The following is a 134,484-nucleotide window of genomic DNA, read 5'->3' as shown; positions in this document are numbered from 1 at the left end:
AGTGATAGCTGGGGTAGAAGTGGTATAAAGTAAAATGAAGAGTAGCATGGTAGGTGAGATGATTGGGACTAAGAGGCAGATGGTGAATCTCCTAGGTTTTGAGCAAGATATAATTTCCTTTCTTTTCCATTTTTTTTTCATTCTCTAGTGTTAGGAATGATAATTAGAATAATACACATTGTTGTTCTCGCTGCAGCTTTTATGAATACCTACTTAAAGCTTGGATACAAGGAAACAAAACAGAAGCCGTAAAGCATTACAGGTGAGAAGCTTCAAACAGCATTAAATGCATTGTGCAAGTGTGCATTCTGTGTAACTAGTAAGAATTTATGCTTCTTGCTTGTGCATGGCATGCATATGGATGCCAATCATTATGTTCAAGGTAATCATATTGCTAGTAGATAAAGTGCAACAGTGCAAAAACCTTAGCTCATGCTTTCTTTCGTAGCATGTCTAGAATTACCAGTCCATCCACTACATAGAACATGATCAATGTTTTGATGCTGTTACATATTGGTATCGAAATAGACTGATAGGGTGTTCCTATTTCTGTCTGTGTTTGGCTTCAATGTGAATATGTCATCACGTGAGTATGCAAGTGGAATCCTCACGTGACCAGTAAGTGAAGAAGAAAAAGTGTGCTGGGAATACGGCCACTTTGTATATTTAATGTGTATCTATGATTGTTTTATGCATCTAGCAAGGCACAGCTTGAGTAGCAGTTCTGAGTTCTTACATTCTGGTAATCATGTTACTATTTATGAAAATGCAAGATAGCAATCCACTAATTCTTAGTCTCTAGTTGTACACAGTTTGTTATCCTAGTGTACATGTACATACTGCAAATAATTGGATCAAATTGCTGAAAACTGACTAAATTATGTGTTTTTCAGTATAATGGTATGTATATTAATGATGATTGTGACATGGGTGCCCTCGTGTATCTAGTTATCAATTTCCATTAACACTCTTAAAAATGCTTATGATCTGTTTTGTTTGGACTTGTGCTTCATTATTTTCACCTGTGTTAGTAAACATTCAAGTGGAAGTAGAAAATTTATGAAAAAATGTATTAATTCTTTTAGGTGGTGTTTGGGAACATGGACTCTAGAATTTGGATTCAAAGATAGTGTAAATTGAGGAATAAAATACTTAGAAATATAACATTGATGATCATTTCTCAAATCCATGGATTTGTTAATGCCTGAATAGTAGTGATTTTGAGATTCCTAATTTATTTTTGGATTTGATAAATCCATATTTTTATTTACTTTTCATCTATATGTTATATTGAATATTAACTATTTATCATAATATATTTATTTCATTCTTATATTTACATAGAAAATGAAATCTAAATCCAAAATTTCAATTTCTTGTTTCCAAATGGGCCAAAAATTCTAAATCATTGAAAATGTTCTTGGTGGAGCTCCATGCTAAGTAGACCAACATAATTGATACTGGAAACAGGGATATGTGGGAGAGTCAATGAGAGGCTTACAAGGCTTGATTAGAAAATCAACTCCTTCCTCGTTTGCTTACATATGTGAGAAGAGAGGAAATTATCTGTCTGACAAGGTAGTGTCTAATAATTTGATCAAAAAATTTTACTGTGTTAATTTAGTCTCACTAAGTGGATCTTATCTTCATGTGTAAGATGGATGAATTAGCATGCTTTGCCCTGGAATGTTGGCTTTAGGATCTAATGGTTATGGTCCGGGAGAAGCTGAACAATTCTTAGCACTTGCTGAAGAGGTACGATTATGCACTTAGACACTCATATCCAACCATATATATTGCAACACATTTTATTGTTGAAGCTAAGTCTCACATGAAGTTTGTGGCAACATCAGTGACACAGGAGCTTTATATTTATTATTATGTTATTTATTTATAAATTATTATACTTATATGATAGACGTCTAAGGCTAGGATTATCAAGTATTTTAGGGTTTAAATCTAGGGCTAGAATAAAACTTCACTTGCAAGAAAGTCTAGTAGTTTTACTTGCAAGAAAGAAAGCCTATATAAATAAGTTGTAAGCTTTACCGCCACATTATTCTTCTAATTATTTTCTTTGAATTAATATTTTTTTATAAGACTTTGAATTAATATATAGAAAGGGGAGATTTTTCTATACCGCGTTTTCTAGAGTTCCATCTTCCTTACTCCTTTACTACTCTGATTCTATTGATTACTGCCTTTTTCCCCTCTAAACCACATTTTGAGGAAGCTACTTTTTGCCAAGTGTATCCTGATGCCATTTGGAGGATAATCTCTTTCAAGGAGAGAAGTATTGTTTTGGATGCTTAGTAATTGGTAGTTGTTAGGTAGGACTCTTGGAATAAAAGAAGTTGTTCTGGGGCTCTTGAAATAAAAGTTGTCTTTGGTATAATTTTATTTAGTTGATATACTTTCTTTAATTGCAATAACCTCTTTTTAAAAGGACAGTGAATAAAAGAAATGCATGTTGAATTTTAATCAAAACCCTAAAAAGAGATATGGGTCTCCCTCTAACAAGTCCTAAAGGTTTCATGCCCCCTTGGATGAGCTTGGGTATTTTCCGTTCATCACCCGTGACTCAGTCCCGGGCGTAACATCACACATGCATAACCTTTTATATGATTTATATTTTGACACCTCAACTGTCATGTTCGGTGTTCTGTTCATGTAAGTTAAATTCATCTGTTGTGTTTCACAATGCTGGTGCATCCTGATTAAAAGATATCGAGAAAGTAATTAGTGTTTCCTTGCATTTTTTGTCATTAATTAAGTAGAGTCCAGTCCTACTCTTTATGTTTGGAAAATTTAATGGCTGTTTGGACCTCTACTCATTGCTTAGTCCTGTCCTGACTGGATCCTTTTGATATTTTGGTATAGCTTGCCTGGACTTGCTATAATTTCTATCAGTCAACCCACCAAGTTGGCTGGAGAGAACTATCATTTTCCCACTGGAAAGGTTTGATGCATTATTCTTCTGCTATTGTTTGGTAATTCATGTCTCCTTGTCTCTGTTTGATATCTAAGTAACTGTAGGACATGGCTGTTAGTACTAAATGGAATATTTTGCGGCCTGAGACTATTGAGTCACTCTTTTACCTCTGGCGTCTCACCGGAAACAAAACATACCAAGAATGGGGTTGGAATATCTTTCAAGCATTCGAGAGAAACTCCCGTATAGATACTGGGTATGTCGGGCTCAAAGATGTAAGCAAGCATTAGCAAACTCTTCTCGACTTTTCTTGTGCCTTCTGTTCCTTCATCCATATATATGACATTTTCTGGGCATTTTATTTGGAGAAGACAATATGCTTATTTGGGTTGCCATATCCCTGAGCTGCCTTTTCTATTGTTGGTAATCATGCGCCCGTTCATCAGAATAAAGTTGTATTAATCAACCAGGAGTTACTATATATTTCATATTTTAAGTTCATTAGCTGGTCCTGTGATGATTCGAAGCTCCATGCAAAAGTTTCATTCTTTGTCCCTTGTTTAATGTTTGTGTCCAAATATGCCAAATTTGTGGTTAAAAGTATTCCTACCATTCCTACCACTCTTACTCAGGTGAACACTGGTCTCAAAGACAACATGATGCAAAGCTTCTTTCTAGCGGAGACGCTCAAGTATCTATATCTACTGTTCTCACCTCCATCCGTCATCCTCTTGATGAGTGGGTGTTTAACACGGAAGCGCATCCTTTCAAAATCGTGACCCGAAGTCCTGATGAAAGAGAAGATATCTTTTTGAGGTCATACCGGGAAAGAGTGTGAATGCAGTCTGATTAACCCATAGGCTAATACTTTGAAAGCTTGGTTAATACTCCCTGCTGCCACTGAACCTCAGGTAACATGATTGCAGCCTTCATTTTATTATTTGCAAACCGTATGGAGCGAGTTTTGAACTGCTACAACAGATTATAGCGGTAGCGACGAATGGTGTGTTAGTTATGAAAATTAACGAACAGCCTATCCTTGTATTTGATAATGAATTCTAGATTAATGTGTAGTAATTAATGTTTTGTTGCATAATATGGACAAATATGCAGGAACATGTTCAGAATATAGGATACATATGACTTAAGGTAAGAAAGAACCAATACATTGTGATGCTTTAGAAAAGCCAAAATACATGGCATTTAGCTAATTAGCACATCTATTATTAGATTTAGGAGTGCAAATTAGCCCACATACATTGTGCTAATCTCTTTCTTGTTGTAAAGGTGGCAAAACCACGTCGGAAAGCATGTAAGCAGACGAGGTTAAAAGTGGTATAATTAAAGCATAAAATAGGATTTACTAGATGAAGCAAAAAAATCCCCTATCCTATCAAAAATTAAAGGGTAAAATACATAGATGGTCATTAAACTATGTTGTAATTACATTTTTTTTGCCATTAAAGTTTTAGATGTTAAAAAATAGTTATTAAATTTACCGAGTGATTAGTAAAATATTATTAAACTTTATTAAATTAGTACACAATGTCATTAAAAATTATCGAATTGTTACAAAACGAGCTTTAAATGTATCATTATTTTATAAAGTATAATGGTTGTTTTATAATACTTCTATAAATTTAATGATTATTAATGATTTTTGAAACTTTAATGATCAGAAAGATCATTTCAGCATAGTTTAAGATTCATTTAAACCATAATTAAATACGGAAAGAAACAAAGTGAAAAGCAGCCCTATTTCTCCGCAGCAGCTGCAATGATGTCTCCAAGAGTGGTGGTGGGTCTCAATGCTTTGCTCCTACTACCAATTCATGAATGAATTAATCAACAGCCAAGTTTAATCACATTATGTTAAAGTAAAATAGTTTTATATTTAAAATATTATACCATTAATACTTTAACAATTTAATTGTTATCGATTATGTTTATGATATAACGATAAATAGTATTTCTTTAATACCGACTAATATTAGATTTTAAACAATTTCTCTTTTCTACGTGATTGGTTTTAACTAGTTTAGACGAATATTTAATAATAAATACGATTATTTTATGGATAAAGATAAGCATTTAATAATATTAAATATAATCTAAGATTAGTGAGTTAAAAAGAGTATGTAACGCAATACAACTTCAAGGCAATAGCTATAAAAGCCTAAGTCGTTTAGTTCAGTAATCTTGGATTACCTTTGGATTTCAATCATTCTCAACCTCTGTAATAAGTTATTTCTAATATTGGTATTTTGAGTGCTTATTACCGGGAATGTGATTTCCCTTTCCCTTAGGTATTGTTACATCCCCAATGTTTTAGACTAAAATACCCTTAATTTTTTTTCCAAAATATCATTTTTCTGTCATTGAATAAAAAAATTCTACGAATGTTAAACTGTAAATTTATCCTTAAACTATTTTAGATTTACAAAAAAAAATTCATAATTATAATTTTATATGAAGTTTAGGGATAACAATAAAATTTTACCCTTTCATTAAACCTATTTATCTTTTCAGTTTTGAAAAAAAATTAAATAAATTTTATGAATTCAAAATTTTTAAAGAAAATATATAAATTAATTATAGTAGAATTCAACTTGTTAAAAAATATATATATAATAAGGATAATTTGGTAAAAATATACATTCTAATAATTTTTTATTCCTTTAATCAAACACTGTAATCTTATTCCTGCTAAACGAACCAAATACAATAATATAAAATTCTCAATAATCTTATTCCCACCGATAATCTTATATTTCGTGAATCAAATGTATTCTAAAAGTAAATTTAGAGTTGTAAAGAAGAGAAGCAAGACCAGTCAAAAGGTGTTGTTTGCCTTGAAAATTGCATCTTTTTATGGTATAATATTTTACTCATTTTTATTTAAATCGTTGGATTTAGGATCGTATCAAGTAAAGGTCTTTACGTATCTCACCTTATGTCTTTTAACTTCATAGACCCTATGAGCAAAACATGAATTTCCCCACCTAAGAAGAATATAAAAGACTCTTTATATATATATATATATTCATTACAGTGTTTTTATACCCCGAGATGGACAGCAAAAAAGGTTCTAAAATATGATTAATTAACGTCTATAAATATTAACTATTACTATATTAAATTTTAAATTACATTATTAATAATATTAATATTTATTTGTTATCTTTAAAATATAAAATTTCTATGTAATTAATGTTTATTTTTAATTCGATTTTGAGTTTGAACTAAATTTGAGTTTGAGCTTCAATGAATTAAATCTGAGAATATTTTAAATTTAAATTTTTTAACTTGAGTCGAACTTTAATTTCTAATCTTGAATTTGAGTAAAACTTAAAAATTTTAAGCTAGTAGAATTTTACGTTGAGTCGATCTCAATTTAAATTTGTTATCGAATTAAATTTAGTACATTAAAATTCGATTGGACTCGTTTATAGGAATAAAAAGGAAAGTGAGAAAATGGCAAATGGAAACCTCCGAAAAGCTTAGAAATCCTAAATGTTTGGTGTCGGGAACAACGCACGGTGCTGATTGACGCCTTTGCTTTACTTTGGGTATCGCCGGCTCTCCTTTCCAAGCTCCCGACACAGATTCTCTTCGCCCATCACTCTCTTTCTCAACACCTATTCCTACTACTCCTTCCATTTCGAGTTTAAATTTTGATGTTATAATTATTAAATTAAGAAAATATATGTATTATAAGTATTTATAGGATTAATTATGACTCAGATGTGGATAAATGGAGAGTATTTTACATGGGAATGAGTAGTAGCAAAGCATCGAGACCCACCAACAGTGGTAGTGCCATCATCGCTGCCGATGTGGGAGAAGCCCCACTTTTCACTTTCTTTTATTCTTTTATTTGTATTTCTGGGTGGGAACCACGGAATGTTTCTTTGCTTCATCTTGTCGTCTACCATGTGTCCATGACCTCCATTGAGCTGATGTTGTGCTTAGCTTACCTGGCTCACCAGGTACCCGGTTAAATCACACAACCATTCCTGACCTCCATAATAATTTACCTTTCAATTAACTGTCAAATAAAAACAGAACAGAGAAAAGGATAAGGTTCTCGATGAGAAAGTAAAGACAAAACAAAAATGCTTCAAATTTGGCTTTATAGGACACAAAGCAGAGCTTTGTAGGGTTTTCCTTCCCTGCTTTCTGTAATAATTAGATAAAGTATTTTTCTATTCATTCTTTTATTTTTTTTATTAAGTCTGAAATAATTTCTATTTAAAAGTTTTCTACTTAATTGATAATAAATGCATTTATATTAATACCTGAACTTAGAATTTAAAATTCCTAAAAAATTAATATTCTTCTACTCGTTTCATAATTTCTAATCTCTTATTTCCTTTTTTTTAATTAAACGACAATCGTTAATATTTAAACTCATATATTTAAAAATAATAATAATTTATTTAATCGCTTAAATACATTGATATGTAATTTAATCTCTTGATTTTAAAGCTAACGGACAAGACTAATCTTAACTCTCTTTTTTATTCTACAAACAACACATTAAAGCATAACAGAACACATGTAGTCTTCAGAAAGCTAGAAAAGTAATAAAGAGAGAAAGATGCGTTTGGATTGGGATTAGCGAAGAAATAAAGTGGCCAAGTAGCAGTCATGATGATGTATTTCAGGCGCTACATGCTTTTTGCGTTTTTGTTCCTTTCTTTTTACCAAGAAATTGCTTCCTAAATTACTTAAATTCATATATATATATATATATATATATATATATAAAGACAGAGAAGGGGAAGAGAATATAGTAGAGATATAAAAAGATTATATAAAGTTACAAAATATAAAATTTAAATATGAACTTTTTATCAAATTAAATTTGATGTTCGGACCTTGATATCGAAATATCTGATATGAGAATTTGGATATTCATAAAGTATATATTTGATTTTATTTAGTGATCTAAAATTTTAGATCAAATAATATTCGATATCCGCAAAATGTACATCTGAAACAATAGAAATGCTTTTGCATGGGAACACAATAATTGCAGCAATGAAAATGAATTGCGAAGGATACTCTTCTTTTTGTTTTGCTGTAAAAGCGAGCAATTTAGATCGGCTTTACGTTGCCAATATTTGATTACACGTTGCATGTTTGTGATTCCCCACTTCTACCATCGTTTTCTAAAAAATTCTCCAATGGGGAATTTCAGAAATTATTAGGATGGGGGAGTTCATTTTAGAGGCCCACATAAAAGGCTAAGTTTAGGGGGACTTGTAAAAATAAAAAAAAATTAGAAAAAATGGGGTTCTAAAAAAAATTAAACAGTTTTCTGAATTAATAGTTGCTCCCCCCCTTTTTTATACCATTTTCACTACTTTTATCAAAATTTTAATTATAGGGCATGCATAAAGAATTACAAGTATGGAAAATAGGTGAAGGGTGATTATCAAAGTGGATATAAAGTCTCATGGCATAAAGAATTACAAGTAAAGAGTTACAGCAGTTGCAACTCCTGTTTTATCTACAGGGTCTTCTAAAACAAAAGATTTTTGGGATGAAGTACGGGTAAAAGGACATAAAGTCTCATAGCATAAATTGATATGGTTGCCCCTACACATTCCCAAACATAGCATGATTACATGGATGACGCTTCTCGATAGACTCTCAACTAAAGAGAGACTCCTTAGAATGAGAATTGTTACTAATGACTCCTGTATAATCTGTAAAGAGGCTACGGAGACTAGTGATCACCTGTTCAATGACTGTACTCTGGTAATTTCCATATGGAATAAAATCCTTACTCTCTCTGGTTTAGGTACTCCTCATTTACCATGGGTGACCATGTTAGACTGGGCCTATAGTGCTTGGAAATGTAAGTCACTTCTCACTACCATCTTGAAACTTGATTGGTGCGCTTTTATTTATTCCATGTGGGAGGAAAGAAATAGAAGACTATACTGAGGAAGCACAAGAAGTGTGGAAGAAATTGTGAACTCTATTAAGCAAATTGTAGGTATCCAATTAAGAGGAATATATAATAGATTATATAGTATGAATATTTACATTTGTAATCGTTGGGGAGCTTAATCATCGATTTTGTTGTAAGTAGGCTGTAATTTATCCCATTTATGGGATATTTTTTATAGCAGAATTCTGCATATTGGGTAATAAAATTAAAATTATCTCAAAAAAAAAGTGGACAATCCAGAAGTGACGAAACATATATTTTTGGGTAAACTACACATTTAGTACCCCAACTATTACTTTGTTTTGATTTGGTCACCAAATTATTTTTCAAAATCATCGGGTGACCAAAACGAAAAAAAGTGATGGTTAGGGTACTAAATGTGTAGTTGCACTATATTCGTTTTATAAAAAAAATTATAAAGTTAGAATTCAGAGGTTCAAAAGCAAAATAGTAAAGTAGGCAATGATTCTATTTAGAATGATTACAGGGTCCCAGCATTTTACAAATAATGCAAGTGAAGGGGTGTTGATGTCCCCAACATAATGTCCAATCTCAACATAATTATTACATGCAGGATCCAAAAATTTAAGAATGAGATCTAAAATTTTAAATTTTTTTAAAAAATTAATGTGTATGCAAAAATTATAATTTTTTTCTTTTTCCTTAACACATTAAATTAAATTTAACAATTTTTCCAAAATAATGGGATACACTTGACCGAGCTTAGTGCATCCGCCACTGATTCCATGTCCAATCTTCGTCATGTGTTCAAAGTAAATAATTTTGGTCAGTGTGATGAAATCTCCTGCACTTGTATCACTTGAATGTAAAAAGCTGTGGATCACAAAAGAGAGATTTAAAGTTGTTTCTTTCTTTTTCGTCTTTAATATTTTGGGCACTCTAGTTAAAAAAAAAAGAGACGGTAAATTATTGCTCCTTAAACTTTCAAAACCATTCAACTGTTTTAAAAGATGCAAGTAATTGTTAATGTCGACGGTAAATGGTAAATATTATTAATAATTTACAGTCTCCTCACAATTTACAAATTTCTTCTAATATCCATTCGTATGGAGAATATGTTATTGATTTTGGATCGCTTGACTCCATGCTTAGTGTCCTTTCCATTGAGCCTAGAGATGATGATGCATGATTTTATTTTAAGAGAGATATATTTCTAGATTTTAAAAGATATGAATTTATAAAATTTTAGGGGATAAAATAGATTATCGATAAAAAAATATAAAAAATATATAAATATATGATAATTTTAAACTTTTAAGAAGGTAGTTGCCCTTAATCGCTCTGTTCATCCCTATTCGTGACCGAAGATCATTCGTTTGATACTTTTTAATATAATATTGAACAAAAATTTAAAGAAAGAACAAATAACGACAAAAAAATCGAAGGGTAGAAAAATAAAAAGAAATCCATAACAAATTCTATAGTTTTTCCTCCAATTCTAAAACGACTTCGCATCATATAATAATACTAAATGATGACGTATTAATAAGATCAAAACAATACAATTTAAAGATATCAAAATGATAGCATTTAACTGAATGATTTTTTTTTGGATAATTCATTTTATTACCCAAAGAACCGGAATTACTATAAAAAATTAGAGTTCTGATTACAAAGATTGCCCTACATACAAAAAATATCAGCAATCAAACAATACCCCAATTGTTACAAAGAGTAATATTAACACTATCTAATCTATTAAGATTCATATCCCTTAATTGTAAACCAACAATTTCCTTAATGGCATGGATCAGTTCTTCAACGTTCCTGGATCGTTCTTGGAAAATCCTTTTGTTTTTTTTCTTCCCATATGGTGTAAATTAGGGCATTGGAAGCAATCTTCAAAATATAAGTGAGCATGGATTTACCTTTCCAAAGAGCAGAAGCCCAAGCAAGAAGATCAATCAATGACAACTGATGAACTCGCAAACCATTTAGTGAGAAAAATGTTGTCCATAAAGAAGTAGCAGTAGGACATTAAAGGAATAAATGGTTCCTTGTTTCCATATCAGCGTCATAGAAAACACATTGTCACTCAGTGATAAGTCTCATGCGTTGCAGCCTTCTTTAGTAGGAAACCTATCACGGAAAGTCATCCAAGCAATTAGCTATGTTTGGGGATGTGGAGAGGAAACCATAGTACTTATGCCATGAAACTTTGGTATTCTTCACCCTAATTTCATTCCAGATTTCTCTAAGGTGGCGTTTGGTTCACTGGAATCCCTTGGAATTAGGGGGAATTGGAATTCAATTCCACCACTTTCCCATATTTAGTTCAAGTTTTCAAAGGGGGAATTGGAATCCAATTCCATCAAGGGAGGGAAAGTAAATTACATCCATAATATGATGGAATTAAAATCCTTTGGAGGAGGGAATGTGAAATTTGATCATACTACCCTCATCAATCTTTTGGTATTCGGGTAGGATTTTTTTAAAAAAATTTCGGGGTCGGGTCGGGGTTTTTTAAAGTTTGATATTCGGATAGGGTCGAGTTTTTGTAAGTGTGATATTCGGGTCGGGTTTTTTTTTTAAAAAAAAATTCGGGATTGGGTCGGATTTTTTTTAAATTTTGGGTACGGGTCGGGTTGGGTTTTTTAAGTGTGATATTCGGGTCGGGTTCAGGTTTAGGGTGAAAAATACCCGACCTGACCTGGAAAAATATATAATTTTACCTTATATATTTAGGAATAATTACAATAATATCCCTCTATATATAATTTTTTTTCAATTAAGTCACTGCTTTTATTGAATAAAAATATTTTTTTATTATTTCGGGTCAGGTCGGGTCGGGTCGTGTCGGGTTTCTAATTCATATATTTGGGTCGGGTCGGGTTTGGTCGGGTGGACCAAAAACCCGACCCATGGTCATCCCTAATTGGGATATTTTAACTTATGATGTTTATTAGTATGATTTTATAATTTATTGAAATGAATAATCAATCAATAAAATAAAATTTTAATATTTTTAAAATTTATAATATAGTGCTACATGTAAGTTATAAAATAAACTAAAATTAAGTAAAAAAAACAAGAATGGCAATTCTGTCATTTTACATTACTGAAATCAAATTCATTTGGCATGTCTGCGAACCAAACAGAATATGAAATTGGATTCCAATTCAATTTTCTGCCAACCAAATAGATTTCAGATTCAGATTCCAATTCCTACAGATTTCAATTCGTTCACAGATTCCAATTCCCTCATAAATATTCTAGCGAACCAAACGCCACCTAACTTTCACATAAGAGCGAGATTTGTCTTATGCTCCTGCTCATGGAAGGTTTAATCTCAACATTCCAGAAGTCATAAACATTGAAGAACACCGTTTATAACTGAATGAACTTTATAATATAAAAAGTAGACATAAAACGATAGCATTTAACTAAAGAATTAAAGTCTAAACGATACCGTTTTATTAGACTCGAAATGACTCGTATCAATAATCATAATTTTTCAATTAAATCTAAAACCGAATCGAATACATTTTCATTATTAAGAAGAAAACAAAAGAAGGGCTGAAAAGGAACCAATAATGGAGTGTATAGGATAGCAGACAGAGGGTTGCCTTTTTAGGTACTTGTGGGTTTGGGAGGGAATATTAGAGTGTCTCTCTTCCTCTCTACGAGGATTTTAATTGGCGTGAACTTCCAATTCTCCTTTCAAATTTATTTCATCTCATTCTTCCTTTTAAAGCCATGGCTGAATCACATATAATGCGACAAACAAAGGAAAAAAGGAAAAGAATATTTCGACTTTCCTTCTCTTTTTGCTTTTCTTTATAACTTTTTTTTACTGCCTCTTTTCTTGAATTTCTGCTGCTTTTGTCTGTCCATTCTTTTGAATCATGTGGAAAAAAGGAAGCAATGGTAATTTTCTTTTACCTCAACAATAATAAGAGAAATGAAAGATCAGGAAGTATAAAGAAGGCAATGTATGTTGTGTGTTTCGTAAAACTCTTCTTCTTTCAACATTCCCAACAGTTTTCTTCTTCGGGTGGTGGTAACTGGTAAGGTTAAGAGAGGTGAGCCATAAGCATAAAGATCAAGAGAAGTTTGTGGAGAGTTTAGGTTACGAAAGAGACGAAGTTTTGACAAGGTGGGTGGTGTTGGGGGGCGGGTTTTGGCCAAGTGATGCGCTCAGGTGCCTATACGGTTCAACAGACACTCACGGCGGAGGCTGCTTCAGTGTTGAAGCACTCTCTGGGGTTAGCAAGGAGGAGAGGCCATGGTCAGGTCACTCCACTCCATGTGGCCGCTACTTTGCTCGGTTCAAGGTCTAGTCTCTTGAGAAGAGCTTGTATCAAGTCTCAGCAGCCTCACCAGGCTTCACATCCTCTTCAGTGTAGAGCTCTTGAACTTTGCTTCAATGTGGCTCTCAATCGGTTACCGACGGCTCCGGGTCCGTTTCTCATCGGGCAACCAGCTTCTCTTTCCAACGCTCTGATCGCAGCGCTTAAAAGAGCACAAGCTCATCAAAGAAGGGGTTGCATTGAGCAACAGCAGCAGCAACAACAGCCTCTTCTTACTATCAATGTAGAGCTCGAACAGCTTATCGTGTCAATACTCGATGACCCGAGTGTTAGTAGGGTTATGCGAGAAGCCGGCTTCTCCAGCACTACCGTTAAGAACAACATCGAGGAGTGCTCATCGGGTGCGGTCCGTGAGAATCAAAGCACTTTCTGGCTGAACCCATTTTTCTTTTCCTCTCAAAAGAAAGCCTCAAGCGACCACATCACGGATTCGACGTCGGTGAAGGAAGATGTCAAGTTGGTTTTCGAGGTTTTTTCGAGGGAAAAAGGAAGAACACTGTAATCGTCGGTGACTGTCTCTCCATGACAGAAGGCCTTGTTTTGGAGCTGAAGGCCAAGATAGAAAGAGGAGAAGTTCCCGAGGAAATGAAGAACGTACACTTCGTCAGGTTTTACTTCCCGCCGCTGTCTTTGAGATTCATGGTAAAAGAGGACGTCGAAAAGCATGTAACCGACCTGAAAAGGCGGGTGGATTCTATTGCAGCCGAGGGAGAGGGTGCCATTATCTACACAGGAGATTTGGGGTGGACTGCGGATGTGAATGTCAATGGAGAACTCCTTGCGTACAGTGCAGTCGATCATCTAGTAACTGAGATTGGAAGGTTGATCTCTGATTATAATTTCTCGAAAACAAAGGTCTGGTTAATGGCTACTGCAAGTTACCAAACATACCTGAAGTGTCAAATGAGGCAACCTCCTCTTGAAGCTCAATGGGCACTTCAAGCAGTTTCTGTTCCATCCGGAGGACTTGGCTTGAGCCTCCATGCTTCCAGGTTTGCAACATTTCCTCCATTAATGTGGTTATTATCTTCTTCCTTGAAATTTTTGAATAATTTAGTATTGTGATCATGCAGTGTCCATGATTCTCAAGGGTTGGAAATGAAGCCATTTGCTGAGCATGACAGGCTCACCTGCTGTGAAGAATGTGCTTTAAATTACGAGAAAGATGTACGGGCGATTAAGTCTAGCCAGCAAAAGCTCTTGCCACTTTGGCTTCAACCTCATGCAAGCCAAAAGGTACACAAAATTTAAGTTAAACTGATCTTTAGAAACAATTTTGAATCAATTCTTACATTTGCAGGATGAAATGCTTGAACTGAGAAGAAGTGGAACAGATTATGCCACAGTTTGCACCAAGTTAGGCATAACCAGAACCATTTGAGTGGAGAAGGCTACCCTTGTGCTTCATCATACCCTTTGAGGTCTTTCACTGATTCTGGTTCAAAGCTGAACCATTCGGTGCCTAAATTCAGACGGGGAAGCTCATGTACCATCGAGTTCGATTTTGGTAATGGTGCTTGCGAGAATCAATCAGGCCAAGCAAACTTGGTCTCTCTTAAGAATGATGAGGATAAAGAGGTAAAGATCACACTTGCTCTTGGTAATTCTCTGTTCTCGAGCTCACAGAGAACAGAAAAAGAGACAAGTGAATTGTGCAAGACGTTGCAAGATAACGTGCCTTGGCAATCTAGGATTATTCCTTCAATAGCCGAGGCCCTGAAGCACACCGTGTCCTTCAAGAAACGTACTTGGTTACTGATTCAGGGGAATGATGTGATCGGAAAACGGAGATTGGCCGGTGCCGTTGCGGAATATGTTTTGGGGTCTGCTGATTTGCTCTTACACATGAACATGAGATGCAATGAGGTAACTTCCTGTTACAATAGACTCGTAAGAGCATTTCGGAACAACGAAAGGCTTGTAGTCTTGGTGGAAAATGTTGATTTGGCTGATACCCGCTTCCTAAAGCTCCTAGCCGATGAATTCAAAACCGGAGTATTCAACGAATCAAGAGACACCGAGGGAGGTATCAGCCGAGCAGTAGTCATTTTAACCGAGTCCATTTGCTCGAGCCACGAAGACGACGAAATTAATCAAGATTCCGTAATCGAGATGAAGCTAATTTTCAGTGAAAAAAGTAGCAGTTTTTGCACACCGGCCTCCGATAACAAAAGGAAAGCCGCCGAGTGGGATGTTAGTAACAAGACCAAAACGTCGAGAATCAAAGACGAAGACGCATCATCCCTCAACAAAGATTTATCAAGCACCCGAGTTTCAAGACTCTTGATCTGAACATGAAAGCCGATGAGGATGATCAAAGTGGGGAAACAGGGGGAGACACTAGTCCAATTTCAAGCGACATAACTAGGGAGACCGTGGCCGGTCCACGTCTACAACTCGGGTTCCTCGAATCAATCCAGAACCGCTACATCTTCGACCGAAATGAATCTCCAGACAACGAGATGAAAGGGTTCTTCATGTCCAAGATGAAGGGAACCCTGGAGGCAACTCTTGGGGGTGACAAGGTGATTAGTTTTAGTGTGGAAGATAAGGTGTTGGATGGTATTTTACTTGGTTCAAGTTATTTTCTACGCAGCCTGTTTGAGAAGTGGCTAAAAGACATTTTTCAAAGGGGATTGGAAACTGTTAAAATTGGCGGGAAAGATGGTATACATGAAATTAGGTTAAGTTATGGGGGTATACGTGGAAATGCAATGGAAAATGGGTACATGGGGACTTGCCTCCCTAGCAAGATCCAAGTTTCTTTCATGGGTTAAATTGGGGTTTTATTTCATTATGTAGAAATTTCCTGACAATACAGAAAATGACCATAGTGTCCTTTGTGTAGTTGGGCTAAATTGGGGTTTTCTCTCTCGTGGTTTTATCATGTGTCTTGTTTAATTAATTTTCAGTGCTGTTAAAATCTTAATCATATTTCTTTTGTTTCTTTTTATAGTTAATAATGCCTATTCTTATCTCATTATTACACCCATATTAAGATAATTACGTAGGATGACCTCAAATTCTGATTTCATTCTTTTTTTTTGGATAAGTAACTTATATTTCATCTAAAAGAAAGCAGCATAGCTGCTACAAAGAATACAAAGAACGTACTAGATCAGACCCCAATTAGTGAAAAAAAAACTAGTTGCATCATCGATCCTATGTATGTAATTCCTATACAACTTGATTTTTACAGCCTCTTTAATCCTATACACAATTGTATCAGCAGAACGAGTATATCCTCTAAAGCACCTGTAATTACGCTCCTCCCAAATGTAATAAAGGAAACCAGACCAAGCAAGCTTGAGAATTTGCACCCGGAGGGATTTACCTTTCAAATTCACGACCAACCAGTTAAGACATTCATCCCAGGTTTGCATGTCATAGCAGATCCCACATGAAGCTGAAATAGATCTCCAAACTTCCTTAGCAAAGAAACAGTCTATGAAGAGATGGTCCCGTGATTCCAGATCAAAGCCACACACAGCACAATCAGTTTCCAAAATCAAACCAAAACGAGCCAACCTATCTTTAGTAGGCAATCTGTTGAGGAAGACCATCCACGAGATAAGGGAAAACTTGGGAATATGACCAGGGAACCAAACGATTCTGTGCCAGTTAACCTTCTCCCTGCTGACTCTAGTGTTATCTCAAATCCATCTGCCTTTAATTTGGCCCCAGACAGTACCAGGAGGAAACAGTCTCCTTGCCTCAGTAGCTTCTTCATAATCCAGCTGAAGTGGCTTTTACAATCAATATCCCAGAAGCTCACATTTTTAAAGTAATACTCATGAAGCCATGCAATCCAAAGAGAACCATTATTAGCCATAATGTTTTTAATAAGCAACAAGCAACAGGTTTTATTCCAGAGAATAAGGTCCCTGAGCCCTAGGCCCCTGAGCCCTAGGCCCCCCTCTGATTTCAATGAACAGATCTGACTCCAGCCCACACGAGCTCCTCTAACAGGGGAGTCACAGCCTTTCTAGAAAAAAACGCATACAAATCCTCTCTATGTCCATAATAATCCCTTCAGGGAGGATGAGTTGTCTGCTCCAGTAGTTAAAGATACTGAAAAGAACAGTCTTAACAAGTTGTAATCTTCCGCCAAAGCTAAGTTTCTTAGTGGACCATTGACTAAGCTTGCCTTTGATTCTTTTCAAAAGAGCAGCACAGTCATTACTTGTGAGTTTACGAGTAACCAGGGGTACCCGAGATACCTAATTGGGAGATGAGCCACCCTAAACCCAGTAGCCAACTGAATCCGATTAAGAAAATTATCAATCCTTATAATTTCATTTTAAATTGATTTTTGAATTTTTAAATATTTTATATTAATTATCAAACTTTAAGATATATGCGAAATGAATAATTCTGATATTATATATATATAAATAGTATTGAAGAAATATTAAATATTCAAGAGGGCAGAATATAAGCTTAATAATAATTTATATTTTACTATTCTACTTATAATTTAAAAAAGTATAAATATTTTATTTCACCTCTAACACAAATATAATAATAATTTAAGCAATTAAATAATATTAATCAACGTAGAAAGCGAGTAACGTCGAGGATGAGGATGCCCAATTTGTTCATTAAATTTGACTTTTGACCTTTCCCCCTTTCTTGTTCTTTAGGTAGCTCAAGAAAATTCCTCCAAAACCCCCCCAAATTCATCTCCTCAAAAATCCAATTCCATAGCAACACTGAAGTGAAAAACAGTAACAACAATGTACGTAGAACACGCCTTCTCGATATCCGACGAGGATATCATGATGGACAATCCCCATGCCATTAACGATCGCCCCCCGTACAAGGAGATCGGCCTCGCCGTCGCTCTTCTCATCTTCGGCACCCTCGGCATCATCTTGGGCATCTTCATGGCCGTTAACAGAGTCGGCGGCGACCGAGCCCATGGTTCTTTTTTCTCTCTTCCTTTAAAAGATCTGAATAAAAAGCTTTAATTTCGTGTAAAGGACGATTGGCTGATTTCCTGGTTTTGATTGATTCTTTCAGGGCTTTTCTTCGCGATACTCGGATCCATATTGTTCATTCCGGGCTTCTATTACACGAGGATTGCGTATTATGCGTATAAGGGATACAAAGGCTTCTCCTTCTCCAACATTCCCCCAGTCTAGACCTGCCCCGCCCTTATGTACAGACCCCTTTTCATTTATTTACTTTGTTTTGAATGTTTCGTTTCTACGGATTCCGTAGTTCTGTTATTGACTTTGTATTTTATTTGTTTCACAGTGCAATTGTGGTCAGTAGTCTTGTTTTTTTGTGGTTGTTTTATGACATAATATCTAATATTACTATATACAGTTTCTTAATGTTACTAATTGTTCCCCAATGTTGTATTGATCCCTTGCATTTGGATAAGTACTTTCCTGCATTAATAGCTTCTGCATACCTTATTAGCTGATGTTATTGTTGTTTGAAGGAATAGATGGAGAGGTTTTGAAGGGTTGTATTTTCTATTCTTGTGGAATTCGTGCATATAATTAGGCTGCAAATTTTTCTATTTTACTCTGTGTTATCTCTGTTTTATGATTTGTGATATGTGAATGTCCAAAAACCTTTCTAATTATCTATTGATACCAGTGTGAATTACCAAGATGTTTACCTAATCGGGTCAGCCATTGTCATATCGGTCTTACAAGTATGTAATTCTTAATCATCGTTTATCATTTTTCATGTCGTGTTTCCACTAGAATCACGTCTGCCATCTTTGTAGAATAGGGTTTATATTAGAGGCAGTATTCTTGGTGCAAGAGGTAGCTCCTGACTGTAATATTCTTAATAGGTTTTTGGGGCATACGTAGATTGTGACTAGTACCAAGATTGATTGTGATGCAGAAAATATGGCTGGTTGCACTAATTGACAATGGTATAGAAAGATGTAGATTGTGAAGGGATGTGTGTGTGTGTGTGTGAGGAGGGACCACTGTCTTAACATTACCCACTTTGTAACCCATCGAACTGAAGCACTAGGTTTCTTTCTCCATTCTTTGCCCGGGTTTTAAACTCAAGTTCCACAAAATCATATCCCTCCTCCTGTGTTCATGACTTCATGTGTATCACTTGACCTTCTCTGGACCATCTCTAATTTGTTTTTCATATTTCTGGATGTGTCCTGGCATGTCCCCTACTTATTTCACTTTGTTGGTGGCCTTTTCACATTCGACAACAATATGAGGAGATTTGACTTGTGTCATTGTATCATTGCTTCACAAATGAAAAGTGAGCCATGAATGTTTAGTTATATGAGCAAGGTAAGATAAATGCAAATCTGGAATCGGTGAATGCTGAAGCAAAGTTGTAGTTGTAGATGCGGGGGATGGTGGTAAGTAGATAGCTGATGAGAAGATTATGGAATAATTCAAGGGGTTCACCTTTAGAAGTATGGAAACTGTGTATATTAAAAAAAAGCTTAGTATTTCTACTGTTTGAAAGAGTTGATTAGGGATTGTTATATGTGAAAGAAACGTGTTCAAAATTTGGAAATGTGGTGAGATTAACATGATGTAAATAAGGAGGGAAGTTGATATGTTGTTTGCTATGAACAAGGGTTAACTCATAGGACCAGAAGGGCTTGAGAACATCTGTGCAACTAATTCTTTTTGAGAAAATCGTCTCAGTGACCAAAAATGCCTTATAATATACGATTTTAACCAACTTTTTTTGGATTTGCCAAAATGACCAACAAAATCGCAACGCGAAATAAAATCGCAACGCGATCCCCAGAATCGCAAATCAGTTTCCAAAATCGCAACGCGATTCTTGACAATCGCAATGCGATTTTCATATTCGCATTGCGATTTTCCATAATCGCAACGCGAATATGAAAATCGCAACGCGAACACATAAATCGCAATGCGTATCCGTAAATCGCAACGTGTATCCGTAAATCGCAACGCGTATCCGTAAATCGCAATGCGTATCCGTATATCGCAACGCGTATCCGTAAATCGCAACGATAATCCGTAAATCGCAACGAGAATCTGTAAATCGCAACGATAATCCGTAAATCGCAACGAGAATCTGTAAATCACAACACTGAAATTTGGGTATATAACTACGCAACAGCAGCAAATCATAAACTAAATCCCTAAATCGCAACTCATTCCATCTCCATCTATCACTCTCTCCGGCGACATCCGTTCCTATATCCAACGACATCCTTCCCAATCCGACAACAGGTTTTAGTTTCGCAGCTCGTCTGTTTAGTAAATTAATTTACAACCATGAAATCATCTAATGTTGATCATGTTTGGATAGATTTGTGTTTTGGAGGGTCATGGGATAATGTTCATGGTGTTTTACAATATATGCCTTACCCATGAATCTTCAACTAAAATTGTCTTTACAAAAGTTAACTTATGAAACTCTAATGCTACGTGTTTCAAATAAATTGAATTTAGAGCCCCTAAGTGGATTTAGGCTATCTTTCAGAGAAATGGTAAAGTTTATTTGTTAACCGACAATGAAGATGTTGAACGATTCATTGGTTACATTAGTGTTTCACAAGATGATGTTACATTGTATGTTGTTGAACCTAGAAGTAGTATTGTTGGGTCAGTAGCGGGTAGTAATCAACTAAGTTTTTCTCAAACCCACAACCTTTCTCTAATCCAAATCCCAATCAACTTTCAGCACCAAATTTCGGTTTTCGTATTGACCAGTTAGACGATGATGAGCCAATAGAAAAAATTGTGAGTACTAGTCAGTATTCGAAATTTGGTCTTGGTCATATCCGGACTTGATATTGGTCAATACACGAATTTTGATGATGTTTCAGAAGAAGAAACAGACCCTGCGTGTAATGATTTTGATATTGGTCAATACCCGAATTTTGATGATGAAACAGCCGTTGCCGAAGAATGTATTGTTGATGATAATGAGGAGGAAGTTACGACTGTGAATGAACATGTTGAACATCCATTCTGTAATTCATATAATCCTGAAGAAGAAAGAAGAAGAAAAAGTCCCCGAAGAAAAGAAAATGCCACGGGCGTATAACTGGAATATGCCAGAATTACTTCAGATACCGGAAGAAGAGTTGGTAAAGAAAGCAGTTGATTGTTACACAAAAGTTATTCGTATCAAGAAAGATGATTGTTTTGATACAAAGGAAGACTTGAAGATAGCTTTGTATACGAAATGTGTGGAAGATGGCTATCAACTAAAAGTTAACAAATCAAGCAAAGATCGTTTCGAAACAAGGTGTATGATTGACAAAAACTGTACGTGGCGTATGATTGCAAAGAGAATAAAAGATTGCGAAATGTTTCAAGTTAGGACTTTTATTGATAACATACATGTTCAAGAACCCAAGTTTTTCCTCACCATAGACAGGCAAACAAAAGGTGTTGGGTGGTTTTCTGGCTGAGTTAATGTTTTTGAATGGCAGGGTATATCGGGGACATGAAATTATGACTGACATGAATGCTCGGTTCAAGATTAGTATATCATATTCTCAAGCTTGGAGAGCCAAATGTTATGCCTTGGAATTGTTGAGGGGGTCGCCAGAAGCATCGTTTGCCCAACTGCCGGCTTATTGTCACAATTTAAAGCTGAAAAACCCTTGGTCGGTAACTCATATCAAAACAGATAGAGATAGACGCTTTGAGTTGCTGTTTATCGCCATTGGTGCTACGGTTAGTAAATCAATATAATTTTGTTGACTCATTTTTGTTAGTTACATGCATTTCACATTTAATGATTATATTTCTTGTGTATATTTTGTAGATTCGTTCGTTTATTACTTGCATGCGCCCAGTTATTATAGTTGACGGAGCACATTTGAAAGGTCGATACCTTGGAGTAAACTTATTAGCAGTAGCCATGGATGCTAACAATGGGATATTGCCAATAGCTTACGGGGTTGGCAAATCTGAAACCTCTGATTCATGGACATGGTTTATGGGGCATCTTAGGGATTGCATAGGTCCTATTAGCAATCTGACAATCATATCCGATAGGGTAAACTCAATTGACAACGCTGTTAGAAGGTGTTTCCCAGATGCTTTTCATGGACTTTGTGGTGTTCATTTGTATAGAAATCTAAAATCAAGGTCTGCTGGTATAAAAAAGCACAAATGGACATACTGGAAGGCTGTAAAAGCTTATCGGGAAGTGGATTTCAATAAGCATATAAATTGTTTAAGACGTGTTTTGCCTCAGTGTGCTCAAACACTAGAAGATGTCGGGTTTGAAAGATGGTCAAGAGTACATCAACTTGGAGCAAGATATGGTTTCATGACGTCTAATAGTGCAGAATCAATCAACGCTCTAAGTCGTCATTCCCGGAAATTACCCATTACTATGTTAATGGAGTTTTTTCGAGCCTCTATTCAACAGTGGTACTACAAGAAAAGAAACCATGCAGGTATTATTTCTTTGAATTCGTAACTTATCATATTTGTAACACCCCCAACCCGTATCCGACCCGGATACGAGTCCGAAGTGACACATTGACTTTTTAAACATTTATTCGTATAAAATAGTGGGTAATTTAAAAACTTTGATAACATTTAAATTATTTCCAAACGTTTACAACAGATATCAGAGTCCATACCATTTATATCTTTAGACTACATGCCAACTACATTCTGTAAACAGTACATACATTTTCTGATCTGACATTTGGTAAGGAAAACTGACATGTCTTGCTCCGCATTACTCTTTACTCTTCTCGAAACCTACGTGGGAAACAATCACACGCTAAGTCGAAGACTTAGTGAGGCATAACAACTTATAATGCACTTTATAACATATATCGCTACATGCATGTTATGTTCTATCATGTTATAGCAATTCCATGCATTTTTCATATCGTACAAAATCATATCATATTAATTTCAGTAAATACATACATACACATAATTCATCATTAACAGTTTATCATATAATCACATACTTTTTCAAACCACTTATAAACCCATCGTATACATATCACATTCAGTATGCTTGGTTAATCACTTTATTAGCCCATGTACACTAGTGAGAACTTAAGGTATGTGAGTACATTGAGGTTGTGCACACATATGCTGTCACCACAGCTCGATCAATGTCCCGAAGGACCAGTCCATAGATTCCGAAGAACCTAGGTAATCAGTCCATATGTCCCGAAGGACATAGGTAAACAGTCCATATGTTCCGAAGAACATAGGTAAACAGTCCATATGTTCCGAAGAACATAGGTAAACAGTCCATATGTTCCGAAGAACATAGGTAAACCCTCGACCCTTGGCATGCCAACTATACCCCTAGCTCTCATATCACATAACATGGCATTATCATTTATAACAGTTCACATTACTTATTCATATTCTTTCTCTTATAACCACATATCTTTTCTTTTCAGTCACGTATCACATGTACGTGTAATCATTGATCTCATAACATATACTTGTTTTCACATATATATTTCATATCATTTCACATATACACTTTCATATCACATGCCATATAAGCTCATAGCTTCTTTTCATATTCTCATAGGAGTACATAATTCATATCTTATACTTTGTTTTCTCATGTTCACATATATCATGTCATATGGCTCATATCTTTCTCATGCAGTCACATAGTTCAGTTCACATATGTTCATATATACATTACATAGCACATACTTCTCATAACATTACATTCAAAAGCATGTTAACACATATAATCATGCATCATACCATTCATGTCATTCATATACGTATAATCATATTCATGCATTCTAACAGAGGAAAAGACTTGTCGCAAGTCTTGTTTCCATTTAGCACCATAAACTAATTAATATGCACTCACCTGGCCTCACTAGTCAATTTCAATCTCTTATCTTTCCCTTTGATCGATCTTACTTGCCAAACGTTCCGGAATTCTTTATGCGTAGAATCTACATAAATGTACATTTCGGGACAATCATTAGATACCTACACCTTGTAATTGGATACTAGCAACTTAACCGAACTTATTAAACCCATATTCCCAATTTTCCTTTAGGGGGAATCGGTTCCCCCCTATGGGGGTATCGATTCCCTCCAGACATTCTGGAATTCTGTCGTTTGAAGGGGTATCGGTTCCCCTTGAATGGGTACCGATTCCCCTTGCCCAGAAATCATATTTTCAACCCGAAAATTCCTTCATTTTCACTCAAACACTTCATATATCATCTCCTTTTCATTCTTAACTCTAGTACACATACTTAAACCAATCTATCTTCATTTATTTCATCTTAAACCTCAAAATCCTATCTTCCATATGAGATTCAAAAATCATACCAAATTTTCAATGTGTTCTAATTCCAATTCTAACACTCCAAATCTCTTAATTTAACCATTGACAAGTCAAATTTAACTTCAAATTCTACTTATCAATTCTTTTCCAAAGTTTCATATAAAAACTCCAAATCTTTAATCTCTCATAACCCCTCCATCATTTGTTTTAAGATGATTTAAGCTTTCCTTAAGCTTATTAATACCCAAGAATCAAACTAAGCTTAAAACTTAAGAATTAACCAACTGAATTAACTTACCTTTTGTAGCTAGCCCCACGTGAAGAAGAGAAAGCAAGAGAGAAAAGCTTCCAGATAGCTCTCTTCCACGTTTTTCACTCTTATAAAAGGGAAGAATATCTTTTAAAGGAAAAGACCATACTACCCTTAATTTCCTTTAATAATTACCAAATAACCTTTAATATAAATTCAAATAATCATTGAATTCTTTCATTCTTATACTTTAGTCACCAAATTCTGAAACTCTACAATTTGGTCACTAACCCGGTATTGCGGATGTTACAATATTTATATATTTTACTAAGTATTGTTTATTTAAATTTACAGGAACATTGGAACATCGTGTTACACCATGGACTGAAAAAAAGATAACGAAACGTGTTGTGAAGTCAACGTCATGGAGTTGAACCATGTTCAAACACTTGTTTCAAGTACGGATAACTTAAATGGGCTAGTCGATCTAATGCAAAGACGTGTAGTTGTATGAAATGGCAAACATCTGGTTATCCGTGTGGCCATGTTATAAAAGTTGCTCTTCATTTAAACCAAGATGATTTAAGCGCATACGCTATGGATTGCTACACTACAGAAGTTTATCGACAGACTTATGCCGAGATTGTCTACCCTATTCCACATCCTTCTGAGTGGGACATACCAGATGACTTACAAACAGTTTTGCCACCAACCATGGACAGAAGGCTACCTGGCCGACCAAAAAGTCAGATCGTATACCGTCTAAGGGTGAAGAGAAGAGAGATCGACATGTAGTCGGTGCAAGGAAAGTGGTCATACAAGGTTGACATGTGGATCATCAGTGCCATCAAAATCTTTTCCTCTACCAAAATATGGATCCTCATCAAAATCCAAAGCTCATATGGTGTCAAGCAAAAGGCAATCATCTTTAAAATCCCAATCACAATTGGCTTCACCTTTTGGGACTGTTAACTTAGGTGATTTTTAAATGCAAACGTTTTATTATGTGGATTTTATGTGTGAACTTTTAACATTTTCAGTTGAATTAATGACTCAGGCCAACCATTTTGACTTAACCAACTCTTGTTATTCAGTTATTATCACTTATAGCAGCATTTGACTATCGCAACACGGAAATTACAATCGCAACGAGAGAATCGCAATGCGAAATGAAAATCCCAACAAGAAAATCGCAATGCGGAAATGAAAATCGCAATGCGAAATGAAAATCGCAACGAGAGAATCGCAAAGCGGAAATGAAAATCGCAATGCGAAATGAAAATCGCAACGAGAGAATCGCAATGCGAAATGAAAATCGCAATGCGAAATGAAAATCGCAACGAGAGAATCGCAATGCGGAAATGAAAATCGCAATGCGAAATGAAAATCGCATTGCGATTCTCTCGTTGCGATTTTTCATTTCCGCATTGCGATTTCATTTCGCATTGCGATTCTCTCGTTTCGATTTTCATTTCGCATTGCGATTTTCATTTCAACATAATGCAGATTGAAATCAACAAAATCAATTACATTTCAATCAATTAAACAAGCACAAATAAGAATTATGTTCGCATCAATTACACAAATCAACTTTTAAAAATCATCTTTTACAAATCAATTAAACAATCAAAAAATAAGCAATAATTCTTATTTCCAATCATCTACTATTGAATCAACTTTTACAAATCAATTAAACAATCAAAAACAATCAATTAAACTATTGAATCAACTTTTGCAGCCATACATCATTTTCACGCAGTTCACTTCTGAGATTAACCTGCAGAAACCAAACATTTGCTCAAACAACACTTTCTACACATTTAAAACCTACAAACAGCAAATTATTCTATTCTAGGTATTAACCAAACATTTCAAACCAAAAGTCTATAAACTTACCAATTGTTTATGGACATTTTATAACGCGGATGCAGGTAGGCAGCGTCTCGTATATATCGATTTAGCCATATAATGCCGAAACCACAAGCCTACTGCTCTATCTCTATCGGTGGGAGGTAGATACTTGGTGCTTCCCGTCGTCAAACGCTCCAACGCCAAGCATACGAGAGGACCACAATCTCCTCTGGCTCCTCCCGTTTGTTGTGCGCGGTCTCGTCTCTAATAACTGTAATATTGAGCTTCTTTGGCTTCTTGTTTCCAGAACGAGTCCAATATTGATCGCATCCAAGAATTTAGCCAAATGAGAGCTCCATCCCTTAATCTCTCTTAAATCAGCCAATGATATAATTATCATGCTGTCATACACTATTGTCTTAAGGGATGGGACCTGAAGCTCGACAAGAATCCAATGTTTACGTTCCAAAACAGGGATAAACACCTGCAATCATAAGTAATAATTCATTCATTTGCGCACTTATTTCATAAACCTTTAAACTCAATCTAAAATAAATACTAACCTTATCGCCTCCCCCATGCAGGATAAAGTTTAGCTTGTCCATTGCCAAATCAAATGATTCATCTCGTGATTCTTCAAGTGAACGGCGTTAAAGACGTCGGCATAATTTATCGTATATTTTATTTTTCTTAAGTTTCTTATTATAGAAGACGTGTCACCCACGCATCGATATGCTGTTTTACAAAAAAAGACATATATTAGTGACTTACATAAATTTAAAAAAAATAATCAAATTGAAATATAAGAAAAATATAAGACTTACCCCCCATCGAAATAGCCATTGTCTTCGACCCCTAATAATACGCCCCACCAGACGATCAAGCAACAAATATATATCATCGTGAGCTTGCATATGTCAGTGAAACACCCTGGCTCCGCTCATGTAGATAAAATCACTGCGGTCTTAGCCCAAAGGGTGTTATCCAAATTGTGTCCGTAGTTGTTTCCTCCTCCTCTTCAATACCGGTATGGTACTGGCCGGTAACTCATACGAGAGCCAACTTGAATCCATCATGTCCGGCACGTCAGAGGGTTTCTCAAGAAGCCTACATATGACGCCATGTGAATCGGGCTCTTGAATGGTGGGAGGGACCTCTTCAATGATGACAGTGGCCTCTTGAACGGTGGGAGGGGACTCTCGAGGAATGATAGGGGGGTACGGAGACTTAATAGCACGTGCACGCTGTCTGATGCGTGAACTCCGAAAATCAGTAAATAAACAGACATGATATTTAAACAGTGAAAACAAAGACAAATATGTTTCAAACTTGCATTGTATTCACCCAAGTCATTATTCTATCATAGTTCACAAAATGCATCAGATAACAAGAAAAATATGTTTCAAAAACTAATACCCTGAAGTTAGTATTGTCTTTGTTTTGTCCTATGGTTTGAAGTAATGCAATCCATTCAAGTTTCAATTTGCAGAAGAAGAAATAGTTTACTTTCGCAACACGAAACTTAAAATCGCAACGCGAAATGAGAATCGCAACGAGAAACCAAAATCGCAACGCGAAACCAAAATCGCAACGCGAAATGAAATCGCAACGACAGAATCGCAACGCGAAACCAAAATCGCAACGAGAGAATCGCAACGCGAACTGAAAATCGCAATGCGATTTTGGTTTCGCGTTGCGATTTTGTCGTTGCGATTTTGGTTTCGCGTTGCGATTCTGTCGTTGCGATTTTCATTCGCGTTGCGATTCTCTCGTTGCGATTTTAAGTTTCGTGTTGCGAAAGTAAACTATCTTCTTCTGCAAATTGAACTTGAATGGATTGCATTACTTCAACCAATAGACAAAACAAAGACAATACTGACTTCAGGGTATTAGTTTCAGAATGGCAGCAACGACAAATTTACTTTCAAACCAAAAGACAAAACAAAGACAAATACTATTTCACAGTGTTAAAGAATACACAGTTTAGCAGAATTGGCAGCAACCGAACAAATTTACTTTCAACCAAAAGACAAACAAAGACAAATACTATTTCACAGTGTTAAAGAATACACAGTTTAGCAGAATTGGCAGCAACCGAACAAATTTACTTTCAACCAAAAGACAAAACAAAGACAAATACTATTTCACAGTGTTAAGAATACACAGTTTAGCAGATTGGCAGCAACCGAATAAATTTACTAAGCAATCTAAGTGAAATGGCTAATCTAAGTGAAATTACGAGTAAATTTATCATTAAGTTAAATATGGAAAATCTTAAACTTACCTCGTTGCGTAAGTATGAACCTCATTCTGCAACGATACTATCATCTCACGTAGAGCGGCAACCTCACCACGTAAAGTTGACACCTCCACACGCATGCACCATCGTTATCGCGTAGAGTACCGATCTCCTCACGCAAGGCATTGACCTCATCACGTAACTCCCTTGACTCAATCTAAGTGAAATGGCTAATCTAAGTGAAAATTACGAGTAAATTTATCATTAAGTTAAATATGGAAAATCTTAAACTTACCTCGTGCGTAGTATGAACCTCATTCTGCAACGATACTATCATCTCACGTAGAGCGGCAACCTCACCACGTAAAGTTGACACCTCCACACGCATGCACCATCGTTATCGCGTAGAGTACGATCTCCTCACGCAAGGCATTGACCTCATCACGTAACTCCCTTGACTCATCCCGTGGAGGTAGAGGTGGAGAACCATGGAGATAGGAGTCGTGGCATCTTTGGTCGCCTATCATGAGGTGATGGTGGAGAAGAGGCTCGATGATGTGACGGATAGGTGATGGCTCTCGTTCTAGAGGTGTATAGTCGGGTCGATCGGGTGATGGCTCTAGGTGAGGTGATGGCTCTCGAATTGGAGGAAGTGGATGTGCTCATCATCCGTGCCATCAAAAAAACTCTGACTAGCTTGCCACCAATCAGTGGCAAGCTCTTCCTCCGGGGTGTCAGTCTTTGTAATGGAATGTTGGCCTCCTAACAATATAAAAACTCAAACAAAGTTAAACGTCTACTATTAATAACTGTTTATATTATATGAAAGTATTTGTGTTAACTTACATTATTTATTGTCGCATATGGTATTAAGTCTTCCCAATCCAACAGATTTTCCTCTTCCAGGAAATAGCCCTGGGAATATCATTTGACGTTTTTTATTGCATATGTACGCATGCTGGGAAAGCCTCGAATATCCAAATCTACAACAATAATAACAAAATTAGTAATTGTTAAATAATTAATTATAATTTTAGAAACATTATATAGAAATTCTTACCTTAAAGGCCTAAACAAAGCCTGACAAAGTGTATTTCGACCCATCGCCACGCAAACTTTTGCGGTCATCAAAGGCAGTAGACAACTTAGTCCAGGTAGCTTTCCATATACGAACCCCATGGAAACAGATTCCATGCATTCAGGTCCTCTACCAATATTATTAGCTCCCGAGGAATAGGTTGTCTGGCCTCTCTGCCTAAAAAGCCGGCATACACAAGTAGTAGAAGGCATACTCGGACAACATCGACGTCATCCATCCGAGTGAAACCAGCTTTCTTATTAACAATTTCTTCAGGTCGTCGACGTGTAGGTTCGGCTTCTCCATTGACTCATCCGGAAAAACCCGGGATAACCATGATGGGCGGGCGATATGACGATGTACCGCCTACATCATCGTGTCCGAATCGTAGACCAGTGATTAAGCAGAACTCCTTCCGCCCAAACAAGTATACGCTGGTGGAAAATGAAACCATATCTCTTCCTCACCACGTGTATACTGTCGGGTAGATTTGATGTCATGGTCTGAAGCCACAAATGGGTCAAATTAGCATCTCCACCCGGATGCTGTACTCTCAGCCATGGCCCGAAGCGGTTTCCTCAAACAATTGTCTTTGTGCAGGTGAAAGCTTCGAAGCAATTGTAGTGGCTAGGCTGACTTTATTCTTTAATGTCAATGAAGCCGAAAAAATTTCTACAAAAACAATAAACATACCAAGTTAGATATACCAAAAACTACACTGTGAAGATATACCAAAACAATAAACATAAAAAGTAGTAGTTTATTCTTGAAACTAAAATTTGCAACACTGTTTTGTCTTTTGGTTGAAATGAAAATCGCAACGAGAGAATGACTGTCGCAACGAGAGAAATGAAAATCGCAACGAGAGAATCGCAACGCGAAATGAAAATCGCAACGAGTGAATCGCAACGCGAAATGAAAATCGCAATGCGATTTTGGTTTCGCGTTGCGATTCTCTCGTTGCGATTTTCATTTCGCGTTGCGATTCTCTCGTTGCGATTTTCATTTTTCTCGTTGCAGATAGTCATTTTCACGTTGCGATTTTCATTTATCTCGTTGCGACTCTTCTGCAAATTGAAACTTGAATGGATTGCATTACTTCAACCAAAGACAGAACAAAGACAAAGACAAATACTAACTTGAAAATTGCAATGAGAGAATAGCAACGCGAAATGAAAATCGCAACGAGAGAATCGTAACGCGAAATGAAATCTAAGTGAAATGGTTAATCTATTATTGAAATGACCAGTAAACTTATCATCAGTTTCAATATGAAAAACCTACAATAATGCAAAAATTTCAAAATAAAAATAATTAAAAAAATAACCCTCGGAGGTTGATTTTCCATTTCTGAATATTGTGAGGGATTTCTGACCGTGAATGGTTGTGAGGGATTTCGCCGGAGATGGGGACGGAAATCTTCGGAGATGGGGACGGATTTCGCCGTAGAGAGTGAGAGATGGAGATGGGACTGAGTTGTGATTTTAGGTTTTAGGTTATGAGTTGCGATTACGGGATTTTGTCTTAATATTCGTTTTTGTAATTTGAAAATAAAATACGCGTAGCGATTATAATTGCGCTTTAAAAATCGCGTTGCGATTTATGGATACGCGTTGCGATATACGGATACGCATTGCGATTTACGGATACGCGTTGCGATTTATGTGTTCGCGTTGCGATTTTCATATTCGCGTTGCGATTATGGAAAATCGCAATGCGAATATGAAAATCGCATTGCGATTGTCAAGAATCACGTTGCGATTTTGGAAACTGATTTGCGATTCTGCGGATCGCGTTGCGATTTTTATTTCGCGTTGCGATTTTGTTGGTCATTTTGGCAAATCCAAAAAAAGTTGGTTAAAATCGTATATTATAAGGCATTTTTGGTCACTGAGGCGATTTTCTCATTCTTTTTTGTTTAATACTAGTGAAAATCATTTCCATGCTGGTTGCAAGAGGTATACATTTATTAGAAACTGGTAGGACCATACCAACCAGGCTAAAGCAAGTTAGCTGCTAAGCGTCTAAACAAGGGAATTTCCACTCAAAGAGGAAATTTTGAATGGGGGAATACTGCACTCTTGATTGAAAAACGAGTGATTAGCTTGGCAATTATATTAGCATATGAAGCTGCTTCGTTTGTTTCCTTGATGTTTCTTTATATCTATTTTTGTCCTCTGGGTTGACATGTTGAATTTGCGATTACATTTGCTTACAGTTTATGAATGCTGATGAGCAGTTATATTTATTAAGGCTTTGGTCGATAAGAAGAAAGAGGAATGAAAATGCTTTAATCTAACGGTTGAGGTGGAAATAGAGCATCTTGCTCTGTGTAGTTCAACATTAGTTAAATACGGTCTTTGCATCTTTCTGTCCTTCCTACCTACCAGAGTTCTAGGGATTGGTATTGTTAATCAACGTATAACATTCTTTTTTCTTTCTTTCTTTCTTTCTTTGACTTTTTAGGATTTTTTTGTTGTTGAAGAAAACAAAAATACAATTTTTGAAATTGATTAACTCAAAACACTTAGATTTAAAAAATTAATGTATTCTTAATACATTAATTATGATCTATGAGGTTTCTTTGTGAAATCAAAGACCTTAAATCCTAAAAATTGGAAATGATTATAAAAGGTTAGATACGAATTTTGATTAAAAAATTAAACATTTAAAAGTATGAATTGAACATTTACAATAAAACCAGAAATGTAGGTAATTAGAGCCTAAACCCATTGGCCGTCTAAATAAGTTGGAAAATGGTTGATTTCAAGGGTCGAAAAACAGAATTTGTTTAGTTATAAATTTCCAGAAACACAGCTCGGACACTAGCCATGAGCAAAGTTCACTTCTGGGTAAGTTTTAAAGAAATAAAACCAAGACCAAACTCATAAAGGATAATTAAAATGGCGAGCAGAAGAATGCAAGAACCACAAATACACATAAAACAAGGCAAGCAGCAAAAACCAAGCATGCAGATGCAGTTTTGCATCTCAAATCTAAACTAAAATATGCTTACGATTCAATACATACAAATGGTAATGCTAAGGACAGATATACAGCCACGATTAAAAAAAAAAAGGCACTTCAGCTTTAGCTTCAATTAGCATACATCCCATTCCCACCAACCAACTTCCACTTGTTACAGCAAAGATTTCATGCAAAATTACAACCATTTATGCCCCTCGAAACATTGGGTAATTCTCAGAAATGAATGATAATTTCCGCAGGCATGCAAAACAGGGGAATACCCAAGCCCCCATCACCCATCTCATTCTTAGCCCCAACATTAACAAAACCAAATCATTTACAAAACGAAACAGAGAAGCACCACCACAAGTATATCAATCAGACCATGTGATTGGAGTGAAAGGGTTTTGAGGAGGCTGTGGGATCATGCAATGTTGCTGTGGTTGCGGCTGCATCCAGTGATGTAAAGCTTCTCTTGGCTTCAGCCCTTCGAATTGATATCCATGCCCTTCTTGCATGCTTTCTCTGTCACTACAATTCTCTTCTACATCCATTTCATCAGTTTCCATAGACTCCGGAACAGAGACTTCCTGCTCCACATCTCTGCTTTCCTGTGAAGGAATCTGAGAAGGGACCCATGGAACCACAGCTAAACATCCTTCGTTTTCCTTCTTGATCTCTTCGGTTTCGGCCGATTTCGTGTCGGTTGCCCGTAGGAATTGGTCTGCAACAATTCTATGCCCAAATCAGAACCATGAAAAATTATCGTAAACAGCCAAAAATAAGGAAACGAAATGATGAGGAAACGTACTCTTGAAGACGGAGATGAGATCGGAATGGAGGGAGAAGAAGGGGGAAGAACACAAGGAAGGTTCATTAGGATCAAGAAGAAGTGGGTTCGGGTTAAAGAGAACGATGGCTCTTTCGTGATTCTCAGGGAAGTAGTCTTCCTCGATAATCGGCGGCAAATCAGCGGCGAGACGGCGAATCTTGGTGGCCGGCGACGAGAGCGAGAAATCTGAGAAGTCGTCGTTAACTTGGTCGATGTCCTTTCGTTTCAACTTCCCAATCAAACCCATTTCCTTTTAGCTTCAACCAATCAATCAAGGAACGTTGCTGTTGTGGCGGGAGAAATTGGTGGGTATAATATCTGAGAAATTTTAGACGAGGGATGAAGAAATTTCTGACAGGCTCTAGAGAATTCCAGGAAAGAGGTGCTAGTACCTTCTCTCCTTTTTGTTGATCTTTTTTCTTTTCTTTTTTTTGGAAAAAAATAGAACCTGAGTTTCCGTGTTTAGCCTTAGAAAATGAAATATTTCGAGGGTAAACTAAGTCCGACCAACAAAAATCAATTAACTTAGAACCACAATGTGTCAACAGTTTATAATTCACATGAAAACTTAAAATTAAAATATGAAAAAAAAATTAAATTAATTGAATTAAAATATAAGAGGCGATTCGAAGGAAATTTAAAAATTAAAACAACCAAAGTATTGTCACTAAAAATATAATTTAGAAACTAATTTCCACCACTTTTCCAACAAAATTTCCATAAAAAACAGAGTTAAAATGTCAAGCAAATGGTTGGTTCTAACGTTTCTATCTCAAAATTTTATGTAAATGCCAGCTTTACCATTTACCGTGACGAATCCATGTCCACAAAACTTAACCTACATAAAATAAAGCACCTTCAATCAACAAGAGCTATTGTTTTACTGCAAACTTCAGGATTATACATATACTGTAGAATAATTTTATTTCATAGCCATGGCTTGATGCGTAGATTTTATACAACATAAGCATGTTGTTTTCATACATATGCTACCCCTTAATTTATTTAGTCTCAGGCATTGGCTAGAAAAACATTGATCTGGAAATTTTAAGCATGTTCTTCTGATGTAAGTAGCAGAATAATTGAAGAATAACCGAGCATAGGGTATAGATTGGCATCAAGGAATTGAGCATATTGTTTGATGGCAATATCACTCTCTGGGACTTCGTCGGATAGGAAATCGAATGGTGCAGGCTTACTCGTGTCCACCTACGGCTCCCATCTATATCCCGGGGAGAATCAATCTGGGAAAGAAACAATTGTTAATAACTCAATCCAGTCAAAGTGCTGAAATAGAAAATTGATAAACGAGCAGAAAGACTGAAGGGATTGTGCATGTAGATTGATAGATTTCTCAATTACATATAAAAAATATATATATACAGCACACAGAACCATGCTATTGCTAGTTGATTCCATCAAAAGATATTGAGGCCGGATATTTATTGCACTAATATACGGAAGAAGCTCATTCCAATAAGCAACAAGGTAAGCAGACAAAACGGCTTGAAACTTGAGGTTTTGGTAGAAGGTGTACTAACTGCAGTTCGATAATGTTACCGTAAATATTTGAATTATCAAGCAAGTCACTATTTTTGCTAAGCATTCTAACCTATCTTTAATCCAAATGTAAGAAATTAGAAGGTAATGTTCATGTAGAATATGGCCTACAAAAATGAAGTAATCAAATTGCAGTCCTAACTGGTTCTATTTCTACATATTTTCTACCACATTTCATTAGAACTGTCTCATGCAGGTTAACAGGCTCGATACCAAGTGTGGGAGTAACCTAATTCCAGTCAAAATTGTCAGCTAGAGATGAGATCACCTTACTTGTAGAGCTTGTTGTGTCTTACACTAGATCATTTATTCCTTATCCTCACAAATAAGCTCAAACACCAGTGAGTAAAAGTGCAGAGTTGCAAATATGATATGAAGGTCTGATAAAGTACCAGTGAGTAAAACGGCTTGTGTCAGACCAGTCTGGCTTTCCAGGAGTATGACCATGCCACTGCAACCTCTCTGACGTTGAGAAGCCATATAAGCAAAGTGACTCGCATTCACCGCGTGATTTCAGCAAAATCAAATTTTCAAAATGCAGACAAGGAATGATGAGGGCTCACTCGCTCAAACAAGGGTTCTCACCGGCGGAACTTGGTCATGAGACAGAAGAATCTGAAAATATCTGATGAAGACTCTTCCATTTTATCCCACCGAAAGTAGTTGACCTGTGTCGCAACACTAATTAACGAAACCAACGGTAAGGTCCAATGTAAATTTAGATGCAATGAGGGTATAGAGGATCACATAATTATCATGGAAGTATGTGTTGTTGTTTCCCCCTTTTGTGTGACCATATTCATCACCCATGCAAATCATTGGAACACCCTGGTTAAATGAAGAGCATAGTTAGTAAAAATTATGAAACCTCACTCACAAGCAACACAAGTAAAAAAAGTAACACAAACAAATTGCTCCAAAGTAGTTTATTATCATTTCCTCCGACTTATAAGAGGGACCCGCCTATCAACTTTCTAGTCATTTCCTCAATATTAATAAATCATTATTTGCATTTATTTCTTAACAAAATCCTAAAAACTAAAACAGCAAATAGCCAACAGTAGAAGTGATAGCCAAGCATAGAGTAACAAGCTTGAAAATCAGGTTCAAACCTGATCCTAATAAATAAACTTAAATTAAGTCAAGTTTCAAGCCTTGAAACCAACTTTGTGTTGCTTTAAAGAAACAAGGCATGCACTTTTTGTTCAGATGATCATACACGATCAGCACGAGACCTTCAAGTTTATTCAGAAGCCATATCAGATCAAATATATGCCATGTCTTGTTGCTACTGAGATTTCCATTTCTATTTAAGCTAGGCTCCATATATTATCTTGGCTTAGTAATTGAGTTAAAATCATCTGTTTAACAGAAAACTTGCACAGCTACGTTGCCATGGCTCGCTTTTAACCATGTTTGTAAGCCATACAATTTCCTGAATACGGTTTTAGATATCAATAACGTAACTGATAAATTTCTTTTCGTTCCTAGGCAAACTAGTAATGAGAAGGTAGTAAGTAGAAATAATTAATTCAAAACAAAGTATACATAAGTTGGTAGATGGAGACTTTGTAACTAAAAACTGAAAGAGCATGCAAAAAGATGACTTAAAAAGTCTAGTAGAGCATACAAAAAGATGACTTAAAAAGTCTAGTATCATCGGTCAATTTATTTAGGACACTTTTATTTAACCTAAAACATAGCAAGAATGAATTTAAGAGTGAAGTGTTCAAAGTATATCATGTTAAGGACTAGATGTACTCAACTGGGAAAAACTTACAGTTTGGTTTTCTTGAATTATAGTGTCTACCTCTGACATAAATACAAGTAATCGTATTCAACACAACAAAGGAATCCAATGTGCATAACAATCATTTAACCTTACCTGGGAAACCATAAGGCAGAAAAAGAAATTCCGCATTTGGCGTTTCCTCAGTTTCTTCACAGAAATACTTGCAAACTTCCCCTCCTGAATAACCATTGTGTCTACAAGTTAATCGAGTCGATCAAAACTAAAAGTGTAAATAGAACATTTCCGTTGCAGATATAGATGATGGCATTTACAGAAAAGTTTGACATTAGATTCAAACCATATAAAATCTACAGAATGAATGACCCTTAATGAGCCTAGTTCTCTTGCGAAGTTTCCAGAGCATTTCCATATGGTTGTATTTGCAAAGGTGCAATCACATTTTCAATAAACTCTAAATTAACCAACTACAATGAAGGCACAATACAGTTAATTTCACTAGCCACATATTTTTCTTCTGCTTTTCTTCATGCGAATAAAATCATCAAAACCAAGTGTTCCTCTTTGGACCTTTTTGGTCAAACAAATGGTCAATTGCTTTTCGCTCCAAATTTGGTCAAATCTGCATGCAAACGTGTTTATAAGATACAATATATGCAGTAAAGATGGAAGGGAAACACTAGAGAAAACTATTTGTCATATTTCCTTTCTTACCATACTAGTTTATAAGATGCAAATCAAGATATGTGCATCAAGTATATGGGCCGGTATATGGTCAGTTAAATCACAATGTATCGAATGGATATGATACACGGTAAATGACAGAGCAAAGCTAGAAAAAAAAATCATGTCTTATATATCAACGAAGAACACAAGCAACTCCAGTGTTTTCAATTCAAGCCATCAAGCTGGACACATTCTATCCTCCATGCCAATTTCATATACTCATTGGTGATGTTGATTCATCTCACCCTTCAACATCAAGCATCTAATTAAAACCAAATACAAGCACGAGTTTAAAGTTTAGTCAATATCTACCTCTCCACAATTCCAGCTATTGTTATGACTTTCTCCATCATTGTTGTCTTCCCTGTTTGCTAAATTGTGTTTGTTATTATAGGTAACTAGATCAGCCAAAGTAAAACCATCATGTGCACATACAAAGTCGACACTGTTCTATGGTTTCCTTCCACCTTCCTGATTCACAAACAGAGTGAGAATGCAAAGAAAATGATACAAATTAAATACTATATGATTTAGTTGGAGTTCAAAAATACTAAATATGAGAAACAGTATGACAATATATTCTCCAGAAGTGGCTAATAACTAATAAGGATTCTAAGGAAAATTTTAAATTGAGAATTTCGTAAAGTTTCTTTTCATATATTATATATGAAGCATAGGAAAACTTCTATGAGAAAGATAATGAGACCATAACTATCCACTTGTTTGGTGACCTAGTGTGTTCTGGAGGCAGATCATAGATGACAAACCTGATATAAGTTTGGGCTTCCACAAAGGCATTCAGCAAAAGGTCCAGAAAACCCCTCTGTACCCTTTATAAACTGCCGTACAATGTCAGGATACTGAACTGGAAAGGAATATGCATATAATACAGAACCATTTCCATAGAATAAAATATAGATGCATCTAAAAATGTCAGCAGGATTTTCCTAGCTCAACTAGGAAGTACAGTGCATCCGAGAGACAGGAAAACAGAAGCTTGGACGCGGAAAAAGAAAACTAGATTTGATCCAGATTTTAAGTTAGCTTAAATTTTCATTTCAGTAAATTTGGAGAGAACCCAGTAGTCTGGAGAAGGATAAAGAGATGCTTTGTAGCCGTGAGATTTTCAAGTTCTTAGTGAGGAAAGATGTGAGGAAGATACTGAAGCGGAAGGACAGCGATGTAAAAAAATTAAACATTTGGGATTTTTCTCTAGAAATAACCTTTATTTCTTAATTTTTTTTTTACATTGTACCTACGTCAAGTGTCCATTTTTGTAAACATTATCTCGCTTGCATGTCCCTTTTTTCGTATTTCTCTAGAAATAAATCAAGCCACATTTACCAGCATGTGCTTAATAGGTCTACAAGAAACCTTCTTATCTAGACTGGACTAGTCTAACAGAGAGTTCTTCCAAAACATTTTTCTCAATTAAATTAGATTGCGATTGCGGACTTTACGGCATTATTTATTTCCTAAAATTAACTATGTATTCGTATTGCTGACCTAGTTTCAGTGACCTTGAAAAACGTTATTATGTGACAGTAATTTAATACTATGCAATGAAGAATGTGTAATCTTGAAAGACACCATTTTGCTTCTGTTTAATCTTTGGTAATTTCTAGTGAACTTTAGCCTTTACTATAAATTGCAATCTATCGACATCTATTACTTTGTCTGAAACTATTTGAACCATTTAGCATCCATCTATGCCAGGCATTATCCCCTAACATCCATGTAATACCCCAAAAATTTGATCAGTGACTAAAATGTAAGTTTTAAAAGTTTAGTGGCTAAAGTATAAACTTAGAAAAGTGTAGGGACTGAAATTTGTAATTTTTAAAAGTTATATATTTTAGCCGTAAATGAAAAGTTTGGTCGAAAACAATGATTTTAGTAGGAATCATATTTTCGGTACGAGATTTGTGTTAAAGGCTATAAAGTGGTAAAGTTTGGTATTAAATCGGATAATAAGATCGAATCAAAATTTCACAAAAATGTGAAGGATGCTAGATAAAGGTTGGAAATATTATTTATATATTTTAGAAAAGTGAAATTTAACATGGATCAATGGAATTAAGGTCGATTTTCCATGTTAAGCCAAAATTTTAGAATTAGGTGACTAAATTGTAAATTTCAAAAAATTACAAGGACAAACATGGAAAATTAGAATTAAGATATTTTCTGAATTTGATGAGATAAGGGATGGTGTCATGGACTGGCATGGGTGTAATTTTGAGAATTCATTAATGGTAAGTTAATCTTTTAGCCTAAAATAAAAAAAAATTAGTTATAATTGATTTTTTTATGGGTTAAAGTAAGAGATTTTTTTTAGAATGCTCGTGAACTTCTCTTCTCTCATCCAGCAGGTTGCTGAAACCCATAGCCAAGGTAAGCAAATTTATTTTCTTCCATTTTTGACCAAATTTAGTGAGTTTTGGGACTAAAACGTGAAATAAGAAATTTACCTACACTATTTTCTCTACAATATGGTATAATTATTTATTTGTTTCATGTTGATTTATGAAAGTTGTGATTTTGGAGGTTGAACGGGAAATGAGAATTCAAAGATATAAGATTGGGATTTTGGTTCTAGGAGTGTAATGGAAGCATGACTAAGCTTGAAAGTGGAAAAAAATATATTAGAGAGACTAGTTTAGTGATTCAACTATGAATTTGGTGGGTGAGAACGATAAAATTGATTTGTTTTATTTTGATAAATTTTGAAGAAGCTGAGGTTTGGCTTAGTTTCAGTAGATACTTTTGGGGTTATGAAGAGTTAAGTGATTTTAAAGAATTGGTTGTAAGGATTGATGAAGAATTTCAGGATGAAGTTAATGAAAACAGTTTAGATTTTGAATTTGGCAATGAGTTTGAAAATTCACCAGAAATTCTATAAAAATGATTAGAATGTGATTTTTATATATTGTGTTCGTATATCAATCTAGTTTCGTTTAAAACAAACGGGTATCAGTTTCAAGGTGTATAAAAAAAAGATATGAATTTTTAACCGAGGAAAGGTCCTAAAAACGGGCAGCAGATTCTGCATAAAACAGATTCTGTCAGTCAACTTTAAAAATTCACCATAAATTGTACAGATTGAATTAGAAGGAATTCTTTATATGGATAGATTCGTATTCGAGTCTAGTTTTCAATGGAAGAAACGGAATCAAATTCCAGTGTGTAAATTAATACATAATATTGATTCTTTAAAGATAGCACAAGTTGTCTGAATATGGAAATTTGTAGAATTTGAGTTGAAATGGATTAGAAGATGAAGAATAATGTTTAAATGTTGAATATATTTTTGGATGCTTGGAATTTAAGTTAAATGGCAAGAGACCATTTTGAATAAATTGGAAATGTTGAGAAGAATTCTAAAAGAATTCATTCTAATGGTTAGATGGTGGAAATCGAAAGGTTCCAAAACTTTGGGGACTTGTTTACAAGTTCTTAAATGAAGAAGTAATATTTGGGTATTTTATTCAAGTTCTGGAATTTTAGTAATTAATGTAAAATTATCATAATGGCGAAGGACCATTATGAATTAAAGGAAAAGTTGAGTTGAATTTTAGAAAGAATTCAAAATATGTGGTTTGACGTTATAATGGAGTTATGATTTAGGTTGATATCGATTTAGTTATCGATTTTATTTTATAGATTCTCAAATGTCAAAAATGAGCTTATGTTAGAACGATACTAATATGTAGTTTAAACATTTTGTGTTATAATTTCGTATTGTCAGATTTCAATAAAACTAGCAATCCGAACAATCTGAAAGGAAAGGACAAAGCTTGTGACTAGTATTATCGTATACAAGTTCTTAAGTGAGGCAAAGGTGAGTGCAATTTATTTATTTAATTATTTTGATCGAGGACGACTTGCGATAAGTCAACCTCATCTTATTTATTTCAAAGATATGAATTATGTTTTGATTATTAAATTATATCCATAATTTCTTTAATAAGTTTTATGAAAGTTTTTGGACATGAATTGTCCATGTCACATTTTAAGAATGTGAATTAAATATTTTCGAATCTGATATGATGTTTATCAAATGGTTAAGAAATGAACTAAAAGCCCACTGTATGTTATATTGAGAGTCAAAGGTACAATTGGCATGCCATGAGGTGGAGTGATTATCTGTTCTGATTTTGATATATTGTGGTGTACCAGAGTGTACACTAGTATATATATATTCTTATCTGAATGCACTTGGTGTGCATATTGTTATTTCCGATGTGATAGCACTATGTGTGCTTATCTGTTCCGACTGATGATCTGATATTTGTATTGCGCACACTCGTCTGACTCACGTATCTTACATTCTCTTAAAATATACTTTGGGCTATAAAAATGAAATAAGAAAGTTCTGAAAAGTGTCTGACTACAAAGAATTATAAACTGATTATTCTGTCTGATCCGATTATTTATGATCTTGTGAAAATTATCAGATGATTATTTTCAGGTTTATTATAAAGTTCAACATGAGATATCTGGTTTGAATATTCTGAAGAATTTCAGTCTGTATTATTTTAATGATTTTATATATTTTGATATTTTATTTAATTATTATCACCTTTAGTATTACTGCCTCACTAAGTTATACTTAGCGCGTGATGATTTTCATGCGTAGGTTCTAGTAAGGATAAGTACGATCGGTAAGGAGCTATCGGAGCATATTTTGGAAAGACATACATATCATCAGTATCAGTAAGACATCTATGATGTTCCTTTTGACTTATAGTGGCATGTATAATTAGGTCAATAGTTTCTAATTATCGTATTTATTTTAAATAAATTGTAATAGTAAACTAGAATTATTTTAGTTTATTTTACTTAGTTTATTTTATTGATAACTATGCATGACAAGAATTTATTACATTATTATGTTTTTAAAAGGTTTTACGAAAAGACATGGTTTAGTAAAATTACTGAATAAATAATGAATTTATTTTATTGTAATAAAGAAAGAAATTATAATATGAAAAATACTTTAAAACAGATTTTTTTTTAAAGTTAGAACAATAGTATTTTCAAAGAAATTTTTTTTTACGGAAATTTTAGTTCAGTAAATGTTTTCAGTTTGATGTGACATCGTTAACTCGTATATCGAGATATATACGGGTTAATGGTGTTACATTTATTGGTATCAGAACTACAGATTTAGCAGATTCTCGGCCTAAATCGAGCCTATAATATGTCAAAAATATGCACATGCCATTAAGATGTTGAAATTACTGATATGGTATGGTCTGATGATTTTATTTATGATGCTGCTCCTTACTAACGTAAATTTGTGCTTTTGTTTAGATGTCGGGTTCGGAAGGCATAAGACAGGCCACCGAGCAAGGGGTTCCTGAGGGAACTGGTAGTGGGAGTAGTAACGAAGTAGAGCACGTACCTCAACGTCAGGGAGAACATGTACATCAAGGAGTACCCACTCCAGATCAGGGAACTTTCTTACAAGCTCTAGAGGCTATACTGGCTCGATATCAGCCGGTGGAAGCACCTCCTCTTCCTCCGCCTCCACCTCTTCCTCCAGCTCCGAGAATATCGGTTCCGAAAGAATTAAAAAGCTTAGGAGCTGTAGAATTTAAAGGCGAAGCAAACGAAGGTCCAGTAGAAGCAGATATGTGGTTGAATGATGTGAAAATAATGTTGGTCAGTCTTCACTGTTCCGATGATGAAAGATTAGAGGGAGTAGTTTCATTATTACGAGGTCAGGCTCGTATATGGTGGACGAACGTGACGACACGTGTTCCTCCATATCAGATCATGTGGCGGTTTTTCTTAGAAGCATTTCAGAAGAAGCATATTGGAGAGCAATTTATTACTCAGATGAAGCATGATTTCTTTAATCTGATTCAGGGTGGTAAATCGGTGTACGATTATGAATGTGAGTTTAATAAACTTGCTCGATATGCCTCAGAGATGATTCCTACTGAAAGAGATATATGTCAGAAATTTATTTGAGGTCTTCGTCCCAGACTCAAGGAACTTCTGTTGGCTGCGAACTTGACCACTTTTCAGAAAGTAGTGAACAAAGCAAAAGATTTGGAAATGGCACAAAATGAGAATTTTCTGATAGAGCAGAGACGACAGTCTAAAAGATCCGGAGCATCATCATCTTTTCAGTCTAAAAGAGGTCGAGGTTCCGGTTATCGATATCAAAATAAAACTGAAAGTGGTGCTTCTAGTCGTAAAGGATTTGAGGCAAAAGAAAAAGGCCGACAGACTCATATGACAGTTTCAGGAGCCAGTAGATCAGCTCGATCACAGGATCAAATATTGCCATGTCAGTATTGCGGTAAAAATCACCCTGGAGTTTGTAGAATGAAGACTGGAGCTTGTTTCCGTTGTGGAGATACCAATCACTTTGTCAGAGATTGCCCTTTAATTTGGGAGAGACCAGTGCAGACAGAAAGGTCTGTAGCAGTATCTCAGAGAGGCAGTAGAGGCAGAGGTAGAGGGAGGGGATATTCTGAGACAGCCTCTCAGTCTGACGTTCGTGCTCCAGCGAGAATTTATAACATCAAGACTAATGATGATCGTGACGACCCAGAGATCATAGCAGGTACTTTCTATCTTTATGATGAGCCTTTATTTGTTTTGATTGATCCGAGTTCTACGCGTTCCTATGTTAGCTCGGAATTAGTTAAAAATAAGAATATTCCGTTAGAACCCATCAATAGTGATATGATAGCTATAAATCCACTGGGTCATAGTGCTAGAGTCACAAGGATTAGCAGAAATTGTCCGCTAAAGATTCAAGGGGTTATATTCCCAGCGAATCTTTTGGAGTTACCGTTTAATGAGTTTGAGATTATATTGGGCATGGATTGGTTATCTCGGCATTATGGTTGGGTAGATTGTCGCATGAAGCGATTATTTATAAAGGATGCAGAGGGTACCGAGATAATAGTAATTGGAGAAAAAGCGGGGTCTTCGCCTAATGTAATATCAGCCTTTACGACAATGAAAATGATGGAAAAAGGTTGCACAGCTTTCTTAGCAAATGTGCTCGATACCCGGACATCTGAAATTCGATTAGAGAATATTCCGACAGTTCGAGAATTTTCAGATGTATTTCCTGATAATTTACCTGGATTACCTCCTGATCGAGAAGTGGAGTTTAAAATTGAAGTTTTCCCGGGTACATCTCCTATTTCAATGGCTCCATATAGGATGGCTCCAACGGAACTCAGAGAACTAAAAGCGTAATTACAGGAGCTATTAGATCGAGGTTTTATTAGACCGAGTGTATCTCCTTGGGGTGCACCAGTACTTTTTGTTAAAAAGAAAGATGACTCGATGCGATTATGTATAGATTATCATAAATTGAATAAGGTGACAGTGAAGAATAAATACCCTCTTCCGAGGATCGATGATCTGTTTGATCAGCTCAAGGGTGCTTCAGTATTTTTGAAAATTGATCTTTGATCAGGGTATCATCAGCTAAAGATAAAAGAGGAAGATATTCCAAAGACGGCTTTCAGAACTCGATATGGTCATTATGAGTTTGTTGTGATGCCGTTTGGACTAACCAATGCTCCAGCAGCATTTATGGATTTGATGAATCGAGTCTTTCAGCCATATTTGGATCAATTTGTGGTTGTGTTCATTGATGATATTTTGGTGTATTCTAAGACTATGGAAGAGCACGACACACATCTCCATATCGTACTTCAGATATTACGAGATAAAAAGTTATATGCTAAATTATCAAAATGTGAATTTTGGCTGTCAGAGGTCGCCTTTCTGGGTCACGTGATTTCAGCAGAAGGAATTAGAGTGGATCCTAAGAAAATACAAGCGGTAGTGGAGTGGAAACCTCCGAAAAATGTTTCTGAAGTCGGGTTAGCTGGATATTATCGGAGATTTGTGAAGAATTTTTCAATAATTGCATCTCCACTTACCAAACTACTTCGAAAGGATGTACCATTCGTTTGGAATGAAAAGTGTCAAGAAAGTTTTGAGAAGCTTAAAAAGATTCTGACTGAGGCACCGGTATTAGTGCAGCCAGAGTCAGTAAAAGATTATGTAATCTACAGTGATGCATCCCATAATGGTTTGGGATGTGTTTTAATGCAAGAAGGTAAAGTGGTAGCCTATGTTTCAAGGCAGTTAAAGACGCATGAACGGAATTATCCGACACATGATTTGGAGCTAGCAGTTGTAGTGTTTGCTCTAAAAATATGGCGCCACTATTTATATGGTGAGCGATGTTATATTTATACAGATCATAAGAGTTTAAAATATTTGCTCACTCAGAAAGAGTTAAATCTAAGACAAAGAAGATGGATTGAGCTTCTCAAAGACTATGATGTGATTATTGATTATCATCCTGGGAAGGCTAATGTGGTAGCTGACGCACTTAGCCGAAAAACCTTTACTGCTATGAGAGCGTTAGATGCACGACTATCAATGGAAGATGATGGTGCATTGATTGCAGAATTGAGATTGAGACCCGCCCTATTGGATCGTATCAAGGATCTTCAGAATAAAGATAAGAAGTGTTTAGATAGAATGAAGCAAGCAAAGAAAGGAGAAATTACAGATTTTGAAATTAAGTCTGATGGATGTTTGTATTATCGGAATCAAATTTGCATACCCGATGATGAAGAACTGAAGAAAGATATTCTTTCTGAAGCTCATTATAGTCCTTTGACTATGCATCCAGGAGGAAACAAAATGTATCAAGATTTAAAGAGTCGGTATTGGTGGGCAGGTATGAAAAGAGCTATCACTGAGTTTGTTTCTAAATGTCTAACCTGTCAGCAGGTAAAAGCAGAACACCAAGTACCTTCGGGGTTGTTGCAACCTATCTCAATTCCTCAATGGAAATGGGAACGAGTTACCATGGATTTTGTGACAGGTTTACCTTTGACACCTAGTAAGAAAGATTCGATATCGGTGATAGTGGATAGATTGACAAAGACATCACACTTTATCCCAGTTCGAGAAGATTATTCTATGAACAAGTATGCTGAGTTATATATCAGATAAATAATACGACTTCATGGAGTACCCATTTCGATAGTTTCCGATAGAGATCCGAGATTCACCTCGAGATTTTGGAAGTCCTTGCATGAGGCATTGGGAACCAGACTAAATTTCAGCACATCTTATCATCCTCAGATAGATGGTCAATCTGAAAGAATTATTCAGATACTTGAAGATATGCTAAGGGCGTGTGTTATTGATTTTAAAGGATCGTGGGAAAAGTATTTACCTTTAGCAGAGTTTGCTTATAATAACAGTTATCAATCAAATGGCTCCTTTTGAAGCGTTGTATGGAAGAAAATGTCGAACACCACTGAATTGGTACGAATTAAAAAATCGAGATGTAATTGGTCCAGATCTAATTAAGGAGATGAAAGACAAAGTGAAAGTAATCCAAGACAATCTCAAGATAGCAGCTGATAGACAGAAATCTTATGTTGATTTAAAAAGAAAAGAGATTGAATATCAAGTGGGTGATAAGGTATTTCTTAAGGTGTCACCTTGGAAAAAGATTCTAAGATTTGGACGAAAAGGGAAATTGAGTCCAAGATTTATCGGACCATACGAGATTGTAAAGAGAGTTGGACCAGTAGCTTATCAGTTGGCGTTACCTCCAGAGATGGACAAGATTCATAATGTATTTCATGTATCAATGCTTCGAAGATATCGATCAGATCCTTCACATGTAGTTACACGGGAGGAAATTGAGATTCAACCAGATTTATCATACGAAGAGGAGCCAGTAAAGATTTTAGCACATGAAGTCAAAGAACTAAGAAATAAGACGATTCCATTAGTAAAAGTACTTTGGCGAAACCATAAAGTTGAGGAATCAACTTGGGAAAGAGAAGAAGATATTAAGAAAAAGTTTCCTCATCTATTTAATTCAGGTATGTAAATACATATGGAAAATTCGAGGACGAATTTTATTTAAGGGGGAGGAATTGTAATACCCCAAAAATTTGACCAGTGACTAAAATGTAAGTTTTAAAAGTTTAGTGGCTAAAGTATAAACTTAGAAAAGTGTAGGGACTGAAATTTGTAATTTTTAAAAGTTATATATTTTAGCCGTAAATGAAAAGTTTGGTCAAAAACAATGATTTTAGTGGGAATCATATTTTCGGTACGAGATTTGTGTTAAAGGCTATAAAGTGGTAAAGTTCGGTATTAAATCGGATAATCAGATCGAATCAAAATTTCACAAAAATGTGAAGGATGCTAGATAAAGGTTGGAAATATTATTTATATATTTTAGAAAAGTGAAATTTAACATGGATCAATGGAATTAAGGTCGATTTTCCATGTTAAGCCAAAATTTTGGAATTAGGTGACTAAATTGTAAATTTCAAAAAATTACAAGGACAAACATGGAAAATTAGAATTAAGATATTTTCTGAATTTGATGAGGTAAGGGATGATGTCATGGACTGGCATGGGTGTAATTTTGAGAATTCATTAATGGTAAGTTAGCCTTTTAGCCTAAAATAAAAAAAATTAGTTATAATTGATTTTTTATGGGTTAAAGTAAGAGATTTTTTTTAGAATGCTCGTGAACTTCTCTTCTCTCCTCCAGCAGGTTGCTGAAACCCATAGCCAAGGTAAGCAAATTTATTTTCTTCCATTTTTGACCAAATTTAGTGAGTTTTGGGACTAAAACGTGAAATAAGAAATTTACCTACACTATTTTCTCTACAATATGGTATAATTATTTCTTTGTTTCATGTTGATTTATGAAAGTTGTGATTTTGGAGGTTGAACGGGAAATGAGAATTCAAAGATATAAGATTGAGATTTTGGTTCTAGGAGTGTAATGGAAGCATGACTAAGCTTGAAAGTGGAAAAAATATATTAGAGAGACTAGTTTAGTGATTCAGCTATGAATTTGGTGGGTGAGAACGATAAAATTGATTTGTTTTATTTTGATAAATTTTGAAGAAGCTGAGGTTTGGCTTAGTTTCAGCAGACACTTTTGGGGTTATGAAGAGTTAAGTGATTTTAAAGAATTGTTTGTAAGGATTGATGAAGAATTTAAGGATGAAGTTAATGAAAACAGTTTAGATTTTGAATTTGGCAGTGAGTTTGAAAATTCACCAGAAATTCTATAAAAATGATTAGAATGTGATTTTTATATATTGTGTTCGTATATCAATCTAGTTTCGTTTAAAACAAACGGGTATCAGTTTCAAGGTGTATAAAAAAAAGATATGAATTTTTAACCGAGGAAATGTCCTAAAAACGGGCAGCAGATTCTGCATAAAACAGATTCTGTCAGTCAACTTTAAAAATTCACCATAAATTGTACAGATTGAATTAGAAGGAGTTCTTTATATGGATAGATTCGTATTCGAGTCTAGTTTTCAATGGAAGAAATGGAATCAAATTCCAGTGTGTAAATTAATACAGAATATTGATTCTTTAAAGATAGAACAAGTTGTCTGAATATGGAAATTTGTAGAATTTGAGTTGAAATGGATTAGAAGATGAAGAATAATGTTTAAATGTTGAATATATTTTTGGATGCTTGGAATTGAAGTTAAATGGCAAGAGACCATTTTGAATAAATTGGAAATGTTGAGAAGAATTCTAAAAGAATTCATTCTAATGGTTAGATGGTGGAAATCGAAAGGTTCCAAAACTTTGGGGACTTGTTTACAAGTTCTTAAATGAAGAAGTAATATTTGGGTATTTTATTCAAGTTCTGGAATTTTAGTAATTAATGTAAAATTATCATAATGGCGAAAGACCATTATGAATTAAAGGAAAAGTTGAGTTGAATTTTAGAAAGAATTCAAAAATATGTGGTTTGACGTTATAATGGAGTTATGATTTAGGTTGATATCGATTTAGTTATCGATTTTATTTTATAGATTCTCAAATATCAAAAATGAGCTTATGTTAGAACGATACTAATATGTAGTTTAAACATTTTGTGTTATAATTTCGTATTGTCAGATTTCAATAAAACTAGCAATCCGAACAATCTAAAAGGAAAGGACAAAGCTTGTGACTAGTATTATCGTATACAAGTTCTTAAGTGAGGCAAAGGTGAGTGCAATTTATTTATTTAATTATTTGATCGAGGACGACTTGCGATAAGTCAACCTCATCTTATTTATTTCAAAGATATGAATTATGTTTTGATTATTAAATTATATCCATAATTTCTTTAATAAGTTTTATGAAAGTTTTTGGACATGAACTGTCCATGTCACATTTTAAGAATGTGAATTAAATATATTTTCGAATCTGATATGATGTTTATCAAATGGTTAAGAAATGAACTAAAAGCCCACTGTATGTTATATTGAGAGTCAAAGGTACAATTGGCATGCCATGAGGTGGAGTGATTATCTGTTCTGATTTTGATATACTGTGGTGTACCGGAGTGTACACTAGTATATATATATTCTTATCTGAATGCACTTGGTGTGCATATTGTTATTTCCGATGTGATAGCACTATGTGTGCTTATATGTTCCGACTGATGATCTGATATCTGTATTGCGCACACTCGTCTGACTCACGTATCTTACATTCTCTTAAAATATACTTTGGGCTATAAAAATGAAATAAGAAAGTTCTGAAAAGTGTCTGACTACAAAGAATTATAAACTGATTATTCTGTCTGATCCGATTATTTATGATCTTGTGAAAATTATCAGATGATTATTTTCAGGTTTATTATAAAGTTCAACATGAGATATCTGGTTTGAATATTCTGAAGAATTTCAGTCTGTATTATTTTAATGATTTTATATATTTTGATATTTTATTTAATTATTCTCACCTTTAGTATTACTGCCTCACTAATTTATACTTAGCGCGTGATGATTTTCATGCGTAGGTTCTAGTAAGGATAAGTACGATCGGTAAGGAGCTATCGGAGCATCTTTTGGAAAGACATACATATCATCAGTATCTGTAAGACATCTATGATGTTCCTTTTGACTTATAGTGGCATGTATAATTAGGTCAATAGTTTCTAATTATCGTATTTATTTTAAATAAATTGTAATAGTAAACTAGAATTATTTTAGTTTATTTTACTTAGTTTAGTTTTATTGATAACTATGCATGACAAGAATTTATTACATTATTATATTTTTAAAAAGTTTTACGAAAAGACATGGTTTAGTAAAATTACTGAATAAATAATGAATTTATTTTATTGTAATAAAGAAAGAAATTATAATATGAAATATACTTTAAAACAGATTTTTTTTAAAGTTAGAACAAGAGTATTTTTAAAGAAATTTTTTTTTACGGAAATTTTAGTTCAGTAAATGTTTTCAGTTTGATGTGACATCGTTAACTCGTATATCGAAATATATACGGGTTAAGGGTGTTACAATATACCAAATGTTTTGAACTATCCTTTTGTGTGTAATGGGGCTGTTGTCGATGTTCTGTTCAGAGCATAAACTTTCTTACTGATTTTGTTATTTCATTTGTGTATTCGAATGTCTTAACTATTGGAACATGTATATGAATTAACCGAAAAGTATTATTTTTCTCTATGCCGTGTTTCTAATATTTTTTTTGTGCTTCCTTTTGTTTCCTTGCATTACAAATTCAGGGAAAGCCCTAGAGGACCTGCGATCTTCACTCTTTAACAAATTCTACTCGGCCGATAGTTCAAAGTTGTGGCCCTGTTGCTGCTCTTACATTCAACTTTATCGTTGCTGTTGCCATTATTTTCGTAAACAAATGGGTTTGTATGCCAAATTTTCTCATATATAAAGCAACTCTCTGTCAAGATCTTGGTTTTAGATTTAATAAAATTGTCCTATATGATCGCTATACTCGTTTCGTGTTTTCAGGTACTTAAATTGGGCATTGATGGCCATTCTGAATACATTGATGGCATGTAGGATTCCAGTTTCCGGTATTTCTGACTTTTATTCACTATGCTGTTAGTTGGGCATTGATGGCCATTCTGAATACATTTGGCCTCCTCCCGGCATCCCCGCCCTCGAAATCAATCCCTTTGTCTTTGTTTACTCACGGTATTGGTATGTCTTCATCAACCGGCCTTGCAAATGTCAGCTTGAAATACAATAGGTTAGATATTTTATCTCTCTTTAAAAGCAACTAACTGAACTCCCTTGGACGACCTTTTGGCTTAATTGTTAATTAATTTGTTTTTCCAGTGTAGGATTGTATCAGATGGCTAAGATTGCTGTGTCACACCATCTATTGTCCTTGCAGAATTTATATGGTATAAGAAGAGAGACTTTCTGCAAGGTAACTCGTTCTCTTCTTTTTTCTCTGAACTTGGATAACATATCATATCTAGTTTTCCGGCCTTAGTTTTCAGTATGGACTTTATATAAATTTTAGATCTTTCTCGAGATTACGAAATAGGCTGCTATTATTTTCCATCCAGACATATTAACCGTGTAGACACCCGTTTTTGTCCGGGTCTTTTTTTTTTATATATTATTATTATCGTTATTTTTATTATTATTATTATTATTATTATTATTTAATTTACATTTACAAACTTTTGCAGGCCTAATCCCTAAGCCCAACAGCATACCCACCAAGCTGGAGCAGACCCGGTTCAGGCCCAATACCCGAACCAGGCCTGGATCTGGCCCAAGTAATTAGGGTTTTAAACCCTAAACGTATCATCATCCAGCCGCCGCCGCCGCCAGCAACAAATGAACAGCCGCGCCACCGTCACTGTTCCGGCCCACTCCGATGGTCCAGCCGCCGTTCCCGCGCCACCATCGTCATCTACAGTGAAAAATCAATCAAACAGCATCCCCAAATCAGTCCCAAGTTATCATTTACAGTAACCTATTTAAAACCCCATTTTAAAATAAGTTAAATCCCGATTTTTTCGGGATTTAACATAGCAAAAAATCTGGAAAATCATTTCACCTATGTAGAGGCTTCATCATTATCACGAAATATCCCACATAAATCAAAAGAAGACAGAAAAATGGGGGAAAAAAAACCATTCGAACTGAAGCAAAAAAAAAAAAAACAGTGATACCGAAACACAAAAACTAAAAAAGGAGAGAGAAGGAAGAGATTTACCCTTAACCGATCAAGCCACAGCTGCTTCATCGGAGCGGTTGGACTCTATTTTAGGAGGTAAGGTTCGTATCTTTGGGGCTTAGGGTTTTTAAGATTTGGTTGTGGGGAAGAGGGTCTAGTTTTTTAGGTTGGTTTTTCTTGGATGAGGATGTGTGGTGTGTGAAACACCATGGCCACCGATCTAAAGTGGCCGGGGTTGTGTGTTCTTCATCAGTGAGAAGAGAAGAAAAGGAGAAGAGGAAACAGGGAGAACGGCTTGGGAGGCAGAGAGTTCTCTCCTCTTTGGTTTTGGGACACGGCTGAGAATGAAAAAAAAAGCAAGGGTTTCGAAACCCTTATTTTTGGGTTATGATGGACCCAAAACGACGCCGTTTAAAGGGGTCATGGTTTCCGTGTTTTCATATTAAGGGGTAAACCACGCTTTTGGTCCCTGATCCTTTGTAACCGCACGATTTAGCCATGGAATGAAGTTTACATTATTTCAATTTGAGCCTTTATCTTTTCACTTTTACATTTTAGTCACTATTCTAGGTATTATAACATTTTTGTTTATATTTGGTTCTGGTTTAAGTATTTATAAATGTTACATCTTAGCCACTGATTTAATATTTCATGTATGTTTCTTTGATATTCGAATCTGGCCATCACATTTATAAATATTTTATTTAAGTCCTATTAATGTATGTTATGTCATTTTTGTGGATATTTGACTTTGGTCCCAATGTTTGTAATAGTTTCATTTTAGTCACTAATTTCGTGTGTTGTGTATTTTTGTGAATGTTCGAATTTGGACAGGATATTTATGTTTCTTACATTTTAGTCACTGATCTTGTGTTATGTTTTTATGTTCGAATTTGGAAGCAATATTTGTAAATCAATCATTTTAGTCACTGGTAGCTTGTGTTGTGTATTTTTGTTGACATTTGAATCTGGTCATTTCATTTGTAAATATTTTATTTTTAGTCACTGATTTAATGTGTTATCATGTACTGTTAATATTAGAATCTAGTCATGGTATTTGTAAAGATATTATTATGGTCACTGTTTTACATTTGGTTTATTTATGATTCGGCCTTCATGTTTGTGTTTATTTCATTTAAGTCCTTTTTTTGTTATTTTATCTTTGGGTAAGTTTCTGCTAGTATCATAGTATTTTATTTTCTTATATTTCAGTCCTTAATTGAAATGTTGGGTATTTTACTTCGAACTTTAACTTTCATCATTCTTATATTTTAGTCATTTTACACTGTTAATTGTTTTTAGTTAAATGTTTGATTTCACTTATTAATTTGTGATGTGTTTATTTTATTCCTTGCAGTTAGTTTTACTTTTTCATACTTTGATTTGCCATGTTTGATGTTTGTTCATTTAGGCCTTAATATTAAATTATAATGTGTATGCTTGCTTGGTAAATATATTTATATTAGCGCATAGATCATGTTTACATCGATTAAATTATTTATTTATTTATTTATGTTTTCCATATATATATAAATTGTATGTGCAATGTGATTTATTTACTTTATTTTTCCTATTAAATTTCTAATTTGCAAATTGAATGATATTCGGGATTTATATATTTTTTTTATGTATATAAGTGTTATGTTAAGTGTATTTATGTGTATTTCGTGTGGAGCCCACCTTTGTGCCTTATATACATATATTGGCTTTTCTTCCATGATTTATATTCATATTAATTTATTTTGTGTCAGCACTTTATGTATCTCTCGTATTTGGTTAAACATTTCATAATTAATTCGAATAATTTTGAGAACACAAATTTGTAGAACGTGCATGGAAAGTATCGCTTGATCGAAGTGGTACAATCCGATATGACATTCGAACAAATGTGAACTTGAAATTAATTTGATTTTATTTTGTTAATCCATTTCATTTTAAATCGAACATTGCAATGAATGTCTCTAAATAATAATTTATTTCATTTCATGTAAGTTATTAATTTTCATTCTACGATGTATATTCGATCTTTTTTTATCAATTTATTTCATTGAATGCGAGTGCAAATAGTCGATTTTCATTTTTAGTCGATTCATATATTTATTAACGAGGGAATATTCTTTTATTGATAAGAAATAGTCGAGTTAGCTTTCTCGATGGAGGATTGCTAATTTCGAGATTTCTTTTCGAATTAAGGAATTTTCTCTAATTAATTGATTCGAAGCAAATTAATTAATGTTCAATAAACGGATCATATTTTAACTTTATATTCGATTTGTAATTTCCACCATTTTACGACAACATGTAAGCGACACAGTACCAGTTTTTGGGCGTTGTGGGGTGCTAATCCTTCCCCACGCGTAACCGACTCCCGAACCCATCAAATCGAACATTTGGTAAACGCAGACCATTTTTGTCTTTAAAAATGATTTTTTTAAATTGTTTTAAAATACGTTTTAGGTATTCGACCTACCTAACCCAAAGGTCGATGGCGACTCTTTTCAATTTAATTCAAATCAACTCAAAATCACCCAATCTTTCCAAAATAAAGTCGTAATCGTTTTTTTATATATTTAATTGTTTTTTAAAAAAAATGGTTATGACAGCTTGGCGACTCTGCTGGGGACTTTTTTTTTGAGAGTCAGGTTGTATGTCGTTTACATATTGTCATCTTGGTGGAAATTATGATTTCTAGTTTTTAGTTAATTTATGATCCATTTATTGAAGTTTTAATTGCTTCATTTTTAATTATTATACTAACATTTTATCTTTTTTGCTTTCAGGCTCTGTCCAAGTTTTTGTCGAGTTTTTTTCTTTCTTTTCATTTTGAGTCAAAGGTAGGTATGTTCCTCCTCACACACATCACTCGCATTGGCATAACATAAGCTCTAGACACGAGCTTCGATCCAAATTAGTCGGGGTGAATGCTTTACTCTCGTAAGAATTTATTCTTCGTATGAGTTTTAGCAAATAACCCATGGGATACATACCTTATACCTTCGTAGGGATTTATTCCTCGTACGGGTATAAGACAGTGAATCCCCTCGAATTGAACTCGTTCCGTTTGAAACCTGTAATGGGTGAGGATCGAGGGTCTGGCAGCCCAAGGGGGCACCGACATCAAGGACAATTCGAGTCCCTTTTTTCCGTTAGAGCCGAAACCAAGCATATAGTGAACCGTCGAACGATCACACTAGGTATAGTCATACCGAACCTTTGACCGTCAGTAGGTACCCAAAATAGGTGTACACGAAGGAGGAACGATTCTAAACCTTAACCATTTAAATTTGTAGAATATATTTTTTTTTCCGAATAAAGCATGCGAACTAGATACCATGCAGTTAGGACCAATTTCTTGAAAATATATCATTTTGGGTAGATAGCTTGTCCGGGTAGGATTGTTATTTAATTGAAAGCATGTTTGGGTAGATATCATGACGGGGTAGGTGTTATATCCATCTCTGAATTACATTTTTATTTGTATCAATTATTTTACATGTACTAACTTATTTTTCTCTTTTGTTTGTGTATACTAACTTATTTCTTCTCTTTTGTTTGTGTCATTTTGTCATTTGCATTGCATTGCATTGCATCATCATAATGCAAAAGTGTTGATCCGTAAGGGGATATTCGAGAGAAAATTTTCACAAGAAGAGATAAAAGTTTTCAATCAAGCGATCGCATACACAGACATGCATCGAAGGCTAAAAAGAAATGCACAGAGTACGAGAAGGAGACTTGCTCAAGAAGATCGTGCAACATTTAAGACTGAAGTCTAAGGAGTAATCCAGCAGTAGATTCTCATCCACAATTATTTCATCGTTAACCATCAGGGAGTGAAGCACAAACTTCAGCATAGCCGAGGCATTAACGGAGTCAGAATACAGAGCGCTTGAGGGGCATCATTATTGAGGACGAAGATCCGAGATGAAGCAGTGATCCATTCCAGGCTCACCATCTAAGCGAAGACATGTTTGTAAATTGGATTGTCTTGTAATGTGAAAACTTTTATTTCTGGTGAAGACTATTCTAGGATATTCATCGTTGGGGTCAACATTTTTCCATCTGCATTTGTATCTTTTTATTTTGCATATATATTTTATTTTTAAGCATTTTCATATGCATCATTCATAAAAACATGAGATCAATTTGTGGAGAAGTCAGTGGAAGTAATCCTGATCACGTGACCATATTGAGAATATAAACAAGAAGCTGAAATCAACACGATAGAAGCTTGTTCGATTGAGTCTTCCAGGATGGTTCGAGAAAAGAGTCATCGTTCCCTGAGGTCTACGATGTTGATCCAGTGCACAATTTCCACCTAAGAAGCTCCAGACATTCCACCGAGAACTGCAAGACACTAAAGCACAAAATCCATAATATGATTTATTCAGGGGTATCCTAATACTAAGCCAGAGAAGTCATTGCATCAACCACTTGCATCCATAGAGATTATTTTGTTTGAACTCGTTTTGTTCTTTCTTCAATATTTGCTTAAATATTTTTAATCTTTGATGACTGAAATGATGCTACCTTCTAAGGTTAAATAATTGAACAAATTTTAATCTTTAGTTCTTTGAATATCGAATGAATTACATATTCTTTTAATTCTTCAAGAATTATAGATTTTTGACATATGGCAAGATTAGACCCTTTCTTATTCTGTCTAAACCCAAAATAAAATCTCTCGATTTTTTTTACCCGAAATAATTCCTGGTCACTGCCAAATAACCAATTTTTGACATTTTATCTCTTTGAGACCTTGAAATATTCTTTTCGACCTTGAAACATTCCCTCTCTTTGAGACCTTGAAATATTCTTTCCACCTTGAAACACTGTATTTATTTTTTGAGACACAAAAGTCATACCCATACCTTTCTTTGAGCCAATAAAGTCATCATCGTCTTCTTAGACGTAGAACCAACATTTTCTACCAATAAAACCTACAGACATTGAGTACAAGATGTTCACTTGAACATAAACCTTCCTACAAAGAAGACACAGTGTGGGGCATCTCGCATCAATTTTCTGAAGACGAGCATGAGCAATTGAGACATGTTGAGAGCAAGAAGCGAAGAAAAAAATAGAATTCATTCAAAATAATTCTATCATGCATTAATTACTGTTTTCATTTAAATAAAAATTAATCCTGAAAATCTATCCCCCTGGGGATACCTCTTCTGCAAGGACTTCTGTGTATGAGATGATGAACGGCTTTCTTTCTTTATCCCTTCACAAAAGGAGAAAATATATCCCTTGTGTCCCCTTTGAGCCTGAATGATATTTTCTTTTGATTCAACCCTAACCAAGGATCACCCTCCACACTGGGGGGCAAGTTGGAGGAAATCTGCGCATGAGTAAATACATTGATCCAGATGAGATACTGAAAGGTGAACCAAACATCAAGTGCGAAGATCCAATCAAAAACAAGGAAAAATCAAAGAGAAAAGAGCAAAGAAAAAACAAAGAGCAGAGAGAAAAAAATCAAAGCAAAAACAAAGAAAAATCAAAGCAAAAATCAAAGGGAAAAAGCAAAGAACAAAAAGAGGACAAAGAACACAGACAAAGAGTCTCCTGACTCAAATGACGCATTGAGCTTCAAACCGTGAGATTAATCAAACACAACCACTCTAGAATCACTTGACTCGAAGATCATAAAACATCAAGAGAAAGACATGCGAGTAGATCCAAATTGAGCAAGACAAGATTGAAGGCATCAGAGTTAATTGATCCTTGGTTCAATTACCTTTAAACACTTGTTTGGGCCTTTTATCCCTTTCTTTCATAACCCTGAACCCTGACTTACATTACGTGCCTTAAAAGTCCATTCTAATCATACCTAGATTTCTAAACAGAAGAGACTATCCTCATATTTCATCCCGCCTATCAGGATTAATATTTTACTTATAAAGATTTTCTAAAATCTTTAATGCATGATAGAGAAAAATAACAAAGGGGGTTAAAGACGTAAAATTCTGAGTAACGTCTTGAAACCAAAGGAGGATTCGAGTTGAAAACCTGAAAGGGCGGCTCGAATATGAAGATTATTACATAGGAGACGATTGCTCAAATCCCTTGATGAGGCATCACACAACATGAATGAGAACATGAGAGTTGGGAGTCAGAGAACACTTCCAATAACTGAGTACAGAAGCTACTCCATCAGATCAGAGAACATCAAATAAATGAGAACACTATACTTTTGACCAAAAATAACCACTTGAGACTTTTTTATCCTCCCTTACTTAACCATCTCTCAAAGATATCGTTGATCTTGACACTTGTCCAATAGCTATAATTTATTGAAGGATTAAAAGTGTAATTAATTCTTTGATATCCAATGAACTCTTGTTCTATAATTTGTCAATTGTGAAACCTTAAAAGGGGCAATGTTTTCAAATCTTTTGATCAAACATTTTTCAAAACTATTGATATTGTCAGACTTTTGGAAATAAAAGAAGAAGAAAAACATTTTCAAACAAGATAATCTCTCTGGAGGCGTATCTTGGAATTCAAAAAAATATATCTATTTGAAGCTCAAGATCGAAGAGGGGCAAGAGAAGCTATTTTGGGGCAAAATTTGATGGAATAAACAAATGGTCTCAGGTCAAGGTTTGTAAGAGTACACATTGGTGGAAATACGGACAAGTTGAATCCATGATAGAGTGAAGATCTTTCGCAACTATTCTCCTTCCAGATCGAGAAAACATACATATATACATGCATATATATACATACATACATATATACACATACATACATAATCCATAAAATTTGCATCAAACATTTATCATCATATATATTAAAGACATTTTTCTCCTCACTTGAGGGCAAATTGGACAAAAAAAAAATCAAATAAATTTCATCTTGACATCTATCATAACTTCCAAGATAGTTAGTCAAAATTGCATCATTCTGATCTTTTCAGGAAATTAGAGCTCGGAAATAACCAGGTGTTTTCAACCTGAAAGAACAATGCAATCCACATATTTGGCTTCCTGAAGTCAACAATCAGATCTTCTGAAGATGTTTCCTCAACATGCAGGAATCAATAGATAAACTTTGAGCTATTGAGATTATTTTCTTTTAAAGAAAATAAAGTGTCGTCTCACTTGAGATAGTTTTCTTAAAAACAAATTTTATTTTGTCTCGCTTGAGACAACATTCTCTTTAAAACAAATTACGTCTCGCTTGAGATATTTTTCCACAAATCTTGAGAATTTTAAAACAAATTGCGTCTCGCTTGAGACATTTTTCCTTTGAGATACAAATTTTGAATTTGATTCACTTAAAACAAAATTAATCTCACCTTAGATTGTTGTTTCTTTCAAAATAAGTTTTGTCTCGCTTGAGACCTTTTCCCTTGAGATCCAAATTTCGGATTTGTTTCACATTAAACAAAGTTGATCTCACTTGAGATCGTTTCTCAAAAACAAACTTTGTCTCGCTTGAGACAACATTCTCTTTAAAACAAATTTTGTCTCATTTGAGACTATATCTTAAAGCAAATTTTGTCTCGCTTGAGACATCATTTTCTCTCATAATACAAATTTCAAGGTTGTGGTACTTAAAGCAAAAGTAATATCACTTGAGATTTTCAAAGCTGATTTGTCTCGCACGAGACAGTTTCCCCTTAAAACAAATCCTGAAATTGTTTCATTTGAAACAAAATAAACACTTTTGAAAACACCTTTGAGATTGTTTCTCTAGAAACAAAATCGACAATATTTGAATCTTTTAAAACGATTTTTTGTCTCTCTTGAGACAGTTTCTCTTGAAAAAATCTTTGAGTTTGTTCCTCTTGAAAAAAATATTTGAGTTTATTTCTTTTGAAAAAAATCTTTGAGTCTATTTATTTTGAAACAAGGTTTTGTCTCTCTTGAGACAATTTCGTGAAAAATCTTTGAGTCTGAAACAAAGTTTTGTCTCTCTTGAGACAATTTTGTGAAAAAATCTTTGAGTTTGTTCCTCTTGAAAAAAATATTTGAGTTTGTTCATTTTGAATAAAAATCTTTGAGTTGTTTCTTTTGAAAAAAATCTTTGAGATTGTTTCTTTTGAAACAAAAATCTTTGAGTTTGTTTCTTCGGAAACAAATTTTTTTTTTCTCTCTTAAGATAATTTCTTTTGAAACAAAAATCTTTGAGTCTGTTTCTTTGGAAACAAAATTTTATCTCTCTTAAGATAATTTCTTTTGGAAAAATCTTTGAATCTGTTTCTCTTAAAATGAATTTTGTATCTCTTGAGACAGTTTCTCTTGAAGTAAATCTTTGAATATGTTTGAGTTTGTTTCTCTTAACAAAATCATCTTTGAGTCTATTTCTTTAAAAACAAATGTTGTCTCTCTTGAGACAGTTTCTAATGAAAAACTAACTTTTGAGATTGTTTCATTTGAAACAAATTTGGTCTCACTTAAGATGGGATCCATCTTTGAGTCTGTTTCTTTTGAAACAAAATTTTATCTCTTAAAGACAATTTCTTTTGGAAAAAATCTTTGAGTTTGTTTCCTTTGAAACAAAATTTTGTCTCTCGAGACAACTTCTTTTGAAAATACCCACATTTGAGATCGTTTAGACAATTTCTTTTAAAACTACCCACCTTTGAGATTGTTTTTATTAAAATAAATTTTGACTCCCTTGAGGCAGATTCTCTAGAAGTACAAAATCTTTGAGTTTGTTTCACTTGAAATAAAACCATTTTTGAGTCGTTTCACTTGAAACATTTTCTCTTGAAACATTTTCTCTTAAAACAAGATCATCTTTGAGTTGGTTTCTCTGAAAACAATGTTTTATCCCTTAAAACAATTTCTTTTGAAGAAAAATCTTTGAGGCTATTTCTTTGGAAACAAAATTTTGTCTCACTAAGATACCATTTTCTGAAAAACAAAGTTTTGTCTCTTATGACAATGTCTTTTCAAAAAAAAAAAATCATTATTGAATCTCTTTCTTTGGAAACAAAATTTTGTTTCTCTCGAGACAGTTTCTTTGAGAAAAATCTTTGAGTTTGTTTCTTTGGAAACAAATTTTACCATCATTTGAATCTGTTTTTCTTGAAAAAAAACAAACAAACATCTTTGAGATCGTTTCCCTTGAAATGAATTTTGTCTCATTTGAGATAGTTTCCCATGAAACACAGATGTTTGAGAACTTTTCCCTTAAAAACAAATTTTGTCTCGCTTGAGACAATTCCCTTTAAATGTTATCTTTTGAGTTGTTTCATTTGAAATGAATTTTGTCTCTTTCGAGACAGTTGCTTTTGAAACACATTATCTTTGAGCTTGTTTTTCTTGAAACAAATCTTTGAGTCTGTTTCTTTTGAAACAAATCTTTAATTTGGTTTCTCTTGAAACCATAACTCCTAAAGATGGCCAGCCCTCTTCATCACGTATGAGCCGTATCATTCTCAGACCAGATCTCCTCATCACGTAGGAGCCGTGTCAACTATAGATAACCAGCCGTCCTCATCACGTAGGAACCGTGTTATCACCTTCAGATGGCCAGAACTCTTCATCACGTATGAGCCGTGTCATTCCCAGACCAGATCTCCTCATCACGTAGGAGCCATGTCAACCATAGATAACCAGCCGTCCTCATCACGTAGGAACCGTGTTATCACCTTTAGACGACCAGACTTCTTCATCACGTAGGAACCGCGTTAACCTTAAAATGACCCGAACTCTTCATCACGTATGAGCAGTGTCGTCCCCAACAACCAAAATCATCCAATTTCTAAGGGAGAGAGCCAGACAAAAACGTGATGTCTTTTCATCTTTGCCCTATTCTTGTTAACACAAGAATGCGCAAAGAGGGGCAGCTGTAGACACCCGTTTTTGTCCAGGTCTTTTTTTTTTATATATTATTATTATCGTTATTTTTATTATTATTATTATTATTATTATTTAATTTACATTTACAAACTTTTGCAGGCCTAATCCCTAAGCCCAACAGCATACCCACCAAGCTGGAGCAGACCCGGTTCAGGCCCAATACCCGAACCAGGCCTGGATCTGGCCCAAGTAATTAGGGTTTTAAACCCTAAACGTATCATCATCCAACCGCCGCCGCCGCCAGCAACAAATGAACAGCCGCGCCACCGTCACTGTTCCGGCCCACTCCGATGGTCCAGCCGCCGTTCCCGCGCCACCATCGTCATCTACAGTGAAAAATCAATCAAACAGCATCCCCAAATCAGCCCCAAGTTATCATTTACAGTAACCTATTTAAAACCCCATTTTAAAATAAGTTAAATCCCGATTTTTTCGGGATTTAACATAGCAAAAATCTGGAAAATCATTTCACCTATGTAGAGGCTTCATCATTATCACGAAATATCCCACATAAATCAAAAGAAGACAGAAAAATGGGGGAAAAAAAAAACCATTCGAACTGAAGCAAAAAAAAAAAAAACAGTGATACCGAAACACAAAAACTAAAAAAGGAGAGAGAAGGAAGAGATTTACCCTTAACCGATCAAGCCACAGCTGCTTCATCGGAGCGGTTGGACTCTATTTTAGGAGGTAAGGTTCGTATCTTTGGGGCTTAGGGTTTTTAAGATTTGGTTGTGGGGAAGAGGGTCTAGTTTTTTAGGTTGGTTTTTCTTGGATGAGGATGTGTGGTGTGTGAAACACCATGGCCACCGATCTAAAGTGGCCGGGGTTGTGTGTTCTTCATCAGTGAGAAGAGAAGAAAAGGAGAAGAGGAAACAGGGAGAACGGCTTGGGAGGCAGAGAGTTCTCTCCTCTTTGGTTTTGGGACACGGCTGAGAATGAAAAAAAAAGCAAGGGTTTCGAAACCCTTATTTTTGGGTTATGATGGACCCAAAACGACGCCGTTTAAAGGGGTCATGGTTTCCGTGTTTTCATATTAAGGGGTAAACCACGCTTTTGGTCCCTGATCCTTTGTAACCGCACGATTTAGCCATGGAATGAAGTTTACATTATTTCAATTTGAGCCTTTATCTTTTCACTTTTACATTTTAGTCACTATTCTAGGTATTATAACATTTTTGTTTATATTTGGTTCTGGTTTAAGTATTTATAAATGTTACATCTTAGCCACTGATTTAATATTTCATGTATGTTTCTTTGATATTCGAATCTGGCCATCACATTTATAAATATTTTATTTAAGTCCTATTAATGTATGTTATGTCATTTTTGTGGATATTTGACTTTGGTCCCAATGTTTGTAATAGTTTCATTTTAGTCACTAATTTCGTGTGTTGTGTATTTTTGTGAATGTTCGAATTTGGACAGGATATTTATGTTTCTTACATTTTAGTCACTGATCTTGTGTTATGTTTTATGTTCGAATTTGGAAGCAATATTTGTAAATCAATCATTTTAGTCACTGGTAGCTTGTGTTGTGTATTTTTGTTGACATTTGAATCTGGTCATTTCATTTGTAAATATTTTATTTTTAGTCACTGATTTAATGTGTTATCATGTACTGTTAATATTAGAATCTAGTCATGGTATTTGTAAAGATATTATTATGGTCACTGTTTTACATTTGGTTTATTTATGATTCGGCCTTCATGTTTGTGTTTATTTCATTTAAGTCCTTTTTTTGTTATTTTATCTTTGGGTAAGTTTCTGCTAGTATCATAGTATTTTATTTTCTTATATTTCAGTCCTTAATTGAAATGTTGGGTATTTTACTTCGAACTTTAACTTTCATCATTCTTATATTTTAGTCATTTTACACTGTTAATTGTTTTTAGTTAAATGTTTGATTTCACTTATTAATTTGTGATGTGTTTATTTTATTCCTTGCAGTTAGTTTTACTTTTTCATACTTTGATTTGCCATGTTTGATGTTTGTTCATTTAGGCCTTAATATTAAATTATAATGTGTATGCTTGCTTGGTAAATATATTTATATTAGCGCATAGATCATGTTTACATCGATTAAATTATTTATTTATTTATTTATGTTTTCCATATATATAAATTGTATGTGCAATGTGATTTATTTACTTTATTTTTCCTATTAAATTTCTAATTTGCAAATTGAATGATATTCGGGATTTATATATTTTTTTTATGTATATAAGTGTTATGTTAAGTGTATTTATGTGTATTTCGTGTGGAGCCCACCTTTGTGCCTTATATACATATATTGGCTTTTCTTCCATGATTTATATTCATATTAATTTATTTTGTGTCAGCACTTTATGTATCTCTCGTATTTGGTTAAACATTTCATAATTAATTCGAATAATTTTGAGAACACAAATTTGTAGAACGTGCATGGAAAGTATCGCTTGATCGAAGTGGTACAATCCGATATGACATTCGAACAAATGTGAACTTGAAATTAATTTGATTTTATTTTGTTAATCCATTTCATTTTAAATCGAACATTGCAATGAATGTCTCTAAATAATAATTTATTTCATTTCATGTAAGTTATTAATTTTCATTCTACGATGTATATTCGATCTTTTTTTATCAATTTATTTCATTGAATGCGAGTGCAAATAGTCGATTTTCATTTTTAGTCGATTCATATATTTATTAACGAGGGAATATTCTTTTATTGATAAGAAATAGTCGAGTTAGCTTTCTCGATGGAGGATTGCTAATTTCGAGATTTCTTTTCGAATTAAGGAATTTTCTCTAATTAATTGATTCGAAGCAAATTAATTAATGTTCAATAAACGGATCATATTTTAACTTTATATTCGATTTGTAATTTCCACCATTTTACGACAACATGTAAGCGACACAGTACCAGTTTTTGGGCGTTGTGGGGTGCTAATCCTTCCCCACGCGTAACCGACTCCCGAACCCATCAAATCGAACATTTGGTAAACGCAGACCATTTTTGTCTTTAAAAATGATTTTTTTAAATTGTTTTAAAATACGTTTTAGGTATTCGACCTACCTAACCCAAAGGTCGATGGCGACTCTTTTCAATTTAATTCAAATCAACTCAAAATCACCCAATCTTTCCAAATTAAAGTCGTAATCGTTTTTTTATATATTTAATTGTTTTTTAAAAAAAATGGTTATGACACCCATTATCTAGTGGATCTTTTGATTATTTCGAACCATTGCCAATACTTTGAAATCAAGTTCGTAATTTCTCTCTTGACCTTTGAATGCATGCACGTTGTGTGCAATCAGTAGATTTTAATTCTTGGAGTGATGTGAACATTAGCAATGCAATGAGTTTAGGCTCGAAAGAGAATCCGGTCATGTTTAGGGATGGTTTTTATACTATTCTAGTCGTACATGTTTCTACTCATTGTCAAATGCAGTAATGTAAAAAAGAAAAGAAACTTTTTTATATTTTCTTCCTGCATCATTGGACCAATTTGTCGATAAAAAATATTTTAGGGGTTCTTAGCTGCCGAAACTTTTTTAATTTATATGTGCAACACTGCTCAGGATTTTGTGCATATTATGATTTTTCCTTATTATTTTACAAAATCTATAGTTTGTAATATTTGTCCCCTTTTTTCTTGAAATTCTTCCTATGGAATCTGTCAGGTGGTTGCGCTGACAGTTGTATCTATCGGTGTTGCGATTGCCACGGTGACTGATCTACAGTTCAGCCTCTTTGGAGCATGTGTAGCAATGGCATGGATTATTCCTAGTGCTACCAATAAAATCCTCTGGTCCAACTTGCGGTAACAAGAGAATTGGACGGCATTGTCGTATGTTTCAAGCTCCTTCAAGCACACTTTCGATTTGTTCGACACTTCTTGATGCAAAGGATAAGTTAGCCCAAGGAAGTCAGGAGTATAGATTCCAAAAATCGGTTCTCTATCGAAAATGGCCTCATTGTGTTTCCCTTGGGCTTTTCTTTTCCTTTATATTCTTTTGATGTCCGAAAAAGTTTTTCTTTTTATGTTTATTCTTGTTGCTTAAAACTTTTCAATTCTGTGCATGTTGAAGTTATGAATTTGTTGTTGAACAGGTTAATGTGGAAAACAACACCAATCACTCTGCTTTTTCTGGTTTCTATGATTCCTTTCCTCAATCCCCCGGGTGTGCTCGCCTTCCATTGGAGCTTCCACAATACATCGGCTATCCTCTTATCAGCTTTTCTTAGCTTCTTGCTTCAGTGGTCGGGAGCTTTGGCACTCGGGTAAATCAATCTTCGCATTTATTATAATTGTCGAAACATCCTAGTTTATGCTTGTCCTGCATGACCAATATGGTACATCTCTTGATACATATTCCATCAACAATCAGCGCGACGTCCGCTATTTCCCACGTTGTTCTCGGACAATTCAAAACCTGCGTACTGCTTCTCGGCAGCTATTACCTCTTCGAATCGAATCCGGGCACGACCAGTATTTGTGGAGCATTTGTAGCTATCGGAGGTATGTCCTTTTTCACGTACCTCAGTCTAAATGCTAAGAAGCAACCGGCGCCTCTGAAAGTTTCCCCTCTTTGCCCAAGTCCAAGTTAAGGTAACAGTGAGAATCACCATGGATTCGGCGATGATAGTGTTTAATCGAAACGATTCTACGCAGATACTACTGGTTGACACGAGATGCTACGCAGATAAACTCTGATAATACCAAACTCAAACAACTTACTATATATCTCATCTCATTTATGTCACTGTGTACTGTTGTGAAAGTGACTATAGCACGTGTTTGTTGACAGCAGCTGAGCAGCACATGATCTCTATCCTATCACAAAATACAGATAAATAAAATTCAATTTCTTGTCGACACGTGGGTTGTTCCGTCGAATATTTTTAGATAATGTATTAAAAGGAATTAATGGATTCGCATAATCTGTGTCCTATCATAAAGCACGTTCATTTGCAGCGTGATAATCCAAGTCCTAAGCTAAAATCGAATATACCTTGAGAAGATAATATTGATGATTGAGCCTTCAACAAATAACACTGCTAAAATTTATTTCAATGAGTCGGAAGATCTCTAAACAAAAATATAATAATGAAAATTAAAATATACAAATAATAAAAAAAATTGTTAATATATATGAATATTCAACACTTAATAATCATCAAATATAACATGAATTAAGCGGCTTTGATGGTAAAAAAAATATTTTTATTCTTTAATTTCTCAGATTCGACCGCTCTGAATGTCAAGAGTGTGAGAATAACATCAATTTTTTTACTACCAAAATAATTTAATTCATTTATGTTTTTGATTCACCTCTAACTCAAAAAACCTAATATGTATAAATTTTACAATCGACGCATGCACAGTGAGTCGAGTGAGTCGAGTCGGAACTCGGAAGGCATAATTTATAAATTATTAATGAAAAAACAATCAACCAACCAAATAATAATATATTTATAATCACAATCTATTAAATAATAATATATTAAACAAACCAAGATTTGAAAACCCTACACGTGGATTTAATATTATCATTTTAATAAATTATTAATGAAAAAACAACCAAGATTGCTTCATATTTTATTTTTCGTAAAAAAAACATTATTAATAAACAAAGCTACTGTATATATTGTTATTTGTTAATGTATAATTTTATATTATATTAATCAATAAGATATCAATTCAATTAATATACTATCGTTTTAATATTAAAAAAATATGATTTCGAGTATGTTCATACGAATAATATTATTACAAAATCAATAATTTAAACATAGCTGTCGGATACGAAATAAAATATTTTAAATAAAATTATAACACAATAAAATACACAAATTAAAACAGAATATGCCATGACCACTGCTACCATTCTCCCAGCTCTATAAATACTCCTCTCCTCAACTTTCTTCTTCTTCTCATACATAGTTTATTTCAGTCTTTGTTTATGTTTTCTGCAGTCTCCGTTGACATAAGATTCCACCCACGTTTTCCAGCTTTAATTCAAAGTAAAAAAGAATATTCTGAATCTAAATCCCAGTTTTAGTAGATCAAAAGAGAAGAAAACCCCCCCATCAAAGTGCAAAGGAAAGAAAAGAAATTTAACCCAGAAAAAAAATGTGTTTCGAGTTGTTGTGTGGTAAACAAGAGAGAGAGTTGGGGCGGATGCAAGCGCCCGGGTTTTGCCCGCACTGCGGCGGCAAAGTGGAGGCTGTCGACGTCGAGAGCAAATGGAGGTTATGTTTCTTGCTCGTTTGCTTCAAGATCAAGAGAAAATATTATTGCATTCAGTGTGCCAAGCGTTTGGTGTTGTATTTCTAGCTAATTCGATCTAGAGTTTGCTCTTCTTCTTCTTCTTTTTGTTTTTGGATGTAGATAATTTGATTCTTGCATGTTTTTGGAAACCTTTTCTGTTTGATCCTCGTAATAATTGTAAATGCTTTTCTCCCCTGCATAAATGAACATTTTTCTTTCGTTCTTTTGGTCTTCAAAGCTTTTCCATATGGCGAAAGAGAGAACATCCAGATCTTAGATCGCATTATTTCCAGAATATAATATATACAGATTTATAGTTTGAAACACAAACGATTCTAGTTCTCTGGGTTTAGCTTGATATGTAATGTAGTGCCAGCATTTCTTCAAATATTATTGCAATGTTCATTAAAATGCTTTATTTATCTCTTGAAGAAAGGGAGCATGAGGTTATTTTCGTTCTAAGATGTCTTTGGCATCAATTATGACAGTAAGTGGACGAATTAAATTACTTTAGTAGTTAAAGGGATTAATGGTTTTAGGATTCGAGTATATTGTATATTAGGGGTGATTGAACATTCATTATCAAATCGGTTGAGAGTCTTTCGAACATATATTATCATATAATCATCATTTTTTTTGGATAATTAATCATTATTAGATTTATATATAAAAAAACATGATAATAAGTAGAAACAAAAATTTAATGAAATTAATTGATGGTTACAACATAAACTACTTTTCTTTTAATTGTCGAGTAGGATTCGTTTGAATAGACGTTGAAATCATAAATAAATTATTTTTTTTATAATTACTTGTATATTTATTAGTCTTTCGTGATTATAATATAATATTTGTCTGAAAGATTCTTAATCTTTTGATAATAAACGTTTAAATATCCCTACATATAAATTGCTCGAACCCAAAATCTCTAAAGATAACAACTATCCTTTAATTTTAATCTTCGATCAGGGATCCCATTTCGGATTATGTATTCAAATTGTTTGACTGAATTGCTCGTGTGAGGTTGTGAAAAAAGTTATTGGCTGAATTAGAGCCTCACCGGAATTTTTTTCGGTCTACTGTGAATGTTACAATACTTGTCGGAAGTCGTCGGGAACACATGACGTTTCTCAGAAGATGCGACGACTACCGTGCAACTTCAGCTTTGTTCTTTTGAGAGTGTTGGCAGTTTTGAGGTTTCAACAGCGTGAAAAATAGAAAATACTGCATTGTATTTTCGGCGTCCCAAATATTATAGCGACCACACTATCTCGATAAATAATTTCCACTATACCCTAATTCAGTCAATAACTTTTTTCACAATCTCACACAAACAAATCAGTCAATTTTTTTTGGCATTCGAAACAAAATGGATATTCATCTTCAAATATCCATATTTAAATTCACATTACTTATGAGGATTATGGATATGTAAATTCGAATTCGACCTCAACTTCGACTCCGACTTCATATTAAAAAAATATAAATAATATTTACTTTCAAGGAGATTTAAATTTGGTCATCCAACTTTTAACCGATTCAGAACTGTGCGGATATAAATATTGACGCATATGATTCTAAAATTAGAATTCTTATTTTTTTTCTTCGAAATTATGACGAATAGTAATATTTAATTCAAATTTTTGAATTAATATTTTTTCTATTGATCTATTCAAATTTAAATAGTAATGATCAGTTAATTTAACAATGCACCTGGTTTTAATAAGAAAGGGTAAATAACATTTCAAGTTGTTCAGATTTTAATCTTTTCAGCTTAGTCACTAGAAAAGTTTATTTGATCTTAAATTAATTTTTTTAATTTTTTAATTTTTTTAATTTTTATTATATATATTATTACCAATAATAATATTTTATTTAAATATAATATAAATTAAAAATAAAATAACGACACAATAATTTTATCACATTTAATTATAACTTATTTGCCATATTTAAAATTTAATTTTTTTATTATGAATTAAACGCAAGGACAAACCCATGATTTTAAGTTAGCGAGAGAACTTCTAAAATTTTAGGAGAAAGCGAACTTATAAAATTCTGGATAACGAAAATAGATTATCAATTGAAAATACAAATAAAATAACTAAAATATATGTTAAATTAAAATTTCCAGAAGGCGAATGTCCTCACCTACCCTCCTTCGATCCATCTCTGTTTAAATGGTAATCATAATAGTTTTTAGTATTATATTTTTTAATTTGACATTTTAGCCATTTAATTTATTCATATGGTAAAGTATACAAATGGTCCCTCAACTATATGGTTTTGCTTTATTGAGTCATTCGATTATTAAAAGTTATGAAATGGTCCCTTGATTATAGGGTATTACTTTGTTGAGTCCCCCGACTATTAAAAGTTGCAAAATGGTCACCCGACTATTCATATATTCCAAACTCATCATTTTGTTAAAAAATGAAGGTAATTTGAGCTAAATGTTAACCTATTGATTGTGATATGATAAAATATGATCTCAAAATCTTAAATGACTATCATATATCAATCAACAAGTTAACGTTCAACTCAAAATGTCATTAAATTTTTAACGAAAAAGGACGAATTTGGAGCATATGAATAGTCGGGTTACCATTTTATAACTTTTGATAGTCGATGGACTCAACAAAGTAACGTCCTATAGTTGGGGGACTATTTTGTAACTTTTAATAGTCATGAGACTCAATAAAACAACACCCTATAGTTGGGGGACCATTTGTATTCTTTACCCTTTTTCATGATACATTATACACTTATATAATTTAAAACAAAAAATTTAAAAATATATAATAATTAAATTAAAAATATAAAAATTAAATTCGTAACTTACCTATGAAATTTAACCTTTTCCTTTCGTCCAACGGCTTGAGTGATGACGGACGGTGGTCCAAGTGCATGAGTCACGCTATTATGGATTTCGTGCAGAGAAAAAGTGTAAAATGCCCTATTAATGAAAGTAGCTGCAACAGCAACAGCTTTTGGCAGAAAAGAATGTGCAATTACTTGCCATTCAAGGCAAAATCGTCGTTGGACCCCGTCTTTATTTCATTCAAGATGCGCTGGCATGCCCATCCCGCATTCGGTAGAGGCCTTTGTTTGTCGCTTAACTATGTCTTGGCCTCTTGGGTCCAATACATCAATGATCTCTCCATATAAAACAATATTTTATTAAAATATATAAACCGATCTTTTGATTATAAGATGTTATTTTGTTAAACATTATATTTTATAATTTTTAATAATAGAAAAATTCAAAAAAATAACATCTTGTTATCGAGAAACCATTTGTATATTTTATCATTTTTATATAAATTTTAAATTTAATTATAATATTACCTAATTCAGAGTAGAAGAGAGATTCTAGGAGAAAGAAATAGAATATTCATATTAGGTGTAGAATTCATGATCCAATAGAATATGAGAGAACGAACAACTAAATCAACCAACAAAAATATATTTTCCTTTTAGTTTTTATTTTATAGCTAGAAAAACATTCCCCAACCCTACTATATAGTATGTAATTAATAATGCATGCTTTTTTCTTTTTCTTTTTTTTAAAAATAAATTTTAAATTTCAAAACTCTGAAACATGAAAATTTTTGAATATGTGTTGAAACGAAGTTTCTCTCAATTTCAAAATTAAGAAATTGATTATTCTTAAAAGAGTAATTTAATTCATACTTATTTAAATAATAAATAATTAGAGACAATTAATTACATTGTTGTTTTTTTTGTCAAATTTATATAATTTGAATTGATATGATAATTTTAGCCTTTAATATTTATCATTATGTAAATTTATCATAATTTTTTAAAAAATCAATAAATATTATATGTTCGTGATTTGGAGTCTACGTTCTAAATATCTACGAGTTTGAAAATAAAGGAGAAGATCGTCAGATTAGAAGTGCAATACTTGAAAAAAAAAATCAAGTATTTGTATATTTTTACGTCCAATGTTACGATGAATATTGAGGTTTACGCAAGTCATAATTTTGGAGATATTTAGATATTTTTTAGTTTAACCATAAGTATTTGATATATAGATCAACTATTTCGAATAAAATTATACAGAAACCTATTACAGAGACAAATTCTTAATTTAATTTACTCAATTCACAAATGATAGGATTCTAACTCCCTAATCTTGCTTGAATGATTTAGTGTATCATTCCTTTAGATTCCTGAAACAAGGTAAAGAGTTAAAATCCTGATGTTTACGAATAGAGTAAATTAGGTTAGAAAAGTCATTCTCGCAATGAGTTTTTGTAAAACTGATCCGAAATAATCTATTAATAGATTAAATACCGATAATTAACTTAAAAAAATTCCAAATACCTCCTAAATTAAGACTTGCATTAACCTCAGTAATCCTCACAGCAACGAACATGAAAAATATACAAATACTTGATTAAAACAAATTTATTGTACTGAATATCACAACTGATATAATTAAATGACGCGAAGCTGTTAGAATAAGCCTTGTAGTTAGGGATGGGCATGGACCCGAACCCTACTGACTCGACCCAACCTGATTAGTTTGGGTTTTTTAATAAAAAAATTCGGGTTCAAGTTCGGGTCGGATTCTAGTTTAAGGTGAAAAATATTCGATCCGATCCGATCTTAAAAAATATATAATTATACCTTATATATTTAGGAATAATTATAATAATATTCATCTATATATTATTATTTTTAATTAAATCACTATTTTTATTGAATAAAAATAATATTTTTATTATTATTTTGGGTCGGGTCAGATCGGATTTGGATTTTATTACAAAAAATTGGATCAGATTCGAGTATATATTTTTTGAGTCGGATCAAATCTGATAAAAAACATAAAATTTTTAGATCAAATCGGTTGACCCAAACCCGACCGATGCCCATCCTTACTGTAAATTCTCATGCTAAGCTCATAAAGCTCATAACATAACAATTTCGAAGGAGGTGAAAAAAAATGCAAGTAATGCGTATCGAAGGAAACGGGTTTTTTCTAAACAGTATTTGGGCTACATAGTCCATACCAAGCGGTCCAAGAAAATAATATAACGCAAACAATATTTATTTCTGAATAAAATGAAAAATGTCATTAAAAAAAACCCAAATAAACTAAATTCTTGAAGCAAAACCCTAGCTACTTGCCATAGTTGAGACAAAGGAGAAGAGGAGGAGAGGTTTATATACTACTTTAAGATACATGCAGGCAGTAAAGCCTTCCCCTTCGCTCATTGCTTTGAAGCCTCGCCAAGTTGTTCTTTCTTCGAACCCAACCATGAAAACCCAGGCTTCTGCTCCCTCATTGACCCCCCACCAAAACTCTCTTCTCCTCCTCTCCGTTGCCCACTTTCTGCAACGCAAGTCCTTCTCCAAAACCCTCAAGAAGTTTCACTCCGAAGCCCAAATCCAGGTTTTTTTTATTGTTTAAATTTTGGTTTTCTCTGTGCATTCGAATTTGACTGTTGTTTGGTTTGTTGGGTAGAGCCAATGTCTTCAGTGATTATATTTGTTATGTTTATCCGTATTGAGAAATGGCCTTAAAGTCAGCTATTATGTGCTTATGACCATCATGGATGGCGTTTCATGCTGTATAAGCTGCTCAAAATAGTTTATGTAGGATAAATGTGGACTGTAGTATGGTCTTTGGCTTTATTGTATACCAGGAAAGTTATTTGATTACTGAATTTCATTAGAAGTAGCACTTGGGGCCACCGAAAGCAGCATGTCCATTCCACCTCCCAATTATTGAGAAAAAAATTAGAACCATTGTGTAATACTTGTTCTTACTGAACGATAATGTCCCAGACAGAAGCCAATAGTTAACAGTTATTTTTTGAGTTTGTCCTAATTATGTCAACATCAGTAGGTGGATCACTTGTTTCTCGGACCATATTGATATTTTTCTCTGTAAGTTTGGAGGTCATGAATAATATATATTTCTCAGTGTCTCTGTGTGTGTGTGGATGCAGTATTTTGTGTTCTTGAAGCATACATTGTTTTCTCCCTCAAGCTGAGAAGGTTGTTTCCGCCATACTGTAATTTCCCCTTCTTTTTCTGGCTTCTTACTGGTTGGGCGTGTATGTTTGTGCTTGTCACTTGATTGCATTACGAGGCTTTATTCATTCTTCCTTGTGAAATTTTTGTTCACTGCCTTGACACCCGTATATTAATTTTCTTTTACTTGGATTTTTGCAGAAAAATGATTTGACAGGGTCTTCCCTGGATTTGGAAGAAATGTGCTGCAAGTATCTGTCTATAAGGTAGGATGAGAAATTTGTTTTACTCCTGATTGTTTGAACTTTCGTTATGTGGGATAATCTATTTCTCCACGTATATTGTGTAATGAAGGATTACGGACTGGCTATTGTTGGCTTGTTGCATGTTGAATTACCTTTTCCTTGCACTGCTTTTATGATTTAACATTAACCTTATGGATGAAGTTGCATGTAGAATGCTTATATGTGAATGTAAAGTTATGTGCCTGAGACCAGAAGAGTGCATATTGGACTTTTATTATTTCTCATTTGTTTCTTTCTTTTCCTCTGTTTTTAGTTCTCACTTTATTGAGCTTTTGCATTATGCAGTGACCCTTACAGCTCAAATTTAAACAAAGAGCAGCTCAATGGTTTGTTAAACATAATAATGTTCTATTGGATGATGACATTATTGATATATTTTGGTGTTGATTCTGATGCTCAAAATGTGGAATTGCAGATATGCAGGGGGATGGTAATCCTAATAGTGATGGACAAGTTGACATTGCTTCTACCCTTACCAAGAAAAAGAAGAAAAGAGGCAATGAGAGTAATGTGGACAATATAGGTCAATCTGAAGTTGATGATAAATCTGCCAATTCTAAGAAAATTGAGGAGCAAGTTTCCAAAGAAGCGTTGAAGGAATCTGCTATTGACAGTGCGAGTGGGTTGCAGTCGAATGAGCGTGCTAAGAAAGAGAAGGAGAAAAAGAAGAAGAAAATCAAATTGGATGAATCTCATGTTGATAGTGTGGAATATAATGGAGGGACTGATGCTGGGATAGAGGGTAAAAGTAAGGATAAGAAGAAAAAGAAAAACAAGCTGACTTCTGATTCATTAGTTGAAGGTGCTGCACATGTTTCAGAGGACACGCAAAATGCTGCTACCACTACAAATGCTAATGACATACCATTGGAAGATAAGACTTCCAAATCTAAGAAAAAGAAAAAGAAGGATGATTCTGAAGATGTAGAGAAAGGAAAATCCAAAGATGATGAAAACAGGATCTCGAAGGTGGATTCAACAGTCACAGATGATAAAATTTCCAAGAAAAGGAAAAGATTGGATTCCGAAGTACATGACACTCAACCTGTTAATGAAAATGCTATTGAAGACTCTAAACGTAGGAAGATGGAAACTACAGAAGAACAATTAAATTCATTGGTGGATGGGAACATTGAGAAAAACAGAAAGCATTCTGAGCAAAAGAGCTCGAAGAAGCAGCAAAATGGCTCAGCTCAAGTAAGTTCATGAATGTCTTTGTATTTTGTTGTATATTTTAATAAGCAAACGATGTATTGAAGCCCAATTCTGACCTCAATTTTCTTGTTTTCTTTCCTTGATTTAAAATAATGCATGTGTCATGGACTTTCCTCTGTCATGTTGAACCCAGAGTTTACGTGTTGCACATGCAATTGTTGGAATGATCATTTAAAAAAAATAATACAAGCACCCATTAGTCGTGTTTATTAAACACCTGCCCTTGAAGTCAAATTGGTAATCCAAAAGACTGTAATTAAACCTTGCTTTCTTTTGGCTTGAAATACTTTGCTTATTGTGTTTGTTACTAAGTTGGCAATTTGAATCTGACTATTTGTGTCATGTTTGAATTTTACACACTAAATCTGGCCTCTTTTAAAATATGTTTCACATGCTGAATATATTAATTTATCTAGCTGAAGCTTCAATAAATTTGAAGGAATATGCTCCAATCAGGTGTTTCCCGTTGTCTTTTTTCCTTCCTGCTGCATGAATTTTAGTGTTGGATTGTTGGATTTTTTGGGTTAATTTGAAGTTGGACTTTAGAGTTTTTTATGTTTATGTTATTTATTTTCTTCCTTAACCTTATAGCATCTGTAGATGTGCGTTGTTCTCTAACCCCCGATTTGACTGTTGTTTTCTGATGAATGGCGTTTAGAATTGAGGGAGAATCGATTTTCGGGTTTTTGAATGACTCTTATTAAGGAAGTAGTTTTCTTCAAGGATGTTAAGCAATAAAGATAATAATTGTAAAATCAATTAATATTTGGTTGATAAGAGTTCCAATATTCAGCTTTGTATTATTGCAGCCAAAGAAACCATTTCAAAGAGTGAATGTTGAGGAGGTAGTATTCGTTGATAGCAGGCTTGAAGATAATTCATACTGGGCAAAGGTATAAACTACTTGCCCCACTCCTTGTTTTCCATTAGCTTATTTTTGTATTGAAGTTATTAAAGGAAAGGAAAGGAAAAGAGAGGTTCTTAAAGGAAAAGAAAGAAGAGGAAATGATATGTTATTCCTTTGTTGGATAGCTAAAGTAAGAGAAAAGAAACATGACATGTATTCGGTTAAATAGTGGGACTTCTGGGAAAAAGGTAGGGATACCTAGTCCCTCATCCTTTATTTTAATCTAGACGATAATTAAAGGAAGTACTAGTTTTCATACATACCCTGTTTTTCTTCCATTTCCCGCACATTAGGTTAATCCAAAAATATGCTCCATTTATTTTGTTATTATATGAGGCATTTTGGTCACTTGCACAATCCTTGCAGGATGGTGCTGAAACTGGATATGGTGCAAAAGCACAGGAAGTTCTAGGCCAAGTAAAAGGAAGGTATGTGTAAATGTCTTAGATGTATGTATCTTTGGTACCAAAATCACTTAATCGGGGACTTACTGAACCGTGTTATGATTCTATCATTCATAAGCATATGTAACACATAAATAGCATGGTTCAATATGTTCACTTAATTTGTTGATGTCACTATATTGTGATTCATTCTGTCAGTGTTTTAAACTTCTACCAGAATGTCTGTTTTACTGTTCTTTGGGTGGTTTTTGTAAATGCTCAAGCATGATGGTGTCTAAAAACATGCTTCTGATTGTCAAACACAGGGGTTTCCGGCATGAGAAGACCAAGAAGAAGCGTGGATCGTACAGGGGAGGACAGATCGATTTCAATTCGCACTCGGTAAAATTCAATTATTCGGATGATGAGTAATACTGATGGGGCCTGCAATACATTTTTATCCTTTTCCTGCAATTGAGGAAATAGTGAAATATATTTTAAGTGGAACTCAATGGTAATGCTTGTGTTCGTCTATCTAGTATCCGCTGCTGTTTTGTTAGGGTCAGTAGTTTCAGTGATCTCTAGTTAATTGAATCATATACATTTTTACGTTTTGTTGTTTGTCTCCTTTAAAACACTTGACATTTGCTTCTCTCAACACTATTAGCAAGTGTCATACTTAAAACTATCATTTCATTTCTTATAATATTATTATGGTATTTGGGTCAACATTTTTGTAAGTTTTAAATCAATCGATGAAAATTTATCCAAGTAAAAGTAACACAATCGATATTTTACTATCACACAAAATGATAGTTTAACATATTTGATACTTTATCGAAGTAAAAGTAACACAATAGATATATTAAAAGTTCATATATCACATTGGATATTTTGTTACTTATATTATTAATTAGGTGTCGGAATTATAGTAGGCTTGACGGCGATCTTCGCCATCTGATAAAATCTTACGCTGCGGAATAACAAAGAAGAACATTCATTCGAGGCTTTAGTCCTAAGTAGCTACTATAAGAATGTCTCACTTCTTGTACTTCAAGCTTACATTAGCGAGCCCGGTGCAGAATGCATTCAGGACGACGATCATTGCCCAATTCACTACATAATGAATAAAGCTGAGGAGTAAAAGAAACTGGAAGCTGGCATTCTTCAGCACCTGCAGGAAGATCGAAGCAAGCTCCGGCATTAGACGTTGGATTGTTCTGTGTATATATTGAAGTGGTTGAGAGTTAGAAGAGCTAGAATACCAACCCATTTGTTCATGAAAATGATGGCAGTAGCAATGAAGAAATTGGTCGTTAGAGCAGTGCTCGGAGTGCAAAGGCGTTGCTGCATACGTGGTGTTTGAATTTAATATCTCGAAGAATAATGTTGTAATAATATTATATTAAGAAAAATAGTATTATTATAACCTTTAAGAAAAATAATATTGATTAATATTCTAGTAGTGAACAATTCTATTAATCTATTTTACTTATTTAATATGAACTAAATATATTTCAGGAGCTATCTTTTGAAATAAAAAATATGAAACAAACTCTGTTATTACCATCTTGATTCAAACAGATCATCAAACCCTAGAGAAGCATATTGATTAGAATACAGATCGGGAAAAGGGACTAAAAACCAGAGGGAATACGAGTCAAAAAATCAGAATGGCTCCAAAACAAGAATCCCAATCCGTCGGCGCCGTCGCCGATGCCTCCGCTCCAGTGTCAATGGACCCATTTCTCCACATCCTGAAACTCGTCCCCTACTCTTTCCTCCACGCCTCCGCCTCAGGCTCCCCTCCTTCTCCCTCCCTTCGGCCATGCCCGTCTTCTCTCTCATCCTCCTCACTTACTTCATGGTGGTCTCGGGCTTCATCTATGATGTCATAGTGGAGCCCCCGGCATTGGCTCTACCCAAGACCCCGCCACCGGCGCCGTCCGACCTGTCGTCTTCCTTCTGGGCCGAGTCAACGGTCAGTACATCATCGAAGGACTCTCCTCCGGGTTTATGTTTGTGGTTGGTGGCATTGGGATCGTGCTCTTCGATCTTGCCCTTGATAAAAACAGGGCTAGGAGTATCAAGGTTTCATACTCCATCACGGGGATCTCCTCCATTGTTATTGCTTATGTGATGACTACGCTCTTTATTCGCATCAAGATCCCTGGTTATCTCAGGTGAAAATATTACTTTATTAGCTATTACTTTATTAGGAGTATCTTTCTCGTGTTAGTATGAAATGAGTAAAAGTATGATTGATTTAATAAGAAGTTATGGATCTCCTCCATTTATAGGCTTATATCTAGTTGAATTGCTACCATAGTTGCGTAGAGAGCTCCTATGTTCACAGGATGCTCATTGCATCCAAAGAGGACAATATCGATTTAAAGGAGATGCTTCATGCTGAGGCAGTATCCCATTCCAGTCATTTGGAATGGCTCGTGATGATATTACTTGCCAACTGAGCTTGATATAGGAACTAAACAAAGCACCATAAATAGTACCTTTATTGAAACTCGGTGTCTACGTTGTCTTAGCCAATGTCGCTCATTCTCTTTGTTGAGTGAGTTTACTTATGAATCGCCATTATTCTTGTTAAGCTATTCGTGGGGGAACCCTTGTGAATGTTACGTGTGCATTATGGTAGTGCAATTGTTTTACTGGTTCAGTTTTGTGGACAATGTTGGATTGCCTGTCATGGTTTCCAAGTGTTTGTTTTTGGAGGAAAGGATGTTATTGCCAGGACTCAAAGCTTGGATCTTTGATGTTGTTTGGCTTTTGTTACTTCTCTTTAATATTGTTTTAATAAGGAGTTATAGGTATCATATCAAAATGTTAAGAGGACCTAATCAATTAAGTCCCCTGCCACATCATCATCTGTAGTAGGTTGTCGTATCAACACTGCAAACCGCGATATTAACATTGTAATGTTTAGTGTCGTTTTCCATTGGTCAAAGGACCAGATTAAAATTTTATCAATTTAAGGATCATATTGGGTACCAAAATTTAGGGCCACATTAATTCTTTTCTTCAAAAGTTGAAGCTTTAAATGTATATTTTATTGTCATGTTTTAGTTTAAATATTTTTAATTCTTGTGTTTTCTTTTTAAATAAAATTTTAGTTTTAACTCAAACAGTTAATGTTTATGTCCATTGGGCTATAATTTCTTATTAGCTCTTGTATTAATTTTACTGTTAAATTTTAAAGAAAATTATAGATGATGCACCTAAATTATTCTTTTAATTTTAAAACGTTTTATATTAATTATTAAGTTGTTATTATCATTTAATTTAATATTTTCTTAATATATTTAACTCTAGTGATTGAAAAAAAAATAATCTATCTTTGAAGCTAGTAAGAATGGAATCAATAATCTTCTAAAAATTCTCATTATCTTTAAAAATAGATTAAAATTTTTAAAATGTCACAGGATTAATTTTCATGACCTTTTAAATCTGATAGAATTAATATCACGTTAATAGAAAAATTAAAATAAAGTGGCATTAATAAATTAAAGATAAATATAAAATATTTTTAAAGTGTAGATACTAATTTTGAATGACATCATAGGTTGGTGATTAATAAATAATTTTTTAATATTTAGGGACTAGTTTAGAATGAGTGTCATAATTTAGTGACAATTCATGCAATTAACTCTTTGCTAATTACTTGAAAAATAAATTGATTGGGTTTAGTTTGATTGACATTATTACTAATATAATATATAAAAGGACGTGAGATCGAACATATTTAAATATTCAATATATTTTATGTTATTAAAAAATGAATTTAAATATGAAAATTAAATCAAATTATTAAAAAAAATTACTTAAAAATCAAAGAAACTTTGACTTTAAATTATATTATTATATAATATTGAAAAAATAAATAAATGAGAATTTGGATCAAGTCTAAGGAATGAATAACAACAGTAATGAGGAAGGAAAACAGGATTTGCTGGAAGCCGAAGATAAAACAGAACGGAAGTCAAGGGCAAAGGGGTTGACTTTTTTAAAGTAAGAGCGACGGCCACGCAACCGCAACGCCATGAACAATTAATTTTAGGGTAAACTATATTCTAACTCACTCAACTATTAATTTAGTTACAAACCTGTCACATTTAAATTACAAACGAATCATTTCATTGTTAAAATTGAAATAAAATTCTAATGTTGTCTAGTATAGTAATAATTTCAGTTTATAAAAATTATTTATTTTATTAGCTCGGTTATAATTTGAAACAATTAAATAAATTTAACTCTTTACATTTAAAAATTTTATCAATTTAGCCATTTTTTTATGATATTGTCAAATCAACTGAGTTCGTCGGATCAAACAACAATTGAATAAATGTATTCTACCATCAATCAACAAGAAGTTTCCGGTGTTATAATTTATTAGATTTTTTCGAATTATGAAAAAATTGATATAATTTTTAAATGATATAATTTTAAATATGAAAGGTTAAATTTATTAGATTTTTTCGAATTATAACAAAATTGATAGAGTATGTAAATTTTTAAGACTAGTATTGTTATTATATCAGGCCACGTTGGACTCTCCTTTCAGTTTTTAAAATAAAAGTGACATATTTTTAATGATATTTTAATTGAGTAATTAAATTAAATTTTTTATTAAAAAATGATATATTAATAATCGATCTAATAATTGAGTGACTTGGGATATAGTTTTCCCTTAGTTTTACCCTAAACGTCATCTCCTTCAAATTTTATACTCCGTACCATCCCTTTGTACGGTTATACATTCTATATATATATATATATATATAGTCACAATCGACAACAAAAACAAGTACTCATTTGCTCTAATCCAAAGCCCCAAACACTTTCTTAAATTTTCCTTTGTTTTGATTTCATTCCTCTGGTTTTTTCCCCCATACAGTTGTGTTTTGGGATCAGTTTTATGTGAAATAAAACGATGTACTGAACAGCAGCATCAAGTGATGAGAATAATGGAGAAGAGCAGAAACGAAGGAGACCATCATCATCAACGGAGCAGCCCGAGAAGATCGAGTGGAGATCAAGAAGAAAAGTTTAGGGTTGGGATAGTGGATTTGAGTGGGATGTCGTTGGATTCCCTTCCGATTTCCTCTCTCAATTTGTCTAATGTTTCCAAGTTAGACCTCTCCATTAACAATCTCCAGGTTTTTCTTTCTTTCTTCGTAAATCCATAAGTTTCTTTATTTTTTTTTCAGTTTTATTGATCTGTAACCTGAATAGCGATAGACCAATAGTTTAAATTCTCATATAATTTAAATATTTTGTTTGTATAAACGTAAAATATTGTGTACGAAAATGGCAAGTTTGAAAGTACAGTTGTGAATTAATTAGTTGATTTGGCGTTAGCTTAATATGATTTGATATGACAGAGCATACCAGAGTCGTTAACGGCGAGGTTGCTGAACGTGGTGGCCATGGACCTGCACTCTAATCAGCTCAAGTCTCTCCCCAACTCCATCGGTTGTCTCTCTAAGCTCAAGTTTCTCAACGTCTCCGGCAACCTTCTCCAGACACTCCCGAAAACGATCGGAAACTGCAAGTCATTAGAAGAGTTGAATGCTAATTTCAACCAGCTCACAATGCTACCAGAGACCATCGGATTCGAGCTCACCTACTTGAAGAAACTGTCAGTGAACTCGAACAAGTTGATTCTCCTTCCTCGGTCGATCACTCATTTGACATCGCTACGAGTCCTCGAAGCACGCCTCTGTTGAAAAGTCTTGGCAAGCACCGAAATGTGCTAATAAAAAAATTTCACCGAAAAAAATTGTCAAAAAGGTTGGGTTTTTGTTGAATTTTGGACAATGGTAAAATCATAATTTTAGCCATTGTAATTTAGGGTATTTACAAATTAGTCCTTAGAGCTTCAACTATAAATACCCTAGCTCATTTAGCTTCAAAATCATCCCAAAGCATTCTAGCTTTCTTCCAATACTAGAGAGAATATTAGAGAGTTTCTTGAGAGTTGTTTTCTCCTTTTTATCAAGAGAGAATTATCATTGTTTTCTCCTTGGTCGATCGAGAGAAGTTGTAATTCCTATTTTCTCATAGTGAAATTCTTCTAACGTTGCCCGTGGTTTTTACCCTATATTATTTAGGGGTTTTCCACGTAAATTTTGTGTCTTATTTATCTTCATTTTTATTTTCTCAAATTATCAGTTGTGATTTTACTCTATCCGATAGCCGTCTTCCGCAATAATTGGTATCAGAGCCAGATTTGAGTGTGTAATATCTGCTTATTGTCTTTGTGGTTGCCACCAAAAGGTGGATCCTCCAACATAAGAAAATAAGAAGGTATTACCCATTCTTTGAGGTTCTAGAGAACTATTCACGATAGTGAAATAGTGGGAGCTATCAATAATAGAAGCTATGGCAACAAAATTTGACATTGAAAAGTTCAATGGGAGAAATTTCTCATTGTAGAAATTGAAGATGAAGGCCATCCTCAGGAAAGACGGTTGTCTAGCGGCTATCAATGAAAAGCCGGTGGATTTCGCAGATGACATCAAATGGAACGAGATGGACGGGAATGGTATGGCAAACTTTCATCTAGCATTAGCAGATGAAGTACTGTCAAGCATCGAGGAGAAGAAAACAGCTAAGGAGATATGGGATCATCTCACCAAATTGTACGAGGCCACATCGCTGCACAATAAAATTTTCCTTAAGAGGAAATTGTACACTCTCCGTATGCCAGAATCTACTTCAGTGACGGAGCACTTAAATACACTGAACACCTTATTTTCTCAGCTTACATCCTTAAGGTGTAAAATAGGAGAACAAGAACGTGTTGAACTTCTACTTCAAAGTATACCGGATTCGTACGATTAACTCATCATCAACTTGACAAACAGTAATGTCACCAGTCTAGTCTTCGACGATGTTGCAGCTGCTGTTCTAAAAGAAGAAAATCGGCACAAGAACAAGGAAGACATACAAGTAAATCTGTAACAAGGAGAAGCGTTGACAATGATGAGAGGGATATCAACGGAACGTGGCCAAAGCAACAGTCACAAACATGGTAGATCGAAGTCGAGGAGCAAGAAGAATTTAAAGTGCTACAACTGTGGAAAGAAGGGTCACTTGAAGAAGGATTGTTGGAATCTAAATAAAAACTCCAATCCCCAAGGTAATACCGCAAACACTTCAGATGATGGAGATGCTCTATGCTGTGAAGCGTCAACCACCGTGGAAGGAAGAAAAAGATTTGCAGATATATGACTCTTTGATTCAGGAGCAACATATCACATGACCTCAAGAAGAGAATAGTTCCATCAATATGAACCTGTCTCAGGAGGATCTGTGTATAGTTGCAATGATCATGCCTTAGAGATCGTTGGCGTGGGGACCATCAAATTGAAGATGTATGATGGAACAATTAAAATTGTTCGAGATGTGAGACACATGAAAGGCCTGAAGAAAAATTTATTATCCTATGGATTGTTGGATAATAATGCAAGCAAGATTGAAACACAGAAAGGAATCATGAATGTGTTCCGTGGAGCGCTTGTGGTGCTGAAAGGAGAAAAGATAGCTGCAAACTTATACATGCTGAAGGGAGAGACTTTGCTAGAAGCAGAAGCCTCTGTTGCCTCATGTAGTTCAGATTCTTCAATGCTATGGCATCAGAAACTTGGACACATGTCAGAACAAGGAATGAAAGTTCTTGTGGAGGAAAAGCTACTTCCAGGCTTAACAAAGGTATCACTTACTTTGTGTGAGCATTGCATAACAAGTAAGCAGCACCGGTTAAAATTCAACACGTCAAATTCTAGAGGCAAAAATGTTCTAGAATTGGTTCATTCTGACGTATGGCAAGCACCAGTTACATCCCTAGGCGAAGCAAAATACTTTGTCTCATTTATTGATGACTACTCCAGGAGATGTTGGGTGTACCCTATTAAGAAGAAGTCAGATGTGTTTTTAACTTTCAAAAAACTTCAAAGCGCTGGTGGAACTTGATTCTGGAAATAAAATCAAGTGTTTCATAATAGATAATGGAGGAGAATACACAAGTGAAGAATTTGATGACTTTTGCAGGAAAGAAGGCATCAAAAGACAGTTCACAGTGGCGAACACTCCTCAACAAAATGGAGTGGCAGAGCGGATGAATAGAACCTTGTTAGAAAGAACAAGAGCAATGTTGAGGGATGCAGGCCTAGAAAAATCATTCTGGGTAGAAGCAGTCAATACCGCCTGTTATTTGGTGAATCGAGCTCCATCAACTGCAATAGAGCTGAAGACACCAATGGAGATGTGGACTGGTAAACCAGCTGATTATTCAAACCTCCATTTATTTGGAAGTATAGTGTACGTGATATACAACTCCCAAGAAATTTCAAAGTTGGATCCAAAATCCAGAAAATGCAAATTCTTGGGGTATGCTGATGGAGTAAAGGGGTATCGCTTGTGGGATCCCACTTCCCGTAAAGTGATCATTAGCAGGGATGTTATCTTTGTAGAATATAAGCTACAAAGAAAAGAAGAAGATGGTAGCGCTGAAAAGTCAGAGACTACGCAGATACATGTGGAAAAAGAGTTTGAACAAGAAGATTCTTCTGAAGCAGAACCAACACATGATGAACAAGAACCAGAGAGTTCTGAAGTTCCAACAACTCGTCAATCAGATCGTGTGAGAAGACGTCCCAATTGGCACTCAGATTATGTTATAGAAGGTAATATTGCATACTGCCTTTTAACAGAGGACGGTGAGCCATCAACATACCAGGAGGCAATAAACAGCTCAGATGCTTCACTGTGAATGATGGCGATACAAGAAGAAATTGAAGCCCTTCATAAGAATAATACATGGGACCTTGTGCCACTACCATAAGGAAGGAAGGCAATTGGTAACAAATGGGTCTTCAAAATCAAGCGAAATGGTGACGATCAAGTAGAGAGGTATCGTGCAAGACTGGTGGTCAAAGGATATGCTCAAAAAAAAAGGTTTTGAAGAAAAAGAAAAGAAGAACTTGGTTTGCAAGTTGAACAAATCTCTGTACGGTCTAAAGCAGGCGCCGAGGTATTGGTATAAGAGATTTGATTCCTTCATTATGTGCCTTGGATACAACAGACTTAACGCAGACCCTTGTGCTTATTTCAAGAGGTCTGGTGATAACGATTTTGTTATATTGCTGTTGTATGTAGATGACATGTTGGTTGCAGGACCCAACAAAGATTATATTTAAGAATTGAAGGCACAACTGGCTAGGGAATTTGAAATGAAGGACTTGGGATCAGCAAACAAGATTCTAGGGATGCAAATTAACCGAGACAGAAGTAATATGAAGATTTGGCTTTCACAAAAGAATTACTTGAAGAAGATCTTGTCACGATTCATCATGAAAGATTGTAAGCCAATTTCTACCCCTCTTCCTATTAACTTCAAATTATCCTCCAGTATGAGTCCTAGCAGTGAAGAAGAGATGATGGAGATGTCTCGAGTACCGTATACATCAGTAATGGGAAGTTTAATGTTCGCTATGATATGCACAAGACCAGACATTGCACAAGCAGTGGGAGTGGTTAGTCGGTACATGGCGAATCCAGGCATAGAGCATTGGAATACAATAAAGAGGATCCTGAGATACATCAAATGGACCTCAAATGTTGCATTATGTTACGGAGGATCAAATTTACTAATCAATGGGTATGTAGATTCTGACTATGCAGGGGATTTGGATAAAAGCAAATCTACTACAGGGTATGTGTTCAAAGTTGCTGGTGGAACTGTAAGCTGGGTTTCTAAGTTGCAATCAGTTGTGGCTACATCCACAAAAGAGGCAGAATATGTAGCAGCTGCACAAGCCAATAAAGAAGCAATTTGGTTGAAGTTGTTGTTGGAGGAGCTTGGGCATAATCAAGAGTATGTCTCTCTATTTTGTGATAGTCAAAGCGCCTTGCATCTAGCAAGGAATCCAACATTTCATTCAAGGACAAAATACATACGAGTTCAGTACCACTTCATTCGTGAAAAGGTGGAAGAAGGAACGGTAGACATACAGAAGATCCATACCAAAGACAACATAGCAGATTTCATGACGAAGGTAATCAATGCTGATAAATTTACCTGGTGTCGATCCTCCTGTGGCCTGTCAAAAACGTAAGCAACATGAAGATACAAGGTAGAAAGAATGGTGTGAAGATATGATTGTTCCAATCAAATCTTCAAGTGGGAGATTGTTGAAAAGTCTTGGCAAGCACCGAAAGGTGCTAATAAAAAAATTCCACCGAAAAAATTTGTCAAAAAGGTTGGGTTTTTGTTGAATTTTGGACAATGGTAAAATCATAATTTTAGCCATTGTAATTTAGGGTATTTACAAATTAGTCCTTAGAGCTTCAACTATAAATACCCTAGCTCATTTAGCTTCAAAATCATCCCAAAGCATTCTAGCTTTCTTCCAATACTAGAGAGAATATTAGAGAGTTTCTTGAGAGTTGTTTTCTCCTTTTTATCAAGAGAGAATTATCATTGTTTTCTCCTTGGTCGATCGAGAGAAGTTGTAATTCCTATTTTCTCATAGTGAAATTCTTCTACCGTTGCCCGTGGTTTTTACCCTATATTATTTAGGGGTTTTCCACGTAAATTTTGTGTCTTCTTTATCTTCATTTTTATTTTCTCAAATTATCAGTTGCGATTTTGCTCTATCCGATAGCCGTCTCCGATCACTCCCTGATGACATGGAGAATCTGATCAACTTAGAAGTTCTGAAGGTGAGCCAAAACTTTCAGTACCTCGATACCCTACCTTACTCCATTGGTCTCTCGATGTCCCTTGTCGAATTGGATATCAGCTATAACAAAATAAAGTATCTGCCCGATTCCATCGGGTGCTTGAGGAAGCTCCAGAAGCTTAGAGTGGAAGGGAACCCACTGGTTTCGCCACCGATGGATGTGTTCGAGCAGAGCTTACAGGTGGTTAAGGAGTACCTGTGTGACAAAATGAAAGCAGGGCAAAGCCCGCAGAAGAAGAGATCATGGATATTGAGGAAGTTGGTGAAGTATGCGAGCTTTAATGGGAAAATGATGAGCAGTGCTGGTGGTGGCCGTCGGTCCTGGGAGAAAGAAGGGTCCATCATGGTGGAATATAGGTCTATCGACGGTCTCGCTGCACCTCGCTGCATGGGAATCTCGTCACCCGGTCGACTCTTTTCGACTCACAACATGGGGATGTTGTCACCTCGTCGACTATTTCCATCTTGTACTTATAAATAATAATTATATTCAACATATTAATAATATATAGTTTTATAATAAGATATTTGATTAAATTATTTTTAATGATGAATCATTATATATATGATCATATATTGTAATTAATGCATTGAATATTCACCCATATAAATAAAGATAATACTATAGTGTACGTTGTAGAGTGATGTTGACGTGAATGTGAAGATAGTTGAAAAATTCTGCGTGAGAATGTGGATTTAAGTTTAGCTTTGAGTTTGGGTGTTTTGTTTTGGGTCCGTACATTAATGTGTAATGTACTCTTTTTGCAACCTTATTATAAAAAACTTCAGCCTTCCGCTTGCGTTCTTTAATCATATCTAATATTTACTTTTTTATTTTATCTTAATATACAATCATTGAAATTTTAGTGAAATTATTACAACATAACATTTTTTATGGGTAAATTATATCATTCATCACTCAACTATTTTCTTACTCTTATTTTGATCACTGAAATTTATTTTTTTAAATTTAATTACTTAACTTTCAAATTACTCCTAATTTTAATCACTCTAACTTTCAAATTATTTTATTTTAAAAATATATTAATAAAATAATAATAAAAATTTATGTCACAAAAATATTGATAAAATAAAATAGAGTGATTAAAACATAAGCAATTTGAAAGTTGAGTAGTTAAATTGAATATTTTTAAAATTTAGTGACAAAAATAGGAGTAAGAACATAGTTAAGTAATAAATGATATAATTTACCCATAAAAAATGCCACGTGTAGCAGTTTCGTTAAGTTTTTAGCGGCGGGTACTAAAATGAAATAAAAAGTAAACATTAGATATGAATTTGAAACAAATAAAAGTTTAGGTACTAAAACATAAAAATTAATAATTTAGGTACTAAAAGTATAATTTACTCAAAAAAATCATTATTTAACACGTGTCATTTTTATAAAAACATTCATTATTTGACATGTTTCGTATTTAAGAAGTCGTTTGATTTTTCCTATACAACAATAATTGTAATGAGTATATGCATCTTCCTCCTTCTCCCCTAGTATGTTTATTAGGATCGAAACTCGTATACAAGCCGTTTTCTACTTGTAATAACTTGTTAGATATGAATGTTAACAAGTAACGATTCTATCAAATGTTATCTTATAATTCTTCTTCGGCATTTGATGGTTACTAAATGAAAAGTAAAGTTAGATTTAATGAGATTTTAATAGAGACGCTGAGACTCTATTTTCATTTTCATCTTCATCAGTGCAGTCAATATAGAACACGAAACATGTGTGATGCGATGATTGAAGATTTATGCCCAAACTATCAATCAAGAGGAACACGAGGGCTCCAGAATGCGTTGAATAAGTTCCTTTTACGTCTGCTTTGTTCATGATGCTGGGAAGGAGCAACGAGAAGAAGAATGAAGATAAATAATTATTTAAAAAAATTAAAACTTTTATTAAAAGTGAGTTAAAAGACTAGTCATAATCAACATAATTAAGGCGGTCAATAACTACCACATCATATTCATATCATTGAATGACTGATTTATTATTTTCCAATAACGTTAATGATTATTTTCTAACTCTTCAAATTTTAATGATGAAAAAAGAAATTTACAAAAACTTTAATGGCCATTTATATAGTTTATCTTATTTATAATGATAAAAATAGAAACAAAACATCAAAATCTGGATGAATCACTTTAGGTTCAAGTTATTTTAGATTGGACGAAGTTCGTGTTATTGTTATTTCTTATCAAATCTAATTAAATTAAATTTAAATTAATTGAGTTAAATTTTTAAATTCAGATTAAAATCGATAGATTTATTAAATATTTATTGAACACATTAATTTTTTAACTTTATTAATTTTTTTAATTTTAGTCTTATTATATGGCAACACAATTAAAAAATGCCACCTCATTAAAAAAAAAATCCAAATTCATGGTTAATATAGATGAAAAACAATTGAGGGTTAAATTGAAAAAACAAATACTAAATTAAAATTTATTTTATTCTAAAAATATATACTCCTATAATATGGCAGAATCAGTGAGATAATGCATGCATACCCATTATTTAGCCCAATAGGGTAACCTAATTTTTATTTTAGGATCTACGACAATTGCTACAGTAGAGTTGGAACTTGTCATGTCGACGTGATGAGTTTCATGAGATATTATTTTTAATGAGTCCTAGGACGTTGGTCTCGCAGACCAAATATATTTAATATATTTTTAGAGACTCATCACGCTAATTAAAAAATTATATTTTTTTGGTAATAAAAAAATATTGTTAAAAAGATAAAATATTTTTTAATGGGCAGAGGATCTAGTCTCGCCGACGTGACGAGTTCCAATGGAGGAATTTTAATTTTTTTACCCGTAAAAAATATATTAAATATATTTGAACCACGAGACGCACGTCCCATGACCCATTAAAAAAATAATATCTCATGAAATTCGTCACAACGAGTTTCATCTCTACTCTAATATTTACCGTAGATTCCAAAATAAAAATCAGGTTGTCCTATTTAGCTAAATAATTGGCCGGCTTACATTATTTCACTAATTCTACCTATAATACTAGTAATTTCTATTTTAATTTCCCCATTTCATTAGTTTCATGGTATTCAATATAGAAAAAATTTGGTCGGACAGGGGAATATATTATAAAAATATAAAAGCTTTGAGGATGCCGCCGGCTTTTATATGCTATCTCAAACCCAGCAGCGCTGCTTAGGCAAGTCAATAAAACACAGTTGGAATACTCGCTGCTCAATCAATCGGAGACGACGATGATTCTGCTGCTGAAACCCATCAGTCGAGTGTTTCTATTCCAAACCGATTTCCAGATTAATAATAATCCAAAACCAAAACCAATTTCAGTATCATGTAGTTTGAGCCACGAAGCTCAGAAATTAGTGCGTGAATTCGACCCCAAAATTCCCATTGAGCAAGCCGTCACCCCGCCTTCCTCCTGGTACACTGACCCCTCCTTTTACTCTCTTGAACTCGATCGCGTCTTCTACAAGGGTTGGCAAGCTGTTGGTTAGTATTCTTATGACATTACATTCCATGAATCTCTACATAGATCGTTGAATTTTGATTTGGGTTTTTTCTTTCATTTTTTAAGGATATACATAACAGATAGAACAACCCCATGATTTTTTCAGCGGCAGGTACAATTTTTTTATCTACAATTTCCCGGTACTACTATCTTGGTCCTTGGACTGAAGTTTTTCTTGTGTTTGTGCAGACTGGGAAATGTAGAGTTTGTGGTATGCAGGGATGATGATGGGAAAATTGCTGCTTTTCACAATGTTTGTAGACATCATGCCTCTCTTCTTGTGTCTGGAAGTGGGAAAACCTCTTGTTTTACTTGCCCTTACCATGTAAGTCTGTTTTGTATCCATATTTTTCATCTGATTTGACTTGAAAAACATCCTGATCTTTCCATGTTTTCTGCTGTTTAATTGTTTTGAACTTAGATTCTTTTGGTTTCTGCCTTGAATCCTATGTTTTCTGCAGGGATGGACGTATGGGTTAAATGGAGCACTTCGTAAGGCGACCTAGGATTTCGGGAATACAGGACTTCGCTGTAAATGTATACTGTCAAGTACTTTAGCATAAATGTTTGCCTTTTTGTTAGTTCAACTGCAAGCTTTTGTTTTCTTGTGTCATATTTTCCAGTGAATTGATAACTTGGTGGATACCTGTTGTAATTGATGATAGGAATTCGGGCTTGTACCAATACAAGTTGCTACTTGGGGACCATTTGTTCTTCTGAATATGGATAAGGAGATTGCTACCGACAGCATTGCAAGTGACTGGCTTGGTAGCTCCTCTGAAATATTCAGCCTCAATGGAGTTGATTCCCCATTAAGTTATGTTTGTCGTCGTGAGTACATCATTGAATGTAACTGGAAGGTGTGCCTCTGTAGTTAATGGAAGATCCCTCAATTTAATTTGTTTCTCTTAGCATTTTGTGATGGTTCCTAAAATAACATACGAGGTTTCCTTGTAGTTTTCATAAAGCTGCCCATTAATCCATTTGCTTAATCTTCGAGTAAGGCTTTAATTAGTGTTATCACTACCACAAAAAAAGCATTATGCTGTCTCCAATATTAAATTGTGTATTCCACATGTTAATGATTATATGATTGCAGTGCAAAGCTTGCTGAACATACATGCAGATTGCTGGCTGTCTTTTGTTCTTGTAGTGCAGGTATTCTGTGATAACTATTTGGATGGTGGTTACCATGTGCCATATGCACACAAAGGCCTCGCTTCTGGTCTTTCACTTGACTCATATACCACCTCAGTATGATTCAATCGGATCCTTTCGTAAGTTATATTTAATATATTCTTTTTCACATTGTATCACAATGTAACATTGATAATAGTTCACGAGTAGATATTCGAAAATGACCGGCTTGGATCGAAAGCATTTTATGCTTTCGTTTATCCAAATTTCATGATTAACAGGTCCTTTATGTCCATCCACACTTATCACCCGCCCATTGTCTTTGCACTCCTTCCAGTAAATTGTTTTTACGGGTATTGTAGGTATGGACCTTGGATGGACACTAATCTGGCAATCCCATTGGGACCAAGGAAATGTCTGGTAGTGTTTGACTATTTTCTTGAAGCTTCCCTTAAGGTAACTTTATTTATCATATATGTTACGAAATACTCATTGTAGTTTTACATATACCGAATACATGAGGACATAATGTTTACAATGTATAGTTCTAAGCAGGTAAATAAATTCATTTTGTAAACTATAAGATAGATACTTTGAGAATGGTAAATTACGATGCTTACTGCGATTAAAGAAAGAATAAACACATCATACAAAATGCAGAAAATTCTCATTTAAGACTTGTTTTGGGATTCTTCCAATGTTGTAAGTCAAATACATAGGACAAACGTGATTTGACATGTTTAGAAAATAATTAATAGGCTTGAAGAGCAATGCCTTTTCTTCCAAAGAAAAACATACCGCAAGAACGAAAAGGACTTTCTAAACTGAAGACAGGCCGGATGAACTGTAAATGACCTGCATAGAATAGTCTCTTAGATGTCCAACCATTAAGCCTTTCTGTAATTTATGGATTAAAGCATCACAGACATTGTGAGCAGTGAGCCTACAAGAAATTAGAGAAATTCTCCAATACTTATGGGAAACTACCAGGTTGAAAACCGATAACCTGGTGTAGCTCCTGCAGAATACAGGATTCACATTGGCAGAAAATTTTCAGACTTGGACTGGATCGATTTTCCTTGTTGAAGACTTGGGATTTGAGGCTGCTAATTTTTAGAATGACAGAAAAACCTTTCTACCGGAAATTCTTCTATCAGAAACAACATTGGGTACTTCTTTTTATTTTTCTATGGGAGCCTGCCTGTTTCTGAGACAGAATTTTGATTGCCATGTTCCAATGGAAAGGGGAGGATGAAATTGTTCCTGATATTGCTTTCATCTGTTTACGAATGAAAGGAAGGATATTGTAACATGGACGAAAACTATCATCTAATGCATGCACCATATTATTTAGGATGAGCAAAGAATAGCCTTTTGATTAACAGATTCTGAGTATCTGTCTGTATCCATTTCTATGTGCTTCTGTATGTACAATATGTACTAGGAGAATGATGAGTGCATCAACCACTCTGTTCAACTGCCCTCGGTTACACATGCATGGACATAAAGTTGTCTCCTTTCGTTATATCTGATATTTGACTTTGTATTTGTGAAACAAATAATAAATGTTTGTTTAAACCGTGAAAGATTCTGCATATCTAGCCGTGAATAATGGAAACATTGTATTCATAACGTGGTTCCTGTATAACCGAGCTCTTCTTTTGGCCTCAGGGTGACAAAGCTTTAATCGAGAGAAGTTTAAAGGATAGTGAAAAAGTTCAGGTACCAGCAAAACTAATCTCTGGTTATAGTTAAAATCATTCAACCTCCAAAAGCCTGCTTTCTGTAACAAGACAAATATGCAGATGGAAGACATTGCACTGTGTGAAGGTGTTCAAAGGGGTATCGAGTCGCCTGCGTATAACAGTGGAAGATATGCTCCGAACATCGAGAAGGCCATGCATCATTTCCATTGTTTGCTTTATGATAATCTGATAAACTAAATTCGCCTTGTATGTGAATAACACGAAAAGGATTCGAGAATTTTCTGTCATGCGTTGGTGAATGCATTTGTCAATGTGGATGATTGGTGTAGAGAAGATTCATAACTACCCCGTAGCATATCTCGTTTGTACTTGTCTCGTATTAACTAAAGCAATACTACTGCTCGAATATTCTTTCTTATTACCTGACCAAATAAGAACACTTGTATGAGGGTTTAGATAATGAAGTTTTGCATTAACAACTACTACACTATTGAGTTTTTTTTTTTGTCATCGTCACTACTTTTAATGTGAAACATGATTTCATTGAACTCATTGAAAATTGATTTAATTTGGTGTATATTGTTAAAATGTTTAGTTTTCCACCCCATTAAAAAATTCGTAAAATCAATTCTAAACATATTTTTAATAAAAGTATTATTAAACTTGGTTTTCAACTTTTAATCCGTTGAATATATATTAAAATTTATACCATTTAATTATATATATTATTTAGGTTAAAATATACTTCAAGTTCACTCACTCTTTGTATATTTGGGAATTTAAACTCTCTATTATTATTTACAGGGATTTGATCTCTGTACTTTTTGGATTTAAATTTTTTAAATTCAATTGATAATATTGTTAAAATTCTTGTGCTTATTTTTTAATGTGATTTTGAAATAAAAAATACTAAACTTGGGAACCATGTAACTAAAAAAGATAATGTTGTAATGAACTTGAATTTAACAAAATATCACATCATTATTTTCGCTAAAATTTAATAGAAGGTGATCAAAATAAAAACAATCGATAATATTAATAATATAATTAAAAAATGATAACCAAAATAATGATGTTTGCACTAAACTAATTACAGTATTTTTTTTTGATTAATCAAAAAAAATTAATTACAGTAAAAAGGAGTAAAAGGAGGGCGTATTTATCAAAAAATCACCCTTCTTTCTTTTATTTATGTGTCAGATATTGTTAGAGGAAAATTTACCGATCTAGCACTCTTTACAGAAAGACACGGATAATGATCCACGTCTTACGTTGATGTGACGCCACGTGTGGTAAAGCGCCAATGATAATCTATAGTCACCAAGATTAGACATATCCGCAAATTATGGCATATACAATGCACCATAGTCAGCTTCATACATGTATGCTGGAGGTTCAGTATGTACCACATTTGTGAGAACTTCATCTGCATCATCATCATCATCGGAGTCTATGTTGAACTGCGGTGATTCTGGGTGACGAATAGTCCAGTCTCAACACCATCCACACCTGGCTCATGAAGTGATTCTTCTGGTGGAGATGAAGGTTCCTCTACGCTGTCCACATTTAGGTCGAACAACCTGGTACTTGCATGTCTTCCTCTTGAACTTGAAGGCATCTCGACAGTGAGATTGAAGAAGCTCGCAGTAGAATGCCTCCCCCTGGAGCTTGAAGTCATCGTGTCAAATGGAAACTACACATATTGTTGCGTCGAGGGCATCTCCATATTTAGGTCAAAGAAATTGGTAGATGAATGTCTTCCCTTTGAACTAGACGCGATATTGTCATACGAATTGTTTGTAGACCCACTTCAGTACAGATCGTAAGGAGTTTCTGATGAATGTCTCCCATTGAACTTGATGGGATGACACCATGATGTGGATTTCCCATTATGACATTAAAATAATTACACATTACTGTAGTTGGGCTGTTAACTTGATCAGCTTGTTGAACCAACCCATAGTGAGAGCATAATGACATATCCCGAACAACACGCACTTCAATAAACTTTGCATACATCTACGTATCGACGTCTGAATAATGGTTTTGAGAATCAACCATCATTGCAACATCATCATCGTTCGATAATTCGATTACTGTATAATTTAACAGAAACACTGATACTGAAAATTTGTACTGAAGCAACGTCAGTCTTCTAGTACTTCCAACATGAACCTTCATTGAAATCTTCGTTATCAACTCCTCAAGAGTTATGTTTCTCTTGAAGAATATTTTAACAGAATGATTTGATGCGAACACAACGTCGATTTCATCTTCCCGAATTTGTCCATCACAGTAAACAATAACTTAAATTCGCGTTATTCTGAGAGTTTGAACGATAGATATTCTTATATCTGCAAAAAAAAAAAAGCTGAAATAAGTCTAATTAAATAAATAATATATGAATTAAAATATAATGTAATAAAATATTTAAAAATAAACATAAATAATTTAAATAATATAATTTTATATTATTACCGTATCAGTAAAAATATTTTAAAGTATGATCTCGCTTTCCAATTTTACAACCACAAAAATTAATAGAAAATAATTAGTACAATAATTTTTTCAAATAATCATATATAAAAAACATTATATATTAAAAAAATTACCTTACAACGAAGTATCAAACGAATTTGTGAAGTAAAGATAAGAGAAATTAATGGGTGATGTTTATGGGTTGAGAGGGTTTTATTTATAGGGGAGGGAAAATTTAAAAACCGAGAAATTCAGATATAATTATGTAAGTCGCGAATGGTTATCTACGTCTTTTTGGCGCGTGGTTAAATTTGCAGAAAGACACAAATGATGATCGCGTTTTACGCTGATATGACATCAACTGGGTAAGACGTAAATCATCATCAGCGTTTTATCACACGTGACGACACATTAACGTAATTCGTATTTTTCTATAAAGAGTGTTTGATCAATAATATTTTCAACTTCTAATATGTAAATAAAAAAAGTAGGGTGATTTTTCGATAAATACGCCTAAAAGGAGGGGGGTATTGAATGGTGCGGGATGATGACATGATAATGGGGTGTAATAATGAAGGTCAATGCATAAAACAATGATGTTGTCTGCGCTTTGTTCCGGGAATGGTTTAGCATATTTAATACTATGAAAATTTATAATTTATTCGATAAAATAAAAATATAAATGAAAAAAATATAAAAATAATATTATAACAATTACTTCTAATTATATTATTATAAAGAATTTATTCAACACAATCGTAATTTATATTTCACTCATCTTATAGTTTGTGTCTCATATTAATTATACATATAATTTTAGGAGATATATTTGATTAAGAAAAATAATAAAATTATTTGATTGATAGATTTAATATATGTATTTTGATAGATATACAAAAATAAGATATATAATGGTAAAAAATATAAATTTTATTATTTATTAATTTTTATAAAAAAATATTTTTAATAAAATATTTTTAAAAATTAAAAGATAATGAAATATTTAAATAAATGAACAATTAAACGAAAAACATCAGTTCACCCAATAATTATCCATTTATACACATGGAAAAGTACAGTGTACAGATAGATAGGAGGGAGAGGGATAGAGCTGGGAAAAGTAAGAAGGGAAAGAAGAAAACAAAGTTGTAGGATGGGAAATGTCTGGGGAAGAAGATTACATCAGTTTGTTCTTTCACAAACTTAACCAAATTGTACATATTCCTCCAAACTTCAAAACCCATTCTTTTTCTTTCCCTTTTTTTAATTACTGTTTGCCGTCTCCGTTTCCTCGTCGTTTGTTTTCCCGGTGCCGGCCACTTTCTCTCCCTTCTTTTTCGACCCCTCGCCGGATTCCGTTTCCTGGAATTTTATTTCCTTTCCCCGGGAAATTGGGATTTTGCCTTTACTTTGACTACTGTTTGAATATTGCTAAATGAGCTGATCTGAGCTATCCAGCACGCTTTCGAGTAGTGTAATTGCTTTGTCCTTTTCAAGCTAATCAGATATGAACAGATCAAAAGTTTAGCTTTTATTTTAATTTGTCTGATAGTTCAAGGGAAAAAAAGCAATGAAAGCGCCGGCCGCCGGAGCTGGATCTACACCGAACGCTGCAGCTTCCAATCCGGGTGAAGGTCTGCTCTTTCTCTTTTGATTTACTCCTTTTTTTTTCTTTCGATTTTATCACTTAGATTATCCTATAACAGGTCTGATTTTTCTTGTCTCTCTCAATCAATCTCTACTTTAAAAGCTCTAAGCTTTGTTTATTTATGTTTTTTCTTTTCCGTTGCACTAGAATCTCTAGCTAGATACATAAAGTTTATTCTTTTCCTTCTTTTTATTTTATTGTTAGATTTTTTTCATTTTATTTTATTGTTAGATTTTTTTCTTCTTTTTTTCCCCTGGAAAAGAGTGAATTGACTTGATGGTTGCTTGAGCGGTGATACAGGTGTTTCGCCGGAGAAGAAGAGCATCAACCCGGAGCTATGGCAGGCGTGTGCCGGGCCGCTGGTGAACCTTCCGGCTGCCGGGACCCACGTTGTCTACTTCCCTCAAGGACACAGCGAACAGGTGAACTAAATTGACAACTCTTGTTGACATTTACTATAGATTCTTTTGTTTCTGCTGAGAATGAATTTTTATAATAAATTGGTTTGATCTAAGTGTTTTTGGGTTTTATTAATTGTTTGTATTTGATGCGGTAGGAATGCATAATTTATTTATCAATGAATTAAATGATGTTACCTCCTCGATAATTACATGTATGATTTCCCATGAAAACAAAGGTTGTTCAATTCAGACATTTTGCCATGGTAAGGTCACTTGATTCGGATATATTTACATCGTGATAGATTTCATCTTCTATCTTGGTTAAATGTGTTCTGACTTGAACAAAATTTCTGATCTCAGGTAGCAGCCTCAATGAAGAAAGATGTGGATGCTCAAGTTCCGAACTACCCGAATCTTCCCTCTAAGCTATTATGCCTCCTTCACAATGTCACCTTGCATGTACTACTACCCAACTCTTCCTGTCTCTTGCTCCTTGCCTTTAGGAATGTCGATTACTTTAATTTATTTGTGCTTTCAAATCCATTTTTCTCAACTCTCTCTTGTTTGACTTTGCAGGCAGATCCAGAGACAGACGAAGTCTATGCTCAGATGACCCTCCAACCGGTTTCTTCTGTAAAGAGATTATCCCATATGTCTAGAAGAATCTTATACCATGTTTTATAGAGTTTTGAATATGTAAGTGGAGATTAGAACTGAACCTACTGACATCTTTTGCAGTTTGATAAGGAGGCATTACTGAGATCAGATCTTTCTCTTAAGTCAAATAAGCCAATACCAGAATTCTTCCGTAAGACATTGACAGCAAGTGATACGAGCACTCATGGAGGTTTTTCTGTTCCTCGCCGTGCTGCCGAAAAAATCTTCCCTCCTCTTGTAGGCAGTTTTGTGTTACCTAGAAGGTTGGTTGTTTTAACTTCAGATGTTAATCCCTTTCATCATTCTTTTGACAGGATTTCTCAATGCAACCACCTGCACAAGAACTTGTGGCCAGGGATCTGCATGAAAATGTCTGGAACTTCCGCCATATCTATCGCGGTATGGTCATACTGTGTCCTTGAACTTTCGCTTGTTGGATTTATGGATTGCCATTACAACATTACTAGAAATTGGTTTGCTTGCTCTTTATGCACTTCATGTATTTAATTCCAACATCTGGTCTTTAATTTCAGGACAACCAAAGCGCCACTTGCTTACCACGGGATGGAGTCTATTTGTTAATGGAAAGAGACTCTTAGCTGGTGATTCAGTTTTATTCATTAGGTAATGGTAATGATTCTGCTTGAAGTATGTATTTTTGATTACTGATTTCTCAATGTTTCATGTCTCTTTGTTTACAGAAGCGTTGTCATGTCGCATAACTTTTATTGTTTTACTAGTCTCTTCTGTAGAGAGAAAAAAAGGCAATTTTATCACTCTTGTCTTCAAAATTTCTGAGCAGAGATGAAAGGCAGCAGCTTCTCTTGGGCACAAGACGTGCTAACAGGCAACCCACCAATTTATCCTCATCAGTATTGTCAAGTGATAGCATGCATATCGGCATCCTCGCTGCAGCTGCTCATGCTGCAGCAAACAATAGCCCCTTTACCGTGTTCTATAATCCAAGGTCCAAAGGATAACTTTCTGACTTTTAAATTAAGTTCAGCCACGTTAAAACCGTAGATTAGTATATGCTATTAAGGAGACTTTCTTTCCCTGTAAGTATTCATTCCAAAATATTCTTTGTTTCTCAGGGCTAGCCCTTCCGAATTTGTTATTCCGTTAGCCCAGTATTACAAAGCTGTCTACAACAATCAAATAACACCTGGCATGCGCTTTCGGATGATGTTTGAAACTGAAGAGTCAGGAGCAAGAAGGTAGCTTTATGTCAAGTCTTCTGTCGGTTTTTGATAATTGATTAATATCTCCAGATTAGTGATATTTGATGATTGCTTTCTTGGACCAGAAAATTTTGATTTGGCTATTTGTGAAAAAAATGTTGGAAATAAAGTACTTTTTCCCCTTCAGGTATATGGGCACAATTACTGGAATCAGTGATATTGATCCTGTAAGATGGAAAAACTCACAATGGCGCAATTTGCAGGTAAGTTTAACTATTCTTAGTTTATATTTTCATTATATTTATTATAGCAAGATGAGGCTTTTCTTGTTTAACTAGATCATTTTCTTCTATAGGTTGGTTGGGATGAGTCAACTGCCGGGGAAAGACGTAGTCGAGTCTCCATTTGGGAAATTGAACCAGTTATAGCTCCATTTTTCATCTGTCCACCTCCATTCTTCAGATCAAAGCGTCCTAGACAACCCGGAATGCCAGGTAGCAGATCCTGTACCCTCTAAATTATTGCATAATCAGTATCAATTTGGTGCAAGAACGTTTATTAGATGCCGTTTTTTTCTTTGTGGCACTTGACCTTATGTAGAGTAGCAATGAGTAAGCGTAAATTGCACCTGCTGATTCCGGTTCTGCAATGAGTGGTGTAAATGATGTGGGGCCGTATTTAGGGATATATTCCCTCTTTTTCCTATGTTGATTGATCTTTTTGCTTTTAATCTACTTGGTCTATTAAATATCAGACTCTCTCCATGTGCCTTGTTGATGCTTGAATTCTTCAACACTTTTTAATCCTTCATGTATTGACATGGTTTGGCCGCATACCTTGCCTGAGAATTTTGCAGATGATGGATACTCCGACTTGGATAATATATTCAAGAGGCCAATGCCTTGGCTGGGAAATGATATAAGCATGAAGGATTCGCATTCGGTTCCAGGGCTTAGCCTGGTCCAATGGATGAACATGCAGCAAAATCCTGTGCTTCCAAACTCAATGCAGCCAAATTTCATGCAGTCTTTGGTTGGGTCCAGTATGCAAAACTTTGATGCAGCAGATCTTTCACACCAAATGGGTCTGTCGACACCACAAATGCCTCAGCCAAACAACTTGCAGTTCAATGCTAATAGGCTATCTCAGCAAGTGCAGCAACTTGATCAGCTTCCGAAGCTATCATCTACAATGAACTCGTTGGGATCCATTATGCAGCCACAACAGCTGAATGACATGACTCAGCAGTTGAGGCAAAATTTGATTGCTCAGGCTCTACCATCTAGTCAAGTTCAGGCTCAAATTCTTCAGCCTCAAGCACGTCCCCAAAGTAACAATATCCTTCAGCAGCAGCAAACTTCTAATCAAACGCCTCAACTCCCTCAAAATCTTCCTCAAAACCTGCAGCAGCAGCAGCAGCAACAACAGCATATGGTCCCAAGTCAACCACAAAACCTAATGCATTCCCCGCTGCCTGATCCAGTTAACCAACATTTACAAGTGCCTGACAACCAGGTTCAGTTTCAGCTGTTGCAGAAGCTTCAGCAGCAGCAACAGTTGCTTTTGGCACAACAATCTGCACTTCAGCAGCCTGATCAACTTGCCCAACCCCAAGATCAACAAAGGCAGCTGTTAGATGCGTCTCAGACCTTCTCTAGGTCTGTGACAGCTAGTCAAGTGTTAGAGATGCCTCAAAAGTCACCCACCTTGCTACGTCAATCTAATGTTGCCCCACAACAGATAGCTAAAAGTAACAGCCAGGCGAATGTTCAGTTCTCTCAGTCACCTCTGCAGTCAAAGCTTCAGCAACAACAACCTGGAGTGTTGCCTGAAGTGCCTGGCCATGTAGATCCCTTCCTGACCACCGCGACAAATCAGCTGTCCAATGCTGTTAGCAGTGTAATGACATGTGCTGCTGTAGCTGCACATTCTGCGATTACTGATGATAATCCATCGTGTTCCACTTCACCATCTACAAACTGTCCAAGTGTTCTTCAACCAATGATAAACTGCGGTGTCCACAAGAGTATTGGATTAGAGGACATCATCACTCAGTCTGCTGCTACGGTCTTGAATCCTAATCTGTTGGAGACCATGTCACCTAATGCTAATATAGTTAAAGAACTTCAGCAGAAGTCTGATTTTAAACCCTTATTGAATATCTCCAAGAGTCAAAACCAAGGCCTTTATACCCCACAAAACCTTATCAATGGTGCTACTGCACATGCAGATTACCTGGACACATCATCTTCTACGACTTCAGTTTGCCTTTCTCAGAATGATGTTCATTTGCAGCAAAACTCATTGACTTACAACCCTCAGACAATGTTGTTGGGAGACACATGTCAAGACAGAAAAGTTCAGGCAGATCCGAGAAACAGTGTTTCATATGGAAACAATATGGATACCCAGATTGGGATACCCATGAATTCTGACCCGTTGCTGACGAAAGGCATGATGGGGCTGGGGAAGGGTTTTTCAAATAACCACTCTTCAGGAGGAATGCTTGCCAGCTATGAGAACCCTCAAGATTCTCGGCAAGAACTTTCATCGTCAATAGTTTCGCAGTCATTCGGAGAGCCAGATATGACTTTTAATACCATTGATTCCACTATAAACCATAACAGCTTCACAAGCCGTGGTGCATGGACCCCGCCATCACAATTTCAGAGAATGCGGACGTTTACTAAGGTTCGTTGTTCTAAACTTCAGTCACATCGAGTCAATCTCTCTTCTTGTTGCACACATCCTTGACCACATGCACACATCACAAATCCTTATTAACATATTTACCTTTTCTAGGTTTACAAACGCGGGGCTGTCGGAAGATCGATAGATATAACTCGTTATTCAGGTTATGATGAGCTCAAACAAGACTTGGTTCGTAGGTTTGGCATCGAGGGTCAGCTGGAAGACCGAGGGAGAATAGGCTGGAAGCTAGTCTACGTGGATCACGAGAATGATGTTCTGCTAGTAGGAGATGACCCTTGGGAGTAAGCCCTGTTGCTCTTTTTACTCATAAATTCAGCTCTTCCCAAATATTCTTTACGTTGTTTGCCCCATGAAAATGACAATGTCTTTTTCCTGACAGTTTTGTTTTCTTCATCTGTTTCATTTCAGGGAGTTCGTCAACTGTGTCCGAAGCATCAAAATCCTCTCCCCTCAGGAAGTCCAGCAGATGAGTGTGGAGGGAGATTTTGGAAACTCTGTCCTCCCTAATAAAGCCTGTAGCAGCTCTGACAACGGAAATGCATAAACTAGTATATGGCAACAAGCTAACGACTGATTATTGGTTCGGAGCTCATACGGTTTGTACAACAGGATTCGGTTGATTGCTTTCGATATGGTATATATATTCCACATATCCTTGAGCAGTAAATAGCGTTCACTTCCAAATTTTGGCTGAAGTTAAGGCCGGAAAAGAAGAGACGATCAATCATAGCAGCAGGAAAAGTGTAAGAATCCAGCTTGAGCTTCAGTATGATTGTGTAAGAAATTGATATTCCATTTTCCTTTTTATCAACTTTGAATTGACATTAAACCAACTTAGGATGATTCAGTTGGTTCAGTATTCATTAGTATGTACTTGGTAAGAATTGAGGTTCGAGTCTTGGAGCAATCCCATTTGGCCTATCAAAATCTTTGAAATGACATTTGATAGTTTTCCTCAGGTGTACTTGTACAAACGATAATTTGTAAATTTTAGTATCTAAACTTTAAAACTTAATAATTGAATTTTTAAAATGGTGACGTTGAAATCAAATTCATGTACCTAATTGAATAAAAATTAAACATAAAGTTGAATTTTAATATAATATTAGGTTCCATATTATGTATACATCCTAGAGTAAACATGGAATGTTTTGAGAAATTAGTATACGGTTAATTAAACGGGTCGTGCCTGTACATATATCGGTTTTCACCATAACAGAGAGAATACACCACCCGCTCCAACAGCCTTTCTTAACCTTACAGCAGCATGGCCAACACCCTATTTAACATTCCAAATTCCATACATCCCACATCTCATCATGCCTCCAAAACCAAATTACAACTCCTTCTGACATGGCAAACGCCATCCCAACAGCTGCAATTGCCGTTGCAGATACCACAGTCATGGCCTTTCACCGTCAACTCGTAATCCCACCTTTTATCCTACTGATTTTTTCCATGGTTTCCATTTCCTATGCATTGTTGGATCACGAAATCCTTCTCGAGTTTAAATCCTCGTTGACAAACCATACTGATTTGAAGAACTGGCGAAACGATTCCAAACCTGTATGCAACGGCAAACATGCCAACTGGATTGGCGTCTTTTGTGAAAACGACACCTTCTGGGGTTTGAAACTCGAGAACATGGGACTATCAGGCACCATTGACACCAACGCCTTGTCCAAATTGAGAACCTTAGTAAGATGAATGCAGACATGTTTGCAGGTGAATAAAATTTGACTCGACTTAATTGTTCTTCGATTTTACGACTCAAATGAAGTCTAAATATGTGATTATATATGCAAATGCAGGCAATAAAGGTGTTTTTGGAGCACCATTGAAGGTATGTGTATCAACCCATGCTAGTCCAAACCATAACGTTGCTCCCAATTTCAAGAAGACAATGCCATTATGGGTATTGTGATCCATACGATAGTTGGGGTCCTTATACTACTAGCCTTAGTTGTACTCATCATAAGCAGTCTTCGAAAAAACCAGCAACCAGCTCCAAAAATGGAGGGTTCACCTTCCCCGCCATCATACCACAAAACAAAAACAGGTCTACAGTTAGAAAACCGTGCTTCTGCTGCCTTGTTGCAGCGCTCGAGCAGCGGAAAGAAAGCTGCGGAGGCTGCTCCGAAGCTCATTTTCTTGAGAGATGATGATGGAGAAAAGTTTGATTTACCGGACTTAATGAAAGCTCCAGCTGAGATATTGGGAAGCGGGTGTTTCGGTTCATCATACAAGACTGCTCTACCAAATGAGACTGCCATGGTGGTGAAGAGGTATAAACAGATGAACAGCGCTGGGAAAGAAGATTTCCAATAGCATATGAGGAGGATTGGGTGACTGAAACATAACAACGTGCTTGATCTCGTCGCTTATTATTATAGGAGTGACGAGAAGCTTCTTGTCTGTGATTTCGCTGAAAATGGCAGCTTGGCTGTTCATATTCATGGTTCGTCTGCAATTTATTCAGTTTCTTGACTAATAAGTCATGTTCAAATATAGTGTTTTTTACTATGTTTTTATTCCTGCAGCTCATCAAACTTTGGGGCAACCAGCCCTTGATTGACCAACTCGATTGAAGATTGTGAAAGGAGTAGCCAAGGGCCTAGCATACCTATACAAGGAGTTACCTAGTTTGGTCGTACCACACGGTCACCTCAAATCCTCAAACGTTCTCCTCAGTGAATCTTTCGAACCCCTCCTCACCGATTACGCTCTGATCCCGATTGTTAACCCGGAGAGTGCTCAAGTGTTCATGGTGGCCTATAAATCATCCGAATACATCCAACATGGTCGAGTCACAAAGAAGACCGACGTATGGGGTCTCGGTGTACTAATCCTAGAGATTTTGACCGGGAGGTTCCCCTCGAACTTCTTGCTAAAGGGAAAAGGAAGTAATGAAGACGACATAGCAACGTGGGTGAAATCGAAAGTCGGGTGACAACGTTGAAGAAACACTGTCAACGAACATGGAGGTGTTCGACAAAGAGATGGGAGCCATAAGTTACCGAGATGAAAAATCGATGCTGCGGCTGTTGAAGATCGGGTTGAGTTGCTGTGAAGGTGATGTGCAGAAGAGATTGGATTTAAAAGAAGCTGTGGAGAGAATTGAAAGATTGAAGCCCCTCAACGCTAGTAGAGACGATGAATTCTTCTCGGCAATGGCCAGTGACAGTGAGGAAGACATGAAGTGGTGATGTCCCATGAATATTGCTAATGCATGATGTCTTATTTTGAGTGGGATTTTGTTGAAATCTTAGAGATTTGACGTTCACTTGAACCTTGCGAAAATCTTTCTGGCTCCGAGGCTTGAATACGATCTCGAAATAATGACAAGACGAGCGACAGATGAAAGTCCAAGATGAAGGAGCGACAGATAAGATGACTCTTTCATCTCATCTCCCTCCTTATACTCTTGAACATAATGATTATTATACACGCTGATATCGACATACTGTGAAAATCGATCTCTTCCTTCTTTCCCATATGTTCATGTATCTATCCTATTGGTGTTTTGCCTTCTCCACAGCTATTTGTCGTATAAAATACTGTGTCATCAACAATTCGTCATCATCATTAATAAGATTGACTCGCTTCACCGTCAACCATCTTGTAGGGTCTTTATTTCTATTATCTAGTGGTTGTATTTGACTAAACATCTATTACGTAGTAACAAATTCTGTTGTGTACAAACATGTTGGTTGTCATTGATGAAATGAGCAATGAATAATATTTCACATCCTTCTTATTTCTTCTTCTCTATAAAGGGTTGACGACGAATTTACGAGAGCTATAAGGTGCAATAGTACCAAGTAAGTTAGTCTAACGTGTCATAATAATATTCAGTTACTGGAATAACGTGTGTTAATAATAATTGATCGATTTACTAGTAAACGATAACATTAATAATTATTTTATTATTAATTTTCAATATTTATTATTGAGTTATGAACTCAAAAAATATTGTTAAATATAGATATATCAAAGATGAAAAACACAAAAGTATTAATTAAAATGGAAAAAATGCAATTAAAGTAAATTAGGTATACTTTCAATATTTGGAAGTCTTGGACCGTTAAATTTAGGGACATGCATAAGATTTTATGTTAAGGGGCGAACTTATAAAATTTCGGGAGGGGATAAATTTATAAAATTTCAAGGAATGAAAATAGATTTCCAATAAAAAAATACTTAAAAAAAATCTAAAATATATGATAATATTAAAATTTTAATGGGACGACTAATTAAGTATATTTCCACCTAAATATTAAAAATGTAGTTGTATAAAATATTTGTTAAAAAATATTTTTAATTTAATAAATTTATTTAAATCATTAAACGAATCATCAAAGATATTCTAATTCATAAAAAAAACCATGAAAACAATAGAGTACATAAATACAGATTTTATATATATATTTGGCAGTTGTAAGTTTTCGCATGAAATAAATATAATCAAAATTTGTCGATTGCACCAACAGCTTTTCTTTACCTTAACAGCATGCCCAACGCCCTATTTAAATTTCTAAATTCCATGCATCCCACATCTCATCTTCTTTCGGAAACCAAGTTACAACTCCCTCTGCCTCTCCTGACACGGCGGAACGCCACCCCACAACAGCTGCAATCGCAGCCACAGCCATGGCCTTTCCCCGTCGACTCGTAATACCACCTTTTATCCTACTGCTTTTTTCCATGGTTTCCATTTCTTACGCATTGTCGGACTCTGAAATCCTTCTCAAGTTCAAATCCTCGTTGATGAACAACACTGCTTTGAAGAGCTGGCGAAACATTTCCAAACCTGTATGTGACGGCAAACATTCCAGCTGGATCGGCGTCTTTTGTGAAAACGGCACCGTCTGGGGTTTGAAACTCGAGAACATGGGACTATCGGGCACCATTGATGCCGACAACTTGTTCGCCTTGTCCAAATTGAGAACCTTAAGCTTTATGCACAATAATTTTAATGGTCCGATCCCCGAGTTCAACAATCTTACTAAGTTGAGATCCCTTTATTTATCCTACAATCGGTTTTCTGGACATATTCCTAACAATGCATTCCAAGGAATGGTTCGGCTCACCAAGCTGTATCTATCGAAAAACCGGTTTACCGGTTGGATTCCGGCATCGGTCACCACCCTGCCCAAGCTTTTGGAGCTTAAACTCGATGGCAACTGGTTTTCCGGGGGAATACCGGACTTTAAGCAGAAAGGGTTGCATGTAGTTGATCTCTCCAATAATCAAATGGAGGCCCTATACCAGCAAGCCTTAGTAAGATGAATGTAGACATGTTTGAAGGTGAATAAAATTCGACTCAACTCAACTCGATTTTTTTCTCGATTTTACGACTTGAATTAAGTCTAAATGTGTGATTATATATGCAAATATTTCAGGCAATAAAGGTGTTTGTGGAGCACCATTGAAGGCATGTGTATCAACCCATGCCAGTCCAAACCATAACGTTGCTCCCAATTTCAAGAAGACGATGTCATTATGGGTTATTGTGATCCATATGATAGTTGGGGTCCTTATACAGCTAGCCTTAATTGTACTCATCATAATCAGTCCCCAAAAGGCAGCAACCAGCTCCAAAAATGGAGGGTTCGCCTTCACCACCATCGTATCGCAAAACGAAAACAGGTCTGAAGGCTTAAAACCGTGCTTCTTCTGTCTTGTCACCACGTTCGAGAAGCGGAAAAAAGGCCGCGGAGGCTGCTCCAAAGCTTACTTTCTTGAGAGATGATGATGGAGAAAAGTTCGATTTGCCGGAGTTGCTGAAAGCCTCGGCTGAGATATTGGGAAGCGGGTGTTTCGGTTCATCTTACAAGACTGCTCTACCAAATGGGACTGCCATGGTGGTGAAGAGGTATAAACAAATGAACAGCGCTGGAAAAGAAGATTTCCAAGAGCATATGAGGAGGATTGGGAGACTGAGACATAACAACGTGCTTACTCTTGTCGCTTATTATTACAGGAGGGATGAGAAGCTTCTTGTCTGCGATTTCGCCGAAAATGGCAGCTTGGCTGTTCATCTTCATGGTTAGTCTGCAATTTATTCAGTTGCTTGACTAACAAGTCATGTTCAAATATAGTGTTTTTTACTTTGTTTTTTTCCTGCAGCTCGTCAAACTTTGGGGCAACCAGCCCTTGATTGGCCTACTCGGTTGAAGATTGTAAAGGAGTAGCCAAGGGACTTGCGTACCTATACAAGGAGTTACCTAGTTTGGTCGCACCACACGGTCATCTCAAATCCTCAAACGTTCTCCTCAATGAATCCTTCAAACCCCTCCTCACCGATTACGCTCTAGTCCCGGTCGTCAATCCGGAGAGTGCTCAAACGTTCATGGTGGCCTATAAATCACCCGAATACATCTAACACGGTCGAGTCACGAAGAAGACCGACGTATGGTGTCTCGGTGTACTAATCCTAGAGATTTTGACCCGGAGGTTCCCCTCAAACTTCCTACTAAAGGGAAAAGGAAGTGACGAAGATGACATAGCAACGTGGGTGAAATCTAAAGTCGGTGACAACGTCAAAGAAACGTTGTTGACGAACATGGAGGTGTTCGACAAAGAGATGGGAGCCATAAGTTACGGCGATGGAAAAACGATGATGCAGCTGTTGAAGATCGGGTTGAGTTGCTGTGAAGGTGATGCGCAGAAGAGATTGGATTTGAAAGAAGCCGTGGAGGGAATAGAACGATTGAAGCCTCGAAACGCTAGTCGAGATGACGAATACTTCTCGGCGATGGCAAGTGACAGTGAGGAAGACAGGAAGTGGTGATGTCCCATGAATATTGTTCATGTATGATGTACGTCTTATTTTGTGTGGAAATTAATTTGTTGAAATCTTAGAGATTTGATGTTTCAATGCTTTACTTGTATATCTCAGGATTTCCTCTAGCCTGCATTTGCATTTATTTACCATTTTTCTCCATCTTTTACCTGCATTATATATTTATATTATATCAATATTTTAAATAATTAAATATTTTTTATTTAAGATTTTAAAATTAATTGGCAAAAAATTGAGAAAAGCAGCTTAAACATAAGCTTAATGACAATAATTGAAAAAGAAAATAAAAAATTTGAGATAAAAGAATTATCGATTTTTTACTTTTATTTTTAATATTTTAACTTAATTATTGTTAAATTAATAATTCAACTAATCGAATCGATTATACTAAAAATTAATGATTAAACCGATAAATTAACTATTCATGTATTTATCTGAAATTCAGTCCCATGCACTCAAATCAATTTTATTATTGAGAACCATCTCAAAACCGATTATATATATATATATATATAATCTTTTTCTTAAAAAATATTTTATAATTATAAAATTTTACAGGTCAAAATAAATTATTATTATATATTTTAATTTCCAAAGAGATCACACTATAATTTCAAAATTCTGGAGGTCCACCTCCTATACAACATGTTATCATTATATTAATTTAATTCTTTTAATTTATGAAGGAATCAAACCATAATTTCAGCATTTTTATTTTTTTTAATTTATGAATAAATCAAACTATAATTTCAGCATTTTGGGAAGGCCAAACCTCCTGTCGAATCTTAGAACTACACTATTGTTTTCTGAGTTAAATAATATTTAATTTTTGAAATTATATTTTATTATCATTCTAATATTTTTAAAAAATAATTTACTTTAATACCTAATTTTTTTTCATACGTAACAAAAATATAAAAAAATCTATAATAAAATTTATATTAAAAGTACCACAAATTTCAAACACGTTTTGAGTTTTAAAAGTATTTCTAAAAATATATTAATATTTTTCAATCTAATATATATTTTGAGTTGGTTTTGTGGGATAATGCAGTGAGAAAAAATAATTCGTCGGATAATGCTGTAGAGAGATTATTTGTTCGAATGTGGTGATTGTTGCAGTCTCCCCCAGAGACGCATTGCCCTCCCGAAGTCCAAGCTCGGCCCCTCGAAGACACATGGTCATCAATGTGTTTAAGGTCGGAGTCGCACTGCATTCCAAACGTTTCCCAAGCTGCATGCATCTTCTCTCCCGCGACGCTGCATGCATGGAAGTCGCATGACAAGCCATGCGTGTTTGGCCAGAAAAAACCAAGCTCTGTCCGACGGTGACACGTTCATGTCCATGCGTTTATGTGACAAAATCGCATCGCAAGCCATGCCCAGATGACCCTTGGAGACGCCGTTCCTTCCAAGCGTCTCCCACTCCAAAAACCCCTCGGAGATGCCGTGCCTTCCAGACATCTCGAACATGGCGTCTCTCCCTGCACAATTTGCATGGCCCATGCACCAATCACGTAGGAACATGCTGGTAGATGGCATTCGAGTTGATAGATTATATTCGAGTGATAAAAACTTAACACATATCCATATCCTAACCCATAGCCTGTAATAACAAGTTGAACATAAAAAAAAAAATTCTTTTAGCTATATATATGTAAGTGATATCGGGAGTGATCATCTAAAGCTAAAGACAGGAGCAACAATTACAATTGATAGAGGGAGCAAATACAAATAAGTTTAATAAAGGGAGCATTTCAGATAGTTTGGTGTGTTTTTTCTTTCGTTATTCTAATTTGAGTATGTATTATATGATAAATTGGTTTAAATTTCTGTTATTTTGTATGAAAGTAGTCCAATAGTTTGTTAATTTTTTTGCAGAAAAAACGGTGAATTAAGTTTGAAGAAATTTTATTTGAGATATTTTACTATTGATTATTATGTTAATATTAATTTTATAAATATTTGTTAAATTTACTATTTTTTATGTTAATTTTTTTATATTGTATAATATCATTTTACGATTTATGATCATAGTGTACCATAATTTTTTTATTCTAAATACAAATTTTGAATTTGTATAGAAAAATGAGCAATAATTGTTTCACGATTGTCCATTATAATGGACATATTATGGAAAATGAGGTCGGAGTTATTTTTCAATCTTAAAAGACTTATAAATATGATGTTCAAAAGGGAAATCATATTTGTAGAAATGAAATAGATGATAGAAAGGAGAATTCGAGCTACAATTGATGGTTTGAAGTACATGTTTATAGTATGTCTCAATCCAGTTAGATATACTACAGTACTAGTTGAAGAAGAGATGATATTGGAACATGATTGGATTATATGATTCAACAAATGTTGCAATTATTGAGTTAGTTATTGATATGCGTAAGATATTTGATGTTCCTAGGTCATCAATAAATGTGGTTGGAAATTCATCTCAAATGGCTTTTGGAAGTGAGTTTGAGGACCCGACATACAGATCAATAAACCGTTTTATGGCGCTATTGGGAAGAAGTGGAAATGAAGTCGATGGAATATCCGCAACAGCAGAGTATAAGGAGAGAAACATATATCATTTGAAATTGACTGTTTATGTTGATGCTGAAAATCGATGGGGATAAATTCATGATGATTCCAACGAATATGAAGAAACTGAGGAACCAATTTTGGCCGACAATTGTGGTGCACCTGACCTGGCCACTGATGAAGTTTTGACACCGTATCAACCTACCCTCACATGTACAAGATAGATTATGATGTGATGAGGCATTAAGATTCCCAGACATGCCACATATATCTTCATACCACATGGTTGAATCATTCGAAAATTCTGGTGAATTTTCAATTAGGATGTAATTTAGAGGAAAAAAATGAATATACGTTGGTGATCAAAGAGTATTGCATCAAAGACCATGTTGATGACCATGTTGCAGAGTCCAACCAAAAAACCATTTATGCGAAGTGTGTTAAATATAGCCCAGGGTGCAAATGGAAGATTAGAATGTCCAAAATTCAAAGGCACGATGCTTAGGTCATCACAAGGTAAAATGGTCATCACACATGTTTGTGAAACTCAATCGAACAAGACCACCGACTATTGGACTCTGATGTAATATGTGAATACGTGAAGGTGTTGGTTGAAAAGAATCCAAGGATCCCTTGTTCAGTGTTAACTGCATCTATTCAAAGCCAATTTGGATACCAAGTAAAATACGACAAGGTTTGGAATACGAAAATGAAGGCAATGAAGTTGACATATGGAGATTGAGATACATCGTACAATGAGCTACGACTTTCTTACAAACAATGAAGTGATTCATCCCGATAAGCATAGTGAAGTCTCAAACCATGTATGCATATGACGAAGAAGGTTAACTTGTTCCAGAGAAGTAAATATTTCCTTTGGGCATTCAAGTCATGCACAAAAGGATTTCCATTTTGCAAACATATGGTCTAAGTAAATGGTACGTGGTTGTATGGTCAATATAAGCATGTATTATTGATGTCAGTTGCGCAAGATGGTGAACGAAATATCTTCCCAATATGTCATTCGAGAAGATGGAGTTTGCTTGATATCTGATCGAGGAACAAACATTTTGGCGGCAATTGAACGATTAGGAAGTCATTGGATACTTCTACATGCATATCCCACATTTTGTATCCGTCATATTGGTAAGATAGTATCAATTAATTTCATAACCTGCATTCGTAACGAGATAGTAAGCATAGGTAAGTTTTATTTTCAACATGTGTGTATTGATTTATGTGATTTTTTTAATTGATGTTTAACACATATATATATATATATATATTATGAAACATGATACGAACTACGCCGACCAAATTTTGATAAAATGTATTTTATGATGATTAACGTGTTTGGAAGTGGACTTCGAAAATACATTGAGAAAAATGGTCGCAAGCATATGACGAGGGTCGACGATACGGACACATGACCACAAACCTTGCTGAGGCCATTAATTCAGTACTAAAAGGTACATGTCATCTCCCAATAGCGAGTGTGGTGAAAGAGACATACTTTAGGTTGGCATAGGTTTGGTCCTATAAAGGCAAGGAGATTGAGTGTCTTATAAATAGATGTCAAACTTGGGCTCCTACAATGGTAGAAGCAATCGAAGCAATCGAGAGATTGGCAACCTCAATGCTTGTTCATAATTTTGACCGAGTTGGTCATACTTTTGTTGTGTCATGCATAGACCGTAATAAAAGAGGAGAATGCCAAACATTTAGAATTGATTTACGACACAAATGGTGTGATTGTGGTCGTTTTCAGGCATGAAGATATTTATGCGCTCATGCAGTTGTTACATGTATGTATGATGGTGTAAACAGATACAATTATGTTGATGAGTGATTTCATCTACATAGGACATTAAATGTCTGCAGCTATGTGTTCAGACAGATCCCAAATAAATCATATTAGCCGAAAGAGGATCATGACGAATGGCTAGAAAATCCAATGCTTCGTAGAAGTCCAAAGAGTCGACCTGAGTCTAGTCGTATTCATACCAATATGGATTTCCATGCTAGAGAGAAAGATCAACCAAAGAGATGCGGATTACATATATATTTGATATCATACTATATTAATAATTAACTTTATTTTATAATAATTTATGTATATATTTGATATCATACTGTATTAATAATTAACTTTATTTATAATAATTATAAATAAAGAAATGTCCAAATCTACCAAGATATAAACATCATCTGTAATCATATATGTTCAGTGAAGGTCATTCAAAAAAGAAATGTTCAAATCTACCAAGATATAAGCCTCATCCGTAATCATATATGTATTTGTATGTGAACGAATATTTGAATTTTTTATAATGATTAACTTGATTTTATAATAATTTATGTATATATTTGATATCATATTGTATTAATAATTAACTTTATTTTATAATAATTTATGTATTTTAATTTTGAAAATATATTTTATTTTTATCTTAACTTTTTAAATATATTTTATTATCAAATTAAATTAAAATATTTTTTATTATTTATTAAAAATATAATTTTTATTCTTATCTAACATAAAAATATATATTTATCTCATCCTAATTTTTAAAATTTAATAAAATTGATATAATTATACATTTTGTCACTTATACTTTTATATTTTATCAATTTAAAAGTAATTTTAAAAAATTAAAAATATATATATATATTTTATCTCATCTTAACTTTTAAAATTTAATAAAATTGATATAATTACACATTTGGTCACTTTTTCTTATATATTCTATCAATTTAGTCCTAATTTTAATAAATTAAAATTACTTTATATTTTTATCTCATCTTAACTTTTAAAATTTAATAAAATTGATATAATTACACATATGGTCACTTACACTTTTATATTCTATCAATTTAGTTGTAATTTTAAAAAATTATAATTAATTTATATATTTTATCTCGTCTTAACTTTGAAAACTTAATAAAATTGATATAATTACACATTTGATCACTTTTACTTATATATTATATCAATTTAGTCATAATTTTAATAAATTAAAATTAATTTAATCTTTGAATTAGATCATGTCACGTGTTAGTATTGTCAAATATCATGACACATGTCGTCACCCGATTGAAGGTTTTAATTTGTTTTAATTTAATATATTCAGTTGTTTCCACTAACCATTGGGTCAAGGTTAATTATTTGCCTTGAAAAAAATATTTTTATATTAATTTTAAAATATAATAAGAATAAAATTTAAATATTGAAGTTAATGTAACAAATTTCTAAAATAAATATTTACTTATGTTTAGAAAATACTAATATAATTTAAATATTTAATTTTAACATATAATAACATTTTATTTACTATTACTTTTTATACAAATAACAATTGACTTTATAATTCTTATCGATGACGGGGTGTTGTAGAATGATAATGTCGAGATGGATGTCTAATGTGTTGTGGCCTTTGCGGTTACTTAAGAGTATGGTACTTATCCTCCTCATTTATTAGGGGCATATCAGATGATGCTGTAAATATATGCTTACCACTATGCTCTTTCATTCTACCACTTTGCTCTTCTATCCCTCTTGGAAACGTAGACTGAAAAATAATCGTATTTGACATCATAGATGTCATTTGTTCAAATTCATACGTCGATTCAAACATGGGAGAGTAGATGGGTGCCTGAGGATACATCAACTACCGTATGTATGCCGGAACAGAAGAATCATCAAACGATTGTGATGTTTTCGTTTCATGTTGTCGAGATGAACTCTCACTTCCACTCGGTATAAATTTATCGGCTTTACCAAATTTTTTCTTATATTTCTTAAACTGTTTCTTTTCTCCCAACGTTAGGCTTTAATCCTAATAATAATGAAAATAAGCCGAAGTCTCAAAAATTAAAATCATCATCTTGAATTGGATCAAGAGGTAGCAAGTATGAAGTTCTGTTGTTCCAAGCATTAATGTACTCTATGTGCTTCACAACCCAATTCACGTTGTGCTTACTCCGTCCATCTAATCTGTGTAAGGGTATCCCATGGAATGGGCGAAATAGGTTGGTGACAGCCGAACTGCCTCAACACTTGATCCAAAAATTGTATCTCAACAAAAGCAAAATGAATCAATGGTTTAACATCACCCCAATATTGACAATCATCCAAAACATCTACCGGCACACACGCTAAAATTTCTTCATCTATGTACGACTTCCAATTAAACTGTAAAATTAAAATTTATAAAAATTAGTTAGACGCGAAATTATAAAATTATAAATAAATAAATAAATATTATTTTATATTTATATTATAAAATTAAGCCTCCAAAAATTAATTCATTAGGCAAAATTATAAAATTATAAATAAAGAAATAAATATAAATGAATTAAATCGAATTAAATAAAATTAAATAGTATTATTATTATATTATAAAATATATCTTCTTTTTGTTATAAATATTGATCTTCAACCGAAATTCTTTAATATTATTATGCACTAGTCTCGTCATTTCTATTTTATGTATCCATCTGTATATAAAAAAATATTTGTTACTTATTTTTAATCAGAATAAATAAATTATAATTAAGAATTTAAATTAAAATAGAGAAAAGAAATATTACCTTCCGGCAAGAGGAAAGTTAACTGTTGTTCGACCAATTGGTGTTAAAAATGGAAGTATGTGTCAAGCCTAAGATTGTAGCAACATCAAGCATCCACTTATTTATGTTATATTAATATTATTGACAATTACTGATGTCTTGCACATCTCACGGTATAAGACACCAATATCGCAGATCCCCAACTATATTGATGCGTATTTTGAAAATTTCTCAAAAACAGGAGATACTGCGTGTGAACTAGATTATCAAATTTATCCGGCATCAAAGCTCCCCCAAACAACTGTAAGATATATGCTTGAGTTGCATATACAATTTCTTCTTGGGTACTATTTTGTTGGAGTTTAAATCGATTTTCCAACCACGACAATCTCAAATGACACTCTTTTAAATATGGGCTTACTGTCGTCTGCACAAGAAACTCATTGCAAAGTGCTTCCACATTATTGTAATCATTTCTAATCACCACCGACATCCCATTTGTTAGAACCCCGAGTTGGAATGCCACATCTTCTAGAGTTATCATGTATTCTCCGCACGGAAAAAGAAATGTATGTGTTTCTAGCCTCCAACATTTAATCAATACACTGATCAAACCCGGGACCAACTTATACTCTCGAGCAAATGTGACATAATAAAATCCAGCCACTTGTAGGTTATCTTCAATCAGAGGGTGTGGCTTAGCTGGAATCTTGAGTAGATGACGGAGGACTCGTTGCTAATCTTCCTACAATTATAATATTCATAAAATTAAGCAATTAATCATAAAATAAACTTCTACCATTTAATAATAATAATTTATTCTCAAATAATAATATTTTATTAAATAATAATAACACCATCGCTCTTAAATGGTTAGACATATATTGTAACACCCCCACCCGTACCCGACCCAGATACGAGTCTGAGGTGTCACATTGACCAGACAAAGCATACTTTTATAAAAGAAACCATAGAAAATTTAATACTTCTATTCTATAAGAAATTCTTTTACATAAACGTCTCAAAAACCTTAACAGACTCCATTAGAGCGTACATATTTAGTGACTTAGTTACATGCCATCATACTAAATTATATGACATGACGTACTTTACAAAAATATTTCTGATCTGAACTTTGCACGGAGATATGCTGCTTTACGGATCCCAAGCTTGATCTTCCGATTGATCCACACCTACGTGTAAGACACTTACACGCTAAGTCATAGACTTAGTGAGACATGTACATATATAAGGTAAACTAACAATTGCATGAACATCTTATGTAATACACATTATACTTATACACCTATTGAACTCATCACTAACATGTTCATCCTTACTTATTTCCTTGTCATTAATTTTATTCCATTATATGAGCATATATTGAACATAAACATATAATATAACTTCAACACACAACAATACATGAGTAATTACTATGATCATATCATACATAACCATATAACATCTCATATCACCATTACACATATGCACTTGTTACCATTACTATCATATGATCCTAACTTATTACTTTTACATATCACATATCACATATATCATTTCACGAGAAACAAACATATCATTATATCAAATTATGTTTCTTTTCAAATCCCATGCACACTATTGAGAACTTAAGGTATGTGAGTACATAGAGGTTGTACACTATGCTGTCACCACGGCTCGTATAAATCCCACTAGGGGTGCGTAGAATTTGTCCCGAAGAACCATGTAGATGTTCCGAATGACCACATATAACATATATGTCTCAAATGACCACTATATCCCGAAGGACCGCGTAGACCCTCGACTCTTGGCATGCCAACTATACCTATAACTCTCATAACACATGACATGGGCATAATCTTTTACCTCATTACACATTCATATCATATAGTTCTTTCACATAACTCTTTATCACATTTCATATGATCACATAGTCACGTAGTTTACTTTCACGTAACATTTTCCATGAAAGTCACATTATTCATCCTTTTCACACATGGTCACATCACATATACCTTTTTCTCATATGCATATAACATATTATTTCTTATCTTTTAACTTATATTACATATGCATGTAATCTTATGTCTTATTATCAATATCTTATAGATCACTTGTTAGGCGATTAAACCTTCAAATGAGTTAGGCTCTGATACCAATTGTTGAGTTAATCGATTGACGGAATCGACCAAGAGGGGGGTGAATTGGCAATTAAAAAAATTTGTGGAAGCTTTTGCAGAAAATTGAAAGTAATTGCACAACGATTTAGAGTGGTTCGACTTTATCAACCAAAGTCTACGTCCACTACCTTAGCTATCCACACTAAGGATTTTCCAACAAATTCACTAATTTGTTCTTTCTTTTGAGGCCAAAGAGATAACCTTACAACTCCCTCAAGAATATACCCCAATTCTTGAGAACACTCTTTTCTCAAAGAGAAGATTACAAATTTGCAAACTTACAAGAAAAACCTCACAAGGCAAATATGTTTGCACAATTCTAGAACAAATAAAGAACACTCAAGAATAAATACGATTGAGCACAATAAGTGTTCTTGAAAGCAAAATGAATATTGAATGAAAAATAGGCTTGAAATGCTCAAACTTGAGGTTTGATGCTTTCTCTTTGGTTCTCTCTTGATTCTAGTTGCTTGATATTTCTTGTTCTTGAACAATGGCTTCTAAGCTTGCTTAAATACACCTTGAATCACTTCTAAACGTTGGGGATCATTAATGAAGTTATTGTAGCTGTTTAAGTGTGAAAACAATAAATATTTCTGCTTGGAGCGTAGGGGGAATCGGTACCCCTGATGGGGAATCGGTTCCCTAAGTGTAAAATTCAAATATTTCGACTGTTGAACAGTGAGGGGAATTGGTACCCCTGGGGGGGAATTAGTTCCCTCCGAGCATACTGGAATTCTCGGAGCCAAACCATTCAGGGGTGAATCGGTACCCCTTTGGGGGGGAATCAGTTCCCTCTGAGCAATCTGAAATTTTTGGCTTTGAAATGGTTCGAAATATTTTGTAAAATCGTTTTGAAATTATTTTTAAGATTAAAACTTAATTTTACACTTGAGTAAGGATTAAAAATGAACTTTGAAATACTTTGAGTAATATTTTGATATTCGATTTAATATATCGAATATGCTTAGAAAAATCATTTTCAAAATTAAAATTCTTTTAATTTAATTTGTTATATCAAAACATCAAAATGTTTTCAACAATCTCCCCCTTTTGGATATAACAAAACATTTTAATATTTTCTAATTTTCAAAATGAATTTTGATTTTTAAAAATACTACTCCCCCTTACTTTAACACTACTTCTCTATAAAAAACGCTTTTATATTTTATCTCCCCTTTTTTGTTAAATCAAAAAGACTCGTAAAAGATTTTAAACAAGGTTTTGAAATCATTTAGCCAATTGATTATATATATATAAAGCTTAAACTGCTAAGAACACAATCAAAAGAGAGGTTAGCCATTAGTTTCATAATCAATATTCATAAACATGTAATGGATAATTGGTCATATATGTCTAAAGATGCAAAATAAACACGAAATCCAAATCAAATATATTAAACATAAGTTCAAATAACAAAAAATAATCAATCCAAAAGCATTCAAAATGTTTTAACAATAAGTTCAATCCAAACAAGCAAAGCAAAGATCAAAGTTCAAGTATCCGTAGGAGGATCGGGATGAGGGAAATGAGCTCGCATCGCTGCCATTTCATGAGTGAGTTCATTAATACGAGCGTTGGTTGCTTCATTGCTTGCACGCATCTCCCGGAGAATTTCCAATTATTGAGCTTCCATAGTCGAGAAGTGAGATTCTATGGAAGTGAAGCCATAATCCAATGATGCATAACGGAAATCAAATGTCTCCATAAATGATTGAAAATATGAAGGCACATGATCTTCTTACTGAGCTTGTTCATCGTGTTGTTCAGGCTCATCGTCGACTTCGTCAATATCTTGCATTAATTGTTCAAGCTCGGGATCGTCGTCAGCTTCTGGTGAAGCTTGAGAAGAGCTAGCTCCCGGACTATTTTCAGAAGATCGAACCCATTCACCGGTGTCCTTATTCTTTATCCATCCCACTCTCATTAAGGAAAGAAGATTAATTGGTTTCTTGAGAGGAAAGACGGCATCTAGACCTACCCTAAGTCTGGCTTTAGAAAATAGATTACTCAGAATGCAACCGTAAACTAGAGATGAACAGAGTTTCTTATTTGGAACTTGGCTTACGGTTTCAATAATTTCAACAAAAATAATCTTAGGAAGATTTATTTTAAGATTGTTTTGGAAGCAATGTAACCACCAAAGATCTAAAGCACGAAGAGTAGAGTAACGACCTCCGGATGGTCGAAACCACCAAGAAATTATTAGATGAAGAAAACGATCATGAAGATCTAAGACACTCGCACTATCCCTTCTTTTATAATGAGAACCTAAAAATTGTTTTTCTTTTGATATACCATCATTATCTAATCCTAATTCATTAGCTATGTAAGTCGAGTCAAGATGGATGAATTGTCCTAGGAGATAGGAACGAACTGCTATGGTTTTGGTTTGAGCTCGCTTTTTAACACACACGACATTAGAATAGAATATGCGAACAAGTTGATGGTAAACTATAGGTTCAAGGTCACAAAGTTTATCAAATTTTCACTCTTGCAAAAGAGGAAGATATCTAAAATTGATATTTATCATAGCTTGACGAGAAGGGATATGTTCTTCTCTAATTTTGTAAGAGTCAAAATATTGATAATACCAAAAACGATGATTTTTAGGACCATGATGATTGAAACACGAGTTTTGGATAGTCATATTAGGGTCAACAGGATTAGGAATAGGAATTTCAGGAATAGATGGAGGATTTGGAGGTGGGTTGGATTGACGGTTTGAGCGACTAGATAATGACCTAGCACGTTTAGGATTGGACATGTTTTAGGAAATCGGAATAGAATGGATAACCTGCAATTTAGAAAACACATGTATGCAATTCAATCAATCCCAAAACTCAGTTGAGTTCTCAATATTTCAAGGTTCTCTTAAACTAATCCTAATGGGCAAAGTTTTTGAAAAACTTATTGAAAAATGAGATTTTGAAAATCAATATATGTATAGTTTTCATAACAACAACATAATTCAATCAAAACACAATAATAATTTTTTTTATTTCAAAAATTTCAAAAAATTTAGAAAAAAATCTTGTGTTTTTGATGAAATTAGTTGTAAAAATTTAGTTTCTAAACACTAATGAGCAATACCCGATCACTATTTCTATTTAGAACTAATTAAAACTAGTCTTATGTTCAAAATCAATGAAATAGAGAGTTTAGAAAAATTTACCTTGAAAGATGAGATTGAGTGGATTTTGATGTTGTTTGCACGATTTTAATGATGCTAGCATGTTTAGAAGATGATATTTGAAGAATTTCGATAAGAAACATTGATTTGAGGCAAAAATGGAGATAGGGAGAGAGTAGAGAGGGGAACGGCGTGAAGAATGAGAGAAAAGAGTTTGAGGCAAAGAAAGAGTTCTGGGCGTGATATAACCAGAACCCTCAGGGGGTATCGATTCCCCTGGGGGGAATCGGTTCCTCTTCAAAGGGGGAATCGGTTCCCCTTAAAGGGGGTATCGATTCCCTCTGCCTTATAATTCAAAAATCTGTATTTTAAACACTCAAAATGCTAAATTAATCTTTTCTAGTGGTATTGACAACTCATATATAAAAAATTAATTATGTTCAATCAATCGAATTAATCCTTAAACTACATTTGAACATAAAGTTAATTTTTCATCAAGAATCATAAACTCCCCCTAACTAATAGCAATGAATGTAATCAGAAATTACTATTATAAGCATTTTTCATTTAGTCTTAAAATGCTAAAATTATTTTAAACACTAAGTGAATATAGGTAAGTTAAACCTAATTCTCTCCTAAGTGTCAAAAAACTTTCCTTGTCTAAAGGTTTTGTAAAGATGTCCACTAATTGATGCAAAGTATCAACAAATTCTAGAACTACATCTTCCTTAGTGACATGGTCTCTAATGAAGTGATGTCTTATTTCAATGTGCTTAGTTCTAGAGTGTTGGATGGGATTTTTAGTAAGACAAATAACACTAGTATTGTCACACTTGATAGGAATGGTACCTACTTCAATTCCATAATAAAAAAGTTGTTGTTTCATCCATAAAACTTGTGCACAACAACTACCAGCTGAAATGTATTCGGCTTCAGTGGTAGATAATGCAACATAATTTTGTTTCTTTGAAAACCAAGAAATCAACATATTTCCCAGGAATTGGCAAGTACCGGAGGTGTTTTTCCTATCTAATTTTCATCCTCCATAATCCGCATCAGAAAAGGCATGCAAGCTAAAGCTAGAGTCTCTAGGATACCAAAGTCCTAAATTAGGAGTGTCCTTAAGGTATCTAAAGATTCTCTTAACAGCTAGTAAATGTGATTCCTTAGGGTATGATTGAAATCTAGCACATAAGCAAACACTAAACATAATGTTCGGTCTACTTGCAGTTAGATAAAGCAAAGAACCAATCATTGACTTATATAATTTAACATCCACACATTTACCTCCTTCATCCAAGTCAAGCTTTGTAGAAGAATCATTGGAGTGTCATGAGGTTTCCCATTTTCCAGTCCAAACTTCTTGAGCATATCTTTGACGTACTTAGCTTGATTGATGAAGATGCCATCTTTTCTTTGCTTGATTTGGAGTCCCAAGAAAAATGAGAGCTCCCCCATCATGCTCATTTTGAATTCGCTTTGCATTAGCTTAGAAAATTCTTGCCAAAGAACATCATTAGTAGAACCAAATATTATATCATCAACATAAATTTGAACTACTAATAAATCTTTACATTTATGCTTTAAAAACAATGTAGTGCCAACCTTCCCTTTTGAAAAACCTTTTTCAATTAAAAAATTTGATAATCTTTCATACCAGGCTCTAGGAGCTTGTTTTAAACCATAAAGTGCTTTTGTCAATTTAAGAACATGATCCGGAAATTTTAAATCTTCAAAACCTGGAGGTTGTTCCACATACACTTCTTCTTTTATAAAACCATTTAAAAATGCACTTTTAACATCCATTTGATATAGTTTAAATTCATGAAAACATGCAAATGCTAATAACATTCTAATTGCTTCCATCTTAGCTACGGGAGCGTATGTTTCATCATAGTCTATACCCTCTTCTTGAGTATACCCTTGAGCAACAAGTCTAGCCTTATTTCTCACTATATTACCACTCTCATCAAGCTTATTCCTAAATACCCATCTAGTACCTATAGTAAATTTATTACTAGGCCTTTCAACTAATGTCCATACTTTACTTCTCTCAAATTGATTTAACTCTTCTTGCATAGCCATAATCCAATGTTCATCATTTAATGCTTCTTTAATATTCTTAGGCTCTATGCATGAAATAAATGCAACATAATTACAAATATTTCTAAGAGAAGATCGAGTTGTTACCCCTTTGGATGGATCACCTATAATCTCACCATCCTTGACATATTTGTACTCTCTTGGATAAGATACTTCCCTTTCTTCAATGGTTGGATTCTCAAGAGTGTAATACCCCAAATTTTGTCTAGTGACTAAAATATAAGTTTTGAAAGTTTAGTGGCTAAAGTATAAACTTTGAAAAGTTTAAGGACCAAAATTTGTAATTTTAAAAAGAGTTATATATTTTAACCTGTAAGTGAACAGTTTGGATTAAAACACAGATTTTAGTGAGAATCCTATTTTTGATACGAGAATTATGCTAAAAGCTAGAAAGAGTAAAGTTCGATATTGAAATCAGATAATCAGATCGAGCTGAAATTTTACGAAAATTTGAAGGATGTTAGAAAATGGTTGGAAATATTATTTTTCATATTTTATATCAGAGAAATTTGGCTCAGAACAGTATGATTTTTCAGATTTGTCCGAACAGTGGAATTTTAGTGACTTAAATGCAATTTTTGAAAATTGCATGGCCAATTTCGAAAGTCAAAGTCAAGTTGTATTATCTTTGACCAAGGAATATTTTATTAGAAGATAATACAATGGAATTTGGTAATTTTCAAGATTTATTAAGGGTATTTTTAAGATTTCTCATTAATTGAATTTTAAATTCAATTAATTAAATAAATGCCAAGTGTCCTTATCTATTAAAGACTAGAAAAATCAAGAGAAGCAACACATTTTCAGCTTCTTCCTTCATTTGGCCGTGAGTTGAAGTCTTAAAATAGGTAAGGATTTTTATTTTGATTTTTGAAGCAATATACTTGATTTTTGGATTTAGCTATTAGATAGAGAATTAATCTACATGAAATTCTCTATCATTTGGTACCAATATTACATGGTAAAGATGATTATGTGATGAGATTTTATGATTTGGGATTATGAAGAGTTAAGTTATTTTAAAGAATTGGTTATAAGAATTGATGAAGAATCTAATGATGAAGTTAAAGAAAACAGTTTAGATTTTTGGAATCTGACAGTAAGTTTAAAAATTCACCAGACATTATATAAAAATTATTTCGAGGTGATTTTTATATAATGTGTTTGTATATCAATCTAGTTTTGTTTAAAACAAACGATAATAAATTTCAAGGTGTATACAAAAAGATATGAATTTTTAACCGAGGAAAGGTCAGAAAAAACGGGCAACAGATTTTGCACAAAACAAATTCTATAGGTCAACTTTGAAAATTCACCATAAATTGTACAGAATTAATTAGAAGGATTTCTTTATATGGATAGATTTTTATTCGAGTATAGTTTTTAATAGAAGAAACGGAATTAAATTATAGTGTGTATATCAACACAGAATACTGATTCTTTTAAGGTAGTGCAAGTTGTCTGAATATGGAAATTTTAGAATTTAAGTTGAAATGGATTAGAAGATGAAGAGTAGTGTCTAAATGTTGAGTATATTTTTGGGTGCTTGGAATTGAAGTTAAATGGAAAGAGACCATTTTGAATAAATTGGAAATGTTGAGAAGAATTCTAAAAGAATTCATTTTAATGGTTAGATGGTGGAATTCGAAAGGTTCCAAAACTTTGGGGACTTGTTTGCTAGTTCTTAAATGAAGAAGTATAATTTGGGTATTTTATTCAAGTGCTGGAATTTTAGTAATTAATGTACAATTATCATAATGGTGAAGGACCATTAATTCTAGAAAGAATTTAAAATATGTGGTTTGATTTTATAATTGGTAAAAGTTGAAGAATCATATTGGGAATAATTATTTATGGAATTGAATAAGTGTTTCAATAAGTTTGAAGTTATAATGGAGTTAGGAGTTTGGTTGATATTGATTTAGTTATCGATTTTATTTTATAGATTTTCAAATGTCAAAATGAGCTTATATTAGTACGATACTAATATGTAGTTCGAACAATTTTTGTGTTATAAATTGGTATTGTCAAACTATGTTAAATCTAGCAATTCAAACGATTCGAAAAGAAAGGACAAAGCTCGTGATTAGGATTATTATATGCAAGTTCTATAGTGAGGCAAAGGTGAGTGCATTTTACTTACTCTATATGACATGAGGAAGACTTGCGATGAGTCAACCTCGAATGACTTGAAAATAAATTGATTTCAATTTATTTTATTATATTTCATATTATTTTGTTTGATGATTTCTTATGAATACTTTACTATTTAAATGATATTTGAATGTGATGGGAAATTTAATTGTATGTCTATTGAGATTTATATTGTATTATACTTGATTTTTGTTAATGTTTAAAACGATTTTGATGAGTGAATGATGTATGATACTTGATTTCGATGATATTTGAAAAAGATTATGATAGGTGAATGATAAATGATTTAAAGAAAGTGCCCATTGTAAATGCATTGAGAATCATTGGTATAGAGGTGGAGCTTTTAGCACGTCTGACATCTTTGTGACTGTGGTGCTACGATTGATGATGATTTAGCACGTCTGACATCTTTGTAACGGTGGTGCTATGATTGATGATGATTTAGCACGTCTGACGTCTTTGTGACGATGGTGCTACGGTTGATGATGATTTAGCACGTCTGACGTTACAGATGTAACGGTGGTGCTATTTATGTGTATGCTCGTATGACTCGAATACCTTATAGTCTTAATGGTTTACATTGGGTTATGAAATGAAAAAGTGAAAAGTATATGCTATGAGATGAAAATGGATTATACAAGCTACGAAATGAATTAAATGAATGATACATGCTATAAGAATGAAATAAGAAAGTTCTAAAAAGTGTTTGATTACAAAAGAATATGGTTTGATTATTCTGTATGATATGATTTATTATGATTTTGTGAAAATCATCAGATGATTCTTTTCAGGTTTCTGATAAAGTTCATCATGAGATATTCGGTTTGAACTTCTAAAAATTTAGTCTGCTTTATTTTTAATGATTATATATATTTTTGATATTTTCTTTATTTATTCTCACCTTTAGTATTACTGCCTCACTAAGCTATACTTAGCGCGTGATGATTTTCATGCATAGAGTCTGATTGAGATACGGACGATTTATGAGGAGCCTTCCAAGCATCATGTGCAAATCATCTATAATAACAGTAATCAGTAAGACATCATTGAATTTTCTTTTGACTAGTAGTGACATGTATAATTATGTCAGTAGTTTCTATTTATCGTATTTATTTTAAATAATTTGTAATAGTAAACTAGAACTACTTTAGTTTATTTTACTTAGATTAGTTTTATCAGTATTTATGCATGAAAAGAATATATATTATGTTATTATGTTTTTAGAAGATTTCACGAAAAGACATGGTTTAGAAAAGTTACTGATTAACAAATGAATTTATTTTCCTATGTTAAAGAAATAATTTATAATTGAGATATACTTTAAAATAGATTTTTAAAGTTAGATTAAGAGTGTTTTCAAATGAAACAAATTTTTAGGCAAATTCAGTTCAGTAAATGTCTTTAAGTTGATGTGATATCTTTGACTCGTATATCGAGACGTATACGGGTTAAAGGTATTACATTTATTGGTATCAGAGCCACAAGTTTAGCCGATTCTCGACCTAAACTGAGAATATGTTATGTCAGAAATATGTACATGCCACTAGGATGTCGAAATTACTGATCTAGTATGGTATGATGATTTTATTTCTGATGTTGCTCCTTACTAACGTAAATTTGTGATTGTATTTATATGTCGGTTCGAAAGGCATAAGACAATCCACCGTTCAAGAGGAAATAGTAATGAGGTAGAGTATGTACCTTAACAATAGGAAACATAGACACATCAGGGAGAGTTGACTTCAGATTTAGAAACGTTTTACAAGCTCTAGCGGGATATCATGGCTCAATATCAGCTAGCTGTAACAGCTTTCATTCATACGCCTCCACTTCCTCCTCAAGTTCCGAGAATATCGATTCTGAAAGAATCAAAAAGTTTAAGAGTTGCATAATTTAAAGGCGAAGCAAACTAAGGCCCATTAGTGGCAGATATATGGTTAAATTATGTGAAAAATAATGTTGGATAATATTCATTGTTCTGATGATGAAAATTGAATGGAGTAATTTCACTGTTACGAGGACAAGTTCGTATATGGTGGACGAACGTGACAACACGTGTTCTTCTAGATCAGATAACTTGGGTCATAGTGCTATAAATCAATTGGGCATAGTACTAGAGTTACACGGATTAGTAGAAATTGTCTGATAAAGATTCAAGGGGTTGTATTCCTGACGAATCTTTTGGAGTTACAGTTTGACGAGTTTGAGATTATATTAAGCATGGATTGGTCATCTCGACATTATTGTAACACCCCCAACCCGTATCCGACCCAGATACGAGTCCGAAGTGTCACATTGACTTTTCAAACATTTATTCGTATAAAATAGTGAGTAATTTAAAAAACTTTGATAACATTTAACTTATTCAAAACGTTTACAAAACATATCAGAGTTCATACAATTTATATCTTTAGACTACATGCCAACTACACTCTATATACAGTACCTATATTTTCTGATCTGATATTTGGTAAGGAAAACTGACCTGACTTGCTCCGCATTACTCTTTACTCTTCTCGGCACCTACGTGTGAAACAATCACACGCTAAGTCGAAGACTTAGTGAGGCATAAAGAAAACACATCTAATGGAATTCATACCCACTAATCATGCATGACTGTTTTATGCTATCAAATTATACAACTCATTTACATATACATCAATATATATTCGTGCATATTATGTAACAGATACCATTGCCCCTATCACAGATATATCATATCATGCACACATCATATCACAAATCATATACATATATCACATACATTGTTCTCATATCACCAATATCCATACCTGTAAGCATATTACTTTAACATTCATGAATTTGTATTAATGAGTTTATTGGCCCATGATATCATATTGAGAACCTAGGGTATCTGAGTATTGTGAGGTTGTGCACTATGCTGTCACCACAGCTCGTATAAATGCACCGAAGTGCCGCGTAGAATTGCACCGTAGTGCCATATAATGATGTCCATAAGGACCACATAGAATTCCTTAAGAATCATATACATATGCTAGGGATCATATATGTGTCTCACCAGACTTCACACATGTTCCAAAGAATATATATATATCCCGAAGGACCGCGTAGAATATTGTCCCGAAGGACCGCGTAGACCCTCTACTCTTGGCATGCAACTATACCCCTAGCTCTCAAGACACATAACATGGGCATTTTCTTTTATACTTATCATTTCACATAACACATAGTTCAATTACTCATAGAACATTTTCATATGAGTCACATTTACATGTCACATAGCTTATATACTTTCTCACGTAGTTACATAGATCCATATCATATAACATATATCACAAAGTGCACATAATCACACATATCATATCATATCATATAGCTTAGATCATTTCTCAGATATTCATATAAACATACATATCATATCTTGTTCACATATGATCATATATGCTTCATATAACACATATAACACTTTCTCCTAGCTTATATCAATTTTCAGAGTTCTTTCATATTACCTGATGACATATATCATATAGATATATAATAACGGATATCATATTATCTACCTTATGCTCTATTTCTTTGTATTCCCATAGATTATAAATTATGCTGTATTTCTAAACATATATCATTAAATAGTATTTTTATTTAGGTACTAATTTAATCTATTTACTTAATTCAATTTCATATATTCATTATAATCTTTTCATATAGCTCCATTATACTAATTCTCATAATAAATCATACCACTAGGTACTTGTCCAACTCATGTTTCCATTATGCATATACTGTTACCCATGTTTACCTAGTTCATATCACTTCTTATAAACTCACTTTCATCATATTTTCCTATTATTACATATTTTATCTCATAACCATGTATCCACATAGTCTTATATTTCATTATCATATTACATATATTTGTTCTCCTATGACCCTTAATAAACATCTATTTCTATTTCCCTACATCTCTCGACTTATCTTCTATATTCCTATAATTTCATAACTTATTTTATATCATTTTCCCTTTTTATTCACATAAACCATCTATTTATTTAGTTCAATTTCTCATGACTTCCACAATACTCTTTAATAAAACTTTGTAGCTCTTCACTATAATACATAAACCATAGTTTCCTTTAATTTATCAATCTTCCCTATATTACTTATGTATCCTTATTTATGCCTTTGAATTCATACTATTCTCTTAGAGTCTCCTAACATTTCTCGTATAATCACTTATACCATATCATATAACTTATACTTGATTATCTTATTCTCTCATGTTCATTTCATTTCTTATGACTCTATCATATAACTTATCTCATGTTCTTCCATTATTACATATTAAAGTCTTACATACATCATATAGCATATACAAAGCATATCATTATCTTTAGTCATGCATACATACAATCAATGTAATACAGATAATCACATATAATTATAACCACACATAATCATGTCCATGACTTCATGCATATTACTCTAGGAAATAGACTCATCGCAAGCCTTATTTCCATTAAACACAACATATCACTAGTATGCACTCACCTTGGCCTCACTAGTCAATTTCAATCTCTTATCTTTCCCTTGATCGATCTTACTTGCCAAATGTTCCGGAATTGCTTTACGCGCAAAATCTACATAAATGTATATTTGAGGCAATCATTAGATACATACACCTTGTAATTGGAGACTAGCAACTTAAACGAACTTATTAAACCAATATTCCCATTTTTCCTTTAGGGGGAATCGGTTCCCTACTAAGGGGGTATCGATTCCCTCATGACATTCTGGAAATTTTGTTCGTTTGAAGGAGTATCGGTTCCCCTTGAATGGGTACCGATTCCCCTTGCCCAGAAATCATATTTTCAACCCGAAAATTACTTCATTTCCTCTCAAACACTTCATATATCATCCCCTTTTCATTCTTAACTCTAGTACACATACTTAAACCAATCTATATTCATTTATTTCATCTTAAACCTCAAAATCCTATCTTCCATATGAGATTCAAGAATCATACCAAATTTTCAATGTGTTCTAATTCCAATTCTAACACTTCATACTTCTTAATTAGATTGATGACAAGTCAAATTCATCCATAAAACTTCAACAACCATACCATATCAAAATTTCATCTTAAAACTCATTGCAAATTCCTTCATAATTCCTTTATCTTATTGTTTAAATCCCATATAAGCTTTCCTTAAGCTTATTTAATACCCAAAGAATCAAAACTAAGCTTAAAACTCAAGAATTAACCAACTGAAATTAAACTTACCTTTGCCTTGCTCTCCCACGTATGAAGAAGAAGAAGAAAGGAGAAGAGAACTCTGGATGTTTCTCACATTTCCCACGTTTATATTACCTTTAAAAGGAATATAAAAATCTTTCTGGTCAAATGACCATTTAACCCTTAATTTCCTTTAATAATTACTAATTAACCTTCATCATATATATCCAATAATCATTGAACTATTTCATTCTTATACTTTAGTCACCAAATTCTGAAACTTTACAATTTGGTCACTAACCCAGTATTGAGGATGTTACAAATCTCCCCTCCTTATAAGAAAATTTGTCCTCGAATTTTCACTGCACATCTTAATAAGAACATATCTTCTAATGTTCTTATGTTACTTCCCTGACTTATTCTTTCTTGTCATCATCAGAAACTTACTTTTCAATCCTTAAGTTTTCCAACTATATTTTTCGTTTATACATTCCTCTTCTGTTGCTTATCATATAAACAATAACCAGTAATACCAATCCATTGTTGTCTTTTCTCTCATTCGATTATGCATCTTTCCTTTGACCTTTTTAAAATTCAATATAATGTCACTCATCACGTTGACAGTAACATCCATCTCTATATCATAAATCCATCTATTTCTTCATAACTCTCTAATTACCTTATAACCATACCAAACTTATATTTCGTCATCATTTGACCAAAACACAACTTTAAATCTTCTTCAATGTGATTAAACATATACTTTAAGGAGTCAAACAATATTTTCACATCACCTTGCACACTTGTCTTATTTCTATATCAAACTTGTCCTCTGTACTTCCATATTTATCGTATCTGATTCTTTTAAATCAATCCCTTTCATTTCTTTATTCCTTATTCCTTATACATAAATCATATATTTCCTTTCGTATTCACATACTCTTGTCTTATCACTTATACTCATCTTTATGTACCAATCTTCATTGCATCCTCATTACTCTAATAACCCATTTCTTATACATAACTTCATTCTTTATCATTTCTTATACTTGTATTTTCCTTCCTGAAGGTTCCATGCAAATACTTATCTCTGTTTCTACATCATAGCTATCTGCTCAGAATATACAACTATATTCAAATTCACATCATAATCAATTAACTCCACTTTATCTTTCCTCCAATTTTATAACTCTAGCACCTTTACTCTGACAGCTAGATAATAACTTTTGTTCAATCTAGGGCACAAGCCCTATTATACCAATCAAATACATCATTTCCAATCTAAATTATCTCAAAATTCGCTTACTCAACTTATCAATTTCACCTCTATTCTCATACATCCTGAAATTTTTTTTGCTCAAACTCAACATTCTGACTTCCTATGTCCTATAATCTGATCATTGATATACACATTCTCAAACTCTTCTTATCAATCCTCAGCTTTACTTAAATATACAAATTCTTACTTCCTTTTCCTTTACTATACCACATTACTATGATCCAAATATGCAACTATATCCAGATCCATTGCAGATCTGGTTATCATATCCTGACAATATCTTATAATCTTATAATTCCAGTACATTTTTATCACATACTCTAGTTAGCCAATTCTAACTCTTTCCATCTTAACTGCAAACCCTTATCATAAACATACTCTTGTTTATGCGCAATACTATCACTTCGTTTCAAACTCATAAGCTCTGACTTTATACATCTTATACACTTGTCACTGATGCACTTATCCTTGAGTTCTTCTATACGTACTCATCGCGTCCTTAGATCTTTTTAACCTTCTTATGGTGACACATGTTCACCATATTCTATATTATCCACTTAATAACAAAACTACTCTATATCGTGTTTCTGATTCCAAACGATGAAAACTTTCTATCATTATTCAGATATGATTTCAGCTTTCTGAAATCAACTTTTGATCTTACAAGGCAT

General features: G+C 34.2%; 6 protein-coding genes, 3 long non-coding RNA genes and 7 pseudogenes across 9 annotated transcripts; 14 read left to right on the top strand and 2 right to left on the bottom strand.

The window, feature by feature from the left end:
* The first annotated feature begins 1,488 nt into the window (after positions 1 to 1,488).
* Positions 1,489 to 3,998, top strand: LOC120182551 (annotated as a pseudogene).
* Positions 3,999 to 12,917: 8,919 nt separating this feature from the next.
* On the top strand, positions 12,918 to 16,131 carry LOC120182543 (annotated as a pseudogene).
* A 1,680-nt stretch (positions 16,132 to 17,811) lies between these two features.
* LOC120182544 (transmembrane protein 230-like) lies at positions 17,812 to 18,506 on the top strand. The gene is made up of 2 exons (XM_039187493.1): positions 17,812 to 18,148; positions 18,248 to 18,506. The coding sequence occupies exons 1-2, from the start codon at positions 17,962 to 17,964 to the stop codon at positions 18,367 to 18,369; spliced, it is 309 nt and encodes a 102-aa protein (XP_039043424.1). The 5' UTR covers positions 17,812 to 17,961; the 3' UTR covers positions 18,370 to 18,506.
* Positions 18,507 to 32,946: 14,440 nt separating this feature from the next.
* On the bottom strand, positions 32,947 to 34,066 carry LOC120182548. Its single transcript, XM_039187495.1, has 2 exons — positions 33,660 to 34,066; positions 32,947 to 33,572 (listed from the first exon to the last, which is right to left on the bottom strand). Exons 1-2 carry the CDS (start codon positions 33,925 to 33,927, stop codon positions 33,223 to 33,225), a joined length of 618 nt encoding a protein of 205 aa, XP_039043426.1. The 5' UTR covers positions 33,928 to 34,066; the 3' UTR covers positions 32,947 to 33,222.
* Positions 34,067 to 34,750: 684 nt separating this feature from the next.
* On the bottom strand, positions 34,751 to 38,893 carry LOC120182584. The gene is made up of 6 exons (XR_005521843.1): positions 38,484 to 38,893; positions 38,029 to 38,187; positions 37,126 to 37,209; positions 35,988 to 36,068; positions 35,633 to 35,908; positions 34,751 to 34,924 (listed from the first exon to the last, which is right to left on the bottom strand). It is a non-coding gene; the product is annotated as an uncharacterized LOC120182584 (long non-coding RNA).
* Positions 38,894 to 40,019: 1,126 nt separating this feature from the next.
* LOC120182586 lies at positions 40,020 to 42,394 on the top strand. The gene is made up of 3 exons (XR_005521845.1): positions 40,020 to 40,107; positions 41,462 to 41,554; positions 42,353 to 42,394. It is a non-coding gene; the product is annotated as an uncharacterized LOC120182586 (long non-coding RNA).
* A 5,831-nt stretch (positions 42,395 to 48,225) lies between these two features.
* Positions 48,226 to 50,608, top strand: LOC120182585. Its single transcript, XR_005521844.1, has 3 exons — positions 48,226 to 48,320; positions 49,675 to 49,767; positions 50,567 to 50,608. It is a non-coding gene; the product is annotated as an uncharacterized LOC120182585 (long non-coding RNA).
* An 821-nt stretch (positions 50,609 to 51,429) lies between these two features.
* On the top strand, positions 51,430 to 67,339 carry LOC120182575 (annotated as a pseudogene).
* Positions 67,340 to 68,493: 1,154 nt separating this feature from the next.
* LOC120182583 lies at positions 68,494 to 69,046 on the top strand. The gene has a single exon (XM_039187513.1). It carries the CDS (start codon positions 68,672 to 68,674, stop codon positions 68,873 to 68,875), a length of 204 nt encoding a protein of 67 aa, XP_039043444.1. The 5' UTR covers positions 68,494 to 68,671; the 3' UTR covers positions 68,876 to 69,046.
* A 4,901-nt stretch (positions 69,047 to 73,947) lies between these two features.
* On the top strand, positions 73,948 to 78,199 carry LOC120182581 (suppressor protein SRP40-like). The gene is made up of 7 exons (XM_039187512.1): positions 73,948 to 74,231; positions 75,017 to 75,081; positions 75,406 to 75,446; positions 75,536 to 76,317; positions 77,145 to 77,228; positions 77,609 to 77,670; positions 77,952 to 78,199. The coding sequence occupies exons 1-7, from the start codon at positions 74,022 to 74,024 to the stop codon at positions 78,055 to 78,057; spliced, it is 1,350 nt and encodes a 449-aa protein (XP_039043443.1). The 5' UTR covers positions 73,948 to 74,021; the 3' UTR covers positions 78,058 to 78,199.
* A 1,072-nt stretch (positions 78,200 to 79,271) lies between these two features.
* On the top strand, positions 79,272 to 79,839 carry LOC120182582 (annotated as a pseudogene).
* Positions 79,840 to 81,550: 1,711 nt separating this feature from the next.
* LOC120182574 (plant intracellular Ras-group-related LRR protein 6-like) lies at positions 81,551 to 88,866 on the top strand. The gene is made up of 4 exons (XM_039187505.1): positions 81,551 to 81,648; positions 82,535 to 82,796; positions 83,022 to 83,359; positions 88,305 to 88,866. Exons 1-4 carry the CDS (start codon positions 81,551 to 81,553, stop codon positions 88,864 to 88,866), a joined length of 1,260 nt encoding a protein of 419 aa, XP_039043436.1.
* Positions 88,867 to 91,558: 2,692 nt separating this feature from the next.
* LOC120182557 lies at positions 91,559 to 95,148 on the top strand (annotated as a pseudogene).
* Positions 95,149 to 98,373: 3,225 nt separating this feature from the next.
* On the top strand, positions 98,374 to 104,792 carry LOC120182576 (auxin response factor 19-like). Its single transcript, XM_039187506.1, has 14 exons — positions 98,374 to 98,869; positions 99,184 to 99,305; positions 99,645 to 99,743; positions 99,861 to 99,917; positions 100,023 to 100,178; positions 100,256 to 100,340; positions 100,475 to 100,565; positions 100,744 to 100,908; positions 101,036 to 101,158; positions 101,310 to 101,385; positions 101,478 to 101,616; positions 101,979 to 103,813; positions 103,925 to 104,115; positions 104,243 to 104,792. Exons 1-14 carry the CDS (start codon positions 98,806 to 98,808, stop codon positions 104,376 to 104,378), a joined length of 3,339 nt encoding a protein of 1,112 aa, XP_039043437.1. The 5' UTR covers positions 98,374 to 98,805; the 3' UTR covers positions 104,379 to 104,792.
* A 395-nt stretch (positions 104,793 to 105,187) lies between these two features.
* On the top strand, positions 105,188 to 107,104 carry LOC120182573 (annotated as a pseudogene).
* A 1,349-nt stretch (positions 107,105 to 108,453) lies between these two features.
* Positions 108,454 to 110,627, top strand: LOC120182572 (annotated as a pseudogene).
* The last annotated feature ends 23,857 nt before the right edge of the window (positions 110,628 to 134,484 follow it).

This window comes from Hibiscus syriacus, unplaced genomic scaffold (genome assembly GCF_006381635.1).
Source record: "Hibiscus syriacus cultivar Baekdansim isolate YM2019G1 unplaced genomic scaffold, ASM638163v2 tig00112688_pilon, whole genome shotgun sequence".
In the NCBI taxonomy this organism is placed as follows: domain Eukaryota; kingdom Viridiplantae; phylum Streptophyta; class Magnoliopsida; order Malvales; family Malvaceae; genus Hibiscus; species Hibiscus syriacus.
The sequence above is the reverse complement of the archived record's forward strand: the minus strand, read 5'-3'. Positions and strand labels throughout refer to the sequence as shown.

Bases quoted from the DNA above. Each gene is read 5' to 3' on its own strand.
- LOC120182548 (XM_039187495.1), bottom strand. From the start codon at position 33,927: ATGGGTTTGATTGGGAAGTTGAAACGAAAGGACATCGACCAAGTTAAC. The intron at 33,573-33,659 runs GTACGTTTCCTC...GAATTGTTGCAG, and splicing joins TCTCATCTCCGTCTTCAAGA to ACCAATTCCTACGGGCAACC.
- LOC120182581 (XM_039187512.1), top strand. From the start codon at position 74,022: ATGCAGGCAGTAAAGCCTTCCCCTTCGCTCATTGCTTTGAAGCCTCGC. The intron at 74,232-75,016 runs GTTTTTTTTATT...GGATTTTTGCAG, and splicing joins ACTCCGAAGCCCAAATCCAG to AAAAATGATTTGACAGGGTC. The intron at 76,318-77,144 runs GTAAGTTCATGA...GTATTATTGCAG, and splicing joins AGCAAAATGGCTCAGCTCAA to CCAAAGAAACCATTTCAAAG.
- LOC120182583 (XM_039187513.1), top strand. From the start codon at position 68,672: ATGTGTTTCGAGTTGTTGTGTGGTAAACAAGAGAGAGAGTTGGGGCGG.
- LOC120182544 (XM_039187493.1), top strand. From the start codon at position 17,962: ATGTACGTAGAACACGCCTTCTCGATATCCGACGAGGATATCATGATG. The intron at 18,149-18,247 runs GTTCTTTTTTCT...TGATTCTTTCAG, and splicing joins CGGCGGCGACCGAGCCCATG to GGCTTTTCTTCGCGATACTC.
- LOC120182576 (XM_039187506.1), top strand. From the start codon at position 98,806: ATGAAAGCGCCGGCCGCCGGAGCTGGATCTACACCGAACGCTGCAGCT. The intron at 99,306-99,644 runs GTGAACTAAATT...TTCTGATCTCAG, and splicing joins CTCAAGGACACAGCGAACAG to GTAGCAGCCTCAATGAAGAA. The intron at 101,617-101,978 runs GTAGCAGATCCT...AGAATTTTGCAG, and splicing joins TAGACAACCCGGAATGCCAG to ATGATGGATACTCCGACTTG.
- LOC120182574 (XM_039187505.1), top strand. From the start codon at position 81,551: ATGAATAACAACAGTAATGAGGAAGGAAAACAGGATTTGCTGGAAGCC. The intron at 81,649-82,534 runs GTAAGAGCGACG...TCCCCCATACAG, and splicing joins AAGGGGTTGACTTTTTTAAA to TTGTGTTTTGGGATCAGTTT. The intron at 83,360-88,304 runs CTGTTGAAAAGT...TGCTCTATCCGA, and splicing joins CGAGTCCTCGAAGCACGCCT to TAGCCGTCTCCGATCACTCC.